Source organism: Xiphias gladius, chromosome 1, assembly GCF_016859285.1.
Source record: "Xiphias gladius isolate SHS-SW01 ecotype Sanya breed wild chromosome 1, ASM1685928v1, whole genome shotgun sequence".
In the NCBI taxonomy this organism is placed as follows: Eukaryota; Metazoa; Chordata; class Actinopteri; order Istiophoriformes; family Xiphiidae; genus Xiphias; species Xiphias gladius.
Genome location: NC_053400.1, coordinates 4356043 through 4500221, shown reverse-complemented (window position 1 = coordinate 4500221; position 144179 = coordinate 4356043). Strand labels below are relative to the sequence as shown.

Sequence of the window (144179 nt, the reverse complement as noted above, 5' to 3'; positions counted from 1 at the left end):
TTGACAGAACTCAATCACTGCTAAATCGTCTTTTACAAAAACACTGGAGCTAACATAATTGGTAATGCTGGAAAACAAGCAAACTCTCCCGGTTGTTTGATGTAAATGACATTGACAAATTTCTGGTGTTCATTGGGAGGCCAGAGTGTGAACTTCAAAGTTCACCTTGGAGTTTCTCTCCCAAGACCACACTCACCAAGATCATAAGATCCCACCCCATTCCCTTTTTTTTCTACTGACTTAGATGCTACCTTCTCTACTCTGTAAGGCATAATATATATATATATTTTTTTAAAGAGTCCCCGAAAAACACCACAATTCGCTAGTTACGCAATCTTTCATTGAAAAACAGACGGGTAAGTGCTTCTGACATAAATGATCTGTGGAAATTGGTGTTTCACTGACTGATCAGTGCGAAGGAGAACATTGCATGAAGTCAACTTCTGCCATTACTTCTACATCTATTACCAAGAAGAAAACCATTGCTCAAAATGGCACCAAAATGCAAGATTAAACATTGCCAGACAAAACATTCTTTGGTCAGATGAAACAAAAAATAAACTTGTTTGGATCCGAAGGGCTCCAGCATGTTTGGCCTGGACCTGGTCAGGACTACCACAGTGACTGCATAGTGCCACATACTATAGGTGTATGGGAGATGACATTAAAGATGGCACTAATGAATGCAAGTTTTTATATCCTAATACTGAATAAAAAGATGACTCCCAGTCTCAAAAAGCTTGGCAGGAGAGGAATTTTCCAACATGACCATGATCCCAAACACTGAAAAAAATCACAACAGTTTTTAGAGAAGAAGAAAGTGAAAACTCTGACCTGGCCAAGTATGTCCCGTGACTTGAATCCAGTAGAATAACTATGGAGGATTTTAAAGCAGAAGCAACAAAGAGCAACAAAACCCCTCCAGCCAAAACCTGCCAAAAAGAATCACCTGTGAGGAATGGCAGAACATCTCTCCACCGATTTGTGCAAGGCTGGTGGATCGTGAAGCCAGCCATACTCAACAAACAGCAGAAAGAAAAATCTGTTTTCACTTTGTCATTATGCGGTATTGAGTGAAAGTTTACATTTTTAGACATAAATGTGAAAAAAGTGGTGAAGGGGATGCACTGTGTATACATATATATTTATATATATATATGTACATATATAAATATACATACATGTTTTCACTTTGTCATTATTGAATGTAGATGTAGAGCAGCAGGCTTACCAGACCTTCATCTTCGTGGTAACAATAATAAAAACACGCTCATGGTACTGGTATTGTCCTGGATAAAAGAGCTATTAAATATTGGTTTCAAATGGGAAACAAACAGCAGCCTCACGTGTGAAAGTCCTGTGTTTTGTTGACCCATCCATCCACCCCAATGTGGACTTTTTCGCTCTATATACCATGTCATCTGACTTCCTGCTCCGCTCCTGTCATAATTACAATGACTGCTAGAGGTCGGTTAACAATAAAACCTAGGTATGGGTCGTAATAAGCTGCTTGCATGAACTATGGGGTCGTTTTTTACAGGAGGACAGTCACGGTACTGTGTCAATGCCCTCTTCAGTGGGATGACAGAGACAGAGGGAGAAAGAGGTGTGGAAAGCAGCAAAGGGAAGTAGTTGTTTGGAAACCTGGTTTCAAGGCAGCAGCCAGTCTACAGGTGAATCTTCACTGAAATATGTATTATCCAGTTCTTCTATACTTTATCCAAATAAAGTAAGCTTCTCTCCATGTACCTTTTTTAAAAAGAGGTGCACTTTTAACATCACAACTGGACATTGTGCCTCTATGTGCAGATGAGTGAAATCTTAATTCAATTCAAGTTGTGAGCATGGATGCATAAGTAAAATAAGAGACAGAAAAAGTTTTTGCATTCTGTACAGAAATTGTTTTTTTGTCCAGGGGAGATGAACTAACATTGTAAAATATTGAAATAGATTTTTTTTTTTTTAAGATGATGAGCCAGACCTACAGGATGCCCAAGTTGCACAAAAAAGATGATAAAACTTTAAAACAAGATTAGGTCCAAACCAAGTATGTGACTGGACTCTCCTACTGTTTGTGCATCTGTGCTCACATATACAGTATTCTAATACAGCTAAATTCCCAATAAAGCTGTTCTCATATATATGTTTTTCTGTTTCTGTTGTCAGACAACGGAACAAGTATGAAATAGTCCATGAAACACAGCCCATTTAGACTACATGTTCAAGTTCCCCCATATCTACATGCAGATTTGCAAAACTCACATTTCTTTGGATTCAGTTTCAAAACTGCTTTTCTGAATCTTGTGAAAATGGTTGTCAGGTTTTTGAAGTTGATCAATATAGTTTTGTCCCATATCAATGATGTCATTGAGATAAATGACACATGTCCAGCAGAGACCTCTCTAAACAAGTTCCATTAGTCTCTGAAAAGTTTTTGGTGATCTTATCAGAACTATCTGCACCACTTTGGATTTAAAGCCACCACCACCTGTTGTGAATGCTGTTTTGGGTCTGTCCATGGCATCCATTTCATCTTGCCAGTGTCCACGGGCGTCATAGTGAGTGGAATAGTGGAACTAAATTGCCAAGGCATGATTCCAGTGAAGTCTTATTTGATTTTTTTAATTATGAAATAAAGTAATGGAGTAGTCCACTCTTGGTGTAGGGGCGTGGAGTAAGAAGGCTTTCCACCTTTGTCTTATGCTCAGGGTATAATAAAGCGTTGAAAAACTGTGATGGAAATAATGTGCTAAAACCTCATAGTGAACCTACACACAGTAATTACAGTATGTTGACAAAAGAGGCTGAAATATGCTGAGATTTCAGATTGTGAAGACTTTTACAAATACATTTAAAACACCTCGTTACTAATAACCCAAAGAACAGCAACAGATGCATGGCTTTCCATTTGTTGAATCAGTTATTTGTACAGAGATGACAATGGGTGTATTAAAAGGGTAAGGGAGCCCAATGAGACTGCATATGTACAGGGCCAAGATTGTTGTGCTACATCACTGCCAGTATCCACTTAATATGTCCATGGTGGAGAGCCAGACAGCGCATCGCCGACCAAACTATTGCCGACCCTCGGGAGAGGATGTGCATCAATGATGGTAACTGAGTTCGGTTTCCTGAAATTGATATATTTTGTGTGTGACCAGATTTGTCCATCCAAAGTCGTGTGAGTAATGACTGGGCCCATCTGAGAATGAGTTCAAAGTGCCTTCAGTTGCTTATGTCATGCACTTGTGAGGACAGGTTTTGAAATATTGGGCAGTGCAGGTGGCTTGGACATCATCTTAGTGTACTCATCTTTGCTGCTGCCAGGTGTGGCGTGATAAGTTCCTATATGTGTGCCACAGTCTAACACATGTAGGGGTATAACTGTCCTTATGGGCCTGGATTAAGTCACTAGCTGGTAATTGGCCGTCATTGTCAACTACTTGTAGTTTACCTTGTTAGTGTTGGTGTGAGAAGGAGAATGGAACCGTACGCATCCAGGACCAGTAGAGTGTTAAGAGGATTTTCAGTCCTCTCGGCATTCAGGAGAGTGGCTGTGTGTAGTATCTGGGTAATGGGCTGTAGCAACGTGCATAGCACTCAGATGATCCAAAATGAGTGTGGGAATCTCGTCTGTCATAACAATCTCTTTCATGCCTTGGGATTCTGTAGGAGCCGTCACGAGCTAAGTATTGATCATGGGAAGAGTCTCTATAGCTGTTTTTGTCTGAGGAATAGCTGGCGTTGCACTTCTAGCTGTAACTGCTCAAACCTTTCTGAAAGTTTCTGTAGTGTTCTCTGCATTTCCTTGAGATCATCTGAGGTGGGAGAGTGGACACAGAACAAAGTGGAAAATACAGGGAAGTAAGTGGGTGGCAAGGTTGAGAGACAAGTGTGAGACAAGTCCCTGAGAAAAAGACTGCACAGTTTGGAGATGGAAACACCCTGCTACAATGATGGGCGGTCTCAATATGTAGTGCAAGCCAAAGAGCAGGGTCCAGTGTTTGCCCACCATGTTTTCGACAGTTTAGCTGAAGATATGTTTCAATTCCGGCAAGGCAGTGTCTGACTTTGACTCCATCTTTAGCATTTTTTCTATATTCAGAAAAGGCTACCTCCAGTAGACGGCGAATTTCAGTAGCAAACACTGGGAGTGCCTAACCAGGCAGGTGAGTGTGTCCAATGACATAACTTTGAAATGTAAACAGATACCTTTTTAGAATTTTTAGACGTCAATCTAGAGAATAGAGAAGTTTTTTTTTCCTCCGACATATTGTCGGATTTCAAAAGCAGAACTACCCACTTCTAAATGTCATTTTGAAAACTCCTCTTTTCCATTCCAGTCCTCTTTTCTGGTCCATTTTGACATGTCTGCATCATCTCATTTCTGCAGATTTCTCAGTTGCACATTCATGCTGTCAATCTCCTGTTTTACCACATCCCAAAGGTGTTCTAAAGGATTCAGATGTGGTGACTGGGGAGGCCACTGAAGTTCACGGAATTCATTGTCATGTTCACGAAACCAGTTTGAGACGACTTTTGCTTTTTGATACGGTGCATTATTATGCTGAAAGTAGCCATTAGAAGATGGTAAACTCTGGCCATAAAGGGATGCACATGGTCAACAGCAATACTCAGACAAGCTGTGGTATTCAAACAATGATTGATTGGTATTAAGGGGCCTAAAGTGCCAACAAAACATTCCCCACACCATTACACCACCACCACCAGCCTAGAATGTTGACACAGGGCAGGTTGGGTCCATGGATTCATGCTGCTTGACCTCTCTCATCAACTAGTCGTTTCCATCTGCAGAACTGCTGCTCACTGGATTTTTTTTTTGTTTTTGTTTATTGCACCATAGTGAGTGAACTCTAGAGACCGTTGTGCATGGAAATCCCAGGAGAGCAGTTTTAAAAATACTCAAACCAGCCTGTCTGGCTCCAACAATCATGCTTCCGTCAAGGTCAATGAGATCACATTTTTCCCCATTCTGATGTTTGATGTGAACATTAATTGAAGCTCCTGACCTGTACCTGCATTATTTTATGCACTGCACTGCTGCCATGTGATTGGCTGATTGAATAAGTGCATGAACAAGCTGGTGTACAGGTGTGAGGAATAAAGTGTGAGTGCATGTTCTCCTTTGGTGCTGTCATGGTGATAAAATGTCCAAAGTAGTCAATTTTTAGTCATCCAGTACACTGACCAAGTCACTAGCTTAGCGTTAGTTTGAGGCAGGAGCAGGCCATAGTGAGGAGATTACAAGACTAAATCAAAACCTAGTATATGGCTGGACCACCTTTTATCTGTTTGCTTCTCTCCTACTCTCTGTGCTCACATATACAGCTATTTAATACAGCTGAATTCCTGACAAAGATGCTGTCCTCTACATTTTTTTCTGTTTCTATGGTCAGACAACAGAACAAGTGACTGAAACGTTGCCCATTAAGAACACATGTCAACCAACAGTCACTTCTAAACCATTTCCAAGCTGCTGCTCTGCTAAAATCCTGATCCTTTAACCACGACGTCGTCTGACAAAATCACCATACACAGAGGTTAAAGACAACAGCTGTGCTGGGCTTTCGTGTGTATTTACATGTAAAATGATCAGTCAGAGAGAAAGTTAGTAGCTCATTCATGTCTGTGTCAGCTGCTGTGCAGTCAATTGAATAGAGAGGTGTGCCTGTGGAGTTAAAGCCGGACCTCACGATTGCAGGGCAATACTGGCATCTCTCTTCTACAGAAAGTTGCTAAGCTTTGGCCAAAAAGTCACTAGATTTGTTGTTAGGTGCTTTTGTGAAGAAAAGTCTCCAAAGAGGACTGAAAAGTCAACTTAGTCAAATCTAGCAACAAAGGTGCTAAGTTGGCAACACTGCTTGTAAACCCCTGATGATGCAATACAAACTGTTTGTGCCAATATATTGTTAAAAGCAATGGCCAATGGGCAAATTCCAATATTAGACTGGCCGACCAATGGTATAACATTAGCACTCAGTTACACGGCGCTCAGCTAACCAATGGATTAACTTTATCACTCAGTCAGTCAGTCAGTCAGCCACAGACATTTGCATTCATATGGCTGGCCCGACTGTTGCGGTCATGCAAAAAAAGGCAGCATTGTAGCACAGGCTGCAAACTTGTTCATTCTTGGAAAAAGCAAAATCCTGCAAAACATTGTATGCTTCAACAATAGGACACCTGAACATTAATGTAAATCGGGTATGTCAGAATGATACAAGACAAGGCCATCATAGACAGGTGAAGCCAGAAATGTTGAGTATTCCATGTTTGAAAAGTGCTTTATAATTGCAATTGTAAGAACACAGATGAAGCCCTCAAATTCTGCATTATCCTATTATTCCATGGTGAACTTCAGTGGATGCAGTCGTTGGTAAATGGCCATTTTACGCGACTCATATTCACAGGTTTATTCCGGTTTGGCTGGCAGAGAGTACATTATGCAAAATTTCGTGCATGGTATGCACAAGACTGAAAGGTTAAACCCATAGATCCCTCTTAAAGGGCTCTGCCTGTGTTCACAGAACTAGAATTATAACACATAATCAATGTGTCCTCTACTTACTTCCCTGCGTTTAGCATTAGTATTGTAATTAGTAATTGCATGTGACACTTTCAAGGGAATCAAAGTATATATTTAAGAGAGATGGAGAGTCAAATGGAATTTCCTCAGGCAATGTTAAGGAAATAACTTAATCCTTTATTTAATCAGGCATAGCCTTTTACACAAAAAAAAAAAAAAAAAAAAAAACACTGATTTATCCTTCAAGGAGCACAGGCAGGGTGATTTACTGACAGCAAAATATTGAAATAAAAAGTTGACACTGAATATCTTGAGGTACTTTTGTTCTCATATCATACTTCAAATCTATTAGACAAGAATTCAAATGTTGCTCACTTGTATTTTCATGTCTTTGTTCTTGGTCGCTTAATTAATTTACTGAAGGATCAAAGCAGAATACAAACTACTTTCAGTGATCTTAAACAAGCAGGTTTGCAACAAAAGCCTTCTCATAACTAAAAGTCAATGATTTCTTCTACACGAACAGGCAGGCCACAGGAGAGTACGATGCAAAGTGACTGTGTATGCGTGTGCACGTGCGTCCATGTGTGTGCGCGCGCTTGTGTGTGTGTATGTGTGTGTATCTAGCTAAGAGCTGAGCTAAGCTCAGTGGCAAGGCCCCATGCTTCCCTCTTTTCACCATGTCAAGAAAGGCTCACACGCTCACACACAAACACATTCCAACTCTCCATGCAAAGGGGAGTGGGGTGGGAAGGGGGGGGGGGGGTTGGTTGCCTTGGAAACACTTCAGTCCAGATAATTATTACTGTAACTGTCTCTGCACACCCCACCTATAACAGAAATGGATCATAAATTAGAATCACTGAGTGGCAGCCTTCTGTTAGGGCTGTCTGCTCCCTGCTGCCACCCACTGGGAAGCAGAGGAAATGCAGGAAACAACATTAAGCCGTGTAGCTGGTGTTAACTCGCTGTACGGCTTCACTTCTGTGTCTCATTACACTGCCCTCACCTGAACTGACAAAGAAAACAAACCCTATGTCTACTTTTTTTTGTTTTGTTTTCCTCTATTTTTGTAAATCATTTTCACTGTGAAAGTCAAACCCAGATGACAATAACAATCATTTAAAAACATTAATGGCAGAATGGAAATATGGCATCATGCTGAATCTGTTTAAATATTTACAAAGGCCTATTCCCATGGCCCATTCCTAAGTAATCAAAAAACAATTAAATATTCTTCCCGGTTGAAAGTCGCTGTTTTGTTTGTTTGTTTTTAAAACAAAATAATTCAGTGCCTTATAGAAGGAGTCTGGGATTGAGTAGTAATTGCAAAGTGAGCGCCCTACTTTTTCTCTCCCCCTTTGTGAGAACTGGGAAGGAACAACCAAAAAATGAAAAACAAGGGGAAAAAATGAATAAACAAACAAAAAATAGATTAAAGTAGCATTAAGAATATAAACTAGCAGCCAAAGGAAATAAGATAATTGCCTGACTGTGTATTTATCATGTCCTTTGTTTGGCAATCATACTCCACAAACTGATGATTTTCTGGCCTTCAGTGTGATAGCTATAGCATACAGCTGTGTGTAGCAGAAGACTTTTATTAGCAGAAGATACTGGCACTTTCCTTAACTCCCTTTCTCCGTCTCCCTCTTTGCATTTGAAACTTGAAACTATTCATCACATTCTTATCCCCATACCAGAAACCTGCCTTTACATTAGCTGCTAAACAGCTGATTTTAATTCAGCTTTTTCCTATGAAGTGTTTTGTGATAGGAGACGAGTCTGCAACAGAGGTCTTCACCACACCGCCAATTACTGGTAAGACGCAACCGCCTTAAATCAGCTTCCATTTATAAATATAACTTCAACCGCAGCGGTCAGATTACTGTAAGACAGCAGGTTTAAAAGCCAAACCTCAACAGAAATTCAGGTTTCATATCTGGTGTCAACTCTGCTCTCCTCCTCTGTTTGAAAATGAGATGCCACAGCGTTTTACTTCCTGCAGCCACTCATAGATGAGCAGCAAAGTTTCAGGCTGTTCAAATGACCTCAGCATTATGATTGTAACTCTGCAGAAAGCTTGGCAATAAAACCTTTTAATCATCAGTTGTTGTTTCTGCTGAAATCCCAGTCCATTTCTTTTCAAAGAACAGACGGTGTCACACACACACACACATACACACACTGACACAATCATACATGCTGAATCTCTTTAAATAAAGAAAAAGGAAACATCTTCTATCCAGCTACTGAACAACTTTAAATTACACCATCTCACAACTTCATTTCAAAAGAGAAGATGTGGCTGTTTCAGGAGGTAGGACCTTTGAAAAGTTGATGGCACCTCATGTTAGCAGTTTACGGCCAGAGGTTTTTCTCACTGCACAACGCAAATCACAGGTGGGTTTCCTCATTAGGTGCTATTGACAGGCCACATAAAACAGAATATATCGCTTCTCCAAAAGGCTCAGCAGCCACCATCTAGCGCGCCTTTTTGGTCTCCCCCTTCCTTTCCCCTTCCTCCTCATCCTCTTGTCTCTCTTCTGTTCTCTGCCATGCATATTTCAAATCAGGGATGGATGTCAGGAGGTGCGTGGGAATTATTAATCTCAGGTTCTGTACTTGTGGTGAGCTGTTTAAGCATTCATACTAACAAAGGGCAGCGGAGTCACGCAACAGGGCTGACAAGCCCTGTCTTTCTGTCTCCGTACCTCCACCTGTCTACTGCCTTTACTTCTCCTACCGTCTGGAGCAGCCCACACACACTCACACTTTTTTGTCTGTTTCTCTCTCACTTCTTGCCTCCATCTCTCTCTCCAGTTGACCTTTGGAGCCGCTTAGGTTCACAAAACACCTCCAAACAGTTCCTCTCTAATGGCCCACTACTCAAACAATCGGTAGAACGACCTGAGGAAGATGATTGATCTCTGACAAGCAGCTCGATGCATTCCTGTGAGTCATTAGATCAGCCTGGATGGAGAGAGAGAGAAACAGAGAGATAGAAAGAGAGAGAGAGACCTATTGGAGAATTGGTACAGCTGTGTGTACAACCAGACCAGGCATTTATCTAATGTCAAAACGTGCAGACAACCTTTAGTCAGAGTTTGATGCTGGAGGAGCCTTGGAATGACAACAACATTCACATCCACACTGGCATTCACAAGCTCAGACCTATGCGCACACATACACACTTATTTCCCACAGAATTAAAGGCACCCATACTGTATATACAGTATGCGCAAATTAAATAAATCTGTAAGAAGAGAAAAGACATAGCACACACTCACACACACATATTCACACAAGCAGTCAGCACTAGAACAATATCACTAGAACAGCTCAGCGTGGGAAAAGAGAAATGCCTTCTTTAAAGATCCTCTTGTTGTGTTGTCACACTGGGAGATAAGGACGGATTAGGCTGAGAGATGCTCTGAGCTGAGACACGCAAACATGCTGTTGAACATGGAAGTGAAGCTCCAGAAAACTCTCTCTTCCCAACCAATCAGCAGACACACACACACACACACACACACACACACACACACACACACACACAAACAAACACACTTAAACACACACACACACACACACACACACACACACACACACACACACACACACACACAGGGCAGTAAAATAAAGATGCTCTTTTTTAGATGTTTGAGCACCAAATGTTGTGCCAACAGAAATGAAGTCCCAAATAATTCTATAGAGTGAAGTGTATTTGAAGTTTTACTTGGTGGATTCATCTGCTTACACACAATCGACTAAAAAGTGCTTAATGGACAGTGATGTGCAGGACTGGTATAGGTGGGAATGTTCAAAGGTTTGGAGATTTTTTAAGCTCTACATGGATGTATGCATTGGATTTCAATTTGCCATGAAGACAGGAAGTCGAGGCCCATGACTGAAAATATCCCAAATGATCCTTTAAAGCAGATTCAGTAATGCTTGAACAAAAACAGTCAATAGTCAATAGACAGTAAAGTCAATAGACTAGACCAATAGGAATCACTTTTAAACAGCTGCACAGCCGTCTTCATCTGTATTTATCTTAAAAGAAAGATAATTCTGAACAAGATTTTCCAAAAATGTGAAATTATCTGCTGATTCAGATATCTTATCTCTAATGGCATGGGGTGCTTTTTAACATTTTGAGCTGAACAGTGTTTAGCAGTGAAGTAATGTCTGCAACAGAAGCCATAGATACAAACTTAGAAAAACAATCAGGCACAGTAGGTCCCTCACACGTGGGGAGCCTCATTTTCGACCAGCAGGCCTATTACTGTAACAGCTAGGGAAAAAAGTGTAAAGACAGTTGAAATATTATTTAAAACAATAGTGTTTATAATGTTATTTGGAAGATAATCGGGTTCTGATTTGATAAATGCAGTTGCAGTGTTTTTTTTAGGCCATGTTATGAAAATTTATTCAAGGTTTAAATGTTTTTCATTGTCATTGGCAGGGAGTTAGTGGAGGAAAAACTCATCTAAATTTTATTTACACATGGGTGGGGGGGGGTCACTCCACCCCTTACCACCCGAAACTAAAAAGAGAAAACATTTTTAGCTACTTAGAGCTTTCATACCTTAATTCAATTGTTAATTTATATTCTGTAAATTTTAGTTCCAAAAATGAAGTTCTAAGTTCTAAACATTGTCCATATTGTATTATTCTGCGCCTCACAATTTACATTCAGTGTCAACATTCAATATCACCACAAAAAGTGATGTGTTCTTTAAATAGTGAGGTGGATAGTAAGGGTATCGAGGTTTGGGTCAATAGGCATGTAGCCTGATTTTAATGTAAGGAGTCTGACGTTCATCTCTTGTCACAGACATGAACTTAACATTTGCCTACATTTTATTCTCTATAATCATGATCACTATGGTGAGGTTATGGAAATACTTAATCATACCACATTGGCAAAAAGTCTTCCAACCTGGTGGATGAGTGTCTCATGATATAGCGTTGTGGTTGATATAAACAACGACAACTACTTGTTGACCTATCCATCCCTAAAACCGACTTTGTCGCTCTTTATACTACCTCACCTGACTTTCTACTTTGCTCCTGTCAAATTCATATGGCTGATAGAGGTCACACTGATCGTCATATTCCTGTTTTAGGCTGAAAACTTTTGAAAATGAGAGATTTCAGTTTTTGATTTTTAATAAATTTGCAAAAGATTTTAAACAGGTTTTTTGGGGGGTTTGGGTCTCATTATGGGTAATTGAATGGAGCAAAAGTAGCAATTTTATCCATTTACAATTAAATCTACAACAATAAGTGTGAAAAAGTGAAGGGTTCTGAATACTCTCTGAAGTAACTGTTTATCTAGTTGGTACCTGCTGCCTGGCTTACAATGTATCCCCATCCCTATCCCTGCAGGTGATAGGTCATGGAGCTGAGGTGTCAGAGAGGGCCCTGGTCTACATGTTCTGGGTGAGGTTTCCAAAGTTGCTGTTCCATCTGAGGATTGTGAATCATTCCTGGTCTGGCCCCTCCCCTGGGACCAATTCGCCTTGGTAGACCCTGCTGGGGGCTATTGCCCCTGATAACACAGTTCCCAGGGTCACAGGGATGCACAAACCTCTCCACCACTTTAAGGTAGTAACTCTCTGAGGGGTCAGTACTTAAAAAAAGGTAACTCTAAATTTAAAAAGTAATTTTAAAAGAGTAGATAACGTGAGAAGATGACTTCAGATACAAATCGAATGCAAAGGTTCCGTTCCAGCTCTCTTGAGTGATTTGGAAAAATATCAGACACTGCACAGGTCACAGCTTTATGTGGTTCAGCTCTAGGCATCTTTGGACAGCAAGTACAACAAAATATCAACAACAAAAACCATTTCTACTGAGAAACATGTGAAACACAGAGAAACACACATATGGACATTCATAGAACAGCAACATAGAAGAAAGTGTGTAACTATTGGGAAAAGGGTTCATTGTCCCAACAGAGTTAATGACACACTGGACCACTGCTACACAATTCTTAAAGATGCATATCGCCCCGTTCCACAAGGTGCTTTAGGGCACTCTGATCACTCCTTGGGTCATCATAATCAAACCTACAGGAATAAACTAAAACCTGCAGAGCCTGTGGTTAAGACAGTGAAGAAATGGACCAGCGAGGCAAAGCAGGAACTACGAGACTGTTTTGATTGCAACGATTTGAGTGTTTTTGAGGGTGCAACTGGCAACTGACTGACACGGTGACGTTTTACAGCAGCTTTTATGACGACATGTGTGGGCCAACCAAGACCTTCCGCACATACAACAATAACAAGCCATGGTTGACAGCGAGACTAAGTCAACTTCATCAGGCCAAGGAGGATACCTACGGAAGTGGGGATAAAGCCCTGTGGAAGCAGGCCAGAGACTCACTGACAAAGGAAATCAGAGAAAAAAGAAAGAAGCGAAAAGAAGCTATACTGAAAAGCTGAAAAACATGTTTTCCTCAAGCGACCCTACATCAGTGCGTTTAGGCCTGCAAGACATCACAAACTACAGGAGGCCCACCTGCTGAGGCATACAAAGACCTGGCTGATGACCTGAATGTCTTTTACTGCAGATCTGAGGGTGACAAATTCACATCCCTCACCCACTCCAGCCCAATGACAACAGCCCCCTCACACCTCTGGCAAACCCCTTACCCCCCCCCCAATACTCAGTCTGCACTCAAGATATGCGAAGAGGATGTGAGCTCTTCTGAAGACATAAAACAAAGGAAAACACCAGGTCCAAACTGTGTCTCCATTTCCTGTCTTAAAGCCTGTGCTGACCAACTGGCTTCACACTTCAGACAGAACTTCAACAGAGCCCTGGAGCTGCGCGAAATCCCCTCCTGCTCCAAATGCTCCACCATCATCCCGGTCCCCAAGAAACTCTCTATGACAGCACTGAATGAGGACAGGCCAGTCGCTCTGACATCTGTGGTCAAGAAATCCTTTGAACAACTGGTGTTGGCCTACCTGAAGAACATCACAGGACACCTGATAACCCCTTGCAGTTGCCCTACTCAGGAAACTAGTCAGTGGGTGACACAGTCAACATGGGACTGCATTACATCTTACAATACCTTGACTACTCAGGGACATACGCAAGGATCCTGTTTGTGGACTTCAGCTCAGCGTTCTACACCATCATTCCTGGAACCTTCCTCTCCAAACTCATCCAACTCACTGTGCCCACCTCCACCTGTCAGTGGATCACCAGTTTCCCGACAGGTAGGAAACAGCAGGTGAGGCTGTGAGATGTCACTTCTGGGATGCGGACAGTCAGCACTGGTGCCCCCCCAAGGATGTCCTCTGTCCCCACTGCTCCACTCCCTCTACAACAATGACTGCACCTCCAAGGACCCAACTGTCACACTCCTGAAGTCTGACAATATTATTGTCTGCCACAGGAGCTGTTGAGCCAGTTCTACACCACAGTCATCAAATCCGTCCTCTGCACATCCATCATGGTCGGGTTCGGAACAGCCTGTATACTAAAACTACCAGACACAGGAGTACTTTCTTTACTCATGCCATCACCCTCATAAATAGATGACCAATATCATCTGCTATGCCATAGCTACTCTAGTTTCTTCAATTTGTTATTACACCCTGATTCACATTTACAATACTGTATTGTACAAATACTCATAAAACGCAATTTCATTCCCATAAGTGATGCACATTATTGTTGTTTGCACTACCACTTACACTTGCACTTTGTGTGCAGTATATTGCTTGTCTTTTATATAACCTGTATATTGCTTTTATATTGTGTAATGTCTGTACATACTATGTACATTGTCTGTATACTGTATTATCTGCACTGCTTGAGAGTCACCAGTGGCTGAAACCAAATTGCTTGTGTGTGTTAACATACTTGGTCAATAAATCGGATACTGATCTGATTATCAAATATGAGGAGAGGAGAAGAGAAGAGAATAATTGATAAAAATAGGTGAAAGAGTGAGTATGGTTATTCCCTCCATCTTTCCATTAGCGAGCTATAAAAGTTTATCTGAAGGGACGGTGTGTCATAGCTGTAGGTCCAGCCACTTTCTCCTTCATCTTTTCCACAGATGACGTCATCATCACAACTCATACACTTTTTATCACATGGCTACAGGGACATAAAACGGAAAGGGGCAGCTGGATTCAACAAGAATGTACATGCAAATCTTAAATATGTCTGATACAGGCTGGGTGAGGGATTAGCGGTGGGGTGGAGGACAAGGATAATGACCTCCTCAACTGTCAGCTCCATTTTCAAAGACAACACCATTTCATTTATTTATTTTTTATAGATACGCTTATTCACACCAAAACAATAACTCATACAATCATGACCAAATTCCTCACACCACTGGAACAAATCATTCAGGTCAGAGGTCAGCCAATCGTGTTGAGGCTCTTTTCCTGGGTCTATGATACATGGCTCATCAAAACCGCTATGTCTATAGCCCAACTAAAGGCTCATCTCAGACAACTTCCTGCAATAAGCACTGTCCTCAGGCACTATAATCCATAGCACATGTGTTGGAAAAACATATTAACAACAGTTGCCGGTGGATAAAAACAGCTGGGACAGGGATGAATGAGCAAGGACTAAGATGCTGGATTCGATTAAAGTAATTCTAGTAAAGCATTTGGAGGATCCAAATAGACTGCAGGCTAGATAGATAGATAGATAGATAGATAGATAGATAGATAGATAGATAGATAGATAGATAGATAGATAGATAGATAGATAGCAGGAGACAGAAAGGAAGTCTCAAGGTGGGGGCTCAAGAGAGCAGAAGGAGAGAGCGACATACAGAGGGGAAAGAAGGATAAATGAGGGTGAATAGAAAGAGTGAATAATGGACAGAAGAGGAAAAAAATGAGGTGGAAAAAATAGAGGTGGAGGCCAGATTGAGAGGAGGAGTAGAGGTAGAAGGGGGAAAGAAAATGTGGCTGGAAAGAGGAGAAAGACAGAGGTAAGAGAGAAATTATGGAGGAAGAGAACTCTTTGTATCTATACAGTTTGAATCTGGTGTCATATGTTAACACTGTTCCAAATACGTTACACCAGAGAAGCAGCTAAATTCAGCTATTTAAAGAATGTGACTACTAGGCTAGCAGTGGAGCTAACCATGCCTATATTCTTCTAAGTTGAAATAACGGGAGATTTTCCTGTTCTTCCCATAGGCCCTTTTGCAAATACTGCCATCATTGATTTTGATGAACTAGTGAAGTAGTGAGTTTATGAATTGGGGAATATCACAGCAAAAGCTAGCTATCCAAATCAGTGGGACTAAAGGAGAAAAGTGTTAACCTATACATAAATTAAAAGAACTGGACAGCTTTGAGAGCTGTGCAGATGAACAATTATTGGAGCTTGGCTGAAGTTTTAACAGGCAAATTGCGTGACAATGTGATATTAAAGTCTTTCTCTCAGTCTGGGATATCACGGCCAAACAGATACTCCTTTCTTAATCAACTTCCTAATTCTTCAACTGTGTAGTTCTCAATGCTGTCCTTTCCATCCATTTGATGTAAATCTCATATTGTTGGAAGTCCATCCCACAATGCAACCTTCATCGTTGGCTCGTCAAAATCCAAGATAGCAGGTTTTGCAAGATAGCGTAAATGCAGCATTAGCTGAGTCACTAAGAGGACAATAAATTCACATAGTTTATTCAAAAGATATATTTGTACCATTAAATCCTGTCGTATATCTGCCTGCATATCATTCCTCTTTTGTGAAGACATTTATACTCCAAGCGAGGAGATTAAATAAAAGTGGATCTTGGAATACAGCTAAAAAGCTATGATAGCATTCTCTTTTTTGCATTCTCCAGCTCCGGTTCCCTCAAAGGTTAGCACTGTAATGATGCCTTGCTATGGTCAACAGCAGCAGTTTGCTTGTCCACCAAAGTTTAATTTTTTGTGATGACAAATGACAGTTTTAAACCATCATAGTCAGGCCATTACTACATTTCAGAGGTCTGTTTGAAGGTTAAGACTTGGTTTTAAGGTTAGAGCGGCTGTAATATATCGTTAATTATAATGTTTAGCTGTGTGTCCCACAACTTTACGGTTTTGGTTCACTCTCACTGCTCTCATACTGTATTTGCAGGCACAGATGGCAGCTGGTTTCAGTGAAAAATCTCTACACACCCATTGTATATTACCTGCTCAAACAGCATACAGACATAGTTAGTGACTAGCTGGTGAACATAGCGGAACATTTAGCAGCTAAATAGTCTAATATTTCCCTCAGGAATTGGTAGAGACCAAAAGCAGAGATAAAAGACTTTGAATATTGGACTTACATTCACCAGGTGGCCATAGACACAACTCCAAATGAATGATAATGTCGCTTCATAACTACTGCATGTGTAAATAAGCAACTGTTTATTCTCCATGTAAGCTTAGAAGGTGATGGCAGTGTTATGTTCACTACTTGTTTCCGCTGCCCTCAAGTGGCCAAAAAATGATTCACATAATGCATTTACAGCCCCTAGCACTCACCTTAGCCATCCCAATGAAGGTCCTCACAAGAACAGAAAGACGTTTGTGTGTGTGCGCGCGTGCGTGCGTGAGTGTATGCGTTTGCATGTGCAAGGTAAGGGGTTGTTAAGAGCATTGAAAAGGGGTGGCCCTCAGCCCCTGTAATCTTCAACACACACTCTGTTACATACACACACATACATACACACACACACACATACACACACACACACACACACACACACACACATACAGACTCCTCCATAGCGCCCACAAACCCAGCCACACATCTCCCCCCCATCAACCTCCATCCACCACAACCACAATCCAGTCCAGTGCCAAGGTAGCACAGATGCAAACTCCCCCCTGACCAGTTGGCTGCCAAGGCACCATTTCCAAAGCCTCTCCACCAGCTGGAGACTCTCTTATGGGGCCAACACATCCATTTCCCTAGTAACCGACAAGCCCAGTCACACACAGGGACACACTTGCATATAAACATGTATATGCACCCCTGTGAATATGTATATGCCACGCATGTGCTTTGTCCCATCAACGCCGCCCCGCCCCCGTGCAAAACCCTCCTATCCCCCCTCCTTGCCCTGTTTGCTGTTAGGTCTATTATCACACAGGATGCGTTGCAGGACCACAACACTACATCTAGACGCATTAACACCCAGTTACTAGACATATGCAGTGACAGCCGACTGTACTAATTAGCAGGACCCAAGATGTCACCTATGCACTGAAATCATTTGTGCCCTGAGATCCACCCCAAAAAGTCAGTTTATATATTTATATATGTATATGTATATGTATATGTATATGTATATGTATATGTATCTATATCTATATCTATATCTATATATCTATATAGATATAGATATAGATATATATGTGTGTGTGTATATATATATATATATATATATATACATATACATACATATATACACACACACACACACACACACACACTACTCAAAAATGTATATATAATTCATATGTTTCACTGTTTTTGAAATTAAAGCATAGAAGAAATAAACAATTGGAGATTTTAAAAACAAGGACCCATGGAATCTTTTTGCTGGACTAATTTTAATCTTTTAATCTTTAATTTTTGACTCATTCAGCAGCCGAAAACACTTGTGACGTTCTTTCTACCATGGAAATGAAACATTAGAAAGTTTGTCCCAACAATGATGCAGAAGTTCCCATGAATGTGTTGCACTTGCAGGTTGCTTTGCTTTCACCTTCTGTCCAGTTCATCCCAAACCAGCTCCAGTTTAGGTCTGGTGACTGTGATGGTCTTCCATCATGTGAAGCCAGCGTCTGATTCTTTTCTTCTAATGTTTTGGGTCATTATCTCGTTGTAGGATGAACACCTGACCAATCAGTCTGTCTTCCTTTATTACTTGCTTTTTTATCTCCATTCTGATAGCGATATACAGAACTACAGAACTACAGAACAACACTGCAGTACAGTGTTGTCCTAATGGTGCATCAGAGGGTGTAGGAAAACAGTTTGTTCCAACACTGCCTTTGTACAGACAGAGGGTTAGTAATCAAGTTGGGGAACCTGTAGGAGCCGTTTGCATTAACTTTCAAAGCTTCATTTACTTTAATTGCTGCAGAGAAGTTGTAAGTGAACCAATTTCTCAATCCCTGAAAAAGGCCTGTTTTCTATGACATTTAGTGTGTTTGGTGACCTAAACTTTTTGTTACCTTGGATAGTTTACAGCTGATCTATGCACAATTTAAGTACCATTTAATTTCAATAAAAACTGGAAAAATGGGAATGTTCTAAAATTTTTGACCAGTAGTGTACATGTGGGTGGGTACATTGCCCCATTGGGCATCTTTCCCCATCTTACCCTGCATATAAAATATAAAAATGAAATCCAAGGTCTAGTCTGAATCCTGCACTTTGACAGTAAATTTCAGCCAGTTTGGATCTGTGTGTCTGTGTTGCTCAGGCATTTCCCAAGCAGTCACCATGTCATCCATCAACAGCATAATCTGTCGGCAAACACAAAACGCAGATGAAGAATAAAGGTGCTTTGTAATTGAGGATAGAGGGAAAGAAAGAAAGAAAGAAAGAAAGAAAAAGAAAGAAAGAAATAACGAAGGGGAGAGAGGATAGGAAATGGGAAAAGTTTTTATCAAAAACTGAGGAGGAGACTCCTAAATTATAATGTCCTCAAAGAGTCAAGGTCAGACAAACAGCACCTGTTTGTGTCAGGCTGACAACAAAAGGCACAGCATAGCATGGCATGGTATGGAATGACACAGAATGAAACATGGGGATGGGGAAGGAGAGGAGGAACGTGGCTGCTGGAAGGGGATCAGTAGTTGAGCTTTAACCTTGGGGCTCTTTGTGTTGGAAAAGGAGAGGGCCCTCTGTCACGTTTACACACAAAGGGCCAAAGGGAGTCTGAAACTTACACCCTTCCCCCCTTTACCCCTCCTTACAAACAACGACTTCACTCGCCGTCTGAGAGACAAGGAAGGTTCAGCGATGTTCATGTCGACAGAGCCCTGCAAAAGCCTTTTGATGTCCCTCTTTTTCTTTGAGAGGACCGCAGAAAGGCTGGAGGACTTTTGGATGTGGTGCCAAGAACAACAAGCGAGGAGGCAGCTGTGTGCAAGAGGAGGCGGATCGGCCCAGGAATCAAAGATGGCTGGTGAAGAAAGGAAAATAGCATATCAAAGGAGGGGTCCTATGTAATTGGAGTTTGTCAGTGTCTTTAAATAAATTGACTTGGGCGGAGGCCACTAAAAGAACATAGACACAGGCAAAATGTCGGCCGTGAGCAGAAATGTTTATCAAAAACTTTTCCGGAAGTGTTTTACATTGTAGCAATTAAAAATTAATGGAATTTACAGCTAGAAAAAAAAGAACAATTTTTACCACAAGTCCACCAATTTTACACGTAATAGTCAGTTTACTAGTCATTAAAGGTGATATATGCAAAATGTTCTTATTGATAATGCATCAATTTACAATGTTCAACTTGAACGATGTTGCTCATAGTGATGAATCCACATAGAAACATCACCCAGCTCTGGAGTTCCCCTCAGCTCTACAGAGTTTTTAAAGTGTTTCAGCTCATTGTTTTGGTTTTTCGGTCTGCAGCTTTACTGTTTGGTTTCACTGTCAGTGCTCTCCCCAGCATTGTTCTCAGAAGATCTAATAGCACAACAGCACACTAACCTGCCCAACACCAAACGACAAACACACAAAGCCAGTGACTATCTGTTGAACACAGCCAGATTTTTTTTTCAGGAGTTGGTGGAGACCAAATACAGCTAAAAGTAGAGAAAATATTGGACTCATATTTACCAGGTGGACACAGACATGACCACAAGTGTTTTGTAATGTTTCTCTGTGTCTGCTGGTTGTGTAAATAGGCAGATAATGTTATGCGTAAATGTTGTTGCTGCTTGTGTCCACAAGCAGGTTTAAAAGAGTACAGCTCAGTGTGCCAAAACTGTTTTATGTCTTCTAGCTCTGGACAAGATTTGTCAAGTCCCTGAAAATAACGCTGATGATCATCATCGACTTTATAACAAGTCTGTGATATGAACTGGAGTGTGTGGATTTGAAAGAAGTGGGCATTTAAGAGGCAGGTTCAATATGAATATATCCTATGCATTATGGGAAATGTAGAATCCAATGGTTTTGGAGCATTGTTGAAATAAAATGAAAATAATCATTAGCTGCGACTGTAATCATATTTATATGATATCATCCTTTGATTATAATCGTTATAATGTACTCACAATGTTTTGCTTCTGATGCCATAAAATGACACAACAGCAATACTTCAAGCACAGTGTGTAAACCCAGTATCTCCCCTCCCCTCTCGTCTCCCTCCTGATCTGCACAGTTAAGTGATCATGAAGTGAATTTTATGCTACAAATACACAGTTTTTCTATGTTCCACACTCCATTACAGCTGAGGGGAAACTGCCTCTTAAGAGATATCCAGACGTTTCCTGAGGCTTTGTTTCCCTAGGGCCTCCCCTCTCTTCGCCCTTAGCAGGAAGAAATCAGCAGCTAAAGCAACAGCATCTCCTTTCCCTGCAGCTACTCCAACCATACACATGTACTGCTAATGCCTGGAAATCACATTTCCCCATCACTTTACCGCCATCACTTCTTAAAAGCATGTCTTTATCCACCAGTTTAGGACAAGTAAAGAGATAAAAAAAAAAAAAAAAGGATAATGCAGAAGAAAGATGTTTTGTCAAGACAGTATTTAAAGGAAGTGTCCTAGAAAAAAGAAATTCATTGTAAATGGAGAGGAAGAATCACAAGAGTGCTTGGGTGGTGTTGGTTTTCTGGAATGATTTAGTAATCGTATGTATAAAATATGTATAAAAATAACCACACATTTGCAATAATATAAACATCTACATACATACACATATGTAAAGGAAACAATGTGTTACAGGAGAAATCATACCCATTTTAAGTTACATTACAATAGAGTATTTCCCGGAGACATTATTCAGATTTTCGTAACCTCTACTGGCAAGAAACTGGCAAGTAGCTATGGCTCAGTAACTACTCACAAAACTAACGAATAACTCACTGAAGTGCATAAAACACATCATGCAGATAATAGTGCAAATTATCAACATTTATAGACGGGAATTCATAGAAGAATGCGGGTTCCGATCGGAGGGCTCTGTTCACACATGCTTTACTAGACATGACAAACTTTAACTTACTCAAAATGGTACATAACCACTCTCTTGAGTGACTATTAAACATGTTAGCAAACTATTAACAACAGTTAATCTTTCAGTACATCCAAAATGCAGTAATGCAGCCAAAACATTTCATACACATCTCAGGATCAACTCTTGTACAAGAACAATGACAACTTTTGTCTCCCATTAGTAACATTTTGTCACTCATTAACAATGGCCTTAAAACACTAATAACATTTATCCTTGTTGTCTTTGAAGAATCTTTTTTGCTGCAATAGACTTAATTTTTTGCCACTTTTGCATAGAGTAGTTCATTATGTCCTCGCTTGCAGCACATGGGAAAGAATCTTTTTGCACACCAGATCCATCCCTGGCAATCTACTGCACGACTACATATGTCCAGACATCCAGCAGTCATTGTGTGCAATGAGGTAACTTGGTCTCATGGGATTGCGCATGTCATTTAACGGCATTTTGGTCAGGTTTGGAGATGGGGGTGGTGGGGGGTAAGGGCTTAGTCAGTACAGAAATTACATGGCATGAAATGACACGTGAAAAAGCAAAACCTACGTAGTGATAACACACCAAATGACTTAAGGACTGACTAAGTGCTATTCATTCGTCGTTTGGTGAGACCAGGCTGAATGACGAATATCTGATCATGTGGCTGGTTGTCATGTATCGTGGAAGGAAGAGTGTCACCCTCCCGAGATCAACTGTAAACCACTCTGTGACTGGAAGAGAGTGGTGAAACACTGTATCTTCCTATACAATTACAAAATAGGTAGATTATACAAGAGTATGCAATTTTATTTTTAATTTCTTTTCAGAATGTAGCAATTTCACAGTAATTTTCTTAGTGTAAATTTGTAAATGTAACTTTTTACAATAGTATGTAAACACGTAAAATGGAGCGTAAATAGATAGAAGTTTGGTGGTGGATGAGTTTGAGTGAGAAAACAGGTCATGGAATGTTGTGGTCATTGAATGGATTTTCTGTCGGAGCAATGAAAAGTGATCCACAGTTTTGTCCACAATAACTTCTGTTCTGTTACAGTAATTTAATACAGCTGAATTCCCAATAAAGCTGTTCTCATTTACATGTTTTTCTGTTTCTGTTGTCAGACAATGGAACAATTTGAAATAGTGACTGAAACGCGGCCCAGACTACATGTCAACCAGCAGTCACTTCCAAGCCATTTCCAAGCTGCTGCTCTGCTCTGCTAAAATCCTGATTTTAAAACCATGACATCGGCTGACAAAATCACCATACACAGAGGTTAAAGTCAACGACTGTGCTGGGATTTCAGCTGTATTTACTTGTAAAATGATCAGTCAGAGAGAAAGTTAGAAGCTGATTCCCATCTATGTCAGCTGCCGTTAGGTCAATTGAATAAGATGCATAGAGAGGTGTGCCTGCAGAGGGAAAGCCCGACCTACTGCTCACGGGGCAACACTGGTGACTCTCTTCTATGTAAAGTAGCTAAGGTTTGCAGAAAAAAGTCATTAGTTGTCCCTTTAGTCCCTAAAGGGTTCTGAAAAGTCAGTAAATTTAGCAACGAAGGTGCCAAGTAAGAAAACACTGCCTGTAATCGCCCCCCCTGATGACGCAATAGAAACTTTTTGCACCAATTCCATTTGAAAGACCAACAGGCAATGGGGAAACTCCAGCAATCGGCCAGCTAACCAATGGTGTAACTTCATCAGTCAGTCAGTCTTGCACAATCGCATGTCTAGGGCTGCCCTCGCTGTCAAAGTCCCGCCTGAAAACCAGAGAATAATTATCACAGGGGATTGAGTAGTGTTTTTTCAGTTGGAATTTTATTTCAATGACAAAAGCATTGTGATTTCCCCTAGGTATGTGGCTGGAGACTGAAGCAATCAATCTCAAAACCCCTTTGCTGATCATTGGTTACCACAATTACAGCACAAATTAAACAAAAAAGAATACAATGTGGAATAGACAACTTCCAGCATTTTAACCCTTTTTAAATGTTATGAATTTTCATTGTTTTTAACACTGTATTATGGTTATAGTCAACCTTAATGAACTGATACACATGAATGTGTGATCGTTTTAACCTTATCACAGACCATGAGTTTCCTGTTTTTAACAGACTGTAAGTTTATTATCAGACAATCTTTCCCTTCTTTTTACACACACTTTTTGGGGGTTTTTTTGTTTTGTTTTTTTGCTTTGTTCTGTTTTCTTTTAATGGAAGGGTAGAGAAACACTGACTGACAGATTGAGTGACTGAGAGAATAGTTTAGGTAATGACAAGTCTGCCCTAGTAGAAATAGAGTGAATGACTGACATGTTAACTCTGTTGTATGATCATATGTCCATCACTTGTCTCTCATTCTGTGTCTATCTGTGTTGCTGTTCTTTCCTCTACCTGTTACCCTCTCTTTTCAGAGACACAGAGCTGAATTCAACCTCCAACATTCGCCAGACAGGCCCGAGATCTGTATGCAAAACAATGTGCATTTCAATGAGCGATTTAAGGGGCAAGCTTAAGCTGCAATGCCTCTGGATTGGCTGGCCACTCCATTCAACATAACTGGCAGATTTCTAGTGGAAAACAGGGTTTTACACCAAACCTGCTGGACAATTCTTCAAAAGTGTCACCATTTTTTTATGTTGAATGCAAATTCTAGAATGTAGGGCAGTTTACACCAACACGGTGAACCTCCTCACAGGTGAAAACAAGAAGTTGTGACTCCATGTGTATCTGTAAGCCACTCGCCAAACCAAATGTTACGCATTATATGGTTCCGCAAAGATTACTTGATGTTTCAGGATATTTTCTCAGAACAACGGTCAACATCAAAGAGTAAGAAATAATAAAGTAGACTACTGTTATTGTAGACTATAATGAAAACATTTTATTAATTTAAGCCCTTGAAGGGCCTGAAATTATTTTCTCCATCTGCTTTCTATTTTCAAAATGGGCTCTTATACAGTACATGAATGCAAGGTTTTCTGCCAGAATTCAAACTGTTTGTGGGAGATTCATTGTTTCATGTCTTTTTTATCTGTGCTTTTCTCACAAATTTGAGGTGGGTGGGAAGTCATATTGTCATATTCCAGTGGACCAATCAAAATCTGATGACATTTGGTGGGTTGTTCTTTATGTTGCCAGGTAACTGTCAATCAAATGTGACCACATCCACACAGTCCTGGTGAAGAGTTTTTGAGTGTTAATCTCACTTTTTTGTTCTGTTGCTGTTCTTGTTTTTCGAAAACTTCCACTTTAATTGTTTATTATTTAGCTCTGTGTCCAGTCATAAATATTTCAATTTATTAGGTAAAACTGAGGGTTTGAAAGTTTTTCTGGGCTTAAAAAAGATTAATTGCATTAGGAAAATATTAAATCACTTAACCAAATGTTGTTGCAGTTGGAAAACATTATATATTAAAATGCACCCATTAGACACAGTATCATAAATGAGAGTCCATATATATATGGTCAGAAGAAATGATTCAGTCATGTGTGATGACATTTCCATTCACAGGAAATGGCACAACAAAGTTTAAGACCCGAATGAGTGACTTTTGTTTAAACGATCACAGATCAGCCAGGTCTGTAAATATGACTGTTGTTTACTAAAATCAGGCTACAGTTCTGAGTAGCACTGACTGTTGTCTCTTACTGCTACTTGGTGATGAGAGTGAACAAAGTTACCAAATAGGTTAAATGCCATGTTACGATAGACATTTTTTTCAGCAGAGATGACTTGTTAGAGGCGTTGAAAGGTTGAAGATGTGGATGTGTGAAAGATGATTCTGATCACGCATTATCGGGAGTTTGGAGAGAAAGAGGTGTGGAAAGAGGATACAGATGATTTTTTCAGGGGGCAGATGAAGGAAGACTTGTTGAAGAGGGGATGAAAAGGGAAAGGATGAAAGTAAGTAGGAGGCCTGGGAGGTGAGGGGACAAGACATCCACCCTGCAGCCGCATGTTGTGATCTGCTGTCAAGTACTCACCTCCTTGTCTCATTTCTGCTGATCTAAACTCTCTTCTATTTTACTTAGCCGTCGTCTATTTTTCTCACCTTTCTTTGATGTTTAGTCTCACCTCCTCTTCTCTTTCTCTGTTCTCTACTCTGTTACACTGCCTCCCTTCCTCATATCTCCTTGTCTGAGATCATTTCATTCACACTGTGAATCGTTGCACAAATAAATCCCTTGAGCTGTAGTGGCAGGGTAATGTTGTTGCTGGTGTTTTTGTTTTTGTGATTCAGTAAGTGGGTGAAGAGCGAAAACTATATGTCAGATACCGAAAAGTGGTGGTGTTACGTTTGTGTTAACGGTTTTTGTGTCTGGCACCGCAGAAATGTGATCAGTTCTGTTTTTGCTCAGATACAAAATAGAGAGAGCTGCCACAATCCCAACATGCTGCGGTGTTAAGAAATTTACTTCCAGTAGTTTCTCCACTCACTCATCACATAAGTAACTCCTGACTGATTTATAAGTGCGGAGAATTGGGCAACAAAAAAAAACAGTTTTAGCACTTTTTGTGCTTACAAAGCCTGATGAAGAATTGAATAGAGAGAGCATACAAAAGTGATAATGAGCCCCCTTTTCAGTGATGAGAAACTGCCCAGATTCCTCGTACAAAGAGACACACCACCAAGGCTAGATGTTTGCGCTGTCTCCTCAGAATGTGCTTTCACAGCTTCAAAATCATTCCCACAGAAAAAAAGTGATTTTCTCCTCCGTCTCTCTGTGGGTAATTCTTGCTGCTGTGTCCGTTTACCGGCATCCGTCTCCAACTGAATCGTCTTCAGTCGTATCCTGGACGCCTTTATGGAGGATCTCTCAGAATTACAAACACACACAAATACAGATGTACAATATGTCTGTTCATGCAACAGTCAGCAGAGTCAGGGTGTCAGTCCGATGCATTTTCATAAAGAAATCATATTTGAAATGAAATCTGTCGAGAGCTGCTTGTGGTAAACACTGTCATTTCAGGGAGACAGCTAAGCCTTATAAGGCTTTTCCGCCTAAAAGCTCCACTTAAAGCAAATTATCATTTACCTTTCGACGTGTGCCAGATCATTAGGCAAGGACATTAAAACCAGCCACCACAGCACCAGAGGGGGCCTGAGTGAACCGCTGCCCGGTACATAGCTGAATGGGAGTATGCATGTGCGTGTGAGTGTGTGTGTGTGTGTGTGTGTGTGTGTGTGTGTGTGTGTGTGTGTGTGTGTGTGTGTGTGTGTGTGTGTGTGTGTGTGTGTGTGTGAGAGTGTGTGAGTGTGAGTGTGGTTGTTGGTTTGGACTATGGGAAGGGGTGTGTGGGTGCATGCAGTAGTGCTTGTGTATGAGTATTTTCAAGAAAAGTGTGCGTGCATGCAACTCAGTGACAGCAGCCCTGGGTTTCACCGTGTGCCCAGAATCATTTGACACAAGCAGATGCATCATTAAAACACTGCCGCACTGCCACCACACCGACCAGGCGAGAGACCGGGCAGTCTCTCCTACTTGTGCGCATTAGCATTTTTTTGCCCCCGTTCTTTCGAAAGGCTCCCAAATTCCCAAAAGATGCAAAAATGCAGGAAGGTTAATGCTTCCAGAACAGGACTTTGTTTTCCATTCCCATATCTTCCCAGTAACTTTCCAGGAGAGTCGTGTGAGATGCAAAGAGCGTGTTTGACTTTGGAGGAGAGTGGTGGTGGGGAAACGCCTGGGCACGTCAAGCAGTGTGAGAAAAAAGCAGTGTCTGCCCTAGCCATGGCAGTCTAGCCCTTCTCATTAAATCAGCAGAGCTGCTCGTGTCTGGGGTCGACACCGGCCACATAATGCACGCACACACCCGCACACAAACACATATGCTCGCACACACAGAGTGACAGCGGGGCCAACACTGGGCAAACGGCAGGCCTGTGATGTGCGGCCAGAGGATAGATGCGGACAGACTTCACCTTCTTCTGCTCTGCTGCTGCTGCTGCTGCTGCTGGGGAACACACACCAGATGGCTGAAACACAACTGCCTTTCTATTCACCCCTTTCTCACTTTCTTCTTTTTTTTTTTTTCCTCTCTGCTCTCAAAATTCCCCCTTCCTCCCCTGTCCGTGCTTCCACTGCCACTTATCTCTCTATGTGCTCTGCCTGACACAAAGATTAGCCAACAAGAATTGCCTAAAGGGTAAAATAAAAGTGACAAAAGTCTGACTTTAACCTAAGAAAGGCAAATGTATTCAGAAGTTAAAAAAAATAAATGCTGGGTTCTCTGTTACCTTGTGCCTTTTAAAAAACCTTACTGCCGGGGCTCTCTCATCGTACCTCCAACTGTACAAAAACTGAACACAAATCCAAGTCACAGAAATTGCCTTCTAACTATCCGGCTGCATTAGTGCTACCTCTTAGTGATCAGAGCGATACCATGAGCATCGCACACATCAGTTTGTGTGTGTGTGTGTCTGTACACCAACTAAGATTTACACCAGTCTTTTGCCTGATGTCTTTTCAAATATTCATGTTGAGAGGGATTCTTACTCCATCTTTTTTTCTTTAACACACTGAAGAAAAGCTTGGTAACTCAGTTTTTCATAAGGTGTTTTGCAACTTTTTCACTGATTGCTGCTAATGACTAGAACACCATAGATTCAATAGCTTTAACATTTGCCATTACTTGGAGTATGGGGCTTTTATAGGAACCCATTTCCTGTTCTATATTTTATATGTTGGTGGCTTGGCATAAACTAGGGATGCACTGATCTAACTTTTTCTTTCCCAATACTGATTTTAATAAGTCAACTCTGGGTATCTGCCAAAACCATTTCACAATGCAATTCAATCTCTTTTTCCCAAATTTTAAATTTGTATACCTCCCCAGAAGAAACTGGAATAGACCTGCTTAATAGGGTCAGTAATCGGCCGCCATACCAATCCAGTGGCTCAGTTTGGTGCATGTCTAGCATAAACTGAAGAACTGCAGTTTGACTAACTAGGTAGTTGCCAGTGCAATTTGGAGGTCATATCTACTTTGGCTGACCAGATAAAGAGAAGAGCACCAAAGTCAAACTGAAAATTTAATTTTCAATATATTATTGTTTTTTACTTTTTTGTTAGCTAATGAACTATAGTGAAGTAATGTAATATATTGTGCAATATCATTGAGATGCTTCGCAGCCTCTAACTCTAGTGCTAACACTATACTTAATTCTAATAGCACCTTTTTCTTATTTTAAGTATGTCAAAATTAGCTTGTGTAGCATTAGCTTGAAACTGACCATGTTTTAAATGTTGGTGATATTGGAGCTACAAACTCAGCTATAAGTTTTTCACAGGATAGCCTAAATCGTTAGCTTTTTATATACAGTTTCTCCTACATTAATGCGCTCCAGCTTGAAAAGCAGTGTTGACCTGTACAGATTATTTCACATAATAAAATATATGAATGTTTTATAAAATTGTTCTGTTATTCAGTGGAACCACCTTCAATAAAAAACAGTAAAGCTGTTATGTTGGGTGGAAGCTAAATTTTGGGTCAAAAAAAGAAATGCCATCAGTGAACTTATCTATACAAGTATAATACAAAAAATTGAGACAGATTTTTTTTTTTTCAAATTTATGACTTCATGTAGCTTGAATTATAAAAGGTAAAGCAAATGTGTTGTCCTGCCGAGGAGCTTGATGGTAGTTTGATTAAAAATAAACAAGAGTTTCTATCCTAAACACATACAAACCAGCTGTTTCAAGAAGAGACACAAGACACATTAGAGTCAACATTTTGCTGTTCCAGTCTCTGCAATTTCCAGAGGGGAAGAGGATGTTTGGTCTTAGTTCTCATGTCTGCTGTCTAAGGAACTAAAAATACACACCTAGACACTTCCAGGTGAAAGGACAGGGCAATGCAAACACAGCTAGCCAGAGAGACAGAGTATTGGAGAGTGAGGGAGGGGTAAAGCAGCCAAATAAAAATCTATTGAGCTTAACAATGGTGTTATAAAAACGTACAGAGGTAGTGTTTAACAATGTGGTAGGAAGACACGGGGGTAAATACCTCTGGGAATGATGGCGCTTGGCTCAGCATCAAAGCCTGGCAAGCGAACAGCATTGTCTTTAAATTCACACCATTGTCTCCTTTAAACGCACGCACACACACACCTCTATACATATAAAATGATGATGCGGAGGGATATTTTTGGGGCTAAAACCCTTTTTGTTTTGTAATTGTGGATTCTGAGTCAGAGAAAACACTATACAGCCGAAGGATATGCTACTGAAGAGTTGATATTAGACATATGTAAAATATCGGAGAAGGGAATCAAGTTTTAGCAAAGTTAGTTTGTGTGATCAGATGTTGTTGAATTAGTGTTGAACATGAAGGGAATTGTCATATATGTTCACTTTGTTGCTGAGAGTCAAATGAGAAGACCACTCTCGTATCTGTCCGTTAAATATGAAGCCAGAGCCAGGAGACAGTTTTGCTCTTCTGTGCCCAGCCAAGAAATAGTCTTACACATGAGCCCTGTAAAACCAACTTGATATTTTCACACTTTGGTTTTTGTAAGGATTAAACAAACAGGTTACAGTATGACTTGTTAATTAGAGGTGCTAGTAGACCATTTTTCTTATCTTTGGACAAAGCCAGACTAGCAGTCTCCCGCTGCTTTCAGTTCTCATGCTAAGCTATGCTTAGCTATACCATCTCCGAACTCTGGCTTCATATTTAATGGACTGATACGAGACCCATCTTCTCATCTAACTCTCAGCAACAAAGTGAATATATAGAACTATTCCCTTAACATTAAAAAAAAATCTATCTACTAGCACCTGAGAGCTCCCTAATTAACAAGTTATACCTCATTTGTTTAATCATAAGAAAAACTGTAGTGTAAAAACTACAAGTTGCGGTTTTTACGGGGTTTACTGTATATGCCAGACTATTTCTTTTCTGGATGCAGAATAGCAAATTTGTTGTTTTTTACATTCGGGGTTTTGTACAGATTCAACAAATGAGATATAAAATGTAAAATTGGTGAAAGGCTGTTTTTCACCTTTGGACAGAGCCATGCTAGCTGTTCTCCCCTGCTACATGTCTTTATGCTAAGGTAGGCTAACCACCTCTTGGCGCTTCATATTTAACACAGAGATGTCAGAATGGTATCAATCTTCTAATCTCTGTGAATTCAATTCAATTCAATTCAATTTGATTTATATAGCGCCAAATCATAACAGAGGTGATCTCAGGGCACTTTTCATGTAGAGCAGGTCTAGACCGTCCTCTTTATAGTTATAAATGTGTCTTGGCAAGAAAGTGAATAGGCATTGTCCCTAAATGTCAAACTATTCCTTCAAAGGAATCACACTTCGGACCTTAAACAGAATATTCACATTCGCGTCGAGAGAAAATGCTCCATGAACATGTGGGTGAGCACCTGCAAAATCACATCCAGTTCCTCCAGTAAGCAGTCACCAAGAATACAGGACATTCTCCCAAAAGCCTTCTTGAGAGAGGATTATATTCTAACATCCATAGCACATTCACTTCTGTGATCCTCCAGCTGAATGATCACCATCAGAGCAGAGATGAGCTTTCAAAATAAATAAAATTGATAAGTACTCAAATATCCCCCGCATAAAAAGACATTTGGCAGTAAATAAGACACATGAATACTTTCTCTCAGCTATTTTGCAAACCATACAGAAAATGTTCACAACATACTTACCAAGACTGACGAGGTGTTGCTACGAATCCTTCAATAGTAACAGCAATAAAGTGCAGATTTACGGCAAATGTTTTCATCGTTTTGCCTCTATCAGTGCCCCTGCTTCAAAATTAATTATTGATTAATCACTTTGCTTTTTAAGCAAAAATGCAGACTAGCAATCACAAAAAATGATTATGCCCCCAAAACGCATTTATCTCGCCCATTCCTTACTATTGTATTGACAAGAACCAAGTTGCTAATCGCCAAAACCAAAGAAAGCGCTGTCAGCATTTCAGTTGATCGTGCTAAACCAGATATATACAACAAGATGTAAGTTAATGGATTGATCAGAGCAGGAGGCAGGGATGGTGAGGCTAACCATGCAGAGGAAGGTGCATATGCATAATCATCAGTTTGCTTTAGCCTTAAGTCTACAGCGAAACAGCACTGAGACATGATGACACAGATACTGTGTGAGTGTGTGTGTGTGTGTGTGTGTGTGTGTGTGTGTGTGTGTGTGTGTGTGTGTGTGTGTGTGTGTGTGTGTGTGTGTGTGTGTGTGTGGGCATGTGCATGTGTGCCTACATATTGAAACTGCAGCTCAATTGCCAGTGCAGGCGGCCAGCAGTAAAAGGTCAAGGCAAAGTTTAGATGGCGTGTACCAAGGGCCTTAAGATATTCATAGCCAGCATTTTAGCCTGGAACATAATGAGATGGAACTGGTAAATATTTGCTGATGGCCTGAAAAATTCCAACCATGCTGGGAACCTATTTTGAATACAAAAGATGTCGGGGGAGGATGATAAGTGTGGTTGAGTGGGGGTGGGGATTGGGGGTGGGGGTGGGGGGGGTGGGGGGGTGGCAAGGGTGGGGGATGGCACTTGATAGCTAATTAGTACATTTGCCCAAATAATTAGAATGAGCGCTCATGGCTGATATCACACAGGAGAGAGGTGTGTGTAGCATTCTGAATGGGGGAATCTGCATTTCATAGGCCGCTGGCTGCTTATAATCCCGCCCCCAGGGGCCTTTAATGGACATATTTATCTTTGCTGCATATTGGTTATCTGTGATTAAGATTGGCAGGTTGATGCACCTATGAGTGTGCTCTTCCCAACAAGCGTAATCTCCACCTGAATCTGCTCTAAAATTCCTATAGCTGCTAGAAGTGGATCCTATGGCTGTGTGGAGAAAATGAATGGGGGAAAGGGGAAAAAAAAAAAAAAAAGACACATTGAAAAACCCAGCTGTGTATGATGCTACACCCACCCCACCTGTCACCAGGGCTGAAACAGAGAGGTCCACGTGTCTTTTAACAGTGTCTGGAGACACACACATTACGCTGTGCAAATAGATACTCTGTCTCATTATCCTGTCCTTTAAAGAAAAGCTGAACATGACTGTTTGTGGTACCCCTACTATTATGACCCCTTCACTTATTATTCACATACGGACAGTCGGAAAATAGAGGAAGTCAGAGACGAGAGGATGGAGGGAAGGGAAAAGAGGACTGGAGAGAGAGAGAGAAGAAGAAGAATCAGAGGCACTTCATTTGCCAAGTGCACGGGATAAATGTGCAGGTGTTTGTGTTAATGCAGATACAGGCCTTACCGCCTTACAGTATATACAGACTGATGTTATGAGAAGAACTGGGCCTCGCATAATCATAATATAGTGGAGTAGCTTTTCTCTCACCATATCCATAGTGAGGTTCGAGGTCAGAGGCCAAGGTAGAGGCTTGCTCCATTTCTGGGTCAAACGCAGAGTAGATGCTTGGCGACATTGGGTTAAGAACCAGGAAAAGAACATTGGAACAGGAGTTTAAATTTGAAGTAATGACAAGCTACACAGGTCACTCAAATTAAAGCCACATTAATCAGTTCTACTGTTCACTGCTGTTTAGGACACTGTCTGGATTTTATTAATTGTTTTAAGACCACGCTTAGCGTGTGGAAAAAGATTTTCGACCATAATGTGACACTGGAATTTTTATTGGATATGGAAACAGTACACTTGTCTGTCGCAGCACGTAGTTTGTGATACATAAAAACTGGAAAAAATTGAACCTCAGTTGGCAGTGTGAATTCTCTTGACAGCAGGTCTGACAATCATCACTTTGACATGAGTTTTCAAAGCAACACAAGTAAAAAAACTAAACTCTCAATTGGACAGCTCTAAGTCCAGGCGTGAATGCACCCAAGAAGCATTGAGGACGCATTTGAGATCAGATCACTCAAACCACATACAGAGGTGGTCTGGGCCACAAAGGGCCACATTCTTTTAGCAGTGTGAACATAAATGTGTCCTGGGCCACACTGAAGGGCCACCTACTCAAATGACGTCCTCGTCCCGCCACTGTTTCATAATGAACCAAAAATATTATTATACTTCTAACAGTCTTTCCCATACATTCATTTATTTGTGGCAGCCCACTACAACATTAACACTGGATGCCACATATTGATTTTTTATTTTTTTAAATACTTCAAAAAGGTAAAATCTTATTTAATTGTAGAGCTGCACACAGCGCGTTATTCGCTCAGCCCCCCCTTGCTTCGCTCTCTCTCTCTCTCTCTCTCTCTCACACACAAACACATTGACAACGGACCGCCTGTCATAGTCGGACCAGCTAAAAACAACAATGTATTTTGTCTTTGCAAACAGAAAAGATGTACGTGTTTATTTGCATATAGAGCGGGGAGGTGAGATCCGATCACAAGTGGTCACTCGAGACGCATGTGGAGACGCATTCTAATGCCAGTTGTGAACTGACGTGCTTAGAGCTGTCCACTTGTGATCAGATTACCCGAGACGCATGTTAATGCCAAGTCTGAACAGGACCTTAGAGACAATGGGCCCCTTGGTGCAGACACTTAAAGGGCCCCCTTTTCACACATACTGCAGCAACCCCACTGTTTTACATACTGTATTCTTTAGTGAAATTGTACAGGTTAACCCTCACTCTGAAGTTCTGCACTTGACTGAAAACTGCACCTGAACTTGAGTGTTTTGTTTATGCTGGAAAAACAGGCTGCCCAAATCTTCAAGGCTGCCACAGAAGATCCACACTGACACTGCTCTCGATATATTAAGTAAATAAAATGAAATGTACTGTACACTGCAGTTTTCTAGTTCTTGCTCATGTGGCAGATTGGGCAACCCCATGAATTGAATGGGGAACAGTAATTTCATGTTTTTATGGATGAACTCATTGAACCTTGAACAATATTGATTTACTAGTTGGTTAGTTGTTTTAATTTTAATTTAGTTTAACTGTACCCTAAGTGTGCACTGTTACACTGTATTATGTAGCAATAATTATACAAAAATATTACAAAAATAATTATCAGATCAGACTCTATATGAGCAGATACTCAATATTTTAGAATTCCGATTTGGATCAGATCAGGACATCCCTACTTTTGAATGAGCCCTTTGACTTTCCAAAAAGAAATATTGCTAACACAGTTAATCAGATCTAGCCCTTACACTCTGGGCCTGTGCCAAACAGGTCCATTTGGTATTCAGTTCATGTACACTGATCCAGATCAGGAGAAAAAAACGTGATTGGCCCAAAAAAGTACGACTGATTAAAGTTGTTCTGGGCACAAAGGGTGGTCCCACTACTTAGAAGGTAACTAAAATACCATGGATTATTTGGTGTTTCAATTAATTTGTTTGCCCCTTCTTTACGCAGAAAATCTGAAAGCTGGATGCAGAAAAAGACAGATGACTGATGAGGATTGCATGCCAAATATAAAAGTTGGGCCTGTGTAGAAGACCAACAGAGAGAACCAGCGGTGTGAGGTGAGAGAAATTAATGGGAGAGAAAAGAGGTGTAGAGGAGTCCTAAGTGGGAGTGCTGTGCGAAAGGATTTTTATTGGGTTACTATAACTTAAAACTGTTACATTTGACAAGATCCTCTGCGAATCTAGCCTCTGAATTCTTCACCGCTTTGTACAAATCATCAAGCACAAATGTTTCTGCCTCTACTCAAGACAGGAGCAAGGAGGAGGAGGAGGAGGATATGGGGAGTCAACATAACTAAAATAGAAATCTGAATTGGAAGCAAGGATACAGATCAAAATGTAATCCTGCTTATAGCTTGGTCAACTTGAGGAGAGAGACAGATACAGAGAGCGGGAGATTATGTGATACTGTAAATACCTTACCGTATCTTTAGAATTAGTTTCCTACAGGCACGGCACACTCCAAAATCACATTGAACAACTTCTCTAACAGGGTCAAGGAAAAGATGATTTAAGGGTCTACTATATTTACGTGCAGGGCTACGACAGCATGCTGCAATTTGTCTCTGTCTCGCTGTGTTTTAGCAACATCTGGTGCCCAGAGATTTAGGTTAGACAGGTAATTAGTGGCACGTATTTGTCCTAAAGACAGGTGTATTTTCATTTAAGAAACACTCCATCACTTCTCCGGATGGGTGCCTGTTTGTTACATCTCGTCGGAAAGATACACACAAGCTCTGCAGCTATGCAATGGACACAGAACACATCTGTACAGGTCTTCAATTTCATTTTCATTCAGATGTTTTTAGATTTTCAACGGCAAAGCCCTACTTTCATTACACAGCCCTTGCAGGATTGCAAGGTTTGGCACCAACTACCCCAAAATGTTTTTCTGCTTAAGTATGAGGCATTACTCTATGTTAACAACTTCACACAGGATTAAACATCTAATATCAGTGTCCCTTCTAAAATCATATTTTTCTCCATCATCTATCTTGCTGTATCACAATTACCCCTTCTTTCTTCTTCCCCAGCAACCATGCTCATCCCTACGTTAAGTTTAGGAACATTAAGTAATATATTTCTTTTAGTTTATCTAAATATGTTTGTACAGCCTTTCTCAAATTTAATGTACTAAAATTTGACTTTTTTGTGTATCTATTTTGTCTTTTCTATTCTCCACTCATTCCTGCCTCAGCATTCTTCTCCACTCTCACCATTAGCCCATTCCCTCCATGTTTCTCCACTCTTAAACTTTCTTCTTCCCTCTCCAGATGAAGCTGTATAGTCTTTAAAATTGAGATGCACTTCATCACGGTCGCTTGGCTCATGGTTCTAATAAATCAAGGGCTGTCCACCATTGCTGCTCCTCTCTGGAAAACAAACTGCCCCTGGATGGATCTCTTCAGCTTCTCCTAATGGAGGTCGCATTCACAGACACACATTTAGCCAAACATCTGTAGAAAAAACTCATATGCTGTCCCTACTGAAAGCAGTGCATTTGTATCTAGGCAAAAAGTATAAGAGTAATTTTAATGATTCCAGTGTGTGAAAATCACTTAAAAAAGTTGTACAATGCACTGGAAAACACACAGTTATTTTGATATTGACATGGACAAATTAGTGTCTCTTATTAATGGTGTAGGGTCTGTTGTGTAAAAGGGTATACACCACTGAGCACTTTATTCTTCACACCTGTACACCTGCTTATTCATGCAATTATCCAGTCATCCAATCATGTGGCAGCAATGCAGTGTATAAATTGCTGCAGATACAGGTCAGGAGCTTCAGTTAATGTTCACATCCAACATCACAATGGGGAAAAAATGTGATCTCAGTGAATGTGACTGTGGCATGATTGTTTGTGCCAGAAAAGCTTGTTTGAGTATTTCTGAACCTCCTGATCTCCTGGGATTTTCACAAACAACAGCCTCTAGAGTTCACTCACTATGGTGCAAAAAACAAAAAAACATCCAGTGAGTGGCAGTTCTGCAGACATAAAAGCCTTGTTGATGGGAGCGGTCAGAGGAGAATGGCCAGACTGGTTGGAGCTGACAGAAAGGCTACAGTAACTCAGAGGCCACCCTTTATGACTGTGGTGAGCAGAAAAGCTTCTCAGAATGCACAGCATGTCGAACATTGAGGCGGATGGACTACAACAGCAGAAGACCACGTTGGGTTCCACTCCTGTCAGCCAAGATCAGAAATCTGAGGCTGCAGTGGGCACAGGCTCACCAGAACTGGACAGTTGAAGACAGGAAAAACGTAGCTGGTCTGATGAATCTGGATTTCTGCTGAGGCAGCAGATGGTAGGATCAGAATTTGGCATCAGCAGCATGAATCCATGGACCCAACCTGCCCTATGTCTACAGTCCAGGCTGGTGGTGGTGGTGTAATGGTGTGGGGAATGTTTTCTTGGCCACAGCCTATCTGAGTATTGTTGCTGACCATGTGCATATCCTTCTGGCCACAATTTACCATCTTCTAATGGCTATTACTGGCAAAAGTCGTCTCGAACACATGACAGTGAGTTCAGTGAACTTCAGTGGCCTCCCCAGTCACCAGATCTGAATCCAATAGAACACCTTTGGGATGTGGTAGAAGAGGAGACTGGCATTGTGAATGTACAGCTGACATTCTGCGGAAATGATGTAATGCAGTCATGTCAACATGGACCAGAATCTCAAGGGAATGTCTCCAACATCTTGTGGAATCCAGGCCATGAAGAACTGAGACTTTGCTGAGAGCAAAGGGAGGCCCCAGGCAGTATTAGTATGGTGTTCAGTAAGCGTATTTATATACTGTGAACTACATTATCATCACCCTTTGTATATCTTTTAAGTGTGATACAGCTAACTGTCAAGAGGTATAACCTGCATGTGAGCATGCAAATGCAATGCTCCATATATGCCATATGCAAACATGGATGAAACGAGTGTGCGTGCATTTACTAAAATGTATGCTCAAATTCCATTCCTTGTACAGTTTTACTGAGGCATATTTAGCGACTTTGGCATAAGCATCCTTAAGAAAATCCGTTCTTTTTTTAGAGCCTTGACTTAAAAAGCATTTTTACAAGGGCTGAAGCTAACGATCACCAGTTTTCATGATAAACTTTTTCTCAATAACTGATCATTTCTTTGCTGTACAAAATGTTGGAAAATAGTGAAAATTGCCTGTTACAGTCTCCTGAATCCAAAAATGACATCTTCAGATTTCTTGTTTTCTCCCACCAACAGTCCTTAACCCAAAGATATTAAATTTATAATTATGTAATACACATAGAACCAATGAAGGATTAGGATTTTCAAAATTATTACAATTGTTGCTGATTAATGTTCTGTCAATTCACAAATCGATGTATTGTTTCAGTCCTAATTTCAACAACACGTTCCACTGTCATGTTCAACATTTTTATTAATGTTTACTGACCAGTAATCAACTCTGTTCCATACCTGCTAAAGCCACATTTAGATTCCTGCTATCCCATTCGTTGTGCAAGAAAAAATGTTAAAATGCAATTGATGATTTTGTATGGAGGTAAAGCTCAACATAAACCTTAAATTTGTAAAAGCAAAACAGTGCGTTACAGTAATGTATTACCAACCAGAAGATTTTATTAGAAACTAATTAGAAAGTTTTCCATATTCCTCACCTACATGCTGATATAGCTCATTATTAGGCATTAAAGGTCATTAGTCATTACAGTAATCCTTATGATATCATGTGTTCAGTCTGGTTGCCCATATATACCATATATATTGTGCACATATACAGCAGTTGGTGACTGAATGCCACTGTCATTATAGAGACGATCTCTAGTTAAGTCAAACTGCCAGATGTGTTGTCCTGCACAAACCAATACCTTCTGTAGCCACTTTATCCATAGAAATATATTCCTCCACATTTAATTGTAAGTGGGGGGAAAAGAAAACAATGAGATCAATTGTGATTCAACTCGTTCCTCGGAATGGAATTATCTGCACACAAAAAGAAATTCAAAGTGTCTCTGCTGTACGGGCTCAATCAAAATATTCTGATCCTAGTTACAGAAACTGAATATGTATGAACAGCTCAAATATGCTGAATTTATTTTGAATATTTAATGAGATATAAAATATAAGTCTATTTCGGCAACTAATAAAATCAGTCTTGTATGAATGTGCCATAGATTGAAATGGAATGGTGAGAGAGGGCGAGACAAGAGGGAAGAAGGGAGGAGGACTAGGAGGGAGGAGAGACGAGGGAGAAAAACAAAGGGTGTCAGAGCTTCATCAACATGCTATAACTGAGGGGCACGGCCATATTTTCCAGCATCAAGCTCAGTCAAAATACCAATGTGCAAATCTGAGCACCTCCTCCCCTCCATCTCTCCATCTCTCTATATTCTTCCACCCCCTCCTCCACATCTCTCTCTCTCTCTCTTTCTCTCTCTCTCTCGCTCCCTCTATCTCTCTGTGTGTCCAATCACACGGCAGTCCTTCTCAATAAAACAAATTAACTGATTAGACATTTTAATCTCAGTTGTCTTTGACCTTGTAGAATATATTACTGATGTCTACATCGCTGAGAGCAGATAATGCGGCAGGCAGCTGCTTTTCTTAAAGACAAAACTGCCCTTTTTAAAGAGGCGCCAGACACACAAGCTAACAGGTTGGGGGCAGAAATTTCCCTCCTCCTCTGCCTCCTCCTCTTCACCACCCTCCCTCACCCACCCAACCCCAATCCCCCCCCCCCCCAGCCCCCCACCCCATCAAAACACACACACTTACACACACACACACTTCACCACACACACATGCACTCACACTCTTCACCCCTCCCTCCCCTCCCTCCAGGCAGCCAGCGGGGAAGGGGTTAAGGCGGAATGCATTAACAAAAGAAAATTATAGCGTAAACAGTTCATAAAATCTCACAGCCCCTGATGTCGGGGCTAGATCATTAAATTTCTGCAACAATTAGACCTTTTCTCACGGCGGCAAATTGGAGCCGTTGCCATGGCAAATCTGAGCCCTTAAGTCATATATCTTTGATTGCGGAAAGGTCAGGCGCAGACAGCCTAATAACTCAGGGAGCTGTTTGACAGATTTCATCCAAGCATGATCACATAACAGAGCCAAACTATGTCGGCAGTTGTTAAAAGCAAGGGAGGGGTCATTGGGAAGGTTGGGGTTATGGAATGTTTCTGCTCGACTGGGCCCAGCCTGATAATGTTCCTGACTGACTTTAAATCCACTGGAATAAAAAAAAAGGGGAAAAAAGAGAAAGCTCATTTCTTTAACTGTGGATCAGTGGGGCTTTTTTTTTTTTTTTTTTTTAAATGACCAGACCCGGATCAGGCTGTAAGGGGTTGATGTTAGGGATGAGTGATTTAATGCCTGCATGTGAGAAATGTCTCATAAAAATAGAATAGAATAGAATAGAGTCAAGCAGTGCAAAGCACGAGGAAACAGACGAGCAGGAGTGACAGACAGTGTTTTGAGACACCAGTGATGAACTATGAGTTATTTCCCATTCAAGCGAGGGAATTGAGATAGATGTGAGCTCTGGGTTCAGTGTGGGATTGAGCAGAGGCTGCAGTAGAAATCCCTCTCATTGACTCATTTAACGGCCTTGACACACAGAACTTTGAATAACAGTCAGCCTCTCCTGACTCTGTTAAGACTACATGTCTGAAATTGCTGGGTTGTTTAGACCCTAACCCCCCACCCCTCTACCCCACCCGTCCCTCTACCCCTCCTCTATCCTTTTGACTCTGTGGGCAGTGCTGGCATTTCAGCCGTCTATCCCACAAGGCCCCAGCTGAGAAGCAAGTGCTAATACCACCCCCTACTGGGGGAAAGGAACTATTGGCACATGTTGTGTCCCAGGTAACAAAGACAGAAGGGTACAGTGGGTGGACAAAATAATATGAACACCTCAAAATACATTTGAATTTGTAAAAATTATATATGTCTAAGACAATCTTGCTCCTTCTCAACAAATATGTATGCTGTATTAGATTACCTTAGTGCTGCTGTATTGTGTCCATTTTGACCCTGCACCACAGGCATTGTACAATACCAGAGAAGAAAGTCAGGTGAACCTACCATAGCCAATTTAACCCACTATGGAGTTCTGCAGAAAAAATAAGTTGTTGGGCCCCCATTAACACCCCAATTCTCAGGCTCTCTTTGCATTGTATGTGTACCCAATTACCTCCAAATACCCATTAAGTGCAAGCTGCACTGCAGCTGGGCAACTGCAGGGAATCATTCTGTTTTACCTAGAAATCCAGTAGACAACCCGTGCTACCTGTACCTGTCCCAAGTTTAATGTCTGTCAGTTTCAACTTCATTTACGAGCTTTGTAAGCACAATATCAACTTAAAGATTAAAGTAAAAGGTTTAACTCAGAGCCCCTTACAAGACAATGTCTCAGGATGAAGTAATGATGCAAGACTTGTCTTATGGTACTTAGATATCAGCTGATTTCAGAAGGTCTGAGGCCTGAAATGTCATAAATAAAGTGAGTACACATGATCAATAGTTTGCAGGATTTTTCTGTTCTTTCACAGAGTTTTGGATCAAGATGTCGCTGTGGATGGCTGCCTCGGTTCTTAGCACTCTTATGCTTTTACTTATTTTTCTCCAACACGATTACTTTCACTACAGAAGAACCGCTGAACATCCAACAGTCCACTCCGCACAACTTTTCAACTATCTTCACGAATGTGGAAATTTGCATGGAGATTTTGGTCAGAGGAGAGTCAGCTCTCTATGGGGCTTCGAGGAAAAGCCGGCAAGGAAAGCACACCGGTGCACTAGTGAAGTTAAGGCACCGCTCCCAGCCATTCACCTGGCGACTCTCAGGTTTCTAGCCAACAAAATGGGTGAACTGCTGCTTATCGACAGGGCAAACTCAGACTTTTCATGCTCAGCTGCCTTGTGCTTCACTGAAACCTGGCTTGATGAGTCCATCCTGGACAGCTTCCTACAGTTGCCTGGCTTTAATCTCCACCGTGTAACGGAGCAATCAGGGGAAACAAGGGGAGGTGTAATCTGCTTTTACATAAACAAATGTTGGTGTACAGATGTCATTGGGTTAAGGAAAAAATGAAGTCCAAACTTAGAAACTCTCATCATCAAATGTAAACCTTCCTTTCCTCTTTTAATCTGGTTGGTGTTTAAATGAGACCTCAGGCCTGTGTCAGTGACACGTTACAACACCTGGCTGACCAGATAACCAGCACAGAACATAAACATTCAGACTCCCTCCTGATTATTTTAGGGGACTTTAACAAAGTAATCCTCAGCCATGAATTGCCAAAATACAGATAACATATTAAGTCTCCCACCACAGATAAAAACACACTGGATCACTACTATATTACACCATAGTGAAGGACACCTATCGCTTTGTTCCTCTTGCAGCTTTGGGTTTTTCTGATCACTGTCGGGTTCATCTTATTCCAATTTACAAGCAGAAGCTAAAATCTACAAAGCCTGTGGTCACAACTGTGAGGAGACTGACCTGTGAGGCAAAGCTGGAACTGCAATCCCGCTTTAACTAAAATGACTGGACTGTTCTTAGGTTGCATCTACAGACATGGATGATCTCACTGACACCATGACATCATAAATCAGTTTTTCGTGAGGAAATGTGTGTGGGGATAGGGATCCAGTACAACCAGGCCAGAAAAACACTGGCAAGGACATCAGAGTAGTAAAGAGACGCTGTACTGAAAGGCTGAAAAACAGTTTCTCAGCTACTGATCCTAGGTCAGTGTAGAGAGGCCTGCAGGACATCACCAACTAAAGGAAACCATACCCCAACACTGTGGAAAACCATCAACTGACTGATGACCTGAACGTGTTTTACTGTAGGTATGATAAACCAACATTCAAAGCCCTCACCCGCTCCATCTCAGAGATCACACAACCAACTGCACCTCCTGCAATCCTCTCACCCCTCCTCACTACAGGCCAGTCGCCCTGACGTCTGTGGTTATGAAGTCCTTAGAGAGACTGGTGCTGACCCACCTGAAGGACATCTCAGGCCCACTGATGGACCCCCTGTAGTATGCCTACTGGGAAAACAGGTCAGTGGATGATGCAGTCAAAATGGAACTACACTACATCCTGCAACACCTCGACTCCCCAGTGACATATGCAAGGATCCTGTTTGTTGACTTCAGCTCGGCGTTCAACACCATCATCCCAGAAATCCTGTGGTCCAAACTCACCCAGCTCATTGTGCCAACTTCCACCTGTCGGTGGATAACCAACTTCCTCACAGACAGGAAGCAGCAGGTGAGGCTGGGAAAATCACATTCAGCACCCGGTCAGCACTGGCCCAGGAATGTGTGCTCTCCCCACTGCTCTTCTCACTCTACACTAACGATAGCACCTCAGGAGACCCATCTGTTAAACTCCTGAAATTTGCAGATGAGACAACAGTCATCAGTCTCATCAGAGACAGTGATGTGTCTGCATAGAGATGGGAGGTGGAACAGCTGGCCCTCTGGTGTGTTCACAACAACCTGGAGCTGAACATGCTCAAAACTGTGGAGATGGCAGTGGAGTTGAGGAGGAACCGCCCCCCACCCCCCGTCCTGCACCAGCTCAGGAAGATCAACCTGTCTCCTGAGCTGCTGATCCAGTTCTACACTGCAATCTTTGAGTCTCAACAGGACAAGAACAGACTCCAACAGACAGTCAGGACTGCAGAAAAGATGACTGTTGCTGACCTTGCCCACCACCCAGACCCTTCCAGAGTCAGGAAGCGGGCAGGAAAAATCTCTGCAGACCCCTCACACCCTGGACACAACCTGTTTCCCTCTGGTAGGTGCTACAGAACACTGTATGCCAAAACAGCTAGACATGAGAGCAGTTTCTTCCCACATGCCATCACTCAGATGAACAGTTAATCAGTCATGTAATATCAGGAAAGTTACCATGTTACCCAACTACCAGGTAAAACTAAAACATCCACTGTACCTGAAAATTATATTTATATTAGTTTTAAACTCGCATTGTGCAATAAGGTGTATATCATTCATCACTTGTTAAATATAAGTACAAGTAGGCTGTATATACAATACATAGACATGGATACATGCAGACACTGTACATAACCAGCTACTGTATTTATATAAAGTAACATTTCACATTTAATGCTTTTTCAGACAATCCTTGCACTCTTCCAAACCTTTCACCCCCCCTTTCCTTGTTTACAACTTCAGAAACCAGTTGACATATATATACACCATGGTGTAATGATGTATATTTGGTTTTAATGTTGTGGCCAATCGGTGTATAGACATTGTATGCTATTGTCCATTGTTGTTGCTATATGTATACATCTTTTTTTTCACCTATTTGCTTGTACATAATTGTTCAATGTTTAACTTTATCTTTGTTTGGCTTTGTTGTTTTTACGTATGTGCATCTGTATCTTCCGGAACGTTGTTGGTAGTACTTTGCATGGGTACATTGAGAGCCACTAGAAAATGGATTCTATTTTCTTGTTTGTGCAAATATACTTGGACAATTAAGCTGATTCTGATTCTGATTTCATGTACCTTTTTAAGAGACTTCATGGTGTATAAGGCATACGTGAAATGAATGAGTAATCATTTTACATAAAATCCAACTGACATGCGGTGGACCCGGGGGCCTTAGGGGCCTGGACCCCCTGATAATACAGCCTTGAAACCTGTAATGTCTTACCACCAAACCTACAAAACTTAAAAATACTAGCCAAATTTTTGAGATATATAGGGGAAAGTATAATGACTGTTTTTTTACTTTTCAGTGAAATAGATTATATACAGGCAACCAAACCATCAGCTTAGAATTGTTCCTAAATGCTCCTCTAATACTTTTTATACTTATTGAAGACTTTATGCAAATGGGGTTTATGGCAATTTAAGTGCAACACTTTTCCAGAGAACAACTGATATTCCCTGTTAACTGTTTAAGGACCGCCAGCAAACCGTAAGTGCAAGAGCAAAGGCCACTGGGAGTTGTAGGACAAAAAGAGAGTGGTTAGGTGGTAGTGGGATGCTGAAGACTAATGGGGAGGAGGACTCAACTGTGACACAGATGTCTCTCTGGCAATGAAGTTCTTAATATTCTCTCCCCAATTCCCACCGTGAGTCAAAGATCTCCTCATACCGCCTCATACATTCTTTCATCCCTGAAATTCTAGTCCCACTGTGGATATACAACCCCCTACCCCCAGCACAGACACCAATGCCACCTTCACACACAGTCTGGTGGGTTTTCATCCTACAATTTAGGTGTAGAATTCATGATGTTCTAGATCAAACCTGTGCATTATACGACCCGTGGGCCGGAGACGGCCCGAGTGATAGTTTTGCCTGGCCGGGGGGGTCTAGGACAAACCATATCATTTTTACTCATGAAGCTAAAAAAAAGAAATTGAATGAAACCAGAATTGGCTTTTATCTTGAGATGCTTGTGTGTTCTGACTGTGTATGCCTTCCTCCTGTCACGAGTGACACTGACCTGAGCGATGTTTGAAACTGACTGGAAGTCATAGCCGCATCTGCTGACACACGACAGGTTGTCTGAGTTTATGGGGATTCTCATTTTGTTCATGCAGCGTAGTCAATGGAGGTATAATTTGGCATCACCTGCTACGCAAAATGAGCACTAAAAAGTGAAAGGTTGATGCTGATGTATAATGTTTAATAAGTCATGGACTGCTAAGTATTTTTGACTGAGGTTGGCAATGAAGCTTTGTGCTTAGTTTGCATTGAACATGTGGCTGTATTCAGATACTACAACTTGAGCCATCACTTCGAGACAAAAACAATACAGAAATCTATTGGAAGATGAGAAGGTGAGGACAGCTGAGGGATTGCTAGCTAAGCTACAAAAGCAGCAAGTACTTTTCACAAAGCTTCATACAACATGGGAAGGAAATATAAAAAACAGTTATGTGTTAGCTCACAAAATTGCCAAAAGGAGCAAGCCATTTTCTGATGGGGAATTTACCAAAGAGTGCTTGGTCGAGTCGGTGGCAACACTCTGCCTGGAGAGGACACAGTCTTTTCAACATCTTGCATGGAGAAACTGGCCTCCATGCAATCAGTGAAAGGGACAACAACTGGTACTAATTGATTTGCAGAGGCAAATACATGCATGCAAAAGTTAGGGCTACAGTGGGAAATATTAGTCAGTGTTGCAAATGTTTTGAAGAGGATGCAGGATTAAGTGATTAAGATGAACCCAGAACAGAAACTATTATTCTTGCATTGTATCATTCATCAAGAGGATCTTGTTACAAAAACTTCATTAGTCAGGTGACTTAGTCAAGTGCTCAGAAGAGTGTGGGACCTGAAATCAGAGATTCAGGAGTTTTGCCAGATGAGAGGAAAGAATATCCCTGAATTAACCGGTGCCGGCTGGCTAGCTGATTTGGCATTTGCCGTTGATGTATTCTGGTTGTAGATTGGTTGTTGAAGATGTCCTCCGTTGGAGCATCATTTTATGCGTTTTGGCCAATAACAGAGTAGCATGAAAAAAAACGAAGTAAATAAAATTGTTATAAAAGATTCCTCCATAAGGAGGACAGCAGGAGCCCGTCACCACCACTTCACACAGACTGCCCTTTCCCCTCTTGCCTGTAGCTGTTGAATCATTTTAATCAGAATTTCAATAATGGATTTTTTCCAAAGAAGAGAGAAAAAATATTTTCTAAATGATGAGATTGGGTAATGGTTTATTTCAACCAATTACTCTTTTTTTTATATTTCCCTCTTGCCTCTCAAAAATAGAGGAGGTGCAACCACCTCTCCATCTATGCACCAGCCTACTCTGACCTGGATCCAAAACACTAGTAGTTTCAGAAAGTATTCAGGCCCCTTCACTTTTTGCACATTTTATTATTAGATTTAATTTTAAATGGATAAAACTGCCATTTTGCCCATCAATCTACACTATAATCCAATAATAATAATAATAATAATAATAATAATAAAATAAAATAAAATAAAATAAAATAAAATAAAATAAAATAAAATAAAATAAAATAAAATAATAATCCAATAATTCATAATGAAAAAATAAAATAACAAACACTGTAATAACTTTCCAAGGTTGTAAAATCATGCCTCCAAGTATCATAAACTTTTGTGCAGTGTTTTGCCTCCGATAAACCTTCAAATTATTGGGTCTGTTACTAACACAGAAATGTTTTTGGTCAGAACTACCACTGACAAGGTTGCTGTAGAGAATGAATAGGTAATTTCAAGTTTGTGACACAGTTGCTTAATTACAAATTCCAGCAGTTATGGAACAACATAATGATTGAATCTTCAGAGTCATGTTCCTGGCCACCGGGTGAATGTAAGACCAATATTCGCTCTCTTTTAGCTCTGCTTTTGGTTTCTACCAACCCCCGAGGGAAATATCTGGCTCTTTAGCTGTGAAATGCTCCACTATGTTCACCAGCTAGTCTCCAACTGTGACTTCTGTTTGTTGCCGAGCAGGTTGTGTACAGTCGGGTTTTAGAGCATTTTCACTGAAAACAGTTGCCTGCTGTGGCTGAAAATGATGGTATGAAGGCAATGAGAGCGAACCAAACAGTAAAGTTGCAGGGTAGACGGGTAAACATGAGCTGAAACTCAGTATAAAGCTCTTTAAAGCTGAGGTGAGCACAGACTCTGGGGATGATTCTCTGTAGGTTGAGCACCAGAAGTGACCCTGTTCACATTGTTCACATTATCATTTGATACATTGTTATAAAAATATAGATTATAGCCATTGGGGTGGGAGATCAGAAAATGACCAACATCAACAAAAAATGTTTTTTCTCACTCCATGACTTTACAGATCTTGGCACGTTCTTTTAACTTTGTGACAAACTTGTCGGCTGAATAGGGCGTCCGAAAGATATAATATTTCAGTTAGCCTATTCAGCCACAGCTGTTTTGATAAGTGATGGTCATACACCACATGGTGGTAAATTGGACTGTGAAGGGAGTACCCTTTAGGTGGGGCTCCTATTTACAGAGTATCACTCAGTAAAACTACTCAACTTTCTTGTTGACCATAACCAAAAAAGCTAGTTAGGGAATTTAAAGGCTTCCTGTGGAACTTTTGACCTGTAGTAGTGCTACAGAGCTATTTTTCTCAGTGGGCCACCTTTTTTTTTAATCCAGTGAATACACATGAGGACGCACATACATGTGCGCACACACAGATGAAGACACAAAATTCTACAAATAATTTCACACTATTTCACTTATCAGCAGGTGCCAGAAATACACTAACATATGCAGCAATCCGATGCCAAAGGCAGAGAAGAAGAAGGCTGCTAGCTCATAAACATGGATGTAAGCAATGCTGGATTTAAAATGCTTATGAATTCAGCTTTCTAAATGTTGAACGAGAGAGGAAATGCACTCAACACATTTGTTGAGAAATAATATAATATATAAATTTAATTCATATAGCACTTTTCACAAACAAGTCTACAAAGTGCTTCACAAACATAAAAACAGAAAATACACTGCAAAAATAGAATAAAATAGTTTGGATGCAATCAAGAAATGGAAAAAAAGATGTGTGTACAAGAAAACAAGAAAACTGCACAGGGCCCCTTTAAGGATTTAAGACACATGGACAGCATCACCTCTTACAATAAGGGGAAAGGTTGGGCTGGAGTGAGGGGGTGAGTCAGTTAATTAATAGAGAAATTTTAATGCAAGCACATATCACTCCCACATGCTCCAAAACAGCAGGAATCCACGACACGCAGCTCATGACATACACTTCACCAGGAGAGGTGGGATTTGCACCCTGGTGGGAACAGCAACAACACAATTTACGGCTGATTTATCGTTGAGGGGGACGTTGTACGTAGCCACCTTAACTACAGCACAGCTAAAATGCATCTCCTCAAAAACATAACTACAGGTCATTGCCAAGGAGATGCCATATGGGGGCTGCAAGAACTGCAATTGGCTGCTGGTGTTTTCACCTACGGGTTTTGGATACAATTAGAGATTGTTGAGAGTAACGACAACATTAGCAAGTTAAACAGAGGCTCGGTGCTCTTTTCAGTAATACATATCTAGCATCAGCCATCTGCACTGCAAAATGTGTGCTTGCCAAACTTACTGTTTTCTATTACAATCAATGAAAGAACATAACCACAGCCACAGCATGGAAGGGTCTTATATTAACTAGTGAAAACAAGATGCATCTTACCACTGTCGCTTCTATCACAAAGTGAATGAAAGATTGTAAGCACAGTTACTGTCAGGAATACAATTAAAGCATGGCAGCCTGATAGGTGCAATACATTGCTGTGGTGATATCAGCAAGCAATATTCAACATTTAACTATAAATCAAAACCTACACTGTAGATATCTACAGTGGGCACTAGCTTGGAACTAGCTAGCTATTTCAGGAGTAGTAATGGTAGGAGTACTTATGTTAGTAGTATTAGTAGCAGTGGTGGTGGGGCAGATTATTTCAAAATGGCGACTTTGCAAAAGAAGTAAGATGACAGAAAAATAACAAACAGCATTTGGCAATGATCCAGTCCAGTCCAGTTTCTTTAAACTTGTTTCTTACTTTTGTAGCTTCAACCATCATTGTTTACAACGAAAGGTCTGGGAAATAATTTTACCATTTGCTTTCATTCTCTCTTTTTGGTGGATGCTTAAAATTTTCCAGGATGTCTGACTACTCATCTTTCGTGCCCTGTCTGCAGTTAATTTTGGAGAATACAAGTATTATTACATACAGAAAGGATAGCCAAATCTACAAAAATAGATCCAAGTTGAAAAATGAGAAGTATTATTAAGTTATCAAGTATTTCTTGCATTTATTTTTATTTACTTAAACAATAATATATTTAACTGGCGTTTTAAAAGATTTTTTTGGACCTGTAATTATATTAGCCCTCTTAGACAGGCATAGCAATGCTGATTCTCTCAGTCAGCACTATCAGCATAGACGACAGTTGGCAGATGAAGCACTCAAATTTGTAAATAAAAGGAAGGAAACTGATTAATATCTTCATAAATCTAAATAAATATAAGACTTAATGGGGTTTTAAAGATGAAAAAGAAAGGGAGAGGCATGAATTCCTTTGAGTAGGAGCAATGTGTGCTATGTCACAACATTTTTGCACAAATACTGAAACCAGTCCAGAGCTAGAGGGTTAATTTGATCAGTCAGAAAGAAAGACAAAAGTTAGGACAAAAAAAACAAATGTGAGAATAGGCAAGAAGTGAAATCTGAAGTGAGAGGGCCACTTGCAGAATGAGGCAAGAAAGGGAGTGAGGGGAGTGGTGGTGTGTGGGGCTAATATTTCCTCTGTATCTGCTGAGCACTTGTTCCGGTGAGGGGGGGGTTCACCTGTAATGGCAGGCTCTACATTGTGGCCATTCCACACTCATTACACCATTTACAATTACTGTTACCCATCCCCACCCCACCCACATCGCCCACCCCACCCACAACTCCCCAAGAGGCCAGTCTCAACCATTAGCACCCCGACTCAAATGAAGTGGATAATTGTGTCTCTCTGTGGCATATCATGAGACAAGAGAGTCAGACAGGGGAGGAGGAGGGAGAAGAGGAAATGACCAAATGAGAGAGAGAGGGAGAGCAAAATGTTGAGACAGAGAGATGTACAAAATCGAAAAAGGAAGATGTGTTGTAATCACAATCCCATAGAATTTCGCAACCAATAGCCTTCCTTACACAGCTGTACTTTGAGACAGAACAGGCTGCCGTAACTAATTTTGTATTATGCTACAATGCAATGGTAACACTTTGTGTTCGGTGACAATGATCTTGCAATCTTCAGTCAAGTGCAGAATGAAAGTGCGGGTCTTAATGGTATTCACGTAGAACACAACTTTTCCGTAAATATAAATCTAAAACTCGAATCTCTATTGCAGAATTAGGCTCTCTACGAATAATCCATGCAGAATCCTTTTTCATTAGTGTGAGACATTATTTTCCTAAGGAGAGAGCAAAGATGCCAAACTTCACAGGAGCACTACCTTGGGCTTTGCACACAGCTTGGATTTCCTGCCTCAACTCTTATCAACCTCCCTCTGTTAACCTTGTCCATCTGCGTCTCATGTTAGCACAATTCATACCGCTGATCATGTGTAAAGAACCTTTGGGCCCCGGGATGTTTCAAACAAAGTGCTTTACAGATTCTCTAATGAAGTCTGAAACACCCTCCACCCAGATCTTTCCAACAGCGGAATCAGAGGAGCTTCTTCTGATAATTTTGGAACATGCTTCTGACTATCCCCACATCAAGTAGCAATTGGCGGAGATGCAATTGTGTGGAGATGAGAGAGTAGGCAGGTTTTGAATGTCTCCCTCTTACACAACTACACTTTTTATGTATATATCTCAGTTGAACATGATAAATCACTTTGAGGAGATACTGTCCGAAAGTATGCCCCGCTATCCCATCTGTGCAGTTTGTCATGTCTTGCACCTTTCAAGGTGACAGGTGTATTAAGGCTTTTGCTTTTAAACTTGGTCAGACAGTTAATCAGCACACAATTATGTAATGTAAAGTAAATGTGCCCAGAGTTGTGAGAGCATTCCTATTGAAGCCCAGTATTCATATTAAATGATGTTTTGACCCATCATTGGGCCTCGCAGTAGGTAACACTTTTGTCAACATTATAATCAGCTACCAGCATGCGAACTGACTACAATCAGCTAACTCCACGGTAAGTTAGACAGCACGTTGCTACCAGTGTCAGCGTACTGCATAACCTGCCATGCAACAGCCAAGCAACCATTCTCAGCCACCTCATCTTAGCAAGTAACAAAGCATCCACTCTTACCTACCTAGCATGCTAGCAGCATGCCATGCTATCTAGCATGCTACCCCTTTTACCTCCACAAAATACACAGCCTGCTGTGATTCTGACCACAACACAAGATCTGGTCTTAGATAAGTGGTGGCAATCTCCTGAGGGACTTTGAATTGTTTTGCTAAATCTACTCTTATTTGCCAGGCTCTCCCTGCCTTTGGCTGCCCTGCATCATGCCTGTTCCAAGTTGCTTGCTGCCTGACTTGTTCACCATCACAAAGAAATAAAATCCCATCTTGTTTCCTCCTTGCATCCAGTGAGTTTACGTCTAAGCGGGTATTCTCTGAGACTGTAGCCACACACTTCAGCTTTTGGTTCTGCCCTTTGAGACAGGCCTGTTTTACACATAATAAAATTTGCCAAAGTGAAGCTATACCTAAACACAAAGGACATTTTGGTTCCACACCTATCCATTTACTAAGGTTTTGGAGAGATGGAAGCATGTCATAAGTTGCTCCTAGCATTAATCTAATCCTAGCTGCTTCCATGCCCCACACTTCCTTCCAGCTAAGTTTCTTCTTTTCTACATTTTCCTGGACCTGCTTTGCCTGAGAGACTGTTCTTACAAATCTACCAGCCTCTTTTGGCTTCTGATTCTCTTCTACAACCAGTTTCCTGGTTGCTGTTGCTTTCCTTAAAGTAGGCTGTTCTATGCTTACCCCCCCCCCCCTGCAAGGAAAGGAAAAACAAAGAGTTACTACAAGATGCGCTGATACTAGGGTGATATTTATTGCTAAAGCACAACAGACACTGAAGGCCCATGATATGATGGGCTGGCAGAGCGTCCCTGAAGTGCCACAGTGGAAAGTTAGGGGGGCTGCCACCAATCTCTTGCGTCTTGTATTTGGAGCTCTCCAAGTGGCTTTAGGGTCTAGAGGTAGTGTCATACTTTCCCCATCCACGGGTATGCGGGGGACAACTAGGGTCCGAGTGATGTAAATTTCATCATCAGAGGGTGTGCGCAAGGCTCTGTGCGGACGTCCCTGTACCCTCCAATTTGTTTTGAACCAAAACTGTAGAGCTGCAGACCGTAAAACTAAAAAACTAGGCTGAAAGATGTTAAAATGCTCCACAGAGCTGAGGCGAACTGCAGAGATGAGTTAAAATTCTCTGTGGGTTCTTCACTACTACTGAGTCCCTTTACATTACAAATAGTCATTTGATCCATTTTTGATATAAAAAATTGATTGCAGATGTTTTAAGCACCTGTCACTACGCACAAATGTCACTTGAGATTTAGTGAACAATTAATTTTATGTTTTTTGTCATACAATGAGACAAACAGCTACATTGTACTGCTTTTATATCTTTTGTTGAATACAGAGTGTTTGTCAGTTAATTTAGAGTGGAAAAGTCATGGACTCCTCAGGCGTCAGTATGGTAGGAAATAACGCCAGCCACTCTGATGATGGGAATGCTATCTGCTGGACAACAATGGGTACAAATGCGACTGCTTTGTGTATGTGTGTGTGTGTGTGTGTGTGTGTGTGTGTGTGTGTGTGTGTGTGTGTGTGTGTGTGTGTGTGTGTGTGTGTGTGTGTGTGTGTGTGTGTGTGTGTGTGTGTGTGTGTGTGTGTGTGTGTGTGCCCGTGTGTGTGTGAGGGGGCTCTAGGGGAGGGTGGCTGAGGCGAGACGGACCCCATCAGTGTCAATTTACAGCAATTCCTGCTGTCAAAAGTGAGAGGGAAAAGTGAGACTACTTCCCATTTTCTTCCCAGATCTTTTACTTTAATTCAATTGGACCTTTCAATACCGTACTTTGGACACACAGGAAGCATTCGCCCTATTGCATTATACAGAGTGGGGGAGAGATAAAGAGGCTGATTCTTTAAAGCTCTTCAGCACAAAAGGAGATAAAAGCAGATAAAAAGAGGAGTGTGTTCAGTTCTGTAATGGAGAAAAGACTTAAGTCGCTTTACATTGCTGCCTGTCTGTGTTCAGGAGACAAAAGACAAGCTAACACATTTATCTAAACTCAGAGAAGGGCTTTTTCTCTTCCTCCTCTTAATGTGATGACACACCAAACTTACACCTTATCAGACCCCTTCATCAGAGCATCAATGTGAGGATATACGAAAAGTTCTGAATTAAAGCCTTCCCCTCAACTCATTCTTCAATTGTAGAGCATGTAATAGACATGTTTTGATAATCAAGGAACAAATGAAAGTGATCATTTCAGTATGTAGATGAGTCGAAGGGAATCATGCAAAGACGAAAGCAACAACTCTAGCCCGTCACACATGAATAATAGGTCAGATGTGATCGAACAGCTCCATCTCTAGCGATGGCAAGCCTGCATATCTCTTCTTTTCCAGGAATCTCAATCAATAAGCAGTCTCTAATGTCTATGACGGAGTGAGATGCCTGAATCCATATTTAAATATCTGAGATTCATAAGGATTGCTAGTGTCTTTAACCCCAGTCTTCCAGGATCACCATTCCTGTGCGCTCCCTACACGGGCATTCCACACAGAAAAACACAGAGAGGTTGCCAGATAAAACATCATAAAATGACACATTCCCTTACTGAGTAGCACCACCATGATGGCTCCGGGCGCTACCTTTGTCTCCATCACAGTGATGACTAAAATCAAGCATTGTAACGCGACACCCTTGATTTCATGCAATGTGGCGGATTATGGATATGAATTGAACGCTCAGCTCTTTTTTTGTGTGTTCCAATTTCCAAATTAGGATTTTCTGCCTTCATAATGACACAAAGTATTCTCTTAGTGAAATCAATGGCAGCTATTTATATGAGCGGTAATCCCTCAACCAGCGCTGAACTGCCAGAAAAGAGCGATGGCTTTTAAAGTAATGCTGCAAAACAAAAGGAGACACTAAATGAATGCAAATTGGCTTCTCTGCCATTCTGAATGTCCATCTCTAAGAACACGGCTCAGCCGACGGGAAAGAGAAAACGAAACAGCTGTTTAAGACAGCTCATTTGGTAAATAACCCATAACACCATGTTCACTCCCAGTTAAGCTTAGAATAGAATGTTCAAATAAGCACCCCTCCTGTCCACTAGCAAAAGCAGCAGCTCATTCCTCTCTGTCTTGCATTTTAACAGAACAGGGCATGAATGCCTGACAAGTAGGCTATCATCCAAGAGATCATTAAGCACAAGGGTTGAAGTGCCATCTTCAGTACCATGGCAACAGGGTTGTGAGATGAGATAAAAACAATGCAAGGCAGGAGGCAGGAGGCGGGGCGGGTGCTCAACGATCACCACTGATCGATGGATCTCTCCCTCTCTCCCTTCAGAGGCCAGGCACAGGAAGGGGAGGCTGGAACTGGGAGGACAGCGAGAGAGAGAGAAGGGGGGAGAAAAGCCAAGCAGCTTTAGGGCTTCATAGGTGCTCTAACAGTGGGAACTGCCTCTCTTCAAAGAGCAGATCGTTTTTTTCACAAGGGTCTAATTGAACGTGTCAAACAGTGCATTTGCATGAGAATGATTATTTTTTACTTTGTAGCGAGGCTGAGCCAGAGGCCTCGCATCTGCACCAAAGAACAGGAGCTCAGCGCTCAACACAGGGCAGAGAGGAGGATATAGTGTGGATGAGTGAACGCTCCTGAATGAAGTCACAGATTCCTTATCAAATCAATATGGCTGATTATTTTACAGCTGTTTTTAAAAATGGTTCATGACCTCACAAATCTGGGTGTATGACAGTGTTTGTGTTGCAATCCAAACAGATCAGCCACACTGTACTGTTGGTTGCGAAGCATAAGCACTTTTTTGTGAGTGTGTGTATGCATATAGTATCTATTTACCTCTTCCTACATAAAAGCCGTTTCAAGTATGATAGAGGTGAGCTGAGAGGAGTGAGTGTATTATCTTTTGCAGCTGTCAGCAATGTATGTGGTTTTGTGCCGAAGCTCCACGCGGGGCTCCCACTAAATGCCATCAGGTTACAACTGTGGTTGTTTGCTCTTTTTAATTATAGCAGGAATGCTTTTTGAAGCGTGTGATAAGCATTCCACAACTCCCCCTCACTCTGGGGTAGCAGACTCACACAGCAGCACCACTGCGCACCCACAAACACATGCGCAAACATGCAAAATGTACACAAACCCAGTTTGGGAAGTTTTCCCTCTCTCAACATGTGCTAATCAATCTGTTGAGAGCAATCTGTCAGGAAATCTTTAGCTTTAAACAACCCAGTGTGAATAGGGATGAGGCCCTTTCCATGGGGCGGGGCACCGCAAGGCCTGAGCAATAGCTGTCTTTATGCATCCGGGAGTGTCAATAAGGATTATGAGAGTGAGCTTTTATCTCTTCAAACACAGAGACCAGTCACTCATTTAAATGGATGAACAATTCAGGTCTGCTCAATAAATAAAAAAGAATATACTTCCATAAATACATTCAAATCCCAACTCCATTCAAATTCCAGCACCATATGCTTAATTTAAGATCTAATCTCCCTTTTTCTATTTCCACCAATTCACAGAAGGCAAATCTTTGTACACGTAGTTGTTTAAGACCTCAAAGGATAAACACAGACTACCTATTGTTGATGGCAATGCACCTTTATCCTCAACTTAAGACCCACAGTTCCTTTGAGAGTGCTCCTGGCAGATGCTGTATGCAAAGCAGGTGCACTGAGGGAAACATGCCCAACAAAAGAGACATTATTGCATTTCACAACCTCCCAAAAAAACGAGCAGAATATTAAAGGTGACACAACTGTATTTACACATCATTTCAATATACCTAAAATAACCCCATTTCTATCTTGCTCTATCAAATAAAAGAAGGCAATAAAATCTGCCAAGTGAAGAACAAATAAAAGCAAATTTTGACATTTTGCTTTTTGATGCCTTCCATTTATAGGTCAGAGGAAACACCAGCCGACCTCTCATTGTTTTTTAAATGCCATTTTGTAAGGCTGGGAAGCAGGAATTAATTAATGCAAGGGTAGCTTCCACTGTCAAGAGGCAGCACATTAAAATCAATGATTAATAAATTCAAAACACACAACAAACTCAGCTGGGAGATGAAAATAGTATTGTGCGCTCCATAGGAAGCAGCCCCAATGCGGGTCCTCCCACTGAACGAGCCGTCCACTCAGATGGCTAATGGAAAGTAGCCGGTGCCAGCTGTGTGCCTGTGAATAAAATCACTTTAATTAAAGGAATTACAATGGAAAAGGAACCGGGGATGTGTGGAGTAGTATCGACAGGAAACGGCCTCTCATATGTGACACACACATATACTCACACACACACACACACACACACACACACACACACACACACACACACACACACACACACACACACACACACACGCACGCACTATGAAATCCCATAAAGACTTAAAAGAACAGAGTGCCTTTGTGCTCGCATTATTAACTGGGTCTAATCCACACATGCTCTATTGTACTATACAGCTCTAAGATTTACTCCAAATATGTCCCCCTGAGCCTACATTATAAGGGAAGATACAGATACTTTAGTAATGTCTGGGAGCGTGACACCCACTGAAGAACAAAAACAAATGTCTTGAACAAATAACAAATCTCTAGATACAGTTTTATAAGGTATTTGATTTCTTAAGCAAAGACAACAAAATTAATGACAGACAAATATTAGATCCTGCTGGTTTGCCTGAGGGGAAATGGTAATAAGAAAGTTTATTTAAAGTTTTAGTTAACCTTTTATCAAGAATTACGTGAGAGCGAAGCACTTTGCCGCGGATTTTTGGAAGCTCTGGTTCTGCCCCAGACCCACTTTCAGATCTAGATAGAAGTCACACAGACGGTGGCTGTGTGCTTTTCTCTGGGTAAACACATTATTGGGAACATCAGAACTCACAACCCTGTCTCCTTGACATTACATTTATATATTTATATATGTTTTCCCAATTGCATTGTGGTGGCAAATGTAATCGGCAGCTGGATTATGTTCAGAGGCAACAATTTTTGAAGAATGAAGCGCTACATTTATGAATTCTCCAGGAGACGGTTGGGGTGGATCGCAGGCATACAAAGCGCAGGACTGTGACACCAGAGATTCATATTCAGACTCTTGTCTGTGGTTAGGTGTAGGCGAAAGTAAGTATTTTGGTTAAGGTTAGGGAAAGATCTTGGTTTTGGTTAAAAGGAAATAGACATGTCGTGTCTTAAATCACTGTGGATTTTGTGATGCTAGATTGGATATTTTGGTGGAAAAAAAGACATTGTCAGTGAACATTTTACTGATACGTTCAGTATCAACATTTTTGCGAACTGCTAAATACGTAAATAAACAACATTTCTTCATGAAGTTAATAGAAAACGTATTTACTGTTGTAAATTGGTTGTATATAAATGTAATTTCTAGGAGACAAGGTTGGTACTCAAGCGCAATCATTTATCATCACTTATACCACAGCATCAGCCTGGAGTTTATGATCGGATTACATTTATGCCCACTGTCAAAATTGTGGGACATATGAACAGCTGCTGATGGAGACGAGTTGCTTAAAGGAGGAGAGACTGACTACTAACCAGAAAGTTAACCAGGAAGCAAGTAGTCAGTGTTTCAGAGGTTGCTGATACCATGTACAATGAAATGGATTGGCTATGTGAGGCTTTACTTGGGCAAGGCAGTGCTATGAGCTAACTTCAGCATGCTAATATGGTCTCAATGACATTACTAACGTGCAGATTTTTTGTTTACAGGTATAATGTTTACCAAGTTCACCATCTTAGGTTAGCTGTAAGCATGATAACATATGGCAATTAGCACTAAACACATAGTTCAGCTGAGCAGAATGAGAATGTCATCAGTTTTGTAGGTATTTGGTCATAAATATAAAGGTATTGGACAGATTAAACATTTGACCTGGTTATGGTGCCAGATGATGTTTAAGGGGTCACCAAAGTTATTATAATTCATCCTGTGGTGACCAGTGATGTTACAAAATTTAATGGCAATCCACTCTATAGTTGTTGAGATATTTGAGTCTGGACCAAAGTGGTGTACCGATCACTGTCACAATGAAGGCATAAAGTGCCCACAACAAGTCCTCCAACTTATATGACCATAAAGGTTGTTTGACCCTAGCCTCAGATAGAAGCCATAGGAGCGTACCAGCAGCAAGCGTACCAGACCGTCATCGTCAAAGTAGCAATAATAAAAACATGGTTAAAGTATGGAACAGTCACGTATTGGTTAGGTTTAGGCACAAAAACTACGTGGTTAGGTATAGTCCCAAAAACTCTTTGATTTTGTTTGGGAAAAGATCATGGTTTAGGCTAAAATAAATACTTCCTTAAGGTTAGAGGACCTTCATCAACATGGTTACAATAATAAACAGGCAGTTAAAGTTATGGAACAGTCAAGGATAAAAGAAACAACGTTGATACACTGTGTCACAAAGGTGTCACGAACAACAGTCTCCTGGTTGGAAATCCTGTTTTGGCAACTTACTTATTTGCTCCTGTCCTAATTACTAAGGCCACTAGAGGTCACCTAAGAATAAAAACATAATTAGAGTAATAAGCTGCTTGTACTATGGTCGTCCTTCAGGAAGGTTCTCCCATCTCTCTAGAGGACTTCTGAAGCTCTGTTAAGAGTGACCATTGGGTTCTTGGTCACCTCCCTGACCAAGGCTTTTCTTGCTTGGTTACTCAGTTTGGCCGGACAGCCGACACTAGGAAGAGTCCTGGTGGTTCCAGAGTTCTGCCATTTCACAATTATTGAGGCTACTGTGCTCCTGGGACCACTCAAAGCTTTAGATTTGTTTTTTATACCCCTGCCCTGATCTATGCTACAATTTTTATCGTGTAGGTCTACAGAGAGTTCCTTGGACTTCTCGGCTTGCTTTTTGTCTTGACATGCAGTGTGAATTGTGGGTCCTCATATACACAGGTGTGTGCCTTTCTGAAGTATGTCCAGTTGAATGAATTTGCTACAGGTGGACTCCAGTCAAGTTGTAGACACATCTCAAGGATAAGTAAAGCAAAGAAGATGCATCTGACCACAATTTGGAATGCCATAGAAAAGGGTCTGAGTACTTTTATAAATAAGAGATTTCAGTTTTTTATTATTGAGTATAGATTGATGGGAAAAAATGCCAATTTATCCATTTAAAATTAAATCTACAACACAATAAAGTTTGCAAAAAAATGATGGGATCTGAAAATTTTCTGAAGCCACTGTATATTTGATGAGCTACATACTGTCAGTCAGGAAGTATTGATAGGCTTAAATTCTAGATGTGTGAATGAGACTCACTTCTGTGACATGATCAGCTGACATTGGATCATTGAACTAGAGAAGACTCCTCGCTTTGCTGGAGTTGTTGGAACTGTGTCAGCTACCAATCTAGTGCAATTGAACATTGGTTCTCAAGTTTTTTTGATAATAACAATGTACCCCTTTTGAAATATTTTTTCAGCCAAGTACCCCCTGACCGGTGCAAAACATTTTTGGTAGAAAAAAAAATTCCTAGACAAAGAGGTACAACACAGCACTCACAATCAGTGTCTGGTTTATTAAACAACAACCTTGAGACTGAAAAACCCTTAAATGCTACATTTCAAACGTTTAGAATCCATTAATAAATTCATGGCAAACCAATTTTTGTTATCATGCAATGACACCAAGACTTGTGACTTAAGCATTGTAGTTGCATTGAACTAAGTCTTTTTATAATTTGCACTTACAATTTAGTGAGAAACGCGGGCTCGTGCTTCACTGAGGATCTTTGTGGTTTTCGGTGGCAGGGAGGCAACTGCAGTGATCAAAGTCTTTTCCAGGCACTGTGTGTTTTGTTATCGGTCATGCAGAAAAAGAGGCCTCACACAAATGCATGGATCCAAGGGGTAATAGCTCAGGGTGCTCCTTTTCATACACACACAAAACTATGCGAGAGCGGATGTGTCAAACTACATCTGTAGGCCACAGTCAGATGACACATCCAAGAGCTTTTCCTGATGACTGACAGGCAGCTTTCTTCTGTTTGCTTCAGCGAAGAGAAATGGGTTTCTCACCCAATCCAGCTGTGCAGATTTCTCCTCCATGTCAGGGAAATAAGAAAGAAAACCACCAATCAAGTTGGCCATATGTCCTTGTCCAGTGATTGACTTCACTGGAGCTATCGCCGCATCTTCACTGGAGAGTAAAGCATCCACCTGAGGAAAGCAGGTGAAATCCCAATCTGCAAGTGCCATTTTCCATAGCTCTGCTTTCTTCAGGAAACAACCCACCTTGTAATACAGGTTCAGAATGCTGGTTTCCTTGCCCTGCAGACACACATTCAGTTTGTTCAGTTTGCTGAATATATCTGCCAGACAGAACAGATTTGCAAGCCAGTCTGTGTCCTCAAACGAGGTGGCATGGAGCGATCCCTGCTCTGACAGAAAGGTGCGCACTTCAGACTGTAATTCCAACAGCCTGTTGAGTGTTCTCCCTCAAGAGAGCCAGCACACTTCTGTGTTTAGTAGCAGTTGTGTGTGCTCAGCTCCCATGTTTTCACAAAGGCGGCGAAACATCTAAGTGGAAATGGCGAAACATTAAGTGGCTTTTGACTTAATGAAGTTTATTACCTTGATGCTGTCGTTCAAAATGTCATGCAACACAGGATTAATTTCCTTGGACGCCAGTGTTTCCCTGTGAATGACACAGTGAGTCCACTGCACTTTAGGGTTTTTGAATTTGTGCCATGAGCCCTTTCACACAACTTGTCATTGACACAGCTGCGTCAGTACAGACAATAGTGCAGGTTTTCCATGTCAGACCGTATTCATAGAAGAATGCATTAACAACATTAAAAATGTCTTCTCCTGTTGTTTTCCCCTCCACACCCCCCACAAGTATATGTTCACAAATGGCGTCAGCATCAATGTATCTCATGAAAGCAATAAGCTGTGCATTTCCTCTGACATCTGTCGATTCATCAAGCTGGAGTGAAAAGGAATCGCTGAGTTTTCCCACAACTTGATCAACAATGTCAGTTCTCATCGTATCTATTCTGCAGCAAATGGTGTGCTTTGACAAAGGTAAAGTTTTTAATTTATCTGCTGCATTTTTGTCCAGAATAGTCTCAGCCAAAACAACAGCTGCTGGAAGTAATAAAAAAGCCTCAAGTGCTTTGGCTGATGTTGTGGATAAAACTCTGGTGGCTTACCACCACATTACATTACTATTTTGTTTTACACTTACTGGTTTTTTTCTATGTCGTTGGAGGTGCGCTGCCTCCATGCAACTGTTGGCTAATTTCTCCCCTCAAAAAAAGCGCAATGCCTTGGGAGGTTTGCAGCTTGTTAGGGTAAATTCCATCAAAACATATTCTTTCTGATACTGATGGTATTTTGTTGCCTCTTTTTTCACTTTCTTTTTCACTTCTGTCTCCGTTTTTTCAGCTGTATTGCTGCTATGTTTCAACCAGGAATCCATTTTCTTGATTTTCGTCTGTCATTCAGTATCAAAACTGGGAATTATGCATGACTGATATTTTTTAAATTTAAGAAAAATCTCAGGCACGCCCTGCAGTACTCCAAAGTACCCCTAGGGGTACTTTCTACCTTGAGAAACACAGCAATAGGACAATAGTTTTACAGAGTGATCTTTCCTCACAAATGAACTAAATGGCTGGTTTTGCAAATGTGTATCTGGTTAACTGCCCCACCTCCCTTAAAGAGCATCGAACAGCCACTTCCCGGCACTTGTCCCTGGGAGATTCCGACGCAGTGGATGAGGATATGATGCGCCCAAATAATCCAGCTGATTATTCCCTCATGCTACATCAGCATGTGCAAGCATAATACTAGCACTATGGAGCCTTGTATGTAGCTGACTGCCAGAAAAAGCAGTGATTGAACAGAGCTTAACCATCTGCGCTACTCTTGCATAAATACGCATGGAAATGTAGCACAAGCACCAAAAACTTAGCTTAGACAATGGAGCGGTGATTCCTAGCATCTCAGCGGAGAGAAAACATTTGAAGAGCCGATCTCAAACCACCACCCTACGGATGGGAAAGCTCCTGCCACAGCACCAAGATGTACGTCTACCAATCAGAATGTTGGAGCACTGGCTAATGCTACCGGCAGCAACAGCAGAAGGGAATGCGAAGCAAACACGGTAAATCACTCCGTAAACCCCCTGAAGTGACGTAATCGGGCTAATATGGCAAGTTGCTTTCAAAATGCTATGATCAGGTTAATGTGGCTTTTGAAATGCTGTCAGTAGCGGTGGCGGCAGTGGCATCAAGCAGCAGCATAGCTTTCGGGTGAGTAGTGTGTACAGGCATGCAGCAAAATAATGAGCAGAGCACTGTCGGCTTAAGTACACTGTCATGATTAAAAGGGTGTGTCTGATACATGTTGCAGGGAAAAGAATATGTATAGCAGCATACTTTGGACAGGCTGCCTGAAACTAGCTCGCAGGCTTTGCTTCATTAGTTTAGAGTAAGTGAGAAACATGAATTTTCAGATAAATATAAGTATCTTGGACTCTTTCTAGGTTGAAGTGTGTATTTTTTATATGGTGTATCAGTTCTACAGACTCCACAAGCAGGGCTTTTGGCGGTATTACTGGAAAAAAATCAGTATCAAACATGTGTCTGTCCTGCCTACCTCTGTAAGGTAAGACAGGACAACCCCACAGTCCTCTGTGTCAGGGATATGGGGTTATAAAAGGTTCTGCGAACTTGTTTATACTAGGGCAATTAGATACTTTTTGGGAGTTCAGAAATATGTGACTGTTTTGTCAGTTAATGGAGGTATGGGGTGGGAGTCCTGTGAGATCAGATGGAAGGCCAGCAGGGTCAGCTTGTGGAACAGGCAGCTGGGTTTACCAACCAGTAGGGTTGCTACTAAAATATTTTATTGGGATTTTTCCATTTGAGATGAATGAGCATCTGAAATATTGGACCTACTTCAATAATGAAGATTTGAGGAAAATTATCTGCAAAAACTAATGTGGAGGTGGAAGAGTTCAAATACCTTATGAGGGCTAAACACGTACAAACATTGTCACGAGAAATCCAGCCAGTAGCAAAATTTGGACATATTGTTTATTTAGGAAAGTTTATAAATGTGAAAAATATGTTATTATAATTTGCCTACAGGGTAAAAGATCAGGCTGTGCACAGATAGGATGTGGTGCTGTACACTACTATAATATATTGAAACTAGGAGATACAGAGGTGTGGTTGAAGATGGAAGGATCTGTGAATACTTGGAACTGAACAAAGCAGAAAATTAAATGAATTTTATTCCCTCCTGTCCATTATATCATGATTTGCAGCAAACAATGTTTGAAAAAGTTCATACAGGTAACTGTTTTTAATGGCTGATAAGTGTATGATCTGAATCAGATATACAGTGTTTTAACTGACATGAACTGTTGGATAAATGTGGATTTTGTTTTGTTTCAGTTAGGTTTGTTTAAATTATTATCTTTATATTTCTGACTTGTGTATATATTTGTTTAATTTTCATTGATGGAGATCTCCTGGGACATTATATGTAGGCCGTTCATATTTGAATTTGGTCAGCATATTGTACTGTTAGATGCTGGTGGGTTTACATAACAGAATAACATAATATGATTGATTTGCTGTATTAATAATTCCATGAAGCATAGGTCATGTAAATGGCCTGACAAGGAATAAAACTATTAATTCATTTACTATATACTATATATATATATATATATATATATATGTTTATATATATATAATAAACAGAGAGAAACAGGATGACAGGGGTCACTGAATGGTTGATGAGTATGAAAATGATGTGAATCATGTGCTGTGGCCTTTGCAGCCGCCAGATCTCAACCCAGTTGAAAAACTATGGGAAATTTTGGACTGAGGTGTTAGACAGCGCTCTCCACCAACATCATGGAATCACAGAATGAGGGAGGATCTTTTGGAAGATGGTGTTCATCCCTCCAGTTGAGTTCCAGAGACTCGTAGAACCAAGGCGCATTGAAGCTGTTCTGGGGGCACGTGGTGGCCATAATATAGTACTGACAGGATGCATCCTTTACTATCTATCATGAAAGAGTGGAAAGTGCATTTTTGATGATTCAACACCAAAACATACACACGTTTCATGTAATCAGTGTTTCACTTCATGGTGGTCATTCTTATATCATCATTATTATTATTATAAATTTAAAAGACTTAAACAAACAACTCAGAAAACATACAATATAATAGATATTTTATACAGCAGACATTCTGACTTGCTATAGCAGGAAAAGCTCAGGTGTTAGTAACAACATTATTAATAATTGTAGTCCATTTAGGTGTGCCAGTTTCAGTCCATGACATTGGTGCAAAGTGGCTCAATGACATGACTTACTGTGACACTGAAAAGAACAGAATCACCATTATTGTCATGAGTTATATATCTGCTTTTCCTGCTATGACAAATATCTGGCATGAAATAGGTCTGTACACTGGGAAATTTATGCAGGGGGACAAATTATAATTGGTAGAGGGAGAGCTAAGTGATGACTGTCAGAAATAGGCCAGTTAAATAAAATTAATCAACACATCTTGTGCATTGAGAACAATCCGATGCAATTAAATACGTCGGTTCTGAAAAAAAAAGTGCCGCTGTGAATCATAAGTCCATTTTTGTTAAATTTGTCAGAGAGGTGTTTAGTTAATGGTGTGTTAAAAGCATACATTTCTCTCACAGACACACATGGATTTTGGTTGTTAATTATGCAAAATTCCATTTTTCCAGGTGTCCTGTCAGAGGAGAAGACCATACGGCCTCTCCGAGGGGATATGTGGTGCATCCAGTCTTCCTGTGTTAAATAAGAAGAGCCACAAGAGGGCGGCAGACACGCATTTAAAATAGCACGACAGACCGACCAGTATATACTGTACATCGAGAGTCCCTGAGGATTTCCACACAGACATGTCTCTCACAGTCTAAGGGTACCTGAAACCATGCGGGATTTTCATACGGCAGCTGCAGCTGCCATGTTTGCGCTTACCATACAGAATAAGATAAACGTATCCCTTTGAGTTTTTGAAAACAGCAGTTGTGGGCCTTGTTACAGCCAATCTCTGAATCAGCCTAAGTCAATAAAATATTAAAGAGTAAGAGAAGAGAAACTAAGTCAGCTGGTGACATCAAAGTGTCTACTAATATACACTGGAGCAACTTGTTTACATGGGTTGATTGCAAGTCCCTGTGGGAGGTCTGGCCTGGTTCTAACTCCGCTCAGTGAGAGCAAACAACAGCAATGGCAGTGTCAACATACACAGAAGAAACTAACCACTGGAGACAAACAAGTCTAGATCTATGCCGGTGGTTAACAAGAACCTCAATGTAGTTCCCGGTCCAGTGCCTGTGGGGCTATTCACAGTCTCCGTGCTTGTTTGCAGAGCTGGTTCTTGTGTGCCAGTGGACAAAGCCCAAAGAGGTGTTTCACAAAGGTGGCTCAGAAAAGCGGGGATTATTTTCAACAGCTGAATTAGCCAAACAAACTGAACCATGAATAATCGGTTTCATAAAGCCATGCCATGTCTCTGCGTCTGTTTTTCAGCTAGGTGAGGTATGCTAGTTGCCGTCCGAGGAACGCTAGTGGTTAGGCTTAGAATACGAAGATGTAGGAACAGTAGAAAGAGATTTCCAAATATTAGGTAAGGCTAAGGCATCTATATAAACAAGCGTGGGAATTATTATGTCTCTCTCTCTGTCTCTTTAGTGCAAGAGTCAGTCTTTTTTCTTTTATGACCGATGATGAACAGGATACACATAAAACAAGTTAAAAGTAATGCCAGACTCTTTCTGCTGCCAAAGCAGAGAAGGAAAGAAAAGTAATTAAAAAGTAGTTGTTTGTTCCAAGTATCAGCAGTAGGTCTCCCTGTTTTATGCTGAGCTGCAGTGATGGAATAAGAAGTACACTGGCAGGAATCCCTTTGCGAAAAAATGATTTTTTTTGCGCAATTAAGACACAACTATAATCATCATTATGTATTTAGGATTGTAAACTATCGCTCTGTTTTTTAGAATCTCAGTTTTAAAACCAGAGTGAACATCGAAAGCCTGGAACAGCAAAGTGATTCTACTGAGCTCTAAAATATCTATGGCTTTTTATTACACTTCACTTTATTATAAACTCAGTACTTTTCTCCCTGTCAGGATCCTGTAGGAATGACGAGTCAGTTTTTTCCAGTGATCTGATGGGTCAGTAGCTGAGGCTTTACGTTGCTGAAATAAGCCTGGTTTAAATGGTAAACTTGCCTTATGAAACACCCCTGAAGACTGTTCCAGTTTTGATGAGATTACTTAATTGACATAAAGGTAGGAGGCTCACAAGATCACAGTGGAAGACACCTTTCTTTCACTTTATTCTCCTTGTTGCTGTGTTTTTTTGTTTGTTGTTTATATAATGTACAAAAATAAATGAATGGAATTATGTCCTTCACATGCAGAACACACAAGAGTTAGCGTATTATATGGAGCAATTTCACCGCTGTGTACGTGAACATTGCGAACTGCGATGTATATAAGAAGGCTGTTCGCAAATGTGGTAACACCGCAAATTTGTTTGACACATTACCAAAAAAAAAAAAAACACAAGAGAGAGAACTTGGAGCTGCAACAGAAAAGAAGGGAGGACGAGCATCAAAATGTAGCCAGACCCTCCAGAGTTCACTAGGCATAGGATTCCCATGTAAGCTGCCATATGCAAAATACCTTATTATTTTGTTATTTCACAGGTGATTCCCCAAGAGCGCAGGATATTACAAGAAACCTTGCAGAAATGATGGTAAACGACTTTGAAACTCTCTCATTTATTGATGATGATAGTTTTATTAGTTTCATTAAGACCCTTGATCAAGATTCCAAGTAGGTTAGAAGTGAAAATTATAGTAATGTATGAAGAATGCAGCTCAGAAAATCTCTCAATGGTGAAAACTAAAGCCCTTTACACACTGCACAAAAATCCCACTAACACCCACTGACATCTGGCTATTTTATTCAGTGGGAAAGGGTACAATCGTCATTCATTCCCGGGTCAAATCGGTTCCAGCTCCGATCGGCAGTGATGGCAGCATTACAACCGGGTGGACATGCAAATTTTCGCCCCTTTTCTGGCACGATGTTATGACACACGTCAATAACCAGGAACTTTTATTGTTTCTTTCAGTCTACGGGAATAACGTGCAACGGCGAATGCAACATTGCAAGGTGCAACTTTGGCAAGACAGCAAGGTTAGAGTAAGTAAGTACCTGTCGTAACATAGTCACTGGCCTCCATGCTGCTTTCTACTGTTTACTAACCCTGCTTTCCAGCACACCAGAGGAAAACAGAAAGGCGAACTCATCTACTGGCAGTGGCAAAGGAGTCAATCACCTTTTTTTAGCGGGTTTACCCGCATATACTCGCTAATTTTGGTGTACAAAGGTTATAAGTGGTATTCACAACAGACATGTGGACATCAAGAGTCACAGTGGCTGATTGAAATTTCATTAAAACAGGTAGATGAGGGCACATGTCCTTGAACCACATTCACAGGACAGCACACTGCTGAAAATGTTTGCTCGAATTAATATTGGGGAATAACTACCAAAGTTCACGCCGTAATGACAGATGATAGTGCCAACATGGCAGAAAAGCAGATTGGATGCACTATCCATGTTTTCCACACCCTATAGGTTTAATTGTGAAAGACTCCTTTACGGCTCTTCCTGATCTACTTCACATACAGGAGAAATACAGTGCCACAGTAGTTTTCTTTCATCACAGCATAAAGGCACTAGAGAGGCTGAAAGAATCCAGAAACAGATGGAACTTCCAGAACACAAACTGATACAAGCAGCTGAAATAAGGTGGAGCTCTGGTATCCTACATGTCTGAGAGTATGCGTGAGCAGAGGGAAGCTGTTACCACAGTCCTCCGTCTTCTTGGAGAGAGCTCACTGTGCTTAAGTGAGGAAGACAGGTCCTTTATCAGCGTGTCCATTGAAGAAGGAACAAGAGAGATGGCATCTAAAAATACATGTTTCAGTTTCAAAAGCGACTCCCCCTTGTGAGACTACTTTTGAGAGGAACTGCACTTTGTGAAAAGGTAGCAAGGGAGCTACAGAGCTGTCACTGCAATGCCAACATCATTTTAGATGTACTGAAATGTTTTATGGTCTTGCTATCAGCACTTTCTTGGAGACAAGATTTAGAAACCTTGCATTCTGTGACCGGGAACAATTTGGACTCATGAAAGGCTGACTCAGCCCCTGATTCTACCTCATGCTCTGTCTCAACAATTGTCAAGATTTGTCTCTGGACTCTCTTGTTCCCTCTAGTACAATCATCTTTCATACTCCATCCGCCCACCGGATGTCCCTGGACTTTTTTCCTGTCTCCATATACACCTGCTCACTTGTTTTCCATTCTTAATTACCTGAGCTTCCCTGCCCACTTACGCACCTATCCCTCATCTCCCTCATCTGCCCCCTAGTATTTATACAAGCCCTTTTCCCCAAATGAATGTCAGATTGTTTATTTTTGTTCCGACGTGTTTTCCTATGTTCTTGCTATCTTTGTGCATTAACCCGTTGCCTGTACCTGCTTATCTATCCATATGTCTACAAGCCTGGCCCTCTTCATTTGATCTATTAAAGTTCTTTCACTGCTCCTACCTTCCTGTGTGTATGTGCTTGGGTCCTCGCTGCCTGAGCTACTACCTTCAGCTGTCACAACAATGGATATTGTGACTACATCAAGCTTTCCTGCAGGGACTGCTTCAGCTGCACCTGCAAGGTGCAAAGTGCAGGGGAAGAGTTTGACTCTTAAGTACTTGCTTCTCAGCAGCAGTGTACAGTCTTCAATGAAATGTCATAAATCTCAACAGAGGAAGTCCTTTCGCGTGACCAAGACCCAGTAATTTGGCGGAAAAAAAATTAAAAATCCCCTTCGGAAAGCAATCTAGTCAAAAGTTGTATGGGAATTACTGCTTCTTCTGTCACCTTTGAAAGGATCAGGTCAATGTTATTTCCTTTTTCCAGGTTCTTGCTGTGTATTCCTTGGCAGTGTTGTTGCGCAAAGTTTGATAGGGTGGAAGAAGAGATAGAAATAATAAGGGGAATCTTCTCCTCATCAAGTTACATCAGAAAAGAAATCTTATCAGAATCATCAGTCATGGAAATACAGTTAGGTACTACAGTTAAGTATTTGAACCGTGACACAATTTTCGTAATTTTGCCCCTGTACACCACCACAGTGGATTTGAAACAAATGAATTTAGATGTGATTGAAGTGAGACTTTCAGCTTTAATTCATTTAAAATATTGCATTAACTGCTTAGGAATTATAGCAATTTTTATACATAGTCCCTCGTTTTCAGAGGCTCAAAAGTAATTGGGAAAACCAATATAATTAGAAATAATTATCAACTTTACAAGGATTCTTTCTAATACTAGAAATTCTTTGCAGTCAATGACTGTCTGAAGTCTGTAACTCATGTACATCACCAGATGCTGACTTTCCTCCCTTGAGATATTTTGCCAGGCATTTACTGGGCCACCTTCAGTTGCTGCTTGTTCGTGAGTCATTCTGCAATAGGTTTTGTCTTCAGCAAGTGAAAAGCATGCTCAGTTGGGTTGACGTCAGGTGACTGACTTGGCCATTGAAGATTATTCATCGTATTTGCTTTGAGAACCTTTTGAGTTATTTTCACAGTATGTTTTGGGTCATTATCCATCTGTACTGTGAAGCACTGTCTTATCAGTTTTGCAGTATTTGGCTGAATCTGGACAGATATTATAGACCTGCACACTTCAGAATTCATCCTGCTGCTTCTATCAGCAGTCACATCATCAATAATCACCATTGACCCAGTTCCATTGGCAGGCATACTGTACATGCCCATGCTACAAGACTGCCTCCATCATGTTTGACCGATGATGTTGGATGCTTTGGATCATGAGCTGTTCCTTTCCTTCTCCATACTCTTCTCCTCCCATCATTCTGGTACAAGTTAATCTTGGTTTCATTTGTCCAAATAATCTTGTTCCAGAACTGGGCAGGATTTTTAGATGTTTTCTAGCAAAGTCTCATCTGGCCTTTCTGTTCTTGAGTGTTACCAGTGGTCTGCACTTTGTGGTAAACCCTCTGTATTTACATTCATGAAAGTGTCTCTTGATTGTAGACTTTGACAAAGATGCACCTGCCTCCTTGAGTGTTCTTGACCTGGCTAGATTTTGTGAGGGGGGTTTTTCTTCACCGAGGAAAGAATTCTGTGATCATCCACTTTATTTATGTTTTCTGGTCTTCCAGCCCTTTTAGTGTTACTGAGCTTAACAGTGCATTTCCTTCTTTTTAAGAATGGACCAAATTGTTGATTTGGCTACTCCTAAAGTTTCTGCTATCTGTCTGATACATTTTTGTTTTTTCAGCCTAATGATGGCCTCCTTCATTTGCATCGACATCTCTTTGGACCACATATTGAGAGTTTCCGTTAACAGCTACCAAATGCAAATTCAGCACTTTGAATCAACTCCAGACCTTTTGTCTGCTTAATTTGTCATGAAATAATGAGGGAACAGGTCACACCTGCCCATGAAACTGATTATCATTCAGTCTGAAAATGAGGGAATATAAAAATGGCTGTAATTCCATAACGGGTAATGTGAAATTTTTGTTTAACCCTCCTGAATCAAGGCTTAAAGTCGACACTTCAACCACATCTTGATGGCTTTGTTTCAAATCCATTGTGGTGGTGAACAGAGGCAAAATTACGAAAATTGGGTCAGTGTCCAAATACTTATGGATCTAACTGTACGTCGTTGACGCCAAAGAAAAAACATGGTCTCTGCATTAAAAAGAATACGGTAATGCGAATGCTTCATGAACTGAATCCCCACAGAACCCTGTCTCTGACACATTGTAAATTTATTGTACCTACAGTAGGGGTGGGCAGATTGATCCCTAGAGTATCATACAATTGATACCACGTTTTGTTTTGAGTATAGATACCAGCATCACCTAGATCAATACAAAGAGAAAAACATGGATCAGTCTCCCCTCTCCATTGTCTCTGCAAACCACAGTGGGGATCCTGGATAACTGGTCTCATGCAGCTGGTTATCACCTGTATCTGTTATCACTGGGGTTTACAGCTACGAGCGGAGGAGGCGGGTTGTTACCCGTTACTTTACAAGCCACACAATCAGAACCATGAATCAAGTACTGAGATGAGATAAAACGGTATTTAGTAGTGGTTAAATGTCCAAATTTGGTTTTTCAGTTCCTGATATGTTTCCAATGATTGTGGCAATGATTTGCACCCATACACAACCAACCCTCAGCACACACTACACATACATACGCACACACACACACACAAACACTCTCTCTCTCCCAAATTTACAAATCCTGTCCATTTAATGCATGTTTATTTGTTTTATGCCAAAGTCAGAGAAGAATGAAGCCAATTAATTTGGAAAACAGAAATGTTTGACTAATTAAACTACAATGAAAGTTCAACATGAAAGAACCAACTGCAACAAAAGTCGGTACATCCTTCATTACTGAAAATTCCATATGTTTATTTCTTTTAATGTTGTCCTTGTCCATCTTTATTTTGATGACAGATTCTGGCTGTGGATGATACCAGTCTTACACAAATCTGTGGAGAGATGTTCTGCCATCCTTCACAGACGATTCTTTTCAGATGCTCTTTGCTGGAGGGATTTTGTTGCTCTACCTTCTGCTTTAAAATCCTCCATAGTTGTTCTACTGGGTTCAAGTCAGGGGACATACTTGGACAGGTCATAGTTTTCACTTTTTTTTCCTCTTTACAAACTCTTGTTTTGATTTTTTTCATTGTGTTCGGGATCAAGGTCATGCTAGAAAATTCCTCTCCTGCCAAGCTTCTTGAGTATCATTACTTATTACTTAAGTATTAGGGTATAAAAACTTGGATTCGTGTTGCCATCTTTAATGTCATCTCCCCTGCACCTTTTGCACTCATGCAGCCCTGTATCAGTACACTCCCACCTCCATGTTAAGTTTGACTTAATGCAGCGTCCTTCACACTGACTGATCAGTCACTGAAACACCATGTTGCCACTACTGCAACTGTGTTTCATCTTATGTTCAGTAGCCTATTGATGCTATTGTACCCTCTCCCATCTTTATGAAGTCTCACAATCTGCTTTCTTAATCGTTCGGGCTGTTCCTTTCCATGTGGAGCCATGGTGCATTAGACACAACCCAGGCCAAAACTGAGAAAGCTGTGGTGAAGTTATTTTATAACCTTGTTCATGCAATTGACCTTAAAGGCGACCTATTATGCTAATTTCCAGCTTTGTATTTTTATTTTGGGAATCCACTTAAGTAGCTTTGCATCATTCACAATTTAAAAAAAAAATCCTTATTTATCGTAATTAAAGCAGAAAGAACCATTGGAAACCGTTCAGAACAGTCTGACAACTGAGCTCACGGGTATTACTTTTACATACATTTACCTGATTATTTGAAACTTTGGCCATGTTTGATATATACATCTAGCACTGTAACATTATACATATGACAGAAAATAAGGAAAAGCATAATAGGTCCTCTTTAACTGGAAATCACAGATGTAATAATTGCTGGTGTGATCACAGGTATAATCACTTTTGTTGCACTGAGGTCGTACTTTGGGACCCATATTTTTAAGGTTATCAATCTAAGCTGGTAGTTTTTAATTATACACAAGATGAAAATACTCTACATATTTTAAATGAAAAATAATGCATTAATTGTCGGATGACACAGTTTTGAATCACTGAACATTTTAGTGATATTGACCAGGGGTGTACTCAGTTTTGTTGTATTCTTGTTGTTGTATTTGTTTCCCCGCCCTATGCCCGCTGATGGTTTCACGCGTCTGAATTTGTTTCAGAATACCGTGAGTCAGGAGCCTCACCCATCCCAGAGTTGTGGGGGAAAGCGTCCAGCCTAGATTGACATCATACCTGTGATGGTGGCTGCCTTGCCTCTGGAACAGATGAGCTTATGAGACCTCACAAAATGTACCCATTACCTGAGTAGCGTAGCATAACGCAACACACAATTCACACTGCTCATCAGGAGGGAAACAGCGGAATCTACCTTTAAAAGAAGGATTATGAAAAACTGGCCTGTATTAATACAAGACTGAGCTATAGATTACAGTGAGGGACTGATTTACTTCAATACTTAATATACCGAGGGTGTCATTGTTGAACTGTACTTAGTAAAATCATTAAAATTTTTGTATGTTTTAAATTATTTTTATATTAGATAATAATTTAAGTGTTATATTCTCACTACAGTTAACTTCTACTGGATTAATTATAGATACCTAGAATATTTTATTTTCATCCAAAATCTTAATTATTTGGCTTAATTTTGTTTTATCTTTTGTTTCGAAGCCTATTCCCTCTACTTAAAAAAAAGAGAGAAAAAAAGAAAGGAGGGAATCAGTGACCACTTTTATTCATAGTGAGAGACCTCACCTTATAATTGTTATTGTTAAACCAATTTCTTTTTTTTTTAATACTGGATATAATCCACATACACTCACTTTTCCGTTTATTAGGTACACCTAAATAAAACTAAATGATCCAACATTTGAATCAACACCTCTTTAACACAGTTTCAACAAAAACTGAACATTGAAACTATCATAAAAGTAGGGATTAATTACAGGACAACTGAGTGTATATCTGACAAGTTACATGTTTTTTTTTTCCATACTTTCATCACTAGAGGGCACCCTGACACTGTGTAATGATCCCTGCTGACGGGGTACAGGCAGGTCAGACTTCCAGAGGACACATATTAAGAGTGATGCTGTGTAAGTAACTAAGTTGTGTGCATATGAATGGTGAGAGGGGCTATGAAGACTGTTTTAGGAGTTTAAAAACAGGTTATCCTTTATTCCTGACTGGGTTTTGTCATTTTTGAAGGGCTAAGGATTTGTACTGTGCATATTGTAATAAAACCATAGCGTAATTTTATTTCTTTATACAGCACATAATATTAATTATTATGTATTATTAATACAAATTTGATGACGAAGTTTAATACCGTCATGAAATTATTGACAGACTCGTAACCCCATGAAGCCTCATTCAGAAGCCAAAATGTACTGTACACGGTGTGGGGGCCAACAACATCTTCAGACTAAGCAGATTGTCTCCTCTGTTTCAAGACAAGGTGTAACTCTTTGTACCAAGGTGTGTGGCCTCAAAAGCATGACTCAAACTTCGGGCAGGTGGAGCTAAACAGCCGACTTGGTTGAAAAACAAGGCGGCGGTTGTTAACAGGCAGGCAACCGATGTAGGCAAAAAACACCAAGGAGGACGCCGGCCGGCAGGCAAAAACGGGGACATTTTATAAGTCATGAACAGAAGCCTGATAGCATGAACACAGCTGAAACGCTAATCGCAGATTTGGCAGATGACCGGGGAAAGGGAACCACCTGTTAAACCCTGTTGGTCAATGCTCTTGGCTTCTCGATTGCCATGGATCAGTAAAGCTCCAGGTCCGAATTGTGCCAGGGGGCTTGGACCTCGTTACACTTGCCTCCAAGTCTAGTTATCATCATCATCATCATTATTCCAACAGTAAAAGTAGTTGTACAGACAAAACATTTGATAGTGTGTGGTAGAATTTACTGAAATGCATAGGAATAATTGCTGAATATCTGCTAAACTGGCTTTTGTAATAACTCATGAAGGTTGCTGTAACCTTTGACACCAGACTGTCCAGTCGTGAAGACTGTAGTGTCTCAGTGTCTGAGGAAAAGCACTTTGTAAACTGTTCTTACTGGATTTTTTAATTTATTTATTTATTTTTTATATAATAGAAATCGTGGTGAGTCTATAATAAATGTAAAAGCATTTTTTCTGATAACTCACTAACTGTACATAACACATTCAAATACTCTATATCCAGATTTTTCCTATATTGAGCTGCACCCTGTCGTATAGGCAATGGCAGTTTCCGCATATAATTATTTTTTTGCAAATTTGTGAAATATGCAAAAGCCTCTTTTTTGTACTGTAGTTTTTTGACTCAGGCGACAACTCAGGCGTCGAAATATTCTCTGGACCCTCATTGTCAATAATTATCTAGCACATTTTAAATTTTGCAATCACTAGCTACATGACTGATCATTGATGGCATAGTGTCATTTTGGTAGAACACTGTATCTCACTGAATCTCACTGAGAAAAGGTCAAAATTGCACGAGATTTAAGTAGATTTAAGTACCTTACCCATGAGTTGCTGACTTACCATGCCAAATTTGGAGTAAATCCACGGCTAGTGGGCACTGCAACATTTCTTTAAGATTAAATCACCAATACAGTTTTCAATTTTTACCATAATTGCTACGCACATCCCGTATACGCTCCAGATTCAGCATGTCATATTCAGCCAAACAGTGGAACTGTGACATTTATTCAAAAGCTTCTTGATAAAGAATTCTTCCTAGTTTACAAATACTTGCTGCAAATGACACCAGCATTCACATGTTTATGCAGAATATGTCTGCATGTATAATTTCCTGTCAATTTTAGTGAAAAACAAAGGATGTTTCATAATTATAATCCATTAAAAATAAGAAACTGACAAAGCTCTCATTTAATTTGTGGTGACTGCCGCCCTCTGCATTTGTGTGTGTTAAATATGTTGGTCTTCTGAGGTCACTGCACACTGCTTGTTGTCCTGGTTCTGCAGACCAGGGTGATAAGATAATGGTTAATAACACAGCTTTACCTTTATTATGGGTTCAAGACCCAGGCATTGCAGCTTTGCAGATAACTGGCAGACTGAGGAAGACCTGATCTGAATAGGAGAGACGGCATAAAGTACATCCCACACTGGGTGGCGCAGCTCTTATATATGGAAATCTGACCGAGTCTAGCCATTACCTTTACAACCCAAAGTTAAGAGCGGGAGGCAGAGTTGCAGTCCTCCTGCAGACGGCTTCCATTAGATCAATTAAACTAAACTCAAATATAACTCATTCGAAAGCCTGGTTACACACTTAACCTGGAAAACATTAAAGCTTATTCTATTTGTTATAGTGTACTGTGCTCCTGGCCCATACTCTGAATTTATACCTGAATTCTCAGAGCTTTTATCAAGTTTATTCCTTATTACAGATAAAATAATTATTGTAGGTGTTTTCAATATTCATGTGGACGTCGATAATGAGCCTTAGAACTGCGTTTATCTCATTATTAGATTCAAATGGCTTCGCTCAGAGTGATGAACTAGATGAACTCAGTCACTGTTTTAACCACACCCTCGACCTCGTTCTGACTTATGGCATCGAAACTGAACATGGGATAGTCTTTTGACAGAATTCTCTTTTATTGGACCATTGTTTAATAACTTTTGACTTCATGTTAATGGACTACACACCATTAGGCAAAAATGTCTTTTCTAGATGTCTATCTGATAGTGCTGTAGCTAATTTAAGGAACTGGTTCCATCAGCACTTAATTCACTGCCATGTTTCAATATAACAGAGGACTCCTATGCTAACTTTAGTCCCTCCCAAATTGATCATCTTGTTGATAGTACTGCAGGCTGAATGAGAATGACACTTGAGTCTATTGCCCCTCTCAGAGAGAAGATAATAAAACAAAGGAGGTTAGTTCCATGGTTTAACTCCCAAACCCGTATATTAAAGCAAACTACATAGTACTACTGATAGTCTTAAAACATATAGGAAGGCTCTCTGTAATGCCAAAGCAGCCTATTACTCATCTCTAATAGAGGAAAATAAAAACAACCCTAGGTTTTGTTTCAGCACTGTAGCCAGGCTGACAGAGAGTCATGGCTCCATTGATCCATGTATTCCCGTAGCTCTCAGTAGTGACGATTTCATGACCTTCTTTAATGATAAAATTCTAACTATTAGAGACAACATTCACCACCGCCTGCCCACAACTGGCACCAATTTACCATCAAACACTGGAAACTTAGAATCAGCTGTAAAACCTGATATATACTTGGACAGTTTTTTCTCCTATCGATATTTGCCAACTAACTTCAGTAATGTCTTCATCTAAACCATCAACTTTTCTCTTAGATCCCATCCCAACTAGGCTGCTTAAGGAAGTTTCACCCTTAGTTAGCACCTCTTTACTAGATATAAAACAGGCTATGTACTGCAGTCCTTCAAAACAGCTGTAATTAAACCTCCTCTTAAAAAGCCTACTCTTGATCCAGGTGTTTTAGCCAACTATAGACCCATATCTAACCTTCCCTTTCTCTCTAAGATCTTTGAGAAAGCTGTCGCCAACCAGTTGTGTGACTTTTTACATGATAAGTTTATTTGAGGATTTTCAGTCAGGATTTAGAGTGCATCATAGCACAGAGACAGCACTGGTGGAAGTTACAAATGACTTTCTAATTACATCAGACAAAGGACTTGTCTCTGTACTTGTCTTGTGAGACCTTAGTGCCGCATTTGACACACGATTGACCATCATATCTTTTAACTGGCATTAAAGGAACTGCTCTAAGCAGTAGGTCTTATTTATCAGATCAATATCAGTTTATACAATAACGATGAATCCTTGTAATTGTGGATTTAGGGATGAGGTCTGCGTAGTTGAAGAAAGAGTATGATGGCCACAAAAACAATCTATTACAAGTTTAATGACGAGTTCAGTTCATTCATGCTAAAGACAGAATCAGTAGCAGAGAACGACAATTTGTCAAAGAATGGAGCTGCCTTATATACAGTAAAAGAGCATCAGTAGAGCATCAGCTGTTTCTCCATTAGTCTTCTCAGTGTCACCTTATATGGATACTGTAAACTATCTTGGACTTAACACGGTTTGCCTTGCATAGTTTCCTAGTTTCCCTTGACTACCCATATCATCCTTACATTCTCTCTTTCACCAGAACTGAGGTAAGCCTGCTGGAATTATAAACTCTTGATTCTTATACTTCTGTTACACTCATGCAGGGAAAAATACATGCTACTATTCCTCCATGTATGCAAAAGTTAGTCACGGAGTTCCACAAGGTTCCGTGCTTGAACCAATTCTGTTCACCATATATATGCTTCCTTTATGCAATATTTATAGGAAACACTTCAGTTGTTATGCAGATTATACTCAATTACACTTATCAACAAGCTACATGAAACTGATCAGTTGGCTGAACTTCAAGAATGCCTTAAGGACATAAAGACCTGGATGACCAGCTAAAAAACTGAAGTTATTGTACTTGGCCCCAAACACCTCAGAAACACATTATCTAATGTTATACTGTAGTTACTGTAGATGGCTTTGCCCTAGCCTCCAGCACCACTGTTACGAATCTCAGAGTTCTCTTTGATCAGGACATGTCCTTTAAATCCCAAATAAAACAAAATTCAAGGACTGCCTTTTTTTCCCCCCTATGTAACATTGAAGAAAAAATGAAAAAAAAAAAGAAAAAAAAAATCAGGCACATCCTGTCTCAAAAAGATGCAGAAAAACGAGTCCATGCTTTTGTTACTTGTAGGCTGGATTATTGAAACTCCTTATCATCAGGCTGTCCCAACAAATCTATAAATACTCTCCAGCCGATCCAGAATGCTGCAGCGTGAGTACTGACAGGAACTAGGAGAAGAGATCACATTTCTCCAGTGCTAGCTTCTCTGCGCTAGCTCCAGGATAGAATTTAAAATCCTCCTCCTCACCTACAAAGCCCTTAATGGTCAGGCACCATCTTCAAGCTGGGACATAAAGAGTAGGCTTAAAACTGTCAGGACCCGATGAAAGCGGCAGAGGCAGTGAGGACCCAAACGCAGACTCATAGGTAGGCGGATTAAATGAAGATACTTTAATTGTGAAAATTAGGTTTACAGGCAGACGAGATGAACAGCCTGGCAAGCAGGAGCCCAGGGAGGCAGAGGCAACAGGAAAATCCACTCTGGTAGCAAAAAACACAGGGAAAACACAAGGGAAGACAAGCAGAAAAATAAGCAGATGATCTGGCAAAGAACTGGTGAAAATGGCATGTTTAAATAGTGGCTTGGTTGAGGAGAGAACTGGGTTCAGATTTGTGGGTGGGGAGAAAAGTTCAGGTAATTGGAGATGTGGAACAGGTGATCAATTGGAATAGTAAACAGGAAAAAAGTCTGGGGACATCTGTTGGGCAGGTGGAGAATGGCAATCCTGAAAGGGAGAACATTGAGATGAAGGGAAGTGAGCCAGCGCTGGAGACAGGGGTCTCTATGTAACTATAAAGAGTCCTGGTCTAGACCTGCTCTACATGCAAAGTGACCTGAGATAACCTCAGTTATGATTTGGGGCTATGTAAATAAAACTGACGTGACTTGACTTAAGTTTAATCTTGTTTTTTGGTAAAATACATGCCAACAATACAGTGCCAGAATTGCCAATTGCAATAAGTGGTACAACAACATTATTTCACTGGTGGTGTGTGTGCGCGCGCGCGCGTGTGTGTGTGTGTGTGTGTGTGTGTGTGTGTGTGTGTGTGTGTGTGTGTGTGTGTATGTGTGTGTGTGGCCTGCATTTTCAGGATTACATTGCTCACAAGTGAATTAATACTAGATTATTAATAAATAAACTAAAGTGAGTGAGTAATAATTTATATGAAGGGGTTAATAAATCTTTACATAAATGAATTCATGTTTTCAGTTGACACACCAACTTCATTGCCAATAGAATGTTAGCTTCTTACAACATCCCTTTAACATGTTTCTCCATTAACCTATTGGATAAGAATTCAAGGCAGAGGAACTAGAAACTTAGCTTCAACTGTTGATCAGAAATGCTAGGAGTACACTGCATTCCCTGGTAAAGGTTTTGGATAAGACATAAACAAAAAAATTGCATAAACACAGGTTTAAACATAACTGAGCAAACATAACTTTAGTAACACGTAGGCCACTTTAAATAAAATTCTGAAAAAACAGTTGGCTACATGTCGTTTTGACATTTTTATTCACAAACTTGTTTGTTTTTTACTTTTTCATGACATGTAAGCCCGCAAATCATCCTCCTCAAAACTAGCATCCACCTTGTAGCCCTTATCTATAAACTCCTCACAGAACATGCTGAGGTCAGTCTGATATTGGAAGTGAGACACGAGAAGTCGACATGCTGATGCGAAATCATCTCCATCTTCATTGTTATGTGCCAGGTCTTCCATGGCTCTGAGCTGGTCTTCACTGTCCATGTTTGACACCGTTTCCCTGAACACCTTCATCCTGTACCCCTTGGCTGCCAGCAAAGTGTGTTTGAGTTTTCTTTTGATTCTGTTTACCATCAAAATGTAAAATCAGCACAGTATGCTAGTAATGGCATTTTTATTTATCAGTTGTTTTAATCAAAATGCCACACATTCACATGATGACAGTAAAGTATGAGTATATGGTCTCGATCAAAAAGGGACAGTGTATTTCGTACAACAAAATAACATATCTTGTAGTGGATGACATGGTCAAGGTTTTATCACTCACAACAGATTTGTATTTGTCATATATTTTTGTAAAATACTATAAACTCTACCTCGGGCAGAATCACTTCTTCCAGGTACACCTGCTGCTCGGTTTCTGTTCCTGGCACAGACAGGATGTTATTCAGCCTGTTCACCATCTGTGCAGTCTAAAACATTTTACAAATGTTTGTAATTACACATGATCTCTAAGGTGCATACCCTCTTGAGAAGCTTTTTTAACATTTTGACATTACACAAAAAAGTGAAAAACAATCAAGTTTGCGAATAAAAATGTGAAAACAACATGTAGCTGACTTTTTATCAGAATTTTATTTAAAGTGGTCTACATGTTACTAAAGTTTTGTTTCTTCAATTGTGTTTTACATTTGTTTATGCGATTATGTTTCTATACCACAATTTCACTCTTGCAATGATAAAATGGAGGATTAGTAAAGAATGTATTTTTGTTTCTTTTTATTTCAAAATGAGCAAAATCTTAACCTCCTCGGCGGAAGTAATTACACAAAAGGAATGAAAAACAAAAAAATAAAACTTGATTGCTCAACAACCATCCTAAAACAAACCAGGAAATTTGGCCCCGCAAACAGCAAGTATTTCAACCGCCGACAGAGTGCCAAAGGCTGCCACTGGGGGGCCACAGGCTGCCAGTGCCACCTGAAACCTTTACTGTGTTTGTGAAAATACATAAACGGGTGATTTTGCTGCTTTTCACCCAGCAAGATTGCCTCAGATTTATCAGATTTGTGAAACCTTTATTCTATCTGTGAAAAAAAAAGGGCAATTTCACTGCTTTTTTCACATCCAGACTAGGGGTATGGCTAGTAGACACAAAAGACAGTGTGCCATGTGGCTAGGCTACTGTGCAGGACTACAGTATCAATTCTTTGGACAGTGGGGTAAAGAGGATCATGTCTGCAGGCAGGTATGAGGTCAGGTGACTGGCAAAGGCAGGAACACCATCGGGACAACTGGTGGGCAGCAGAAGAAGAGCAGGGTGTGGATAGGATAGTGGATGTTAGTGGATGGAGTACTGACATATAGGTTTCAGAAAAGTGTCTTTATAGAGAGATCAAATGAAGGACTATTGGCTGAATTACGGTATTTCTAACACAGAACACAGTAAAGGCATCGTCCGAAGTAAAGATGACGATGGAGAAAGCAGTGAGACAAGCTGAACATGGTCGCTTTGAGGACAGGTTGGAGCACAACACTCATTTTTATTTAAAAGAATTAGATGAGTAAGAGAACCAAATTAAACCAATAAATCTGTTGTGTGACTGTATTTCATATGTTAAAAATAGCTTTTGTTATACTCCCTTTTGTTTTTAAGCGAGAGAGAGGAGGTCTACGTGGGAATTTGAAAGGAAATGACCTGGACCTGGACTTGTCTCATGAATTTCTGTCCATAAAAGGAGCCCTGTGGTAATACTCTACAGCAGTGCAAATAGAATAAAGGTTTCACAAATCTAAACCTGTCCAAACCTGTGTTTTAAACAGATTTGACAATTCTAGGTATAGTGGTTTCGATCTAGACCTGTTCTGATGTGGTCTAGATGGAAAAATAGGACTGAAAAAGCAATTTTTTGTGTTTTCACAAATACAATAAAGGTTTCACAAATTTGAAAATGGGTTTCAAACATTGTCCAGGCTTTAATTAGGATATCTAACACACTTTGGCAATAATAAGTGGTGCAAAAAAAGAATCAGTCGCTCAATAAGTTTCCCGTAACTTTCCCCTTAACTGCTGAATCAGAAGCTGCAATTTGGAAGCGAACCTCAGCATCTTTAATGAAGAGAACTCTCTTCTCCTTAAATAATGATACCTCAGGGAAACTCTTCCAGCAGAACGAGTCGGGGGGGGGGGTCCTATATTCAGGGTCATCCTATTCTCAGGTCAATACAGTAATTAGTCCGTTGCTTGCTTTGTTCCATCATGTTGTAAACATTGGTAATTAGCGTTGTTATTAAATGAGCTGTCTCAGGATACTGGCCTCAGCTGTAGCAGATGAAGTGCATTGGTAGCAGTGCAAGGAGGATGGAGATGGGTCTTCTTTCAGTGTACACATTTGGTTTTAGGACGTATGTGTCTCGGTGAAGGTACAAAATGACAAGGCAATGGAGGTGATGAAGAGGATGAGGAAGAATGAGATCAAAGCAGGGGAGACAAAGCAGGTGAGTTAGGGTGTATGATAAGAGTAAATAGTTCAGCTTTGTTAACGGATGCAGTAGCACAGTGCAGCACTTTGAATTTGTTTTGTTGTTAATTTTGCAGGTTTACCTTGCCCTGTTGACTAAAACCATCTGCAAGAGGCCAACGCAGAAAGGAATAGGAATGGAACAGATGAAGACGGTAATGATAATTAATTCTACTACATCTGCACACACAGTACACCACGCACATGCACGCGCACTTATGGTCACTCACGTGCGTGTACTTATACAATGCACCGGCAGGTAGTGGAGATGTGTGTCCCCTGTCTGAAACATGCCAACACTCAGTACATTTAACCCACACCAGATACACACTTCTAATACCGCTCTGAGGTGTATCTCACTACTCGTTTCAGTCTAATACTCCACAGCAGTCCAGCAGTTGGAGGCAGTGTGTGTATAAACTGGTTTTAGAACCAGCGCTAATTAACAGAGTCGTGGAAGTTGAGGGTTGTAATTTGCTGGATTCTGCATGATTATGACTCATCTCCAAATACGCACTCAGGGCAGAACCACCGCAGAGAGTTACCACTCAGTATAACACAGTTATCACAAATTCTTTTTTTTAATCACTCAATAACTTTGATGCATTCCTTCTTTAACAAAAATAATCTGACCGAAATCATTCAAAACAATATGTTTTGTCTCTTTCAGTTACAACAAACCACCAAATTCTGTCTGTGGGTCTCTTTCTCTCAGGAACTACATTGATGTGACAGTGTAAAACGAGCTCCATCACACAGACAGCTGCTCTCCATATCTCTGCCCTCAAATTCAGGAAGAGGAGCAGTGACACAACAGTTCCCCAACATTGCAAGACTAGCCGGCCACAAACTCGCACACAAACATCTGCAAGCAGCCGGCTGTCTCGCATAAAAATGATCCAAAGGATTTCTGTGTATTTAGTGAAATCTTTGGATAAATGGAGAACTGATATCAGATCAGCACTATTGCTTTCCCAGTCTATAAGGGTAGCTATTTTTTATTATGGGGGTGCAGTGCTAACCACTGTGGCCTCACAGCAAGAAGGTTCTGGGTTCAAGCCCCGGTTCAGCTGGGGCCTTTCTGTGTGGAGTTTTTCATGTTCTCCCCCTGCCTGCGACGGTTTCCTCCCACAGTCCAGAGCCACGCAGGTTAATGGGCGCCTCTAAATTGCCTGTAGGTGTCAATGTGAGCGTGAATTGATGTCTGTCTCGATATGTCAGCCTTGTGATAAACTGACTGATTTTCCTTCTCATCATTTGATAGGGACAGAGTTCACCTCAGAGTTATTATTAAAATCTATTTATTTCTAAATATATACATCCACATACTGTACATCTGACTTTAATTTTAGTTTAACATCGTTTAATGACCATAATGGCTGTGATTACATACTTTAATTCCTTCCTGATGTTGATACTTAAATGATCTTATCTGCTTCCCTTTTTATTTTGTTTATTTCTGTTTAGTTTCTGTATAAACTAGACAAATGAGAAATATGATATATCCAATACAATGCCACTACCATTAATTAATTACTAATTAATTTAGATACTGTAATTATTTTGATTTTGATCTCTTGTTTATTTGGCTTTATTTTTGTTTTATCTCTGGTTTCCAAACCTAGTCACTTGATTTATCTTTATTTGGGTTTAAAAAAAAGAAATAAGGAGAAATTACTTTCTTATTTCAAACCTACTTCCTTTTTTATACCGCATATAGTCCACATACATTTGGCATGTAAAGTTACATGGTTTGTCCAGACTTTAATCATTAGAGTTCACTCTAACACTTCAGTGTAATGATTCCTGCTGAGGGCGACAGGCAGCTCAGACACATTACAAGAGTGATGTTGAAGAAGATCTACAGAGAAGAATGACAAGAGGGTCACAAAGACTGTTTTAGGAGTTTCTGTGTTAAAAAAGAGGTTATTTTTTATTCCTGACTGGGTTGATGGCTGAGGATTTGTACCGTGTATGTTGTAATAAAACCTTAGCACAGGTTGGAGAAGGACATATGCATTGTATACTGCAAATGGAGCAGTTAAACTTCATTGTTTTGTATAGAAAACATGTTTGCACTTTTTTAATTTAAAAGAGGAGGGAAAAGTTATATTCATTGTACCAATAAAATGTATATTTACCATTAAAACTGTTCTGGGGTTTAACATACATGTAATCAAGTCATTAACAGAGAATGGTAAAAATAACGCTTAATGTTTGGCTAATAATTTGGTGGTTATGAAAATTTGTTCAGAAGTAGCCTATTAATCATGAGACATGGCTCCCCCCCTCATGATAACCAAAGCCACTTTAATTAATAATAAGTATCTGTGGTACTGGCATGGTGTTACTTTCTATAAGTTTCAAAGCAAATTTTGTGGCATTGCCACCCATTCCCAAACAGTGGTCTTTCATCTCATTCTGCCAATCTGCTTCAGAATTAGCAACAGCACACCAGGTAATACCAGCGCATCAGTAGGGGGGCCCTTCAGTTCATTTGCCTTTAATTCTTTAATTCACGAAAATGTCACGTAGACCTGTACAATGGTAGCTGTCGTCCCACAGTACAACACACCTCACTGAAGAATTTTGACTGAAAAGAGGAGATACAGCAACACACCATGACAAATGGATGCCAAGAAACATGGTGGAACATGAGGTACGATTGTAGGACATTATAAAACAGCAGTTTGTGATTAAATGATTTTTTTTTTTAACATAACTTGATGTATTTCATTTACATGCTGAATTCACAACAAGTCATAAATAATTAAGCATTTGTCAAAGAGAGGATTTCATGAAGTATATAAAGTTTTCTGTGACTCCGGAAATCAAAAAAAAACAACACTTCTAATACCGCTCTGAGGTGTATCTCACTAGTCGTTTCAGTCTAATACTCCACAGCAGTCCAGCAGTTGGAGGCAGTGTGTGTATAAACTGGTTTTAGAACCAGCGCTAATTAACAGAGTCGTGGAAGTTGAGGGTTGTAATTTGCTGGATTCTGCATGATTATGACTCATCTCCAAATACGCACTCAGGGCAGAACCACCGCAGAGAGTTACCACTCAGTATAACACAGTTATCACAAATTCTTTTTTTTAATCACTCAATAACTTTGATGCATTCCTTCTTTAACAAAAATAATCTGACCGAAATCATTCAAAACAATATGTTTTGTCTCTTTCAGTTACAACAAACCACCAAATTCTGTCTGTGGGTCTCTTTCTCTCAGGAACTACATTGATGTGACAGTGTAAAACGAGCTCCATCACACAGACAGCTGCTCTCCATCAGGAAGAGGAGCAGTGACACAACAGTTCCCCAACATTGCAAGACTAACAGTGGTCTTTCATCTCATTCTGCCAATCTGCTTCAGAATTAGCAACAGCACACCAGGTAATACCAGCGCATCAGTAGGGGGGCCCTTCAGTTCATTTGCCTTTAATTCTTTAATTCACGAAAATGTCACGTAGACCTGTACAATGGTAGCTGTCGTCCCACAGTACAACACACCTCACTGAAGAATTTTGACTGAAAAGAGGAGATACAGCAACACACCATGACAAATGGATGCCAAGAAACATGGTGGAACATGAGGTACGATTGTAGGACATTATAAAACAGCAGTTTGTGATTAAATGATTTTTTTTTTTTAACATAACTTGATGTATTTCATTTACATGCTGAATTCACAACAAGTCATAAATAATTAAGCATTTGTCAAAGAGAGGATTTCATGAAGTATATAAAGTTTTCTGTGACTCCGGAAATCAAAAAAAAACAACTGCACGATTCCCCAACCTGCAAAGGAGGATACTGTTTACCGTATTTGTAAATCTTACAAAAATGTAAAACATTATTGACAGCAAACATGTCCCCAATTGATAGTGTAATTTTGTTGTGTGAATCAGGTACCAATAACATACATGTCCTGGTAATTAAATGTAGGTGCAGTGGAAGAAAACAAGACTATGGAGAACAAGGGAGTAATAACTAGGCATTTAAAGGAAAAGGGAAATAAATTATACTCTTGAGTATTTTTTGTAAATACAGCGTACCTACAGGGCACAATGTAACATGGTCAGATTTTCTGGATTTGGTTAAAATTCTAGCTGCAGCATTCCGAACCATTTTGACAGGCCTGAAAACAAAATGTTACAATAATTCAGTCTGGATGAAACCAATTCGTAAATTAGAGTCTCAGCATCTGCCATAGACAGAGGTTCTCGGCTGTCAGACTTCGAGAAGTCACACAGTTGTCGAGGGTTACTGTCACTTGTTCAAACATATTAGGCCAGACCAATGACCAGTATCTCAGTTTTATTTGAATTTAGGAGCAGGAAATTATGTGACATCCAACTTTCCTCCTGCAGACAAGCAGGCCTCTATTTGATCATTTGAGAAGCTTTTACAGGGAGATACAGTTGAGTATCATCAGCAAAGCAGTGGGAATGAATTCCAAGGCAACTCATAGCTGATGGAGATGGTTTTAATACAAGAGCCTCAAATGAGTTGAATGTAGTATCAAGTATGGAGGTTAAACTGAAAACGGATTTGTAGATTATGACAAAACCCTACCTTGTTTAGTAGCCCGAGTGACATGGGCATTTGTCCATTCAGGTGGGGAAGCTTCGTTTAATGGTAGGAAAATATTTGGTTTAAGTTAAGGTTTAGGATTATGCTGTAGAATCAAATCATTTATCAGTAAGGCTTTAGTAGATAGTGATCTGATATTTATAAAACCAAATTTGAGGGCCTTGTTGAGGGTGGAGTTTTATGTAATTGGCCAGTCTGTACAGCTACTAGTGGGCCTAGATATATTTGTTGGAATAAGACATCTGATGTCTTTAGTAAAACATTTCAGTTGCCTACACACACAGTGTGGAGATACAGCTGTGATTACATTACATTTACAATTACATTTACTCAGATGGCAGATGCTTTTATCCAAAGCGACTTACAAGTGAGGGACAACACTAAAGCCTCAAAGATCACCTTAAGAATTTTGGTTTGAGATATTTATCCAGTGCTTTGTGGTACACCACCAGTGGTGGGGCTGATATCCTACTGAAGCCTACTGTACATCTCATCCTTACCCCGAATGGGTAAAGGACCAGAGACAATTAATTGATGCTGACTCAACTCTCTGGCAAACTGAAATTTTTTGTCTGCAGTAGTGGATGTCGAGGAAAAACACCATGTGTTTCACAGGAAGCAGCATCATGGGTCGATAACATGCCTGCTATGAGCAAATTTTAAAATGTATATACCCAATAATACAGTAAACTAGAGGACATGAATATGACATCAATAAATCCCTGGAGTGTGGGTGTAGCTTTCTGCTGAAGGCAAACTTTAAAGTAATGTTAATAATGTTAATACTTTTAATAAGTGCAACAGCAATTATTTTACATTACATTGTAAGGTTAAGGTATGTGGGCTGTAATAGAATGTGTGGCTCTTCTCCCTTTTTGTATTCTTTAATTACACAGTAAGAAATGGCTGTTAACACAATTTTTCCCAAATTACAGAGGAAGACTGATCTTCTGATTAGGCTGCAGTTTGCAGCTTGTCAGGACGCTTCACTAATGGGCCATTAAGTACAAGGAAAAAGATGCACTCCCCTGAAAGCAACAAAATTTCAGAACACTGATAAATAGCAATTAGCACTTCTAACGCTGCAATGAATGATATAAAAAATGAGTAAAATCTACTCAAACCTAATGTCTTGTTATCAGTAATATATACACACATCCTAATTATAATTGTCATCAGTGCTACAGTACAATCATATTATTCTACACTCAGCAAGCACTTTATTAGGAACACCACACTCATATTAACACTAGGGCCTCCCTTTGCTCTCTAAATAGGAGAAGGGTCCAGCTGTGGCCTTGCAGATCGTACAAAGCCATGCCCCCTTCAAACTATGCCCATTATCATTTGTAGAAGTCATTCATTAGGGGCAAAGGAGAGCCCAAACCACGCCTATGGCTAACCATATTTAGAAGTTTAGCTTCCTTCAACTTCCTTTAAATTTGTACTGCAGCTGCAGCTGGATATACATGTCACATCATTTCTGCAGATTTGTCAGCTGCTCAATCATGCTGCCAATCTCCTGTTCTACCACATCCCAAAGGTGTTCTACTGGATTCAGATGTGGCGACTTGGGAGACCACTGCAGTTCACTAAAATCATTGTCATGTTCATGAACCGGTTTGAGACGACTGTTGCTTTGTGACATGGTACATTTACATCCTGGAAGTATCCAATTGTAGATGGTAAACTGTAGCCATAAAGGGATGCACATGGTCAGCAACAATACTCAGACAGGCTGTGGTTTTCAAACAATGATTGATTAGTATTACGGGGCCTAAAGTGCCAAGAAAACATTCCGGACACCGGCGGTGTAATGTTGTGGAGAATTACACAGCTGACTCAGTGTTAGTAAGTCTGTTTGTTACTCCTGACTCCTACTGCCTTTGAACTTTGGAAAGACTCGCTGCTTCAGTTTAGTAAAGTTACACAACTTCTAGTGCCTGTTAGTGTTAATAATTGTTTTGTATTTCGATTTAAAGACGTTTATCGTCTCCAGGTTATTTGTTATTTCTGCTACTGTCATCATACAACATACATAGGAGATGGTACAGTTTTGTTTATTCACTGTAAAAATACACAAATAGCATCAACACAATTATCACTAAGTTAAGTAAAAACATATCTTCATTTCAAAAGTTATCAGCTTTGTGTAGCCTGCGGCTCAATATCTAAGGAGGGTAATAAAGCAAATTGTTTTTACTCCCACTTGAAACCAGCAGATCATGTTAGTGTGTCCATCTCTCTTGTGGCCTGAAAGGTGTGCAACACCAAATACTTGAAAAAAATACTCAATACATTTGGTATATTATTTAGATATATACATATATATATATAAATTTAGACCTCCCAGCACTATTCTGAAGGGAGGCAGTGGCTTTTTTCAAATACATTGCATGTTCAAAAAAGTTTGCCACTGTGCTACTGTAACTGTGTTTTTTTAGTTCACAAGATTTGCTTTCATGGTGATAGTTAAGGCAATTAGCATGATTTTTGTCAGTTTGCAAGGAATATTTACTGTTGATACAGTTGGTCATGTAGTATGCATAGATGTGGGGTCATTGAAACTGAGCAACCCAGTATAAATATTCAATTTGCGATATCCTGCCAGAAGTTAAGTACTGTATGGCAGTGCATAACCAAGTGGCATGGAAATAGTCATTTGTGGTGTTACAAGTGCACCATGAACAAATTTCACAGTTCTTAAATCCCATTTTAAACAGTTTGTGTTGAGTTGAATGTGTCCTGTGGAGTACCTTGTATTCCCCTCTGGATGAATTGAATATTAGTCTTGCTACCCAAGGTAAACATGTTATTGGAAATTTGGGTCCAGAAAACAGCACAACAGGTCCTTTCCCCATTTTGATATTGGCAAATATTTATGTCTCCACATAATTCAGAATGTTATATAACTTAGAAAAAGTCTTTTTCAGAGTGGTGTCAAAAATAGATGGCGGTAGACCATTATCTGTATGGTTATTCTTTATTTGATAACTGACTTCATTTGAGAACAGTGAATACTCAGTTTATGCAAAATGTGGGTACCTTTGGGCAAAGGGCATATTATGCTGATTTTTGAGGTGAAAAGAAGTAAATATAAACCCTGCAGCAAACAGATTTTAAAAATGAGCAATTTCTTCAAATATGATGCACAATTGCTTTTTATCTCTCAAATTTAAAAATTAGAAAAATAAAGAGTAATTGTAACATACATAGTTTGGGCACTGTGACAGGGGACTGAAACCAGCCTTCCAGAAGGAAAGGTAGATTTGAAATTGAGAATTCCTTGCAATTGGTAAGTTGTAGGTCAATCCATGAGCTGTCATGTTCAGAGGGGTTTATCCATTTGAAGATATACTGAAATTTGGTTGCAAAGTGTAGTAGTTATATAATTTGGGTACTTGAGATTTGCGTTTTCTGTAGACTTGATTCAGCTCGATTCTTGATTTTTTGTTTCTAAAATAAAAGTTGGAAATAATGGAATCTAGTGACTTGAATCGATTCGATTTAGCAGGAGTCACTGAGGGGACATAGATGATATTTGGCAGTATGTACATTTTATTTGGCAGTAGTACATTTTAGCAGTCTGTTCTGTCTGTCAGGGAGACTGGTAAGGTCATCCAGCAGTAAACATCATCTCCGACTGACAGCTTGGTGTAAATATTGATGCTTAGATACCTGAAGTAATCTGTATATGTAGTGGTAAGAGGTGACAGGGTTGCTGTATTTCAATTCCCTGTCCACAGGCATAGTATTAGGGATGTATTCCAATTTATAGAGTACTTGGAGATTTATGAGAAGTTATTAATAAGTTTGCAATGAAATAGGAAAGTTTTGCAGAAATAATAAGACATCATCTGCATAAAGACTAATTTTGGCACATAAAGAGTGAGAAGGTGGGTATCCTTGTCTTATACCCATGTGTAGTGTGAAACTTTGAGAAGATATCCCTTTAGTGAAGACTGTGGTCAGCCATGTGTAGAAAACCCTTATCCAGTCAATAAATGTTTCTCAACCAATTTTTTGCAATGTGTTAAGCAAAAAAATATCCAATTGACCTTGTCAAATGCCTTCTCTACATCTAAAGAAAGTATTATTGTCGGTTACCTGTTTCGAGATGTTGGATGGATGAGATTGCATAATCTACAATAACAGAGAGCAAAGCCTTTTCAAGAAAACTGGCATTTTCCCTGGGCAGAGCACCACAAGTGAGGAAGTACTGACAGATGACACACCAGGAGAAATGACTAATAAAATAATTTATTGTAAAATCAATTATTTAACAGAAGGATGGTGATCTAATGATCTCTACTATGCTTTTCACAGTGAGTAACACTTCAGACCAAACACTTAAAACATATCAGAAAACATGCAGGAAGTGCAGGTACCATAAAACAAAATTTGTTCAGCCGTATCCCTTACATCTGCCAGTGTTATTAGATGAATCTCTTCCTTTGATGAAATCGGTTTGGGGATTAGGGATTTTTGTTTACATTTACTGATTTTGTTCCCAATTATTTTTCTTTTTCTTTTTCTTATGATGAGCAAGATATTGTTTTTCCTCTTAATACAGCTTTACCTATTGCCCAGTATAGTAGTGGATAGGCATTCGGAAAATCATTTACCTCCGTGAAAGATGAAGTCACTAATAATAAAGGAATCAAAGTCAGGATGATGAGGGTTTATTTCTATCTTTATGAGAGCAAGTTCCTTCTGTCATGGCTGAAGCAACGAACACAGGTGAAAGGACCAACATGCAGACACACAAAGGCAGGCTGATGCAGTGAAGTAACTTTTAATGAAAAAATGACAGGCTTACAGGTGGACCGAAGAACAAGCAGGCAGATGACCGGACGGAGACGGAAAAGGGGACCTCGGGCAGATGGCCCGGGAGCAGGACAAAAGAGGAGTACGAAATGCTGGTGGATGGCCTGGGGGCCGGAGAGCCAAAGAGCAGGAGACCTTGGGCTGGCTGGTTGTGGTCAGCTGAGTCGACGGCCAACTGATGGTCTTTGAGTACTGGCAGTTTGTCAGCAGGGACTGTTGACTGGAGATAAGACAGGTGTCAACAGGGGCTGCTTTCCTGCTGGAAACTGGCACAGGCCCCCCAACGCAGGAAAAGACAGGAGTTGTCAGCTCGGGGGTGCTGGCAGTTGAGTCTCTATAGAGCTGGGCAGTTTGGGGGATTGACGTCTCCGTGACTGACGCTTCCTTAAGGGCTCCAACCCCTAGATATCTTGGGAAAGTAACCAGGCAAGTCTTAAAGAAAGGGACCACTCAAGGTCTTCAGGCTCAGGATCATACAGGAGGCTAGCCGGGTCGGACACAGGAGCAGACAGGAGGCTAGCAGGCCAGAGGGTAGCCGACTATGACACAGACTGGAGGCTAACCAACAGGGAGGCTGGTTGGAGGCTAGCAGGCCAGAGGCTACCCAGCCGGAGGCTAGCCGACTGGGATGCAGCCTAGAGGCTAGCTGACTGGGATGCAGACTGGAGGCTAGCTGACTCAGGATCGGGGTGGTGGCTGGCCGACTTGGAAACTGGCTCGTGGCTTGCAGGCTGGGAGACTGGCTGGGTACTAGCAGCATGGAAGACTGACTGGTTGCTAGCAGGCTGGAAGACAGACTGTTTGGGTAGCAGGATTGGAATCGGGTGTTAACATAGTTCTTGAGCTAAACATGCAATGAACTCTTTAACCAAGGTTTCTTGGACAATGTCCTTCATCCCATCCTCAGAGCATTCTCATTGTGTCCAGTCTCCAAACCAACACACTAGGGAATGAGACAGTTCAATGAGTTCAGTCTCAAGAGAAGTGTATGCTGGGTCCATATTTGGTCAAATGGTACTGTTAGGGCTGAAGCCAGGTACACCAGAAAAGACCCAAATGCAGACCCACAAAGGCAGGCTGATGCAGTCAAGTCACTTAATGAAAAAATGAGAGGCTTACAGGTGGACGGAAGACCAATTAGACAGATGAATCGAAGAACTGGCAGGCAAACAAGTGTGGAGAGATCAGTTGACTCCAAAGCTGATTGGGGAAGTGAGAAAAGGTGCTTGGAGGGGTGTGGCAGAAAGGTGATTGAGCACCAGAGGATGTCTGAGGATATCTGGTGGGTGGGTAGAGGAAGGCAGGTCTGGGGAGACAGGGGGGCCGAGGGGAACAGGAGCAGATCGTGACACTTTCAGTTTAAGAATATCATTTCTTGATTTCACATTCAGATTTTGTAATGCTTTCAAAATCATGCCACTGCCCTCAAATAGTTGCTGCTTGCACTCAGATTCTTCTGCTCCTGTTCAAAACTGTACATCTGCATTTAGGTATATTGTTGCGTAAATGTCCTGTGCTACAGCTTAAGTCCTTTTACTTGCAATCAGGCTGCTTCTGTCTGCTCATGAAACATCTGCTTTCAGATTTCGGCTCTTGCTCTCAGATTTTTTATTCAATAATCCTGTCAGAATTCCCCAACCAGTAGAATGCCAGGTATGGTGTTGACCAATGAAATTATGACTGCCACCTTGCTGCCACGTTCACTTTCACCTCACGTTCACGGTCACTTCTTATAGTGGCCCTTACAGGCAGTTACTCTTCCTTTAACTGGCTTCCCTGTTTTATGCGACTTTTGGAATAAACAATTATTAGGGACACCAGTTCACGTATTTTCTGCAATAATAGCTATATATAGTAGCCTTGTAACTGTTGCACAGCGCAAATTTGCCAAGGTTATTGTACAAAAATATGAGAGCAGATGCTTCACAAGCACACAGAAGCATTAATGCAAGGAGAAGGATTTAAGCTGGTGCAGAGGGAATCTGTGCAAGCAACAGTATCTGAGTGCAGGAATAAAGATTTGAGCAGGAGCAAAGCAAATTCACAGGGATATATAGTCAACTTGAATGCAAGACAAAGAACCTAAATTGGAGCACAAGATATCTGCGCAAGCACACAAGCACTGACTATTTGAGTGCGAGGACGGGGTTTTAAGGGAAAGCATTACAAAATCTGAACAAGAATTTGGGAAATCATGCTCTCAAATTGAAAGACCATGCTCTTGTATAGGTATGGGAATAAACCCCCATTCAGGATCTTGAAGGAGAGATTAAGAAACATTGTCTGGATGACTATTCCCAAGACCATATTCACTCATGTACTGTTTGAATCTAATTGTGTAATACCAATTCCTTGGCTTACCTGTTGTGCTTCTTCCATATAATGCTGGGTCACTATACAGAAGAAAAAATTATGAACAAGGTTGTTTTTATTGCGGCCATAGATATTAGCATAGTTAGATCTTTATTGTTCGTGATCTACACACAGGATCTAAGATGGTTGCAGTGTGAGTGAAAGGGATTTGCTGCATAAAATGGAAAACCCTCTGTACCTACAGTTATATGTTGCAGAGAATTTTTTGGTGAACTGTGGCCAGCCTAGTTTTTGAGCATCTGTGGCTGATTTGAACATATCTGGCTAAAGCAAGCAGATGTCTGCTTTCAGTTAATCGAGGTGACTAAAGATCCTGTTTTTTGTTAGTTTTTTTGTTTGTTTGAAGCCGGCTCACTTTTAAACAGGGTGGATCACCATGGCAACCTATTCTGCACGGCTAAACTGCTCCAGAGTGGGTTAAATTCACAGGATCCGATTAAAACCTGCCAACAGCTGGACTACTGATCAATCAGATAACTGGAAAAACTGAGTCGTCATTCCTGGATCCCAACATGGATGAAATAGATTACTATAAAGTGACAAATAATAGAAAGCAATAGGTATTTTTAGAGATGATTCTCATTGTTCTGTCTTTCCAGGCTTTCCATATGTCCACTCTGGTTTCAAAGCAGAGCTTCTAACAAACAGAGGGATAGTTTACCACACTAAATAACTATGTAATGACAATTATAGCTGCATTGTGATGGAAAAAAGATTTTATAAACGCAACATGCCAGTCAGACAGACCTTATCAGACTGGCAACTTACTACTTTTTCTGATCTCCTCTCTCATTTGGCAGCAGAAACAATCCGACATTACTTTAGCTTTTTTTTTATGTGCATCAGATTTTCTTAATAGTTTGTTCATCATCAGACAAGAAAGCAAAAAATATTTACTTTATACTGAAGACCCTTACAATCATTCATGCAGATACATTTCCAGTATGTCCTTAGCTATACTTTAATATTTGGAAATTATTTCTTGTGTTTCTACAGCTTCTACAGCTTCTTATTCTATTCTAGTCACGTGATCATATTGTTTACATTTCACCCTATTATCACTGTCTGCTGTCACTACAACAACATTTACCTGCGGGTATCGCTGTTTCATCTCATATCCTATTAAGTATTTTATTCATGGTTCATGGACAGTTTTTGCTTCTAATTAACAACTCCACCTCTTTAACATGAACATACTCATAATCGGATAGGTAAACCCAGAGTTAACAGAGTCAGCTGATAACCAGATTCGTAATACCGTTCCATCCAGGACAGCCAATGTTAGGCTCAGTGAGGACAGGTAACCTCAAGAGAGCCAGGCTAAGTTCAGCTCATTCCGTGGTGGGCCCCTGCACACTGGCAGGTTTTTTCTCTCTGACTCCGCCATTGAGGTTCACGACTGGAGAAGAACATCAAAATCCTGGTTGCATATTCGTTTTGTTATCCAGTGAACTATCCTTAACATTGCAACTTTTAAGGTCTGTATCGCAGTAGTCGCTGTTAAAAACAAAAAATCTGTACAAAGCTTTAGACATATAAGACACTGATCAATGAATAAACATTTACATTTACTCATTGGCAGACACTTTTATCTAAAGCAACTTACAAGTGGGGCAACCTAGGGTTCATTGTCTTGCCCAAGGACACTTGGGCATGCAGACTTTGAGGTAAGTTATAGGTCTATAAGTGAAGTGCAGTCAGTTGGCAGTTTATCAGGTACACCTAGCTAAAACTAATGTGGTCTACTACAACAGTTCTACAATAAATCCTTCCCTCATGAAGGTTCCAATTTTCAGTTTTTGTGTAAGTGTTTTAGAGAGGTGTTGCTTCAACGTTATCATTTTGGAGGCTGTAATTTGTGCTGCTGATGAACTGTATTGCACTATACAGAGAGGCGTTGAGTGAAACATCCGTCTGCATAAATCTCTCATTTACAAAAGTATTCAGACCCTTGTGTCAGTTGAATCAACACCTCTCAGTTTCAAAACAAACTGAACACTTTAACCCTCACAAATGAGGATTTATTACAAGACTGTTGTATTTTATGGCATTAGTTTTAGCTAGATGTACCTGATGAACTGCCAACTGAGTGCAGGTTTATGTTTGATCAATATTTTCAACTTCAATTGCTTCCACCTGTATTTCCTCCCTTTCAGGTTACAGATGAATAATTATGTTTAACGATTTAGCAAAACGGTAGGATTCCAGCACCTTATTATCCATTTTCAATTCACGTAAATGATAAATAAATGGACTAATAATATTTAAGTGTTAACTTATTTAATTTTTTTCTCCACTCCAATTCAGGTTCTTTTGCTGCAACCGGTGGTTTTTAAAGATAAATGCGTAGTCCACATCGGAACATACAATATGTCTAGCTCCGTGGGATTGAAATGGAGGCTCTGCTCTTTATTTAGCCTTTGCCACGGTGATTCGCAGCATCGGAGCTCCATTGATGATGTTTTTTTTCCCCATTCACCATGGTGTAAAAAGTAGGACATGGCAGCAGGGGCGCCCCACCAGCTCATGTCATCAATCTGTGCCGCTCTTTCATTTTGAAAATGCAGCTCTGCAACGTTTTCTTCTTTGGCGTCGAACTTTTTCCCTTTCTTTATTCAGAAATGGCACACAACATGTCACGCCACTCAGTGACTGTGTTATTTCATGTTGCATTCTGATTGGTTGCTTTGTAGACGTGATGCAGCAGCAGTCACACTGTGAGAAATTTGTCCTTAATTTCTGACTCCATCTGAATTTTGCTGTGGGTGTGACGATCAAGGATCACCGTTTTGGAGTGACGACCAAAGATTTTAACCATGATTCTGTCACGACTGCCAACTTAATTGCTCATACAGCCCACAACTGCAGTGTAAAGGGCGTTTACTTGGCCCTGCCTTGATGTGACTGGAGACTTGAAAGCTCTGCTCTGACACTAAAATACACACCCCACACATGCTCTGCATCACTCGAACTGAGTGAGAACTTGATCTTGTAATTTTTTTTTTTCCCCTCTGATATCTCATCTGATCTAGTCACTGTACTATGCATTCATAGTGTTTTTGCATGTCTCTCTTTCTTGGTGAGAACAGAATACATTCAAAGCAGATGTCATTATCACACTGACATCTAGTGGAATATAGCCTGTGTGCATCTGTGATTTCTGAAGCAGTGATGGAGACTGTACATCAAGGGAGTCACACTCCTACATATTGACATTAAGATTTCATTAAAACATTAGAATGGTTTTGCATACTGCAAAAAAGCTTTTCACTCAAAAACCATAATAAAACAAACTATAATTAAAACAGTCTTCAGAAATTGTCTTCGATTGAAAACATGTAGCAGCATTTTATTTTAAAAAGTCAAATAGAAATCTTACATTTGGTGGTGGGCAAAAAAACTGCAGGTTGAGATAAAAATAAAAAAAGTTAAATACAATCAATAGTTTAGCTTCTGAAGCCTGGCTTTTTCACTTGTCCATGTATGTAGCCAAGCTACTGGTCCCCAAGTAAAACATGGCCATGTTTAGTCCAATAAAATGGCTAGAGTAGAACCAAAAAACAAGAGCAACACCCTATTTCATATTATTTAAAAAAAAAAAAAAAAAAAAAAAAAATCCACACACACATACAGACGCACAGACCCCCCCCCCAAAAAAATCATGCAAAGCCCACTTTATAGCAGCACATAGAGCCAAACATGGCCCTAGGAATAGTTTTTGGGCAAATGAGGCCACTAATACAGTTTAAAAAAAAAAAAAAAAAAAAAACCCAATCACTGTTAACACAAACACACGCGCGCGCACGCGCGCACACACACACACACACACACACACACACACACGCTCCTTAAAACTCAATTTGGCCTCCTTTGCATAGAAAATGATGATAGACGATGGCAACCACTAAATGTAGGTGTGACTGGTAATTTAGGGATCAATGCTATTAGAAAACAAAATTCTCCTCTTTGCCATCCCACCCCTACAGGCCCTTTACTTTGTGTTTTCATCCAAACTGGAGGGTTAAACAGGTTCAATTCCTGTGGGGATAGGGCCATCATACCATTTTTTCACTGATTGTCAGTGCTTCCCGAATTTTTCCAAAGTCAGTGTGAGAGCCCCCTACAGAGACATTTAAAAGCATCTGGATCCCAGTAATCAGCATTACTTTGAAATGAGAAAATACTATTTCCATCAGTGTCCCCCCCCCCAAAAATCCAATGTACATGTGTACTGGTACTGCAGAGGTGTCACTGTTCAGAGTCAACACATCGGAGTTGCTTCTTTCTTACAGCTATAACGTAAAAATCTATTTAGGATTTGCTGTCATCTTATCAGTTTCAGTGGTTACTTCGCTACTTTGCCTTTGTGGAGATGCAGCATGCATCCTTGGTCTAATTTTCAGCGCTGCAGTATCCACTTGGACCAACTCTTCAGTTTTCTCACTGCTCAGGGGTGGAGTCAGGACGCCTGAAGGGACAGAACAGTTGCCGTGACACTCCAACTCCACATCCTGGTAAGAGTAGGCCTTGTCCTGTACACAGCAGAAATACCCAGATTAACTGTACTGTCACTAGAAAGTCATTTGGGGTGGGGGCAGTTTGTCAGTGCTTTCCTAAAATCTGAGTTTGAGACATGCTCATAAGCGCATTGTTTTGTTACATCACAAGTGCAAGCCATCAGGTTCATCATGCAAATTCTACCAGCATACTTTGAAAACTTGAAACTCCCAAGTGTACAGATAGTGATAACAGTCTTTTCAGTAAAGTTCAGGTTTCACCCACTGGTTAAACACTCATATTCACTATAGGAGTAGAAGATATGCATTTGAAACCTTTACAGGAGCTTAATTAACATTTTTTGTTGAAAACATCTGAAGTTTAGTATTCTTACATGTCCTGCGTTGAAGGCATAATTTTATTCATGTAACACTTGCTATTATCCCCGAAAACTGCAGTATTATACAATGGCTTTCACTTTTTGTACACTTTGTGTTGTAGATTTAATTATATTATTTTGCCCATTAATCTATATTCAATAACCATTAACGACGAAGTCAAAAAATGTTTAGAAATCTTTGCATATTTAAACAAAAAAAAGAAAGAAAAAAGAACTAAATCTCTCATTTACAAAAGTATTCAGACCCTTGTGTCACTTCAAATTGTGGTCTGTGCATCCTGTTTGCTTTCTAAACTATGTAGACCTTCATGATAAAATTGTGGCGAGGCACAGATCAGGCCTAGGGTTTCTAAAATTGTGTGTGTTCCCAGGAGCACAGTGGACCTGAGACTGGGGTGAGAGTTCAGCAGAACAATGACTCAAAGCATAAAGCCAAAACAACGCTGGTGTGGCTTCAGGACAAGTCTCTCACTGTCCTCGAATGGCCCAGCCAACACCTAGACTTAAACCCCACAGAACGGCCCGAATCCAGGTGTATAAAGCTTTTGCAGACTCTCCCAAGAAGACTTGAAGCTGTAACTGCTGCCAGAGGGGCTTCTACATAAAAGGATTGAATTAAGGGTCTGAATACTTTTTAAAATGAGACATTTCACTTTTTGATTTTTAATAAAATTTGGAAGAATTTCAAAAACATGTTTCTTACTCATTATGGATTATTGACTGTAGATTGATGGGCAAAAATATCAATTTTGTGCATTTACAATTAAAATCACGCCACACAATAACTTGTGTAAAAAGTGAAGGGATCTGAAAACTCTCTGAAGCCAGTGTATCTCCAAGTCCTCAGCTGAAATGGTTGTTTGAAAATATTTCAGATGTGTTAAGTTGTAGGTTAAATGTCCCCACACATTTTAAGATCACTTCCTACGTTTATAAATTAAAGCAAATTTTAGATTCAAATTGTCATGGACAGCACATTTTTTCAAGATTTTCCAATTTTCTCCCTGCTTTATGAACATGTTCTCTCATTACCGTACTTTCACTTACCAGCCATGTAAGATAAGGGGCATGGGACTGGATGTTGTGCATGTCATCTGCCGGGATTCCTGTGAATGTTTTCATAGGCAACCCGCCAACCTCCCGCAGTGCCATGGCAAATGGCACCATCCACCTCACACACTCCTCTACCTCCACCCTCTTTAGAGCTGCATGGATGGAAGAATGAACAAAGTGAAAAGTCAGGGCACCACAGCAGGGGTAACACCAGGACAACAAGAAAAACAAAAACACTGAGTATGCTAGTATGTTTTAATAAAACATTTGTTGGACAAGAGTAAATCTCAAATTAAGATAAGTTTGCTTTATTTTTACCTGAAACATTTTCCACCAGCTCCAGAGAGGAGAAGTGAAACAGGGCTGACGCAGCAAGGATGCCATTTGAAAACTCGAGGCAACGCACATCTAGCATACACAGGTCCAACAACTAGAAAAACCAGGAAGAAAAAAAAAAAAAAAAAAGAAAAAGCAACTAATTAAACATCAGAGCACAACTTTGATCCCAGAGAATCAAGACATGTTCTTGATCAAACAAAACATTTAAGCTGGGCTGCATGGTGCTGCGTACACTTCTGTCCAAAGCTACTGACATTAGAAGTAGAGTAAAAACTTAAGTTCTGAGAACAATTAAATATAACAAGAGACAATTAAAACTGTAAGTGTTAACTTAACCCTGCTGTGAAGTGCAATTGTCGCTTTCATACATCATAGGTGAGAGTCATATTGAGCGGGATATGGAAAAAGGACAAAAGACTGGTGAAAATAAATGTAGATTTATCTCTACTAAACACTTTTTTGGAACCACAGAAAGCAGGCAGGAGGGGTTGACTGTTTGCAAGTGAATATACATCTAGAGTATACGCTCACCAAGCACTTTATTAGGAACAGCATACTAATACTGCCTGGGGCAACCCTTTGCTCTCAAAACAGTCTCAGTTCTTCATGGCCTGGATTCCACAAGATGTCGGCAACATTCCTTTGAGATTCGGGTCTGTGATAACAGCTGCACATCCATGCTGCTAATCTCCTGTTCTACCACATCACACAGGTGTTCAGATTCAGATCTGGTCACTGGGGAGGCCACTGAAGTTCACTGAAATCATGATGTTCATGAAAACAGTTTGAGACGACTTTTGCTTTGTGACATGGTGCATTATCATGCTGGAAGTAACCATTAGAAGATGGTAAATTGTTCCCCACACCATTACAAAACCACCACCAGCCTGGACTGTTGACAAAAGGCAGGTTGGTTCCATGGATTAATGCTGTTGCATGAATTCTGATCCTACCATCTGCTGCCTCAGCAGAAATCCAGATTCATCAGACCAGCTACGTTTTTCCTGTCTTCAACTGTCCAGTTCTGGTGAGCCTGTGCCCACTGCAGCCTCAGATTTCTGTTCTTGGCTGACAGATGTGGAACTTGACATGGTTGCTGCTGTTGTAGTCCAACTGCCTCAAGGTTCGACGTGTTGTGCATTTTGAGAAGCTTTTCTGCTCACCACAGTCATAAAGGGTGGCCTCTGAGTTACTGTAGCCTTTCTGTCAGCTCCAACCAGTCTGGCCATTCTCCTCTGACCGCTCCCATCAACAAGGCTTTTATGTCTGCAGAACTGCCACTCACTGGATGCTTTTTTGTTTTTTGCACCATAGTGAGTGAACTCTAGAGGCTGTTTTTTGTGAACATCCCAGGAGATCAGGAGGTTCAGAAATACTCAAACAAGCTTTTCAGGCACCAACAATCATGCCACAGTCAAAGTCACGGAGATCACGTTTTTTTCCCCCCATTTTGATGTTTGATGTGAACATTAACTGAAGCTCCTGACCTGTATCTGCAGGATTTTAAGCACTGCACTGCTGCCACATGACTGGATGATTGGATAATTGCATGAATAAGCAGGTGTACGGGTGTTCCTAATAAAGTGCTCGGTGTATAGTGAATGTGAGAGAACTTGGTCACATCTGACAAGTATTAACATGGTTGAATTGTAAACAGAATTGTGTAGACGTAGTTGAACCCTCTTATTTCTGTATTGTTCTGTATTAAAATACCCAATGGATATATCAATTTATTAATAAAGAAAAAAAGAACACACACACACACACACACACACACACACACACACACACACACACACACACACACACACACACACACACACACACACACACACACACACACACACACACACACACACACACACACACACACACACACACACACACACACACACACACACACACACACACACACACACACACACACACACACACACACACACACACACACACACACACACACACCTCTGCTATCTGTGTGAAGGTAGCCTGGGGGTATCTGGGGATGAGCAAGTCGTCTGTCTCTTTCAGGTAGGCCACTTGCATGTAAACATGGAGCCAGGAGATGGGAGTCTGTGGGCTGAGACTCCACTTCAGCTCCTGTGTTAGAAAAGAGAGAGAAGACAACCTGCAGTGTTGGACAAGTAAACCAACAGCAATACAACTACTTACAACTTACATCTAAATAAATTCAAGCTTTTCCAGGGTTGCAGGGTTGTGACAACAGAAATAATTACCTTTTGAACAGACATGCATTTTTAAAATCGTGTAATAAAAGGAAAGGCCGAGAACATGCTGTCCACCATTGGTGACAGGTGATAGGTGACTAAGGGCCAATCATTACAAGATCTGCTCTATTTAAATACTAAGTTCTACCAAACTCCATCAGTGGGATGAGATTGGGTAAATGGCACTTGGACAAGTGAAGTTCATAATGATGTGTCATGGATCAATGAGTAATATGCGTGTTCTTTACCTTCATGATAATGATTTCCATTTTGAGAATCTCATCTTCAGTGCAGGCCTCGTCTGTAACATAAGCAAACTGGTGGACCTTGGGAGGATACATCTCCTGGGAGAAGCAAAAATAGGGTAGCATTATAACAACCAATCATACCAACCAACATATTGTAAAATGTTGCAGGAGAAAGGGGCAATGCAACTAAGATGATGTGCCTAAAGCAAACCGCCAACAAAAGACACAAGAAAGAGCTATAGACTACTTAACAACGACGGATTTTGAGGAACCCCACTTTACATCTTGTACAGTCCAATCCTTCTTACCTCTACTTTGGCAGCAATGAAGAGACAAGTGATGCCTATGAGCTGCAGTGTTGATTTGAACACGTTTCTCTGTGTGGCCATGAAGCGATCAAAGTAGTCCTGAGCGAGGTGGTACGTCTCCCTGTGCAGTTTGTACACCTCACTCACCTAAAACATGCACAAAAACAGGACATCGCTGCACTTACGTGGCCTCCCATGTATTCAAAACCACATTTCCACTAGTAGATTTGCTAACTTTGAGTGACATTAAATGGCATCAGGAATTTACCATTGAATGTCACTATATTATCCTCCGTAGTCATGAAAAAAAAAAAAAAAAAAAAAAAAAGATATCTGTCTAGCACAAATTTCAAATAGAGCTGGATAAAAAACAAACTGAACTGTTACAGCTACACATTTAACATTCAAAGGCTTGTTGCATCATCCCTCTCTCTCAATGTATCTTCTGCACTGGTATACACAGTGTAACGCAGAGTTTATTTGTCATTTTTGGGGTTGTTAGGTGGATCTATGTTTTGATATTTGGATTGCTGATACTCTGAGTGTTCAGCACAAACTAACTTTTCAGTTGGTTTGTTGTTAGGTTGAAGCTGCTCTATAGTGTTGTCAGTTCTATTGTTGAGGGCTCATCCCAGTCTAATAGACAGTTTATGGTTGTGAGATTCCTCCGTTACCTTTACGCTGTATGCCATGTTTGTGTATTTCCATAGCAACCTACAACATGAGACTTTGTTTTTTCCATGGATGTCAGTGGTTTTATTTTCATCTAATTCAAAACACCCATACCATTCTGGCCTCTGGACTAGCACAAGAATAATAATGGGTGAGTTTTAGTCATTATTTGATGTTTTCCAAAACTTTAAATGTTTTGCACAGTACAATGCATGTATTTCTACATATAGATATGGAATGAATGCAATTCTAAATCAAGTTTCCTGTAACTTTAAAGTGGTCTCAAGTGTAATATATCCAACCTCCTACATTTCATAAACAACGACTGAAGGAACTATCTCTGTTTAAATTGAAACATTTGTATTGAAACAGACCTCAGATCCTGCATCTGTTTGATAAAGTCCCACATTACTTCCATGCAGCACTCATCACCATTATTCATAGCAATTTATACTTTGATATGAGGGGGAACCAAAAATCAAAAGGCTACTGCTGATAGGTTCTTTTCCTGAATGTGATTAGACTAAATCAGGTTGGTTGATCTCCTTCAGAGACAAGAGAACTCATAAGTCACTGCAGCTCATTATTCACCTTCAGTACAATGATGTTCAAAGTATTTTTTCCAATGCCACACAGGATACTGTTGAGTATCACTTAACTGCTTATGCCACAGGATGTTTACTGATCGTTAACCACACCACACACATTTGCAGATACATTTTCTCAATAACCAGATTATCAGGAGAATTTGGCTACCTCAAAAGCAATAGGAAAGAGCCTAGTGTGGCCCGTGTCCTATAGCACAGTTTCAACTAGCGACAGTACATTACCCTCCGTAGTCATGAAACTTGATGATGATCTGTAAGGTTCAAGCATTTTTTTTTTTTTTTAACTTTTATGCTGTCTACAGCTGCTGTTAACAGAAAGCATGAGAGCCAATTTAAAATCATAATCTGCAAGTCAGTAGATGGTTATAAATGCAGCCTTTACTTTTTTCCCCACAAATACAGCTGAAATGATCAAAATGAAAGTCATTATATGCATTGTTTACAGGCGTGATGACAAAGGGTCTTAAACTGGTCATTAAGACATGCTACAGACCTCCATGAGCCAATCCAGGAGAATTGCTCTCATCTTGGGCTGCAGATGAGGATGCTTCTCCATCACGTGGACATCCCTGGTGTAGGTCTTATCCTTCTCCAACATGTTGCTCCATACCACATCCTTACTGGCCCAGCTGATTAACAAAAACCGAGATGGACACGATGGTAAAAACTCAAAGATTCAACTCTTGAGTGCCTCCTTTGTTGTGCAACATGTACAAAGTTGTATCACTTGCATTTAAAATATTGTTGTCCTTGGACAGATACATAAACCAGATCAACAGAAAATACTGTGTGAATAGTTTTTAGTCTAGTTTTTCCGTGAATTTACAGGACTGTACTTTAGCCCTAGCTAGGAAAGTAGAGATTAAAGTTGAAAGAGAAAAACTATTAACTGAAAAAGCAAGTGAAAAAAAGACATAAGCTAAACCTCTTGCCTTAAGTACAGATGTGCGACAAATTAAAAAGGAAAACCAATATGATGTATCTTACTAAGGTGTTGTTCCAATACAAGCATATGAAACAGCTTCAGTGCTTGATGTCATAGATTCTCCAAGTCCCTAGAATTCTTCAGAGGGAAGACAGCATTCTTCCTTAAAATATTCCCTCATTTTTAGTTTTGATGATGGGAGGAGGAGAGCATTGTCTAACAAAGTTCTCCAAAATCCCTCATCTGTGAAGTCATTTATTCAGGTTTTGCTTTTAATTAGTCACCCTAGCAATGTACGGAGACACAAGAGAGAACACAGGTGACTGCAGGATATGGAGATAATTAACCACACAACAACAGTACTCACCACAGCGCAGGGAGCGGGGCGCAATGTACAGGGGTTACAAATATGTTGTTAAAGTTGTAGTGTGGGAAGCCTGCGTTTATCAGGGCAACAGGTTGGTCCTCCTCCTGATCAGGCGTGGGGATCCACCTGTGTGGACTTCTGTAACCAGCATCAGGACTCCAGACCAGCTTCACAGGGACGAGGGAGAGCACAAGAGGTGACAAGGAAAATGTGAGGGTAAGGTCACAGTTAAGAAACATGTTGTAGTAGGGCCATTTCGCCCACAAGCTGAGTCCAGAAAGGGGACTGCAGACACACACACACACCACTTAATCAGAGAACAGAACTTTAGGCAGAATTAACAATCAATCAATCTATATGTACTTGAGAAACGAGCAACCAAGCTTATAAACAATTATACATTATAGACCAAGTGGTTAGACTCGGCAAGTGGGCTACATATACATTAACAGAACTGAGCTGTGGGGGGAGCCATATGTTTTAAAACCAAGAGTGGAAAGATAACTAAACCCACCTCACAGTCACGCTGCTTCTTCCTTGTCATCTCTGCTACCTCCTCATCCAGATCTTGTAAATACTGAGGATCAAAGAAGGATACAAAAGTATTTTCTACGGGATTCAGGTCACAAATTGTACAGAGCTCGTACAGGACAGACATTTCCACTTGTTTTTCCAAAGGACATAACAGCTTGTGAAAGGCAGAAACAGCATCCTTTCCTGAGCTGTTTCACTTTGTAAGCACCAATAAAACTAATTAATACATGCAACACTAGTCAATTCCAATACAATACCAGCTGCATCGACCAGTAATAAAACTTGGCAGCCATGATGAATATATGTGACACCAGTTTCAATTTTGGTCATACAATTTGGCCTACATTTGCAACGCAGCTACGGGTCAGGATGGGGTTTATGTCAGTTACAGGCTAGTTTGCAAGCCTATCAAGACTACTTACAATGGCAACATCTGCCTTCCTCTTTCTCGGTCGTACTGCGTTTTCCTTGGGGGCCTCGGGAGCAACAGACTTCGCTTCTGTGTCTTCCCTGTGACACGATAAAAACAAAAACACACAGCTTTGAGCCTCCAGGGTCAACACTAAAGATTTTAACATGCTCGGATAAACATGCTAACATGCTCAAAATAAGGTCTCACAGCAGCAAGCTAGCTAGCCGAATGGCTAAGGCTCCATCAACTCAACTTTTCTTTCTGTCGCACACTTTGATTGACGTGCCGGATAGAGTCGTGGGTTAAAGAAATGTGACACTTACCGTTTTCCTCGCATTATACTCTGAGGGGTTGGCGTCAGTTTGGGAGTAAACCTGTGGACGAGACATGATTTTAAGTTTTATTTTGGGGTTTAAAAAAAAAAAAAAAAAAAAAAAAAAAACACACAACACATGCATTGGCGTTACTCCCAACCCCCACTCTAAACTCCCTCCTGCTGACAAAGCCCAACTCAAGCCTGGCGCGGGGAAATGTATACGGTACGCGGTGTTAAAAGTCGCCAAAGAGCACCACATACTCAAAGTATATCCCTGAAATTAGTCGATGACAAACAACAGACACCATATTAACTGCTTACCGTTGTTATTTGGGGTATTTTTTACGGGGAACCTGGTACATTTCCCATGCTAACTTTGAACAGCTGGCTTGCCACATAAAGGCCGAACGACCCCGGCACAGCTGGGACCCATATTTTCCTCATTTCACCATTTCACGGCAACAGCGACGGCACCGAGCAAGCAGGTAACACTGGCGACATCCATACAAAACCTTTAACTTACTGTCCGCATTGAAACTTGTTGCGGTTTAGCCAACATTCAGGTCAGGGCTGCGTAGCTAGGAAAAGTTGCAGCTGAAACTAGTTTAACGTAACTAACTGGGTGCAATGATAAGGTTTCGTTTCGTCCACCCACCTCAAGATTCTGCCCTTGAAGTTCACTCTTTTCCACGTCCAAAAAATAATACCAATACTGCGTTATTTCACCGCCTGTTCTTAAGACTCGAAGGTGCTCTTTGTATGTGTATCCAGGCCGGACTAGTTCCTCTGAGCTGGCGCCTTGTAGGGAGGAGTAGATTTAACTTGGCGCTAAATCTCTAATCTGACCGCCTCTTTATAGTCTCATTTAAACTCCATTAAAAACAGTTTCACCCCCGTGCCGGATGGACGGCCCCACCTGTTTATATAATCGGTCTATATTGTGCTAAAGAGAAGGAAAAATAAGTTTATAATTTAGCTGACAAACGGGAGGTGTGTGGTGACAGCTGAGGGGGCGGCGCTTCCAAAGAGGAAGTACCCAGGCACCGCGTGGCTAGTCTGTCAGATGTAAACAAAACCATCGTTCTTTAGAACGAGGCTAAAATAAAACATAGCACGACCAGGGTAGTGTGAGGAAATTGAGCATTTTCGTTGCGTGAAGTCTACAAGTGGTTCTCAGTCGCTGTCACGCTCTAATATATCCGAAAAATGAACTATGCTAACCTGCGGATGCTTCTGCCGGGGCGCCAATTTCCAGCACTGGTTGTCATACCGCCGCCTCCGCCGCCACCTCCCCCAACCCCCAGTTCCCAAACCCAAACCCACACACACATACACACACATACATAAATATACATACATACACATACACACACACACACACACACAAGCACACACATACACGCACACAAGCCTTCTCTAAATGCGTATTTAATCCAGGTGGGTTGGTGGGGTAATGTAAGATACTGATTGGCTGCACTATCCGTTTAGAGAGATCTTGACATAACATCTTTAACATAATTGACCTTTGGCCAGTCACGTGATCCCCATGTTTAAAAGACCCACAAAAAAAAAAGAGAGAAGATTTGCTCTTTGGCCCCTGCTTGCTCCACAAAAAACGGGAATATGAGGTTTTTGGACCTTTTTGGGCGCTTAAAATCCGTGGTTATTGGAATGATTCATGTTAAAGCTCTACCAGGTAACGTAAGATTGCACCAACCCATTGCTTTCCAGCGTTTAAATGTTAAGTTTTCAGTGGTGGAGGAAGTGTTCTCTTAAGTACAGGAAGCAATAGTATACACCGTTTAAGAAAAAATAATTAATTAAAAATGTCCTGCAATGAATCATGAAGTATTATTAGCAAAATGTACTTAAAGTATATAAAGTAAAAGTACTCAATGCAGAAAAATGGCTTTATATGAATGTTAAATTATTATATATTACAGTATTAGATTTTCTTTATCTGTCCTTGCAATAATACGTAAGAAGCATTTTTCTGTGGCAGCTGTTCTTGGTCTCTGAAGTGTGAAGTGGAATGAAATGGAAAGACTCAAGTAAACTACACCTACGTTAGACTTGTACTTAAGTGCAGTGCTTGAATAAATGTGCTCAGTTACATTGCAGATTTGGGAGCTATAATTAGTGATACTGTATACTGTATGTAACCAGGTTTCTCGTCCATCTCAGGCACCCCCCTGGGTTGTATGACAATGTCACACATCACTGAAGAAGCATGCAGGGAGGCATCGATCTACCGTGATGCAGGGATTGTAAGTTATTGCACATTGTGTGGAAATGTTTTCATTTCTGAAGTCTTAACAGGCAAGCGAGTAACCATTTCCTCTGAAACCCTCTTTCAGGACGCTTTGATCATTGAGAACATGCACGATATCCCTTACTCGTTCTCTGTGGGCCCCGAGGTGTGTGCCTGTATGACTGCAGTATGCACTGCTGTGAGAAGCATCTGTCCACTCCTGCCGCTCGGAGTTCAAATACTGTCTTCTGCTAACCAGCAAGCTTTGGCCGTAGCGCTGGCTTCAGGTTCAGACTTTACATCAATCCGTTTATTGTTATGCTGTGTATGAGGCTGTAAGCATCAGCAGCCATAGCTTTTAGAACAGAACAGAACAGATGGCTTCAGTCATGTGCAATCATGGTCAACATCTAAACAGATTTTCCTGCCAAACACTACAACAGCTGATTTCACTTTCTGGTTACCCTGTCTAATTTAAGGTGTGTTTAAAATTGAAAGAATCCGCTGTGTGTTTGGTCTTCAGTGAGAAACTGAATACTTTCTGAACAAATGTACAGCTACGTGTGTGTTGGATCAGTCCAAACTTAGGTGCATTTGAGACAGTGGCTACCAGGTAGTCAACCATAGCATTAAAATGCTGCTGTATGGTCACAGGTCTGGATTTCATCAGGGCCGAGGGTTTTGTCTTTTCTCACGTGGCTGATGAGGGTTTCCTAAATGCCTGTGCCGGAGACTTACTGAGGTATCGCAAACAGATTGGAGCTGAGCATGTGCAGATCTTCACTGACATCAAAAAGAAGCACAGGTGAGATCACCATTTCTACAGTTCGATTAGAAAGTAGAACCAGATAACGCACTGGTACTTAGAACTAGTTTTTGTCAGATGATCCGGACATAATTACCAATGGCAGGACTAACTACTGATCTAGTCCCTTACTGCTACTAAATTAAGATCCAGACAAATAGTCTTGGTGTGACTAGACAAAAAAAAATATCAGTTAGGGAGATTTAAGCTCTTTTGGTTTATCAGTAGCCTCAAAGTTAATTAGCTTGACCTCGGCTGCAAAGTGGGTTTGACATGGTTTCACAAATTTTAAATGTGTAGTTATGTTTTTTTTTTGTTTTTTTATCAAACAGCTAAAGATGAAATTTTGGACTTAAATGAAAGATTAAAGTAAAAATCCTTCACTTGTGCCATCACTCACAAAATAAAACCTATTGACCAAATTTCTTTGGACTTAGAGAGATTTCCAGAGGTGGCCCGATAGCCAAATACATACGTCGCATACCTTATAACCACAACGTCCCGGATTGGATTCCAGCGGGGGACCTTTGATGCTGTCATGCCACTCCCTCTCTCTGTCTCCCGTCCACTTAAAAGAGCTCCAGAGGTCACGTAATTTGGTTAAGAGTAGCCAGCCAGCATCTTGGATGGCTGCTGAACAGAGGCGCGGACACACCTTCTGGCGCGTGTTTGTGAATAACTGTGCGATGTACACGTTATCTGAAGCAATATGTATAATTCAGAGTTGGGTTATTTGCAGTTGCTGCTCTCTTGTAAAATATTCTCCAAACATACTTTTGAATTTACGCCAATATTTTTGCAGTTCTGCAAATGATATTAAATCTGGCATTAGCTTTGTTAGCAGTTACTTTCTATGCATCTATATTGTTTGCACTTGTCAGTGTGGTAGTAAATTCCCCTCATTATACAGTATGTTTTCTTTGAAATACAGCTGAATTTTATGTCCGCAGCAGTTTGGTTTTTCTTTTATTTTCATCCCAGCCAGCCATTACTTTACCTCTGATTATACTGTATATCGATATATCATAAACAAAAAAGACTTTAATAGCTAATGAGAATATCAAGGGTCTCTGACATCTAAAATTAACTTAGTATAGTTAATTAATGACATAAAGGCTTATGCAGGATAACATATTACTCATTAACACGTAAGGATTTTTTGTGATAGAATCAACAATGCGGCAGATGTACTGTAGATTAAATCCTTGTCTCTGACCGGCCATTCCTTTTCTGAGCAAGCATGTGATTCAATAATGTGATCACTTGAGAGCTGCTCATTAAGGATACCCTTGCTGGAAGCAGGAGAGATGCTTGATAAATGTCTTGTTTTTCGCTTTGGTGAAAGAGCTGGCGCTTTAGAGTGTTTTTGAAGTTTTAAAAAAATACAGGCCGAGACCAACGTTCCCCCAATGTGATGGTTTAGTAACTTTTGTCCTAACCTAAGTCATCGACGAGTGCGCCCAAAGAACTCACACTCACAAAGTGCTCCCGCTTTGTATTTTGAAATAAAATACATAGGTTCGGAAGTTTTGATGGAATTTGTATTTAGGGTTCAGGGAATCGACACTGTTCTTGTTCTCGGCCCGAGTTTTAAATCATTTTTACAATGTATTCTAATTTTAATTCATTTCCAGAGTCAGACTCAGTTTTATCCCCAACTAGTTTTACTTAGTCTGTGACCCATTGTGTATGTATACTGCATGTGCGTTTTCCCAGCTCCCATGCCCTGACATCAGATGTGACCATTGAAGAGACGGCACGTGCTGCGGAGTTCTTCCTCTCAGATGGACTCGTCATCACGGGAGCGGCTACCGGCGTGACGGCTGACCCGAGGGAGCTCAGAGGTGCTACCATAAATTCTCCACACATCACACAACCAGCAGACCCATGGTGCTGTAATGGATGCTAGCTCTAAGTATTCAAAGCACCGTTTGACATTTTGGCTTAATTTTGGACAGCAATATAGGGCTACAACTGATAGCTATTTTCAACATTGATTTGATTGATTTAGCACTGATCTTTTTCATGAATCATTAGCTTATAAAATATAAAAAAATAAAAAAAAATAAAAAACTCTCTTGTAGCTTATACACTACATAATAAAATTTAAGTCACTGCCCCGTCTGTCCAGCAGAGGGCACCCTCGTTTGTGGTGATTATTGATACCCTATGAGAGTTCCTGACAGCAGTGTCCAGTGTCCTCTGACATCAAGTTAGTGCACATTCACACCAGGGATCTGCAGTCGTCCAATGTGGCACCCATTTGAACCCTGGCTGCACTGTGGCTCAGTTTAGGAACGCACCGTAAACAGTAAAGCGTCAACCGACATGAAGTAATATGAACTCTCAACTCCACTGGATGGCAAAGTTTTGTTCCATCAGTCTGGAAATCGAGGTCTGCAAAAGGAGAAGCCTGGGCACCTGACAAAGTACTTGTTGACTTACTGGTGGTGATCAACTAGCTTATGAACTCTGAAGAGTACTCTACCCACAGAGAATTGTCTCCCAATTCAGCTTGGGTTCTTCCCTGACGCATGCTCCATCCCTCCACTAAATTTTGCACAAATCTTTCCAGTACTTTTTGCATAATCCTGCTGAAAAACAAACAAACAAACAAAAAAAACGAAACAGTCTCAGGTGAAAACATGACTTCCTTGGCGGAGGTAATAAAGAAGTACTTAAGAACTTACTTTGAAATGCCCCTTAAAGCTCAGGGCTATGAATATGTTTTTAGGATTATTCATCCTAATTTTATATGTGTCCTGGCATGCAGTCCATCCCCAACCTGGTGTTACATTAGTATCAGTTGCAGCATGTAGCTGTTTTCAGCAAAAAGAATGTGATAAACCAACTGTGCCCGACCTACCAACTACCAAACAGCAAACAGACAATTTTAGCTGGTGAACATAGTAGAGCTTCTTAGCAGCTAAAGAACCGGATATTTGAAGTTGTCAGACGTAAAAGGATAGTGAGGTATGTAATATGTCAATATGTTTACAGTTTGCTTTTGACCAAATAATCAATTACTAGTTTACATACATCACAAATGATACTTGAATTACATTTTGTGGTAGTACTTCTTTACCTTTACTTATTGTTGTATTGCTGCTTAAATGTATATGAATACATCTTTCACCACTGTAAATTTCAGGATTGTAGGAAGGATTGTACTTGTAACTCCACTACTTTTATTTGACAGCTAGTTTCTTTGCACAATCAAATTTTATAGGCAATACATACGATCATCTTAAAAAATATGATGCAGTATATCTACAATAGTTAAAATAAGCTCCAACTCAACCAGCTACAAGATTAAAATACTGCTTGTATGTTATACAGTATGTACTGGTAATAATGATCCAATAATAGAACCCTCCAAAAGGGGCCAAATTGTATAATAAGTACCTGCACTTTTAATACTTGACTATATATACCTGGTACTACTTAAGTACATTTTTTAATGAAGGATTTTTACTTGTAATGGAGTATTTTTACACTGTAGTGGTCCAGCATAATTTGATTACTTCTTTCACTGCTGGCTTAATCCGTGGCCAAGGAGGCTGCGACAAAAGGAACCCAGGTTTGTGTCCACCAAGGGTCACTGGGTCTGAAATCCTTACCGTGTCCTATAGATGGTGAAACCAGGGCTGCTATTTTAAGAAGTTTCCAACACGACATACAAGACTGTAAACACTTGGAGCTGTTCGTACACACAAGTATGCTGACACATTAGAACAAACACACACACACACACACACACACACACTTTCCCCCATCTCTTACTCTCTCCCAGACACATCCATTCTCTCTCTTGTTAACACAAACATGCAGCCACTGGTCAGAGCAGACATGCCAGTATAGCAGTTAGCCTGTACTGTGTCACAAGACCAATGTATGAGAGTCTCTTCCGGTTTAGCCCCCTCTCACTTTTACAACAGACACAGTGAGAGACATCAACAATAGCAATCATAAACAGGTCCAGATTTTGAAAAGAGCTCGCTGCACTGACATAACCATACATCTCAAATTAAGTTTAGCACATTTTATTGTAAATCTGTACTGTATAGATTTTGTTAGATTAGATTTAAAATGCATCCATGTACATGTGTTGGCGAGAGGTGGGTAGTTTTTATTTTCCTTAAAAGACTTTGTGTTCCTGAAACTCCCTGCAACATTACTTATTACCCCCGTCAAGGAGGTTATGTAATCACCAGCGTCTGTTTGTTGGTTTGTTTACTTGTCAGCAGGATTAAACAAAAAGTACTGAACCAATTTGCACAAAACTTGGTGGAGGGATGGGGCATGGCCCAGGGAAGAATCCATTACATTTGGGGGCATATCCAGATCATTTACTATGAATTTGAGTTTTTTTTTCTCTGAAATCTGGAGTATGTTGTATGACATTGGCCTACGCCAAGATTTGCGCTGTACTGATTGCATTTTCTCGTTAAATGTTGTTTCATTGTGATTTGTGTCACCATTGATGTTAAAACCTGTTGTGCTGTTTCTTTGCTTTTGCAGAGGTTTCCAAGTCTGTGAGAATCCCAGTGCTGATAGGTTCCGGAGTGACCCATGACAACATTGAACACTACCTTGATGCAAATGGAATGATCATAGGGTCTCATTTCAAGGAGAATGGCCACTGGGCCAATGCAGTAAACCCGGAGAAAGTCAAGAGGTTCATGGACAAGATACGCGACCTTCGAAAATGAAAGGGAAGGTTTTCTGTCGTCACCCCAGTGTCGTGTACTTCCATTCTCGGGGGTAACTGCAGGTCTTGAAGTCTTAAAAAGCATTTACTTACCTCAAAAGAAGTCTTCAATTTCATTGACAAAGGTCCTAAATATTTTATCTTTCCTGCCGTAGACAATAACATTAGTTATGAAGTTCATGACTCATAATGGGCAAGTGTCGTTTTTAGAAAGTTTGAGTAAGTAGTAAGTGTAATTTTATTCCCTCCATCAATCACTTATCTGCATCAAGGTCACATTACTTGATTCATTGTATTAATAGGAATTGTTGTTATATACAGATAGAATGTACTGACAAAAATTTCCAGGTTTTAATGTTATCTTGTGTGTTTTTAAAAAGGCCTTAAAAAGTCATAAATATAATTTGGAGAACCCTGCAGAAACACTATGGTACAAGTAATGTTTGTACTGCCACATTATACACATTCAGCCACCCCCTTAAGAAAACAAGATTTATTTGAATTTTTTTGTACATTTCATAAATACACACAAATAGAAAAACATAATATTCAACTGTATTTACACTCGTGAGACTAAAAGTGAGTACCTGCTGAAAAGTACAAAATGGTACACTCAGTACAAAACTTGAACAGGGGTTTTGTGAATATTCCTTATGCGGACTCAATTTGAAACAGAGGGAAAATTTATTTTATGGAATTCCCAGAGTATCGTTAATGTTTTCACATGACAGGAATACTGTACCGGGGAACATGGTATGAAATTAACTTTTAATACACTTGTAAAAACAACGTCTAAAGCTGAGGCACATGTTATAATACATACTGAATACAACCAAGGAATACCCTATCAAAATCGGCCATACTCCAACTGCATCATAATTAGATTATGCAAAGTATTCAACAGGCTTGAGTTTTTCTCATTGGGAACAGTGTCACACACTGCAACGGTAACAACTCCTTTACAATAACTTCACACACTTAATCAATCTAAACAAGTCAAACAACTCATGTTCTCACTGCTAATGTACAAACATTTTTGTTTGAAAGTAACTTTGTTACTAATGGTTTCCAATCTGAGGGACTGACTGTCATATCAGGAGATTGATGTCATTGTTCTCAGTGCTTTCAGATGTGAGGATTGCAGTGCACGTAGCCTACATTAAAATCAAAATACAAACGTGTTGCAATGAAATCAGAGTATTTCAAAGTCTAGGCACCATTCTGCACACTGGACTGTGGTGGGGGCAACTTGAGACACACCATTATGAGCAGTTTCATCACTACTTTTCAGTAGTTGTACAGGCGCTGGCAGGGCTGCTTGAAGTGGCTGTAGCGCTTCTCTGCTGGGGAGAATCGTGGCTTAGTGAGGTTCTGCCTGTGGAGGGAGCTGCGGCTTAGCTTCTTCCGCTCAGCCTGGGTCCTGGCTCTCTGGACAGCCAGCAGCTGGATGTTGCAGGGCAGAGGGATTCCCCAGGCAGCCAGATGCCAAGATATGTGCTGCCTCACTGCCACTGGCCTGGACAGACACAGGAGAAGTATTACAGTACGTGTTAATGAAATATTAGGTGAAATACAATATGAGAAAGATAAAGTATTATTGTACACCATCATTCTGGCTGCTCTTTCTTTCTGAAAACCAAATTAAGATTTAGACCCTAAATGTGACGACACTTTTGCAAGGTTTTGGATGGTCCTCATTTCTCAAGAGGTTAGCTTTCTTTCAAACCATGCTTGGTACCTCACTAAGGAAGATTAGACCCACTCCCAGATTACATATTTGGAAGCCCATAACACCTCGACCCAGGAAGGAAGATACCACTAGCCCTCCCCATGGGCCAGCCCACAATTAAGATGAGCCAACACTAAGGACAAAGTGCGCTAAAGAAGGCGCTGTCACGTCCAGGTGGTGAAACCAAATAAATAAATGTGTGTGGAGATGCCCAACTAGCAGCAGCACAGATATCACTCAAAGAAATACCCCTGAACAGGGCCCATGAGGTGGCCATTGCGCTAATGGAATGAGCTAGCAGGCTTTCTGGGGGCTGTTGTTTACAACTCTCATATGCCAACATTATTGTCTCCACTACCCAGTGTGACAGATGCTGGCGAGATAGCGCCTTCCCTATGTGAGAGGGGGCCCTAGATACAAAGCGCTTGTTACTCCTCTTAAACCCCTTAGTTCTGTCTAAATAAATGCAAAAAGACAGAGTGCCTCTCACTCTCCTTGACAAAAGGCAGGGGTTGAAAAGCAAGCAGCTCCAGTGTGGGGCAGCTGTTAGATGACTTGCTAACCAAAGCAGGGTTAATGTGCAACATCACTTTCCCATAGCCAGGGGAAAAACTATAAGCAGGATCTGTGCACAGACAAAGCCTGTAATTCAGTTGTCCGTTTGGTCAATGTCAGAGCCAGCAACAGGGTAGTTTTGAGAGAGATAGCAGTTTTAGGTCAGCACACTCCAATGGCTCAAAGGGCAACCCTGAGAGAGTTCTACTAAAACAGTGGGCAAATCCCATGAAGGACAATAGTAATAATGGAAAAGGCCTTACCATTGTCCAGTAAATCCTGCAGGAAGCATAACAGATCCAGAACAGAACACTGAAAAGAAATGATGTCCCTATCTTGAGACCATCTGTCGAACACACACCATTGACCGTCATACAATGAATATGTGGATGGCATCCTTGCGCTCTGAATAGTCTCAATCACCTACAGAAGCAGGCCCCACTCATTCAAGTTTAACCTCCCACGTGCTAGGACCAAAGAGCCAGATGCTCCGGGTGTGGATGGAAAATCTGTCCATGCACCTGTGACACTAAATCCCTGCACAACAGCAGTAGCCAGGGATGGCTGTGAAGGATCACTCTAGTTCTGACATCTAGGATCTGCTGGGCCAATTTTGAGCTTTCAGAATCAAAGATAGCTGCTGCTCCCTCATTCTGATCAGTACCGAACCTATGAGGCTAAGTGTTCAGCCATGGATGAGCCAGCATGTCTGCTCCCAATGGTGCGTCTTCGTTTCTTAGTGACAAAAACAGTGGACAGTGTTCATTTTCAAGCATGATGCGAAGAGGGTTACGGATGCCCAGCCGAATCTCTCCTACACCAGATGAAGCGCTTAAGGGTTGAGCCTCCACTTGCCGTAAAGAGGATTCCTCCTGGAGAGCAGATCCGCCCCACTGTTCAGTACAACCCAGAATGTGGATGGAAGGGAGGGAGAGGAAACTGCCAATATGTCCCAGAGAGGTTCAGGGCAGGGATCTCTCTTGAGTGCTGACTGCTGAGCCCTCAGTTTCCAATAACCACAGCTCCCAAGTCGACTGTCTCTTCTTCCCGTCCGGGAGGCGTGAGGAGCGGTCCGATATGGCAGAGGTTCAAAAGACTTTTTGCCCCTATGCTTTTGGCCCTGAGAGCCCTGCTGGTGAGTCGCCAGCTGCTCTGGTACCTCAAATCTAGGGCCCTTACAGCTCCTGCTGCGCCCTCTCACCACCATAACCATGAATCCTGGGCGGGATGGCGGAGCTGGTGAAGTGTTATCTTGTAGGGGAGGGCTTAGGTCAAATGTCGCTTCTTCCTCAGGTAACTAGCCTGCTGCACAGAGGTAAAAGCACGCCTTGTGCAAATCGACCTTGTAGGCCGTGGGGGAGGGCTGAGCTTCTCCGCTGATGGAGCTGCAAGGCCGCTATGCCTGGACGGGGAAGAATGGCATCCTCGCTATCGACCTCATTCTCCTCGCTGAGGAGATCCAAATTATCTTCCTCCTCCTCTCCCCCACTAGCCTCCTCCTCAGAGTCAAAGAACTGACTAAACAAAATTTAGCATCAGCATCCTCCACCATTTCCCCCCAGCATATCCAAATTGCTAGCCAAGGTTGGCTTATCCTTAGGCTTTGCCGCAGCACTGAAAGGACAGGGGTGAGCAAACTCCCAGCAAACTCCTTCTGCAACGCCTGGGGAGGGGATGGGTGTCTCTCCCTGAGATACTGAGCCCACAAGCAGCAAGGCAAGGACGGGACGTGATATCCCTACCCTTGCCACCACCAGCGTTTCCCTGAGTAAAGGTAGCCATGAAAGAAAGAGAAGAGAAAAGCGGTAGCTAGCTAGCTAGCCCACACACACAGGCACACTTTGACGTGTTAGCCTGTTAGCTAAAGATGGATGAGAGCAGGTGCAGGTCTGCCACTATGCTAAACAAAAACAACTTTTTTGATGAAAAGATTTAAGATAGACCTAAAATCCTATAATCCCGACACCTGAGATCCATGTTTTGAGACTACCTTGACAGTTGCATTGTTGAACAGTTAAGTGGAAATCCAGAAGTCAGAATAGCTGAGAAGCACAATTGATCTTCATGGGGAAGAAAGAGAGAATGCTGTTTGGGAGGGCGCATAGGGGGTGGGCTGGCCCCTGCAACACAGATGATTGGTCTCTCCCCTGACATGGTGGTAGAGGAGCTTCGTGACTGGTCACGCCAGAAGGCGCTTCCCATTGTGAGATACTGTGCGGGGTTTGAAAAAGAACTGCAGGTTCATGAGAGGCCAGATATGGCGAACAACTTTATATCTGTAATTGTGAGCGCACCGTTAGTCTGACAGTGCTGTCAGCAGCCACAGACAAGCTCCGTGGTGCACTAGGATTTTATAACTACACTAGGACAAACGCATTTTATTTCTTTTACTGTGTGGAAAAATTATGGTTTCACATAGTAGATGGCAAAGAAGGCATTAAAACGTGAGTCTTAGAGGTAAAATATGAGATTCGTGTAGACTGTTCTATGAGGTGAGTGTGGTGCAGATACTGTGCAGGCCCACTGGACTGTCGTGTAACTGGCCGGATGAGTAAATAATGTCTCAATCTTAAGTAAGGTACATTGAAGAAAAAATATAAGAATATATATATATATATATAAGAATAGAAAATAGGAAAAAGAAAAACCACAAACCACAAGTGCAGAATCAATTAACCCCCCCCCGTGCCTCTTCAATTTGATGCATTGGCCTGAACTGCCTACCCTGAGTTGAGTCTGAATATCCTGATTTGGGTACGGCCCTATTTAATGTGCTTGGAATTAAAGAAGCACAAAGGCAGAAGATATGTTACATAGCTGGCCGGGAGGCTGAGAGCATCGCAATGGCCATGGCTGTATATATGAGGGAAAAGAAGTGGTGTAGCTGAACTGGCTCAGATCAGGGCCTGACCAACCCAATCGGCATAACTTCCGAGAGTGATGTAAGAAGCGGCAAAACATTGAATAAAGACGGAACCACACCTGAGGGTGATCCAATAGCAGCATAACCACTGTGTAAAGGTAATTACCCCCTTTAATTACCCACATGCAGTGATGGTGGAACAGAGTACATTTATTCAGGGTCTGTTCCTAAGTATAGTGGTTGAGATATTTCGACTTGAGTACTTCTATTTTGTGGTACTTTACTTCTGTTCACTAAATTTCAGAAGGAAATATTGTACATTTTACTTCATCACATTCATCTTCCATAGTTATTAGTTGCATTAAAATTATTTTTATGATTTTACTTTCAAAAACCTACCAACAGTTCAATCAAATATAATGCACTGTTAAAGTGGTTAAGTAAAATGCTGCTTACACATTAATGCATCAGTAATATCAATCCAGTAATATAACATATACTAATAAAACACTAATGGGGATTTTTTTCTCAACGATTAGCGCTTTTACTTTTAAAACTAAGTTTATTTAACTGATAATACTTCTGTAGTTTTACTTAAGGTTTTGAATGCAGGGTTTTTACTTAAAAAGAAATATGTTTACATTGTGGTACTGTTATTTTTGCTTAAATAAAAGAGCAGAATATTTCTTCTTCCACTGCACATATACACAACAATTTTTAGGCAATTAACTTTATCAGCCCCTGCAAACGTTCTCCTCGGTATTTTGCCATTGCAGGTTAAAGAGCGCTGTACCTCTTAGCCTTTATAATAGTTCCATGTCTCATTTTAAAATATTTGAAAACACAACAGGTTGCATTTGTAACTTTCCATCTTGGAAGTACAGTCTTGCAAATAATGAGGTATACATTGGAATTAGTGGGATTTTGCTAACACTTTGTAGTCAATGGGTTTATGAGACATAAGCTGTTTAAACCCTCACTTGTTTTAGAGAAAAATGACATAAAGGTAAGATAACTTTTAGACATCTTCACTTATCTTACAAACTGTGAGTGGTGTGAATTGGTATGTGGTTCTTTGTTTTGGGCTCAAGATCTAAGATAAATATGGACATGAACTGGAGTGTCTAAATGGAAAGTAACCTCGAAGTGTCCTCTTCGTCTTCGTCAAAGCCTTGCTCCTCCTCCTCCTCCTCTCCACTCATCCCGCATCTCATCTGGTAGACAGACATGCTAGGGTGCTCAATCAGCAGGTTCTCGAGGGGATCCACCTCGGGGGCTGATAGCGGCCCGTTCTCTATATAAGAAACATCCCAAATCAAACGGATCAGTTTACATGCCAGTATGAGCTACACCGTCATTGAGCCAAGAACGCCTGAAATCTCACCTGGGAGATTAACAATGACCCATCCTCCCTCCTCAAATTCCATCAGCTCTTCAAAAGTGTCGTCGGCTACGTCACAGTCCTCGCCAGCACTCCCCAGCAGATGAGAAAGAATCTTTCCGATCATCTTGCCTCTGTTGCGATCTGCAAATTAACAACCGCCAGCAGGTGAATTGCAAGACAGCGCCAAAGACACAGTGAATTAATCTGGAAAGTTTCATGTTAGCTGATGATCTCCAATGAATCCATATTTAAATGCAAAAATGAATTCTGAGTTGATCGGGGCAACCTCTTCTACCTCAACCTCCTCTCTTCTTGTGTCATTAGCAAAGGCTCCCCCTTGAGGCTGTCCTAATAAACACCCAAAAGACCTGTCTGCAATGGACACCTAATGCCTGCTCTGTATCAACAACTGCTTATATTACGCCAGCTCAGAAACCTGAGCGGCCAGAGTTCTTATATGGGGTCAATTTAGAACTTAAACGACTGAGAGAACTTGATGATGCAAGAGGCTGAAATTTAACTGATTGAAGCAATATTATATCATTTGTGATTCGTTTAGATTTAACTCTTATTTGTGACTGCAGACTGCAGGTGACTGACCTTTTGTCCAAGACTGAATACCCTGTAACCCGTATTCTAGCATTATGTGAAACGTGTACAAATACTATGTTTGCTGGAAGTCCTTGGTACAGGTTCCCATGACACTCTTGGGCATTACTTATTGCTATTGTGGGCAACATTTTTGCTGTCTTAGTAACACTAAAACTGAGAAATCCTACTGTCACAAGAAGTTTAAGACACTGACTTCATCGTATTTCTCCAACATAGTATGTTAAGATTTAATTTAGGTACATTTTTCAAACCTTTTTTCCCCAGCTGTTTAAAGTATCTTTGGGTATATCCCGAATGTTCTGACCATAACATACCATGATATAATACATTTATTACATAATATTAAATTTCTGCTGTTGTTGTTTAAGACAATAATAGATCTGCAAATCAACCCGTCTTATCACCCAGTGTCTGGATGCCTTCCTGTCTGCCTGGAATCTAATGTCACCAGAGCCCTCCCTGTAAACAAAGACAGACTGCAGAGCACTGTTCCCTCTCCCAGATTAGAGCAACAAAACCTGTCCCTGACATAACCTCACCGGGCCTATTATCACCCAGTGGTCACAGAGCAAAACAGCTGACTATGTGCTTAGAGATTAGTGTTGCTTCGTTTCTTCAAATCACAGTGAGCAGAGTTTTTCTAAGTGGGGAAAGTAGTCCTGCTGTAATATATATTACCATACAGACGATATTCAGTCCAAATAACAAGCAAACAAAGGCTGCAAAGACATTACATAGCCAAGATGATTGTTGTTAGAGAACAAAAGACTAAGGAATCCATGGCTCATTAAAAGACAGTATTGCTTAGTGATGCCAGAGACTTACACTTTGACCTACCTGACCAAGTAAAAGTATGTTTTTCTTCGGGTGTGGCCGTTGTGTAGAGAAGGGTCCGGGCAGCAGCAGTTCCTCAGAGATTGTTTTGATCTCAAAGTTGTTTGTCTGCGAAGAGTCCTCCCTGGGTCCTGAAACGTCAGCGCCAAACCCCGCCCAATGGCGACAGAGCGCCACGCGTCATGCGCCGAAAGCCACGCCCACCGGAGCGGAGAAAAACCGGCGCCACCGGCTGCTGCTGCTGGGAGCTGAAACGCGGACGAGATGCCTGTAACCGGCCAAAAACCTTCCAGTGTGTCTTCCAGTGAGGAAAAGGTATATTGACAAACTATATATTTATATATATATAGCGCTCCGGAACAAATGAGACCACTGCAAAATGATCAGTTTCTCTGATTTTACTATTTATACTTATGTTTGAGTAAAATGAACATTTTTGTTTTATTCTATAAACAACTGACAACATTTCTCCCATATTCCAAATTAAAAAAAAAATATTGTCCTTTAGAGCATTTATTTGAAGAAAATGACAGATGGTCAAAATAGCAAAAAAGATGCAGTGTTTTCAGACCTCAAATAATGCAAAGAAAACAAGTTCATGTTCATTTTTAAACAAGATACTAATGTTTGAACTAAGGAAGAGTTCAGAAATCAATATTTGGTGGAATAACCCTGATTTTCAAAAGCTTTCATGCGTCTTGACACCTCCATGAGTCTCCACCAGTCTTTCACTTTGCTGTTGGGTGACTTTATGCCACTCCTGGCGCAAAAATTCAAGCAGCTCAACTTTGTTTGATGGCTTGTGACCATCCAGCTTCCTCTTGATCACATTCCAGAGGTTTTTCAATGGGGTTCAGGTCCGGAGATTGGGCCTCGATCTGGTGGTCCTTCATCCGCACTTTGATTGACCTAGCTGTTGGGCATGGAGCATTGTCCTGCTGAAAAAAAACAATCCTCAGAGTTGGGGAAAATTGTCAGAGCAGAAGGAAGCAAATTTTCTTCCAGGATATTCTTGTACATGACTTGATTCATGCGTCCTTTGCAAAGACTCATTTGCCCGATTCCAGCCTTGCTGAAGCAGCCCCAGATCATCACCGATCCTCCAACAAATTTCACAGTGGGTGCGAGACACTGTGGCTTGTAGGCCTCTCCAGGTCTCCGTCTAACCATTAGACAACCAGGTGTTGGGCAAAGCTGAAAATTGGACTCAGAGAAGATGACCTTACACCAGTCCTCTATGGTCCAATCCTTATGGTCTTTTGCAAACCTCAGCCTGGCTCTTCTTTGCTTATCATTGATGAAGGGCTTTTTTTCTAGCTTTACACAACTTGAGCCCTGCCCCCCACCATGCACTTCACTCCAGCTGTTATTTGCCATTCTTTTTGTAGGTCACTTGATGTCATCCCAAGGTTGCTGAGTGACATTCGAATGAGTTGACGTTCATCCCAGTCAGTGGAGAGTCGTTTTTGCCCTCTGCTGGTCTGTAGCTTTGTTGTCCCCAATTTCTGCTGCTTGACCTTGTTCTTAAGAACCCCCGTCTTAGAAATTTTAAGGATGAAAGCAACCTGATGCTCACTGTATCCCTCTGCCAGTAAAGCCAGAATTGAACCCTTCTTTTCGTCACTCAAAACTTTTCTTTTGGCATGGTCAGTAATTATTTTTTGATTCCAATTACTTTTGAGGTACTACAAGCACTGTTTTTGCCATCCAACTGTTCCTATTGCAAGAGGATAGTGATGACCACAGCAGTGGTTTTTATACTTTTCCTCGTTAAATAAGATTTGGTTCAGGTTATCACCTAATCAGTGCCTCATTAAGTAGAATGAGGTGTGCTTCTGTTGGAATTCAACTGGAATGAAATGGCTGTCATACATGTAGAGATGCTGATTTCAGGAAACTTTGCAGTGGTCTCTTAATTTTTTCCAGAGCTGTATATATATATGTGTGTGTGTGTGTGTGTGTGTGTGTGTGTGTGTGTGTGTGTGTGTGTGTGTGTATATATATATATATATATATATGTATATGTATATATTAACCTGACCCCAACCTCAACCTAACCCTAACCACTTACATCTGCCTAATCTTTGAAATCTAGTGTTTATAGTACATGCACACTGCATTTCGCATAGTGCAATGGGCACTGCGGGGAAACACAGTATAAAATAAGATGGTTTTTGGTTTTCTTGTTAGTTAGATAACCCAGTTCAACATGAAACCGGAAAAAAGTCATTTTACTTTTGTAAAGTATACAAAAATCCAAAGCAACAAAATTCTGAATCTTTCTTTGATTTTAGTTTACCAGAATGAATGAAACAGGTGATACACGGACCGTTAAATCAACCCCAAAACCACTCTACATTACGCGCATGCTCGCTTGAAACAGCAACGCCAGAAGAGCAGAAGAAAGGACAGGGAAAACCCGTTAATTAAATACTCATGCATGCAAGAATGAGCAAATTAACAATGGACAAAGTAATTGCAAGGTATATATACTCCATCTGTCATTAGAGTTTGATATTTTTATGAGAGATCCTACTTTAGTTCTAGATCATTCAACTCCTACTCCAAACACCAGCCATTGCTTTGTGGAGTGTGTATACGCAAGATATTGCTTATGGTACAGTCAGGCCAAAATCTGCCTGCCGAAGTTTACTTGTGTGGTGTGGCCAAAAGTAGGAGGGGACAGGAAACAGTGTAGGTAGATTTATAAACATTTGATTGCCATTCATGTCTATACGTAAAACAGTGTGAGACACAGTCGGTTCTAATCTAGAAGTGATTCACCTTTTTCACTTCGCAGAGAGTTCTATATGATTGAACTTTGACCCACAAAATTACGAGGCCCTCCAATATAAAAACGGGTTTGACAGAGTGGGATTAATCTCACATTAAGGAAATAATGTTTGTTTATATTCTTGTTTTGTAACTGCACGGTGAAATAATACCAGCAGCAGATAAGAAAGGATGCTGTTTTTTTTATAGTTAGTTTAAGGACAGCTACACAGGCTGTATACTGCATTATTGTTTTTATGCTATATTTACTGTGTGGACTGCTGTTGTTAGCCCATTAGCCATAGTCTCCTGCAGGTTAGTTACAACCCTACCTGCACTATTTCCTGCCAACACCACACAAATAAATTTCATCAGGAGGATTTTGGTGTGACTGGACCATAATAGTTGTCAAAGGGAAAAAAACAAATGTATGTCTATGTGGTCTCCCTGTATTGGACATCTTCCTTCATCCATGGGTGGACTGCTAACTTTTGCTGTGATATTCCCAAACCATCCCAGAATGCATCCCGCCACCTACATCACTGGCTTGTCAAAATCTAAGATGGCGGTATTTGCAAAACGGTCTATGGCAGGGTATATTATTGAAAAAATCATCTTGCCTCAATTGTCTGTTATATACTCTCTGATATATTCTAGCAGTTTCTAGGACGACTGCCAACCACGTTATTTTTTTCCCCACCCCAAATGGGCAAAGACCCCTCCCCCCCACCACCCTGCCTATGATTGGCCCAATTGGCCCTGATATTTTTATCATAACCTTATCCAATCATCACTATTCATCACTAAACCTAACCAGAGCAATGTAGAGTGAGAGTCGCGTCAACGCCATTCAGTCGAATGGACTATGTTTGGCTGGACCCAACAGCAGGACCAGCCCTATGCGTAACTGGGTGCTGAAGTTAAACCACTGGTTGGCCGAATATTGGAGTTTTGCTATTGGCAGTTGCTCTTTCAAAAGTAATTGGTGCAAACAGTCTCTATTATGTTAACGGGGGTTGCCAACTTAGTGATTTTGTCACTAGATTTGCCGAATTTTCAGTCCTTAAGTGACTTTTCTTCACAAAAGCACCTAGCAACAAATCTAGCTACTTTTTGGACAAAGCCTAGCTACTTTCCATAGAAGAGAGTCGCCAGTATTGCCCTGCGAGCGCAAGGTCAGGCTTTCCCTCTGCAGGCACACCTCTCTGTGTCACATTCAGTTGACCGCATGGCAGCTGCATAGATGTGAATGAAATTCTAGTAGGAAAGTAGCAACCATAAAGGGTGGTCCAGCTATATACTAGGTCTTGTTTTTACAACAATGGCGGATTAGTAGTTCACTGAGGTTAGCAGCAAATACTAGCAGTGCAGTAGAGTTGCAGTAGAATACGTTGTTTGTGATGAACTTTTAAAGATAATGAATTTTAAAGAATCTGACTTTATATTTTAAGCACATCTAAATCAAATTAATGTGCATTAAAGCAAATTTAATGGTTAGGGCTACCCATGTCAGTGGTGACATCAAGCACGGTAGCTACTGTAATGATATACCCCTACTTGCTTTTACTTTGTTGTTTTTCCAGCCAACATAAACACACAAACATATATTGCTACTCATTTCTGACCTGGTTAAGTCACATCACTATACAGTTTGCCTGTAAGAATATGCAACTCCACACTTGGTGTGAGTACCTTTTCCTCCAAGGCAAACACACAGTTTCTTTCAAGCTCTGTCAGTCCATCTACCTTCAGTTTTAGGATATCAAAGACCTCTGTCAATACACCAGGCTCAGATTTAGCGCACTGCATCCTTCTTTGCAGAGTTCCCTTAAGGCAATTTCTCGTCCAAGCCTATATAGGTGTGTCTAACCCTTTCTCCTCTCTTTTTCTCCCTCTCTCACTCTGTCTCTCTTTCAGCACAGGAACTATAGGGGGATTCCATGGAGCCTGAAGACTCCCTGCAATGAGACAGCACCCTCACCCTGCAACTCGACTCCCTGGGTTTTTTAAGCCTTTCCCTGGTCCTTATTTTTAATAAACCAGATAATAAGCTGCCAATGGTGTGTTTTTTTGTGAAAAATATTTCTTTGTTGTCAGCGTCTTTAGTGATGGTACCTGAGCTAACCATTTTACCTCCTCTCCATGTCAGGTGGGAAACCGTACATTTGTACTCCTTTTTCTGACCAATTGGATCACCCCCACGCAGCTCAGTAAACCATGGTGTAGACTCTATGCAAGGACAACAAAGCCGAAAGGGCACAAACTGCTTAACATCCTATTCATTTTTCTGAATTTATTAGAAATTAATATAATGAATTCATGACAATGATTGTTACTCACTTGTTGGTCTTCTGTCCTATCTGAAAGTCGTGAAGATTACATTAGTCATTAGGATTACTTAACCCTCATGTACCATGGGATTACTGAAACCACCGTGAATTAAAGAAAATGTTAGAAAATTAAATCTGAAGTTTGAAACATTCCTTCCCTTCCCCAACAGCAACACCCTCTTAACCTAGAATATGTCAACAGGGCAGGTAACGCTAGCTGCCACCATCAAATAGTAACAAATTTTACTTTTAAGAAACTTATTTATGTTACTACATACAAGTGTCGGTTTGCTATATAAATAATGACCATTAATTACCAAAAATCGCAGTTCTGTCTCTCTGTATTTATGTATTCAAACTGCCCGCCAAAAACTTCCGTGAACTATGTGAAGTCTACATGAATCACGTGAGGATCCAGCGTTTTGACCCGTCTTTGACGCGACTGTGTCTCTACATGGCTCTGAACCTGCCAACCCAACCAACGAAGGCAACGAGTACGAAGCCAATCAGAGGCTGCGTAGGGCTGGGCCTTCGCCCTCAATGGGGGGCGGGGGGCATTCATAGATCGCTTTGTAGCGCAAACTCTGCCCCTTTGCACATTCAGGATTGGACCGAAGGTAAGAAACATATGTATTTGATCGACTTTGTAACGATCCGAGAGCTCTCGAGGGAAGGCTTGCGGACAGCTGTCTTCGATCTCTTGTCTCAGCTCAAAGAGAGACGAAGAAATGAGCCCCCAGATGTCTGAGGCGAACTTTTGTTAAACTTTTGTTGAATTTAACTCGTTGTTTAAACCCACTGCCCCCACTGTCAGGAAAAGTTATCTTGCCTGAAAGACTCTAGCGCTATAGCAGCTTATTACACCCGATCAGTTTATACCGAGCCAGTAAATATTAGGTCTTTCCCTGAGTCAGGGGTTTCAGAGTGGAATCGGCTGCGGGTCCAGAGTTGACAGCCGGCCACAGTGTTGCCCCTCCGCTGCTCTGTGAAAGATGACGCAGCTAAAAAGACAAAACAAAAACAGAACATCAGCCCACCGACTTTTAGGGGGGAAAGCCCTGGTATGTATGGCCCTCTGTGGGTTTGACCCCGAACCTCGACTGCCAGGTCCACCGATGGACCTGTCGCGCCGAACTCCATTCGGAAACCGGGTCATTGAAAATAATAGTGATAATGATGCATTAATGACGCGTACAATGTATATATTTTTTAGATATTTTACGAGTTGACAGCAGCTACGTTGTCATTCGGCGTACACAAAGTGTACAAACATTACATAACTTCAATAAAAATGCTAATGACTATTTAGAAAAAAGCGACGACATACATTATATTTATAGTATTTTATCATGTTTTTTTTTTTTTTCTGTTTGGGCTATGTTGAACTTGCAAGTGAAAGTGAAACCCATTTGGTTTCCGACAGTTGAGTAACGTGATGCGCCATTTGTTTCACCCAGGGTGGAACTTGTGCGGGCAGCTCCCTGGGTCCACCTCGCCGACACTAGCAGTCTGACACAACAGTCTTGTGGCGAACCCTCGGGTCGTGGGGGGGGGGGGTGTACCCTTCAGTTGGCGCTGAAGGGTACAACCGCTTTGCGGAGGCGCGGTTCGTGGTGCTGTTGAGTCGTGTGGCGTTGTACGGACAGGCGTTTCTAATACTTGGTGAACTCCATTTATATCAATGGGGAGAGGCTAAGTGACAGAGAAAGCTCTCTGTGTAACGCAATACGGCTCAACAGCACAACAAACTGTGGCCTTCGAAATGGTCACACACTGGAATCAACACCTCTTTAAAACAGTTTTAACACAAACTGAACATTATTTGTAGAACTGTTGTATTAGACTGCTTTAGTTTCAGCTAGTTGTACCTAACAAACTGCCAACTGGGTGTATCTGTCTGCTACGGCATCACTTTGGGATTTTCTGTGATGACTTTGAGCAATAGCATGTGCAGGGCTCGTAAAGTTTTGTTGTGAATCTTCATCTGAAAGTGCATGGTAGGTGAGTCTAGCTGAGAGACCGTGGTCTGGGTGACTCCTTAGTGCTTGAAAAGAGATCTCGACCTTCTCTAGACAACTGCATAAGCAATATTATGCAGTATGTATACGTTGTCCAGTGATGGCAAAATCGATTAATTTCACCCCAAAGGTGCAGATCTGTTGATTTGGGGAAAAAAATGGCCACTACTGCTACTAAAGGCCACAGGCTCACCGTGTCAGTGGGTTTTGGTCATTTGTTTAACTGGAAATTTCTTATAGGAATTTACACCACAAACTATCAATTGAGGTGGGTCTTGCGTTACCACCTAATTTTGTGGCTGTGTCCTGTAGAGGGGCCTCGTTTCAAAATCTCTTTGAGTTAATGTTGTGCTGACATAGAGCAAATAAAGATGTGTTTAATCACATTGCCTCCATCCTGGAGTAATGGAACAGGCAGGAGCAGCCACAGTGAGCTGTTAGATGAAGAGCTGCAGGTGACAGGCTGCAGACCTCCAACTTCTCAGCCAGGTGACCAACTGCTTTCACCGTGCCCTGCCGTCTGCATAAGATCATGGTTGCTCACAGAAAGATGGAAATAGGCCAAATACTGCCTGACTTCTTTATTTAAATGATAAGAGTTTGTTTTGCTGCCCCCAGAATTCTGTGACCTGTAGTATTAAACCCCATTTGCTGTTGCCACCAGTAACTACAGGTGTCGCCAGATCAACCAGGACTGACATCTTCGAGATTTCGAATCCACTTTAAATTAAACAAAAAGTACTATTACTTCAGAAAAATGTGATTTACCTGATTTTTTTTTTTTTTTTAGCGACTACATTAAGTTCGGTAGTTTGATAGTCTTTCTTATTTTTTAGAGAAGACGCTACAATAGAATTGACTGTCCGCTTTCCTATCTTGTGTCTCAATGCAGGGATGGCTCGTCCAGTGGATGATGTCATACGTCTGTGCTGTCAAATATCAGCTCACCATCAGATCAAGGTCACAGTGAAGAATTCCACCAAGGGAGCAATGGTTGCAGGAGGAACTGCCTTTGTAGGCGGGCTGCTCGGCGGACCTGCAGGGATTGCCGTTGGTAAGACCTAATACTCGGACCGAAACCATGGATTCTGACTTCTGTAGGCACAGTGCAACATTAGCATTTATTTGGAGTCGTGTTTCAGGCCACCTGACAAATGTAATTCCACATTCACTCTCCATTTAGCTCTGTTTTGGTGCCCACCAACTCCTGAGAAAAATCTGTGGATTTTTAGCTGCTAAATGCTCCACTACGTTCACCAACTAGTCACTTACCCTGCCTGTTAATCAGGGCTTTTTTCGCTGAAAACAGCTGTGTGCAGCTGCTATAATCGCTGATGGGAGTGACCAAAAGCTTACACTAGTAAAAAATATTGATTAAATCAGCTTCAACTTCTGATAAGTAAAATGATTTCATGAAGCTAAACTGTGCTGTCTGGCTGAAAAGGAAGCACCGAAAGCCCCATCTCGGGGAAGGCCACGATAAACAACTGCAAATAATGTAATGGTAATATGCATTGCATATTACCCGAATGCTTATTTCAAGGAAAGCCACAAGGCAGTATTGAGCCCACGTCCCCCTCCTCCTGACAGCTAGAACAGTGTCTGCTGGGTGTCAGCAGGATGCCTACTTTTAAGATTGTTTGATAAAAACATTTAAAATGTTAATAAGCGATAGTTACTTTAATTCCTACCTACTTCCTACCCACCAATTCCTACCTAGCAAACATTACTTAAAAAGGCAGAAAGAGCATAGTTGTTGTGGAGTAGTTTCAGTAGTGGATTAATACAACATTTGGTTCTCTGGTGAGTATTTCGGGCAACACAATGGTTTATGTGGGATTGAGTCATAGTAAACTCCATTGGCCACATTCATTTTAATGAAGGAAGATGTCAATCCAATGCAATGATCATTGATCTTTATAATAGTTTTTAGACAACAATGGATCTGTATGGTGAAGAGGAGTAAGACATATCAGACTTTGACTACTTGTATGTTGGATCCATTCATTGGTGGTTTGGGTCTCATCATGGGATTTGTTAAAAATAAAAACCAGACTAGGTCAAATCCCAGTCTATGGCTGAACTGCATACAGTCACTGTGTGAAATTGGGGGTGAAAACTACTGTGGAACTGCTGTAAACAACTACTTTCAATGGAAGTCGCTAAATGTCGCTAGATGATGTAATACGCTAATTAGCATATTTATGACATCATCACATCATATTTGCTTTCTGCCTCATGTCAGCTGGTTTCAGTCCTTTACCTGTTTGCTTCTCTCCTACTCTCTGTGCTCACATATACAATAGTTTAATACAGCTGAACTGCCAATAAAGTTGTTCTCATTTACATGATTTTCTGTTTCTGGTGGTAGACAACGGAACAAGTATGAAATAGTGACTGAAACGAAGCCCATTAAGACTAATCAGTCACTTCCAGGCCATTCCAAGCTGCTGCTCTGCACTGCTGAAATCCTGATTCTATAACCACGACGTCGTGTGACGACATCACCATACACAGAGGTTAAAGACAATGGCTGTGCTGGGATTTCAGCTGTATCTACTTGTAAAAATGATCAGTCAGAGAGAAAGTTAGAAGTTCATTCACGTCTATGTCAGCTGCCATGTGGTCAACTGAATGAGACACATAGAGAGGGCTGCCTGCTGAGGGAAAGCCTGGCCTCACGCTCAACGGCAACACTGGCGACTCTCTTCTACGGAAAGTAGATAAGGTTTGAACAAAAAAGTCACTAGAAAAACTTGCAAAGAAAAAGTCTGGGGGGTCAAGGGGGTCTGAAAAGTCGGTTAATCTAGCGAGAAAGGCGCTAAATTGGCAACATTGCCTGTAAACGCCCCACTGATGATGCAATAGAAACTGTTCACGCCAAGACCTTTCGAAAGACCAACGGCCAATGGGGAAACTCCAGTACTCGGCTGGCTAACCAATGGTGTAACTTCATCAGTCAGTCACTCACGGAAGTTCATTTTTGTAAGGCTGGCTAATACATACTTACTTTTGCCTGTAACTGAATTTTTATCCACCCCCATCTCTGTATCTCTCCCAGGTGGAACAGTAGGCGGTCTCTTGGGCAGCTGGCTGACCAGCGGTCAGTTCAAGCCTCTGCCTCAGGTCCTGATGGAGCTGCCACCTATCCAGCAAAAGACGCTCTATGATTACGTCGTGGCCATTTTAGGCAAACTGGACTGGAAGGACGCAGCCCAGCTCATTGCCCTTGTGATGGGCAATGCCACCCTCAAGCAGCAGGTCACTGCTGCATTGTTGAACTACATCACAAAGGAACTCAAAGCAGAGGTGTGTTATCAAGACTGACTTATGGTTGCAAATGGACTTATCAGGATTTCAGATTAGGTCTGCCAAACACATTCAGAACCCTTAACAATATATTTTTGTAATAGGCTGTTTCTAAATGATGCACTTAGCCTTTGTTATCTTCAGAGTGTCTATCCCAACAACAAAGAAATGATTGTCCTTTGAGAAGGTTATGATGTTCAGTTTGTGTCGGAACTGTTTTAGAGAGGGGTTGATTCAATTCTGTGGTCATTGTGGAGGCTGCGGCTTGTGTTGCTGTTAAATTGTATTTCATTATATGGACTGGTGTTTCTAATATTTTGTTCTCTCCGTTTATATCAGTGAGGTCAGGCTAAATAACAGAGACACCTCTCTCTAACTCCGTAGCAAATAAACATTTTCCCTTTAGGAGATACAGGGTCAAAAATTAGATTGGATCCTTGGTTCACGCCTGATAGCTCAGAGATGTGAAGGTTAAGGGCTGTCGCATGGGCAAAAACTTAAGGCTCAAAGACCTCTACGGATTGGCACATTTTTTCAATAAATGCGTCAGGGCAATCAGAAATGCCCTGACACATTCATCAACATGCTATTCTGTTGATACCCTGTCCGATTGTAGTCATTGGAAAACTATTAAGTAACTAGATCATGGTCAGGTTTCCTCCCTACCTGAGCCTCTTTTCTAGATTCTTTCCTTGTCTCAGAAAAAGAGCAAATCTGTGACATTTCTAGTAGTCATTTTATTTCTTCTGATCACCTGGTTGAAAATCAAAATTTTACACACACACACACACACACACATATATATATATATATATATATAATTTTTTATTTTTTTTATTTATTTATTTTTTCCCCAGTGGTAGATGTGAGCAGTTGTAATAGCAAGATGTAATTTACATGCATGCTGCTGCCAATACCCTCAAGCCCCTTGATAGTCTGTATCACAGCTCTCTTAGAATTATTACAAGCAACAGTTTTAGAACCCATCATTGTATCCTCTACGGGAAGATAGGCTGGACATAACTTACCATGTGAAGGGAACAACACTGTCTTCTTTTAATTTATAAAGCCAGCCTAAATAAGATACCATTTTATTTATCGTCACTATTAAGACTCGGAAATATGGGCCAGCGTATTGGCTTACAAGAATGTATTACCCTGGACATTCCACATATGAATACAAGGTTGGGAAAAAACTGCATTCACCTGTTACACTCCTCCTAGCTGGAATAAACGTCAGGATCCCCCTGAATTAGATACATTTTTATCCCTAAAATAATTAAGAGGTGTTTTATATGATGAATACTCCTGTTTTTCTTAATATGTCTGTTGTATAACTGTCAATTGTATTTATATTACTGTCTTTTCTTTGTGTTCTTTTTATTAGTTTGTAAGTCACTTGTTTTGTGTCTATAATGATGTATAAGATTGTGTAGGAGTTTTACACTTTCTGCACTAGTTTTGATTTTGGGGGCTTGGTTTGGTTTTGCATATGCAGGGCACCATTGTGAATGAGAGCTTTGCTCTCAATTGGTATTCCCTGACTAAATAAAGAACTTGTAAAAATGAAAATAAAACATTAGTTTCAGCTAGTTGTACATAATAAACTGCCAACTGGGTGTATCTGTCTGCTACGGCATCACTTTGGGATTTTCTGTGATGACTTTGAGCAATAGCATGTGCAGGGCTCCGTAAAGTTTTGTTGTGAATCTTCATCTGAAAGTGCATGGTAGGTGAGTCTAGCTGAGAGACCGTGGTCTGGGTGACTCCTTAGTTCTTGAAAAGAGATCTGGACCTTCTCTAGACAACTGCATAAGCAATATTATGCAGTGCAGTCACCACAGAAACTTGTTACTCAATTGTAATTTGTGTTATTCATTGACGAATGGATAGTGACCTTAGCACAAATAATATTTTGTCGGACAGATGGATGTCCACGTCAATTTTCCTCTTTGCTTTTTTTAAAAGTCTGTGAGGTAAGCAACAGAGAGTTTTAGCGATTAGATTCCATCAATGTGAAGAACCTTCATCAAGCGTAGGCCCTTCTGAAGACAGGAGATAGGACAGGATCCCTGGAGTTTAGACGCTGGTAGTGGTGGAGTAGAGCAAGTGGCTGGTTGATGGAAACCTTTGGACAAGTGCCCCTGGACATCATGCAGGTTATGGGGAGGTGGTGGGTTGCGCAGTAGTTGGTCTCAAAGACTGACGGGAAGAATCGCAAAGGTACTTAAGGAACGGCACCATGGATTGAATTGGCTTGAGAACTGGGATTGTGAATGGAGGGATTTGACAGCATGGGAACGCGGAAGTGACAGAAGTAGATCAGGAGTATATACGTTAACACGAAGAGGAACAAGGCAGAATGCGAGGGAAGAGAGAAGAGATCTTCCTTTTTGAGCTTTCGCCAAAGCTTCATTAATGAATTACATGCTCAAACATGTTTTTCTTGAACCCCTGACAATCTATTTGGCTTGTAGATAAAATAACATTTGATGTCCTTATAAGTTTAACTGAGTCGTAGTAAAACTGTTATGCAGGACTTTAATTCAAAGATACTGTAGTCTATTGACTAATTGACTAAAATGTAAGCCCATCACTTCCAGGAAAATGAAATATATATTGTACAAATAAAAATACTCATGGTAACTCAAAGCTAAGACTATGTCGAAATTGTTATATACCAAGTTAAAATTATGAGAGTACTTACGAAATGCTAAGTTAAAATTTGACCCAGAAAATTTGACCCTTGAATCAAAAAAAGGCAGCAAGTGTGTTTTCCAATGGGGTGCACAACTTCAAAATTACATTTAATGTACATTTAGATACAGTTCAAAAGTAGAAAAGGTGGCCCACTATCAAAGCTATCAGTGTATCTAGTAGAGCTTTGCTGATGCATTTCGGCCTGGGCTTGAATAGTGGGCATTAGTGGGATTTTTTTTAAATCTTTCTTTTCGAAAAGTCAGCCTCCATACTGTTTCCCTTTTGTTCTTACCACAGATTCTTCAGCTACTGCTTAACATTAATTATGGTTCGTTCCTTTTTCACATGATGAGTCAAGTCCGACCATCAGCCACCAACACGAGTACAAATTTCGAAATGTGCACTGCCAAAAAGGTTCAGAGATGGGGTCTATGGAGACAGATCCACATTAAGGCTACTTTCCAGAGGGGCGATGTGGCGTCCAGGAGACATAGAAATAAAATAATCTCAGCTTGTTTAAAAAAAAAAGGGGAAAACACTGAGTCTAGATTAAAAATAAAATACAAATCGTGAGCTATTACAGGAGAACAAATGATCTGTGTTAAACCTGGATGCATAAAAGTGATAAACAACTAGACTGATCTATTAACCTAATTCAACATTTCACTGTGTTTATTTACTCGCTGAGGAAAACTGCAGGTCTCGCTGCAGGAGCAAACTTGCGGATTTGTTTGAAGAGAACTCTCAAAGCGTGTTCGACAACGTATAACTTGAGATGACTGATCCTACCACGTCATCCGAGGACTGCGCCAAGTCATCGAACAAGGATTTCCTTTCTTGATGAATTCCATCTGAATTTATCTGCGCAGATACTGGATAAGATTGCACCTTAGTACGTGGCGAGTCACAAACCCAACTTTGAGACCCCCAGAAGCAATCTTTGTTTTGGCTTACAATAATTTTATACTCTACAGTCTTTATAGAAGATACCCTTTGTTGTGATTGTGTAGAGATGCAGACTCTGAAGTTTCATTCTCCTCTTTTAATTGCTTATTACGGGATGCAAGTGACAAATCAGCTCTATATTGCAACACCCATACCGTGACAAGGACCTGAGCGTAGATTTGACTGCTTACACGGGCTCTAAGTGAAAACCAGCTGTGTCAGTAGAAAGCACAGGGTGGCAGGGAAGAGGTTAAAACATTTTGAACAGCTTGTTCTTTCAACAATGAGTATTTTGTAGTCAACAACTACAACTGCTGCTACATTTAGTCTTTGACATCAACACGGTGTAATTGTGAAATCCCATGAAATAACAGGTAGGGCCATGGCAGAGTAAGGTGGTGCTCCGTTTTTCGTAAAGGGTCTAGGGGAGGATAGTCCGTTATGCGTGAAGTGCCAGTTGAAGTGAAAAGTGGTTTTCGAGCCCTGAATGGAGATGAGATGTAGTGTAGGTGATAAATTGCTGCGAGTTTCAAGGGAAGTGGAAGTCCTGAAAGAAACGAGTGTCAGCTCTAGTGTATAAACTCAAAGAAGATGTTCCTTGAAGTGTAAAATAATGTAGTGCTTCAATTTTCTTAGTAGGTCGAGCAGTAGAGAATCATTCAGCCTCGGAAGACTTTCCCTAATATCTCGTTTCAGCTTTGCAGTGAGATGAAAGAAGGCAGCTACAGAAGAGGGGGAGCAGGAAAAAAAAAAAAAAGTGTTGTTCTGAGGAGCTGTTATCTAGGTACTAATCTCTCATTTTGAAACGTGGATTGTGAGGGTAGGACCCACATTTTGTCAGTGTGCATCTTGTTGGGTGAGGGAAGAGCTTGAGTGACCCAGGTGAGAACTGAAAACTGATACCAAACGGGGGAATCATGGGAAAATAATTCAAAATGTAAATCAGTTTTTAAAAAAAAGCTCTGGTTTCGACATGAAAGTCGACTGTGAACTATCAAGCTGTGACGGAAATGTCAGCCATCACCCCTTCACTTTCTCTGTGGTGCCGTAGCTTCTCTCAAGCACAGGTGATCAATAGCAGAAACGAAGACAGACTGGCGCAGCTATATTTGACGCGGGATCTAGCCGAGCAACACACACACCTGCGTGAAAGCTTTACCAACTACAGGGCATTACCCAATCTAGAGTACTCGAAGCGAGCCAGCTAGCGGCAAGGCTTATAATAGAAGTGCCTGGAGTCAGCTCTGCACACGTTTTGAGTACAGCGTGGGATTTTGTTAGTTGAGTTATACAGAACATATTATAACCTATAGTGTATATATAGTAACAATACTGTGTAATCAGTAATGATTTTTTTCAATTAAGAGGCAAGCAATGTGTTTTCTTTTGTTTTCATTTATTTGTAAAAACAACTTCTGGATGTGGATATTGAAACGACATTACATTTAAATAGCAACGACAGATCCAGCCTTTTCTTCTTTTTCAAATGCAGCATAAACCTGTGTCTGGCACAGAAGACCTAACACTTGTTGGAAGGCCCAAAAAAAAAAAAAAAAAAAACAACCGCACCGTGACAGGGTCTCAAGTTAAAACGGCAACTCATAGCAAGCACTGTGTGCAATGGATACAGTACCAAGGATACAAGCTAGATCTTAATGTCATGGATTAGGTCCATTCAAAAAAAAAAAAAAAAAAAAAAATTTAATTGATTTTAATTTTTTTTTTTTTAAACTCACTCAGAGACCGTGAGGCTGGTAACTGGTTAAGAATGGACCTGATTTGGGTCCTGGTGTAAAGCTGTGGTTCAGCTGAGCACACGTCTGTGTTCTCTGTAACAACAGTCAGTACAGTGCGTCAAACTACTACGTGAGAATCCTGGGGGAAAAAAATAGGAAAACAAGGCCCAGGTTATAAAATACTAGAATTGCAACTGATTTAATGGCCACTTAGGAGCAGTAGAAACAAGCTGTAAACACAAAATGGATAAATCACCTTAGAAAGACCCTAACAAAAGCAAGTTTTGAGCAAACAGTAGCTTCATTACACGTCCAGCAAATTCTGAGCAATATTAGCATTTATTTGGAGCTGTGTTTCAGGCAACCTAGCTGATCAAAGTCAAAAATTCCCTCTCCCCTTAGCTCTGTTCATGTCATCACCATCTCCACCAGCTGCCTGCTGCATCTCAAAATGAGCCTAATGAGAGTGGTCACCCTGAGCCACGACAGTTACTGTATTTGCAGCTGGAAAACCTAAATAAAGAACAGAAAAAAAAAAAAAAAAAAAAAACAGGCTTAAGAGGAACTACAAAGTCACGTGCTAATTCTCTGTTCACATTACTTAGTCATTTGACTCTTGACTCTCTCTTGGTACTGTATCCAAAACACTTGACACCATTTCAAATCTTGCCCCCATCCTTCACCCCATTTGTGCTGAACGACAGAAAACGCACGGTGAAACCGGGCTGGTTGATCTTCTGGAACACAGCTGGGATCTCCTGGGCCTGACAAAAGTAAATAGATCACCCCAGACTTGAGAAAAAGAAGAAAAAAAACAAAACAAATAAAAACAAGTTCATTTGTCTTAAAATCATGTGAAGCCTTATATCCTACAAGACGTAAGTGAATAAATGTCATGGGCCCATCGCAATAGTTCAAACATGGCAATAACTTGGTAAAATTACTCTACAAATCACAGTAAAGCTTCTCAGGCCCAGATTAAGGAACCCCTATTCGTGAATTGGCCAAACCCTTTAAACCAATCTAAGGCTCTTTACAGAAGAGATTGACATTTTGGTACATAACCTTATTCACTTTCTTGCTGAGAATTAGATAAGAGGATCAATATAACTCTCTGTCTGCTAAATATGAAGCTACAGGCAGAAGACAGTTAGATTAGCATAGCATTAAAGACAGGAAACAGGAAAGCAGCTAGCCTGGCTCAGTCCAACGGTAGAAAATCCACCCACCGGCACCTCTAAAGCTCATTAAATAACATGTTCTATCTTGTTTTTTTAGTACATACAAAAACGGTGTTGTGTAAAAATAATAGTTTGCCATGTCGCGGGCACAATGACTTCCTGGAGTGTTGCTGTTGCACATAACCTCCTGTAAACCCGCAGCTCGTTTTCATGACTGCTCTGAGGTAATGGTTTTCTGCACCTTTGGACAGAGCCAGCCTTTATGCTAAGCATCAAATATGCCATCCAGTATTATGATAAAAGTACATTTTATAAAACAGAAAATACACCATATGTTATTGAAATATAGAAACATTACCGGTTTGGCAGTGCTCTGTGAATAAATGTATTTAGGCAAAAATAGTGTGTCTGGCAGTGCTTTAGACTTGAAGAATATTACTCTGGTCTATTTGAAGGCTCCTTCTGTTCTTGACAGAGTAACAAAAGTTCAAAGGCACATATGTGAAGCAGATATTCTGGAAACAAAATCAGACACTGAATTCCATCACTATCAGAAATTGAGATCCATTTGCTACCAAGTGTTCTCTATTGACTTTTGCCATTTATTTGAGTGTCTGAAATCTACGCGTAAAATTTATGCACAATGTAGCTCGAAAATTCCCACAAGGGAACCAAAATTATAGCATTCAAAATCTATTTTTTGCTAAAAAAAACAAAAAAAACAAAACCACAATGCAAAGGTATGCTTTTCCTCTTGAGATGACAAGTGTAAACTTGATGAAATGAGTAAGAACCGACATTAAGTCAAACTTCTCTCGTCTAAATCTGATCTACTTATGTGATATAATGTTTTAAAGAAGTGCAAGTGGGCGAGATGTTGAGGAAAACGTCCAAGTCCTGCGCAAAATTTGTTTGAAACACTACGAGAAAAAATGTCTCAAAGAAACGCGATCAGAACGAGATCATTGGTAAACTCACAATCCTACGGAGGTTTTCGACGAACGCAATCTCATTCATGCCTCCTCACTACCTCTTCAAAATGTTTGAGTAAGAAAGGCAGTACCTAAGCAGCAAAAACACACAAATTCTACACTGTTCAAAACTTCGCAGCTGCAGGACACTGCAGAGGAGCATTCAGAGCCTCTGGCACTGTTCGCAACAGTGTGAGTAAACACACATAGAGTACAATCTAGGTTTAAACCAGTGACATGTTAGTAAAGCTATGTGTGAAAAATACATTTCACCTCATTTACATGTAGAGTAAGTAAATTTAAAAAAAAAAAAAAAAAAAGAATGTACACAGTACAATACATCAATTCCAATCTAAGGAGAGTAAAGGTGTAAAAATGCTGGTGCTGTGTTGAGTCTAAAACTGTTCAGAGAGGAGATCACACAGTCTCTGAGACACAGACTCCCTGCTGGTCCGGAGGGTGAGACGGTACATCTGAAAAGAAAATAAACACATGGTTACACAGGCTAAATGATGGTTCAATACAGGGAGGAGTCTGTGCATAAGTGTGTCTTTACCTGTGCTTGTGCGTTGGGCTCCAGTCTGAGGAGGCAGCCCACCTGAGTGTTCTTACTGTGAATTACTCCAGCTCCAACAAAATTTTCAGGATTGGGATCCACCCTGTCCAGCAGAGCTACACCAAAACCTAAGATCTACAAAAGAGTTTACAGAAGAGAAACAAACAAACAATATAATTGTATGTACACAAAAAGCAGATTGATGTGAAAAACATGACTATGTCAAAACCTAGTATGTGGCTGCACAGTCCTTTATCTGTTTGCTTCTCTCCTACTCTCTGTGCTCACATATACAGTAATTTAATACAGCTGAACTGCCAATAAAGTTGTTCTCATTTACATGTTTTTCAGTTTCTCTTGTCAGAAAGGACCAAGGAACAATATGAAATAGTGACTTAAAAGTCGCCCATTAAGACCACGTGTTAACCAGCAGTCACTTCTGAACCATTTCCAAGTTGCTGCTCTGCTGCTGAAATCCTGATTCTATAACCACGACGTCGTCTGACAAAATCAACATACACAGAGGTTAAAGACAATGGCTGTATTTACTTGAAAAATGATCACTCAGAGAGAAAGTCAGAAGCTCATTCATGTCTATGCAGCTGCCATGCGGTCAACTGAATGACACACACAGAGGTGTGCCTGCTGAGGGAAAGCCTGGCCTCACGCTCAACGGCAACACTGGCGACTCTCTTCTAAGGAAAGTAGCCAAGGTTTTTCCAGAAAGTCACTGGAATGATCGCTACGGGCTTTTGTGAAGAAAAGTTGCTAAAAGGGTGTGAAAATTTGGAAAATTTAGCAGCCTGTAAACACCGTCTGAGGACATAATTAAAACTGTTTACGCCAATTCATTTAGAAAGAGCAACAGCCAATGGGAAACTCCAACATCCGCCGGCCGACCAATGGTGTAACTTCAGCACTCAGTCAGTCACGGACATTCAAAAAATTTGTTTGAAACAGTCTACAGGCACCATGAGCATTTCACTCCCCCGACAGACTAGTTGACAGCAATTTAAATTCTCAGAGTTTGTGACTGAATTTAGAATTTTTCTTGACTGTGCCTTTATTATACAATACTATTTTTTACCTTGCAAAAGACTTCTGTCTTGTTTCTTATCAATGTCTTCTTAAAAGGTGGCCAACATTCTTGACATTGAAAAGAGCAGTTGACAAAACAATCTAAACTCAAGGTCCACTTACTTGGTTGTTTAGTTTCTTTTGAGTGGATGAAAAATCCTAAAGACTGGTTTATGGTCTGTCAGAACTAGTTCATTACACATGCTGTTTTTACCTGATCAGAACAGCCACACTCAAAAGCAGAGGGAAAAGCCAGCCGTCATAGCGATGGAGGAGACGTGATATTTAAATATAGGGATGAAAGTAAATACTCTCCGAAAGTCTCTCCAGCAATATGTTCATGGCGTTGCACTCAGTTGTAAACATGCAAAGTGCCATAAATAGTTGTGCAACAAATGAAAAAGAGCTAGAGAGAAGTACGATTCTTGGTTCCTTTCTCACATGCACACAGCTGG

General features: G+C 40.7%; 5 protein-coding genes across 16 annotated transcripts in view; 2 read left to right on the top strand and 3 right to left on the bottom strand.

Moving 5' to 3' along the window:
• Positions 1-99249: 99249 nt before the first annotated feature.
• Positions 99250-109665, bottom strand: ccne1 (cyclin E1). 4 transcript variants are annotated; one of them, XM_040127830.1, is made up of 12 exons: positions 109607-109665; positions 108393-108443; positions 108080-108167; positions 107638-107700; positions 107124-107290; positions 106325-106460; positions 104552-104698; positions 104244-104339; positions 103733-103867; positions 101747-101858; positions 101423-101580; positions 99250-100010 (listed from the first exon to the last, which is right to left on the bottom strand). In XM_040127830.1, the coding sequence occupies exons 1-12, from the start codon at positions 109651-109653 to the stop codon at positions 99786-99788; spliced, it is 1425 nt and encodes a 474-aa protein (XP_039983764.1). In that variant the 5' UTR covers positions 109654-109665; the 3' UTR covers positions 99250-99785. The 4 variants fall into 4 exon arrangements, with proteins under 4 accessions (XP_039983764.1, XP_039983774.1, XP_039983783.1 ...); XM_040127840.1 differs by lacking the exon at positions 109607-109665 and adding an exon at positions 109041-109419; XM_040127849.1 differs by lacking the exon at positions 109607-109665 and adding an exon at positions 108909-108960.
• On the top strand, positions 108551-116571 carry zgc:162297 (uncharacterized protein LOC555865 homolog). Of its 2 annotated transcripts, none has more exons than XM_040127875.1 (6): positions 108551-108870; positions 110570-110652; positions 110743-110923; positions 111291-111441; positions 113158-113285; positions 115963-116571. In XM_040127875.1, the coding sequence occupies exons 2-6, from the start codon at positions 110587-110589 to the stop codon at positions 116151-116153; spliced, it is 717 nt and encodes a 238-aa protein (XP_039983809.1). In that variant the 5' UTR covers positions 108551-108870; positions 110570-110586; the 3' UTR covers positions 116154-116571. The 2 variants fall into 2 exon arrangements, with proteins under 2 accessions (XP_039983809.1, XP_039983801.1); XM_040127867.1 differs by lacking the exon at positions 108551-108870 and adding an exon at positions 109845-110081.
• A 74-nt stretch (positions 116572-116645) lies between these two features.
• On the bottom strand, positions 116646-124268 carry si:ch211-260e23.9. 2 transcript variants are annotated; one of them, XM_040127899.1, is made up of 4 exons: positions 124121-124268; positions 122684-122824; positions 122440-122593; positions 116646-117668 (listed from the first exon to the last, which is right to left on the bottom strand). In XM_040127899.1, exons 2-4 carry the CDS (start codon positions 122805-122807, stop codon positions 117440-117442), a joined length of 507 nt encoding a protein of 168 aa, XP_039983833.1. In that variant the 5' UTR covers positions 122808-122824; positions 124121-124268; the 3' UTR covers positions 116646-117439. The 2 variants fall into 2 exon arrangements, with proteins under 2 accessions (XP_039983833.1, XP_039983823.1); XM_040127889.1 differs by having other exon boundaries at positions 116647-117668; positions 124133-124268.
• Positions 124269-129790: 5522 nt separating this feature from the next.
• Positions 129791-135173, top strand: LOC120796238 (protein C19orf12 homolog). 5 transcript variants are annotated; one of them, XM_040138820.1, is made up of 3 exons: positions 129791-129848; positions 132142-132303; positions 134311-135173. In XM_040138820.1, exons 2-3 carry the CDS (start codon positions 132144-132146, stop codon positions 134574-134576), a joined length of 426 nt encoding a protein of 141 aa, XP_039994754.1. In that variant the 5' UTR covers positions 129791-129848; positions 132142-132143; the 3' UTR covers positions 134577-135173. The 5 variants fall into 5 exon arrangements, with proteins under 5 accessions (XP_039994754.1, XP_039994763.1, XP_039994737.1 ...); XM_040138829.1 differs by lacking the exon at positions 129791-129848 and adding an exon at positions 130237-130292; XM_040138803.1 differs by lacking the exon at positions 129791-129848 and adding an exon at positions 130348-130398.
• Positions 135174-142424: 7251 nt separating this feature from the next.
• LOC120795182 (AP-2 complex subunit alpha-2) overlaps positions 142425-144179 on the bottom strand; it is a 20390-nt gene continuing 18635 nt past the window's right edge. For all 3 annotated transcript variants that reach the window (XM_040136830.1, XM_040136848.1, XM_040136838.1), the window contains 2 exons: positions 142648-142782; positions 142425-142564 (listed from right to left, as the gene is read on the bottom strand). In XM_040136830.1, coding sequence (XP_039992764.1) covers positions 142487-142564; positions 142648-142782 — 213 coding nt within the window. In that variant the 3' untranslated portion in view covers positions 142425-142486. The remainder of the gene's footprint in view (positions 142565-142647; positions 142783-144179) is intronic.

Bases quoted from the DNA above. Each gene is read 5' to 3' on its own strand.
- ccne1 (XM_040127830.1), bottom strand. From the start codon at position 109,653: ATGACAACCAGTGCTGGAAATTGGCGCCCCGGCAGAAGCATCCGCAG. The intron at 108,444-109,606 runs GTTAGCATAGTT...TCTCGTCCACAG, and splicing joins CCCGGCAGAAGCATCCGCAG to GTTTACTCCCAAACTGACGC. The intron at 101,581-101,746 runs GTAAAAATAAAG...CCATCCATGCAG, and splicing joins GCTGGTGGAAAATGTTTCAG to CTCTAAAGAGGGTGGAGGTA.
- zgc:162297 (XM_040127867.1), top strand. From the start codon at position 110,009: ATGAGGTTTTTGGACCTTTTTGGGCGCTTAAAATCCGTGGTTATTGGA. The intron at 110,653-110,742 runs GTAAGTTATTGC...ACCCTCTTTCAG, and splicing joins TCTACCGTGATGCAGGGATT to GACGCTTTGATCATTGAGAA. The intron at 111,442-113,157 runs GTGAGATCACCA...GCGTTTTCCCAG, and splicing joins GACATCAAAAAGAAGCACAG to CTCCCATGCCCTGACATCAG.
- si:ch211-260e23.9 (XM_040127899.1), bottom strand. From the start codon at position 122,807: ATGATCGGAAAGATTCTTTCTCATCTGCTGGGGAGTGCTGGCGAGGAC. The intron at 122,594-122,683 runs GTGAGATTTCAG...TTTCTTATATAG, and splicing joins GGTCATTGTTAATCTCCCAG to AGAACGGGCCGCTATCAGCC. The intron at 117,669-122,439 runs GTTACTTTCCAT...GTGTCTGTCCAG, and splicing joins GACGAAGAGGACACTTCGAG to GCCAGTGGCAGTGAGGCAGC.
- LOC120796238 (XM_040138812.1), top strand. The intron at 132,304-134,310 runs GTAAGACCTAAT...TATCTCTCCCAG, and splicing joins ACCTGCAGGGATTGCCGTTG to GTGGAACAGTAGGCGGTCTC.